At 33.1% G+C, this 144179-nt stretch overlaps 2 protein-coding genes across 5 annotated transcripts in view; both read left to right on the forward strand.

The window, feature by feature from the left end:
• The window catches only part of LOC114342162 (lysosomal acid phosphatase), a 158421-nt gene extending 141606 nt beyond the window's left edge, over positions 1-16815 (forward strand). For all 4 annotated transcript variants that reach the window (XM_050647020.1, XM_028292945.2, XM_028292946.2 and 1 more), the window contains 3 exons: positions 900-1165; positions 15326-15552; positions 16391-16815. In XM_050647020.1, the coding sequence (XP_050502977.1) occupies positions 900-1165; positions 15326-15552; positions 16391-16794 (897 nt within the window). In that variant the 3' untranslated portion in view covers positions 16795-16815. The remainder of the gene's footprint in view (positions 1-899; positions 1166-15325; positions 15553-16390) is intronic.
• Positions 16816-41606: 24791 nt separating this feature from the next.
• Positions 41607-102754, forward strand: LOC114342161 (prostatic acid phosphatase). The gene is made up of 5 exons (XM_028292944.1): positions 41607-41822; positions 47389-47487; positions 51113-51378; positions 70014-70246; positions 102304-102754. The coding sequence occupies exons 1-5, from the start codon at positions 41700-41702 to the stop codon at positions 102708-102710; spliced, it is 1128 nt and encodes a 375-aa protein (XP_028148745.1). The 5' UTR covers positions 41607-41699; the 3' UTR covers positions 102711-102754.
• Positions 102755-144179: the final 41425 nt, after the last annotated feature.

Genomic DNA, 144179 nt, shown 5'->3' on the forward strand with positions numbered 1-144179 from the left:
ACCGAGTCACATAAATTCGCCAATATTTTCGTGCGTCTATGTAATTGGCTTTTTAGTGAATTACTATTAACACTCATATTTCTATGGGAAAAAAAAATTTTTTCACAGTAGTCATAAAATATTTAAGTATTTGCAAGATTTTTAACTGTTACCAATGGTAACAGTGGTTATATGGACGCTTCGCCAGTGCAAACTGACGATTTTTTTATTGCTCTAAAACCGGTTGAGACATGCAAATGAAATTTGGTCGGTTTTAAGAGGTATTTTGTGAGGGTTATTTGCATATTTCAACCGGCTTCAGAGCAAGTTTGCAAGCTCAATCGTTAGTTTGTAAGAAAAAATTCAACATCTCCTATCTCGAAAATGAAGTATTTGCGGACATATGTTTATAAAGCAAACGGTTATTACTTTTTTATGTATAATTACCCCTTTAAGTTTGTCGCATTTATTTAAAAACAGTCTGTTCTGATGAAGAACATGGCTAGTTGTTAAAGTACCTAATTTTTTTATTATCCAACATAAGCGAATGAATCAAAAAACAGAATTTTAAGGAAACCTGAGGCTATAATTGGATTTTAATTTCAGTATTTTATAAATGCTAGAATATTTCACAGGGTCACGCGAAATTTGAGAAAAAACACAGTCTGGTTGGTACACCCGGTATACAATATTAGTTTACATATCTAGCAAAAATATTATTACATCGATATTGTTAAAAAGTAAGGCTATATCATATTGAAAAAATCACTTAAATCGGACAACTAACAGGTTTAGGAAATGGAAGTTCGAGACATCAAAAATGGCCCATTTTGTGGGGTGTCCGTTTTCTCTGACGCGCAGTGTAGTAATAAAATATTTATTAAGCTAAAATAATATATTTATTTTTTATTTTTGTATAGTATGGTGTTACAAGACTTTACAATCTTGGCAAATGGTTTCGTGAACGGTACAAGAATTTCCTCAGTGAAACGTACTCTCCAAACGAGATTTACATTCATTCTTCCAACATAGACCGGTGTTTGATGTCGGCAAGTGCAGCTCTGGCAGGTCTTTATCCACCAACAGGTTTTCAATTTTGGAATCCTCAGTTATCTTGGCAACCGATTCCTGTTCACACTGACAACAAAAATCACGATGAGATCATTACTGAAAGGCGAAAATGCAAGTTAGTATTTACATAATTGTTTTACGTCTTCCCAGTAAACGTTTTATAACTTGAATATCATTCTTTAGAATAAAAAAATTTTTATATACAAATAATGATAATATTTGATAATTTTTTTTTCTATATTCATATCCCTAGTGCCATTCATATGACGAAAAACATGCTACGAAAACCCATTTCGCTCTGTGCGTGACCATAGTTTGTATATCAAATTTGGTCAAAAATGGTAAATAAATGTTGCGTCAGTATTTAATTGTGCTAATAATAGTCAAAATAGTAACTGTAATTTACATAGATCTCTAACAATGATAGATAATTTAGAGAACTGATTTAAAGTGGGAGGAGTTAACTCAAAATACAGATATCACAGACGCACACTAATTAATGTCACTATAAATATCACCAGATTCATCTTTTTTTGAGCATGTCGGTCTTTGGCAGTAATCCAGTAATCAGTATTGAACAACTAATAAGACTAATAACTAGGGAGCGGATTTTATGCTAAATGCATATTGCATGCATATTTCGCATATTTGAGAACTTTACTAAATTTCGCATATTTTTAAAGAAACATGCATATTTTGTGCCTATTTAAAAACATTTAAGTCCAAAAAAATTTTTTAATTCGACACAAAATATTTCCCCGCACAGGATATCGTATCTATTAATTCGAGAACTACCTGAAGAGGATGGCTCATTCACTGCCTTTCATTGTTCTTAGAAAATACCCGATCTTTACACAATGTACTTATGGTGCTTATAGTAACCCGTCATAAAATGATTGTAGGATGTTAAAGTGATGAAGGATGGTTTACCCGGAAATCCGAATTTTAGTTACTTTTATTATATATTTAGTAGGTACCTATATTTCTGGTGATTCTTTTAAATCCTCTAATGTTAAGAGAATTTACACCTTTAACCATAGTTTTACGATTTTCTAACGGAAATTAACAAGTTATTTTAAATACGCTCCAATTACTTCTATTAATGTTGAAAGGAGTTTTTCAAGTTATAAAAATATTTTATCTAATCAAAGAATATGTTTCGTCGTAAAGAATTTGGAAAAACACATTGTAGTGAATTATAATCGAAGATAATAATATATTTATAGTGATATTGTTGTTTTATTTTAAATAGGTAAATATTGGTAGCAGTTTTTGTAAAAACTGTGAATAAATTGCATATATTATAAAAAAAATGCTTTTATTTGAAAGATAATAAACAAGATTGCCGCCCCCCTATAAAAAACCTCTTAGAATAGAATAGAACAGAAAATTTGTGGTTTTTCGAACTGCGCATTTTTTGAATTTTTGTGCATATCTTGCGCATATTTCGTAATTTTTTACCGTATATATATGCGCATATTTCATCAAAATTGATCGCATATAAATCTGCTCCCTACTAATAACAATTAGTTAAAGAGTTATAGAATTTCTTACATAAATTCAGGCTGAAAAACCTAAAAATTAAAGGAATAACTCAGAAAATACAAAATCACACGATATAACTTAATTAACCTATGAATTTTAAATTTCAATAGTGTTAAAATTTAATAAATGTTAATAGTGCCAAAATTTCATAATTTGGTAGAGTACCTAAAGTTGCCTGCGGTTTGACCAATTACGAACAAGTATTACAGCGCGGTAAACTTGAATTACTCCTCCTAGTTTAAAAACAAGGATACATTTTTTGTCCCTTTCTGTTCCGTTTGGTGTTGAAAAGATGAATCGTGATGAATTTTTAAAAACCCAGTTCTTAGTACTACCTACATCCATTAATCCATAAATTGGAAAAGTATCGTTATAAAACTAATTACATATTAATAATAATTTGAAACTTCACAATATGTATTTATAATATGCTTAACCTCAAATTGTGATCTCCAAAAATGTCAGGTGAAGGCGCTAGGTGTCGCGTAAGTCATGCAAGGAGCGAATACAGATACAGGCTGTGGGTGAAAAAACGTGATATAATGCAGGAATTTTTGAAACTTATCCGGTGTTGTAAAGGACGATGGCAGGAATAACTTCTACTAAAATACAACCACAAATTTTGTGCGGATTTTTATTTATTACGTTTTTTATTTTTTAAATTTGCAAGTTTTAAAGATTTTTAATTTTGCAACTTAGGATATTCATTTTTAGTATGGTATAGTTAGACCCAAACCCAGACATCCAAAGTAAAAGTTATCCTCCAACACCAAATTGTTCTATATGGTCCACATAATGTTCAGAAAAAAGTCACACCATTTTGAGCGTCGGGTTTGAGGGGGAGAGGGGGAAGAAATCTGCAAATTCGTAGTTTTTTACGTTTTTCGTCAATATTTCTAAAACTAAGCGGTTTAGCATAAACAACCCTCTCTACAAAATTGTTCTGCATTAAATTTGAAATAATAAAGGTCCTATGCATAACCCCTCTCAAATGAACGGTTCCAAAGTTACGGAGGTAGTATAGTATATTTGGTCCAAAAAAAGGCCTAACCCAGACATCCAAAGTAAAAGTTTTCCTTCAACACCAAATTGTTCTATATGGTCCACATATTGTTCAGTAAAAAGTTACACCATTTTGAGCGTCCGGTTTGGGGGGGAGATGGGGGAGAAATCGGTAAATTAGTAGTTTTTTTAGGTTTTCCGTCAATATTTCTAAAACTATGCTTTAGCGTAAGGAATGTTCTATAGAAAAATATTCTACATTAAATTTAAAACAAAAAAGGTTCTATACATAATTGTTATAAAATCAACGGTTCCATAGTTACGGAGGGTGAAAACTGGAGGTTTTCGATACTTTTTATATTTACCGATTTCTTCCCCCCTCTCCCCCCTAAACCCGACGCTCAAAATGGTGTGACTTTTTTCTGAACATTATGTGGACCATATAGAACAATTTGGTGTTGGAGGATAACTTTCACTTTGGATGTCTGGGTTTTTGGTATAGTTATATCATAAATATTGCCCAAAAAATATAAAAAGTATCGAAAACCTCGACTTTCACCGTCCGTAACTCTGGAACCGTTGATTTTATAACAGTTATGTAAACAACATTTTTTGTTTTAGATTTCATGTAGAACATTTTTGTATATAACATTGTTTACGCTAAAGCATAGTTTTAGAAATATTGACGAAAAACGTAAAAAAAACTACTAATTTACCGGCTTCTCTCCCATCTCCCTCCCAAACCAGACGCTCAAAATGGTGTAACTTTTTACTGAAGAATATGTGGACCAATAGAACATTTTGGTGTTGGAGGAAAACTTTTACTTTGGATGTTTGTGTTAGGCCTTTTTTTGGACCAGTTATACTATACTACCTCCGTAACTTTGGAACCATTCATTTGAGAAGGGTTATGCATGGGCCTTTTTTATTTCAAATTTAATGCAGAACAATTATGTATAGAGGGTTGTTCATGCTAAACCGCGTAGTTTTAGAAATATTGGCGAAAAACATAAAAAACTACGAATTTACCGATTTCTCCCCCCCTCTCCCCCCCAAACCCGACGCTCAAAATGGTGTGACTTTTTTCTGGACATTGTGTGGACCATATAGAACAATTTGGTGTTGAAGGAAAACTTTCACTTAGGATGTCTGGGTTATGCCATCTTTTGGATCAACTATACTATACTATTTAGAGAAAAACTTTTAAATAGAAAATCGTAGTAGGTATATTAAAAAATCTACAATTCGAGCTATGGCAAGTTTAATTTCGTTAATGCGTTATTGAAAAACAGCCTGCGAAAGGTCCAAAATGGCCGTTTTTGCAATTGCATTATTTATTGTAAAAATAACTTTTATTTATTATTAAGGCTTTAAGATGAAGATCTTTCAATACCAAACATAGAAAAATTTGTAGAGCCCGATTGGTAAACTTGTTGCTTAGATATTATAACTTGTTTATCCCAAGGGATCAAATGTCGAAGGTTATAACTTTTTGAAAAAAAATCGTAGAGTTAATCCAAGATCCATTCTCCTTCTAAAGACTTACATATTCTGATGTAAATAAATGCGTAAAACATTTTTCAACCTCTTATTTCGGGGTTTGAAAATAAGGGGGCAAATTTCGTTGTAAACATTTAGAACTGAAGCCACCCCTATACATCCTATGAGTTTCTAACTTACAGATTATTGTTGCTGAAGACAAAATAAAGATTCAAAATAAAATAAAAAAATTTCTACGACCAACTGAAGCCGAGATAATTGTTTTTGTTTTCTTAAATCGTAGTGACCTTATTTATAACAATTAAGAATATATTTCAGAATCATTGACTAAAGAAAGACATAATTATATTTTATATTATCTTACAATAAAAATTATTTTAAACGAAAATTACATTTAATTATTAAAAATGATTTTTAAAGTGTAGTGGAGATTTATTTTTCTTTACGAATGCGTCGGTTGCCCTTAGCAACATATAGTACATTGAATCACGGTTTTTGCTCCAAATAAAGCACTGCTTGGATTGTCATGAAATTTGGGAAACACATAGATAACATGTCAAAGAATAAAAATGATGTTGGGTCTCTATGTGTGCTTTTGCCCTGGGGGCATTGTGCACCCCTTATAAGGGGTGAAAAAATATACGTTCATAATAAGTTCGGAAATGGATAAAATGTCTAATTATTCTATTCTAATTATTCTAGGCACCTTTTGTTCAATAGCACTTTTTCATTAAGTTAATACTTTTTGAGTTATTCGTGAGTAGATACCTTCATTTTTCAACAACAAAAAAACACGTTTTTAGGCGGCTTTTAGGCGGCTTTTGGCAAATAACTCAAATCGTAAAAATTTTATTGAAAAAGACATTTTTAAAAAAATAAAGCACATTAAAAATGGAAAAAAAAGATGTATGCATGAACTCTCTAGACCCAGTAAAAACAAAGTTCTAGCTAATGAAAAATAGGTCCATATCCATCAAATTGCAAAGTGAATTATTTCCACGTGTAATAATCAAAAAATCATGCACTTTTTGGAGAAAAATTATTATAGTTTTTTAAACTGTTTAAAACATATGTGTCATGTTTTTTTTAAAGTTTGTAGCATCAAAAGTTAGCAAGTTACGCATAAAGTTGGTCTCTTTTTTTGGTCAAAAAAACTCGGTCACCCCCTAATTAGCATCAAAAATGAAATTAATCCGTTTTACTTCGTAAGTTGTTTCACTCATGTATGTGTCGTTTATGTAAGTTTCATCGGTTCAAAGTGCTTATATTTGAAGGGGCTGTAGTTAAAAGGACTTGAACTAGTCAATAATCACGAGTGTATGCTAATTTAGAACAGCCATATCTTAACCAATGTTTGCCTTAAAAAAAAAACAAAAAATCCAAAATATTCAAAAAAGCAGAAACTAGATTTTTTTACTCTTTGTGATTTTTGGTCACACTAATAAATTTTAAGTTATTTAAAAAAAATAATATTTTTTCAAAATTAAAAATAAAACAGATTTTCTTTAACACCAATTTTTTTTTAAATAAGTCCTTTGAACCCTTGATACTTACAGATCATATAAATAATACATGAGCAAAGTAACATGTGAAGCAATAACGATTAATTTGATTTAAGACGGTAATTAGGGGGTGATTTTCCTGAGTTTTTTGACTATAAAAAAAGAGATCAACTATATTTTAAGCGTAATTTATTACTTTTGATACTAGAAACTTTTTTAAAAGACAAGATATAATATTTTATTAAACACTTCAAAAAGTTCTAATGAGTTTTCTTCAAAGAGTGCGTCATTTTTTGGTTATTTAACGTTGAAATATTCACTTTGAAATTTGACGGATATGAACCTATTTTTCATTGGCTAGAACTTTGCTTGTGCTGGGTCTAGTGAGTTAATACATAAACCATTTTTTTTAATATTTAATGGGCCATATTTTTGCTAAGTATTTTTTTTCAATAAAAAACTTATTTGCCAAAAACCGATTAAAAACCTGTTTTTTTTTGTCGAAAAATGAACGTATTTACTAGCAAATAACTCGAAACGTACTAACTTAATGAAAAATGCTACAGAACAAAAGTTGCTTAGAATTAGTCGTTTTATACAATTCCGGATTTTATGAAAAATGCTATAGAACAAAAGTTGCTTAGAATTAGTCGTTTTATAAAATTCCGGACTTATTTTGAACGTATATATTTTCACAAATTATAAGGGTTGAAACTTACTCCCAGGGCAAAAGAATACAGAGGCCCACTATCATTTTTATTCTTTGATATAGTATCTATGTGTTTGCCAAATTTTATGTCAATCCAAGCGGTGCTTTAAAATTTGGAGCAAAAACCGTGATACAATGTAGTATAAGTTGCTAACCGTTTCTAAGGGCAACCGACATAATAAATCACATTCGTAAAGAAAAATAAATCTCCACTACACTTTAAAAATAATTTTTAATAACAAAATGTAATTTTCGTTTAAAATAATTTTTATTTTAAAATAATATGTCTTTCTTTAGTCAATGATTGTGAAATAATTTCTTAATTGTTGTAAATAAAGTTACTACGATTTAAGAAAACAAAAACAATTATCTTGGCTTCAGTTGGCTATAGAAAAATTTTATTTTGTTTTGAATCTCTATTTTGTCTTCAGCAACAACAATCGTCAAGTTAAAAATTCATAGGATGTATAGGGGCGGCTTCAGTTCTAAATGTTTATAACGAAATTTGCCCCCTTATTGTCAAACCCGAAATAAGAGGTTGAAAAATGTTTTACGCATTTATTTAAATCAGAATTAGAAAATATAAGTATTTAGAAGGAGAATGGATCTTGGATTGACTCTCTAAAATTTTTTTAAGTTATAGCGTTTGACATTTGACCCCTTGGGATAAACAAGCTCTAATATCTAAGCAGCAAGTTCAACAATCGGGCTCTACAAGTTTTTTTTATGTTTGGTATTGAAGGAGATTTATTTTAAAGCCTTAAAAAATAAATAAATGTTATTTTTACAATAAATAATGCAATGGCAAAAACGGCCATTTTGGACTTTTCGCAGACTGTTTTTCAATAACGTATTAACGAAATTAAACTTGCCATAGCTCAAATTGTAGGTTTTTTAATTTACTACAACCTTCTATTTAAAAGTTTGCCTTAAAATGAATATCGTAAGCTGCAAAATTAAAAATTTCAAATTGAACAAATGAAAAACGTCATAAATGAAAAAACGGGAAAAATTTTTGGTTACATTGTATATATATATATATAGTTTAGCTCTCCAGGCCTAGAAGGCCCATGGCTTGGTTTACTATTCCTTTCCAATCTCTCCTATTTGCTGCTTTATTTTTCCAATTTGTGATTTTCAGTTCTTCTATGTCTTTTTCAACATCTTTCTTCCATCTGGTTTTCGGTCTACCTTTCTTCTTCTTTCCTCCTATTCCTCCCGTTAGTATTTTTTTGGGAAGTCTCGTGTTTGGCATCCTTTGGATATGTCCCAACCATCTCAGTCTTTGTGATTTTACGATCCCTACTATGTTTGGTTCACCATACATCCTCTCCAATTCCACATTTGGTCTTCTTATCCACATTCCATTCCATATCTTTCCGCCAAATATTTTTCTTAGGACTTTTCTTTCCCATACTTTAAGCATGACTTGCTCGGATTTGTTCATCGTCCATGTTTCACTGGCATACAAGACTATAGGTCTTATCACTGTCTTGTATATTCTTATCTTAGCCCCTCTAGATATGTTCTTATTTCTCAATAAGTTGTTTAGAGCAAAGATACAACGATTGCCAGCCATAATTCTCGCTTGGATTTCTTCTTTTATATTTGGTCTCCTAGTGAATGTCGCTCCTAGATATTGGAATCTCTCTACTTCCTCGAATTTATATATTTTTGCCTCTGTGTTTATTGTCAGGTATTGTCCTTGTGTGTATTCTCGTTCTGTCCATTCCATATATTTAGTCTTTTCTTCGTTTATGTATATCCCTTTCTTTCTTCCTATCGCCTCTAGTCTTTTTAGTATTTCTTTTAATTCTTGTTTGCTTCTGGCTATCATTACTATGTCATCAGCGAATGCAAAGCATTGGTGTTTTCGTTGGTATACAAGTCCTGTGGTTACATTGTAGTAGAAGTTATTCCAGGCGTCGTCCTTTATAACACCTGATAGGTTTCAAAAATTTCTTAATTATATCCTGAAATCGACCTATTTTTCACCCACAGCTTGGACTGGTATAATTAATCAATAATTAATAATAACCAATAATTTTTCAATAAAAAGGATATGAAAATAAATTCTCAAAGGCATGTATTTTTCTTAATAATTAATAATTATTGTAACCAGCAGGAACTCATTTTAAACATTAACATGAATAGCAAAAGCCGATTCTCTAGCTCTAGAAGTTTGAGATGAAATCAAAACGATAATTAATTCTGCAAGAGACAAGTAATAATGTAAGAAGAAATAACTTCTCGTCTCTAGAATTCTACACAAGAACAGGTATAAGACAAGGTAGTAGACTAAGAGCCGCTATAGGTGAAATTTCTTAATCATTTTAGGCACGATGGGACCCTATAACTTAAATAGTAGAACCTAAAAGAAAACGTTTGAACACTGTGCCGTCACTTTTCAGTGGCACATGCGTCGACAGTGGCGCATCAAACTTTCCACTTATGGACGGGATAAATAAATTAAAAGTTAACAGAACTTACTAACAGAATTCAATTTTTTTTATTTTTTTAAGTTCTATCTGATTAACACATAGGATTCATCGTGATTTTAACCCACCACCCCCTTCCCCCTGCCCCCACCATCAAAAACTTCATTTTTCGTTTTTATTTTTTTTTGGTGGGATGCAATAAATTTTAAAATTTCAAAAAATTCACACGCATAGTTGAGGCTTTTATAAAACATGCCTATTTTTTATAGACCCATAGGTAGAGTGTACATAACCTCAAAAAATTAAAAGAATTTTTTTTTTCAAAAAAGCGTATAACTTTTTTTGAGGAATAGCTGCAGGTCTAATTTTTTCTTAATCTTGTGTGTTTTATCAAACACTATATTTTTAATTTTTTTCAGATTTTTCCGTAAGTCTCCCCACCTTCAAAAATTCGAAAAACTGTTTTTTGGGGGGTTTTGGGGGATTTTCCCTATTTTATAGACTTCATAATATATCAAATCAATTTTGTTTTTATAGGTTATATGTAACTTGAAGTAACTGAGCTCTTTAGAATATTTAAAAATCAGAAAAACACGTTCAAACCCCCAAAACCCCCTTAAAAAACAGTTCTTTGGATTTTTGAAGGTGACTAACGTTACAGAAAAATCTGAGAAAAATTGGAAATATAGTGTTTGATAAAATACACAAGACTAAGAAAAAATTAGATCTGCAGCTATCCCCAAAAAAAAGTTATATACTTTTTTTCAAAAAAAAAATTTTAAAATTTTTTTGAGGTTATGTACATTCAACCTACAGGTCTATAAAAATATAAGTGTTTTATAAAAGCCTTAACTATGCGTGTAAATTTTTTGAAATTTTAAAATTGATTGCATCCCACCAAAAAAAATAAAATCGAAAAATAAAGTTTTTGACGGTGGGGGCAGGGGGAAGGAGGTTGTGGGTTAAAATTACGATGAATTTTATGTCTCAATCACATAGAACTTAAATAAATGAAAAAAATAGAATCCTGGTAGTGAGGGAAGGTATTTTTTAATTTATGTATCCCGTCCATAAATGGAAAGTTTGATGCGCCACTATAGACGCATGTGCCACTGAAAAGTGACGGCACAGTGCTCAAAAGTTTTCTTTTAGGTTCTACTATTTAAGTTATAGGGTCCCGTCGTGCCTAAAATGATTAATAATTTTCACCTATAGCGGCTCTTATAGTCTATAGTGTCCTAGGTCCTCTGTTATTCATCACCCTAATGGACGAAGTTGTAAAATAATTCAGAGGTAAGGTAAAAAGTAAACAGAACTATAGGGTTGGGGTGTATAAACGTCAACAAGTATACGTGTCAAGAGTGGATATAAACCGATAGCCTGGTAAGTGTGCTATCCGGTGACGATCCGTTACTACTCTAAGGTAGTGAAACCTGGACAATGAACGACAAAATTCGTAGTAAAATTCAAGCATTCGAAATGCGATATTTGCAAGCAGTAACAGGAGTGACCAAACGTGATCGTATAAGAAACGAAGAAATACGTGAAAGGTGCGGTATCTAAATAGTCCATGTGGTGAGACCGCTCCCATCTGAAAAAAATTTCTGATTCGGTTTCTTCGTGGATTCCTATTCAAAAATGTCCCCTTTAAACAAATCTGAAGGGTGCCGGGCGGAATTTTTGGGCAGAAATTGTTTAAACAATTTTTTTAAACAAATACAAAAGATCATATTTTTTTGCTCTGGAACATTATATTTTTAGATTTTTTGGGTCAATCTAAACAAAAAATGTATCTTGTAATTTTTCTCAGAAATTAATAGTTTTGGAGTTATAGGCGATTTAGAAAAATGCGAAAATACGCATTTTCGAGGCTTAAACTCATATTTAAATTAATATTTTTGAGGTTGTCAGATACTCAGATTGAAGACTGAATATTCAGCTTCAACATTCTGAAGAGTGATCATGTCTAACTTTAATTTATACCGTTGTTATTTAATCGTTAAATATGCGTGTTTATGCGATTTTTTTGCCGGTGCGGCGCGCTCCTTTTCAAGAATTTTCTATTTTCCTCCGAAAAAGATTTTTTCTAGATTCTTTGTGATATTCTAAATAAAATAAGTTTCTTGCCATTTTTCTCAAAAGTTAATAGTTTTTAAGTTATAAGCGATTTAAAATCCGAAAAATGACAAAAAACGCATTTTTGGATTTTAAATCGCTTATAACTTTAAAACTATTAACTTTTGAGAAAAATGTTAAGAATCTTATTTTATTAAGAATGTCCCAAAGAATTAAAAAAAATATTTTTCGGAGGCAAATAAGAGATTTTTGAAACGGAGCTCGCCGCACCGGCAAAAAAATCGGATAAACACGCATATTTTACAATTAAAAAACAACGGTATAAATTAAAGTTAGACACGATCACTCTTCAGAATCTTGAAGCTGAATATTTAGTCTTCAATTTAAGTATCTGGAAACCTCAAAAATACTAATTTAAATATGAGTTTTTAAGCCTCGAAAATGCGTATTTTTGCATTTTTCAGATTTTAAATCGCCTATAACTCGAAAACTATCAATTTCTGAGAAAATTTACAAGATATCTTTCTTGTTCAAAATGTTCCACAAAACTCAAAAATATATAGGTTCCGGAGCAATAAACGTGATCTTTTTTATTTGTTTAAAAAAATTGTTTAAACAATTTCTGCCCAAAAATTCCGCCCGGCACCCTTCAGATTTGTTTAAAGGGGACATCTTTGAATAAAAATCCACAAAGAAACCGAATCAGAAATTTTTCCAGACGGAGCGGTCTCACCACGTGGACTAAAATGACTTTAGACAGACTTGAAACAAAACAGTCATCGTGGTTCGGCCATAGGGCGAGAATGAGTGAAGGTAGAACTATAAAGAGGGTCTGGAAAGCGGAATCAGTCAAAAAACGACTGAGAGACAGGCCAGAAAAATATGGAAAGCAGATATTGGAAAGGTTTGGAAAAAAATATTGGGTGGAGAGAGGCAAAAAGATCAGCTACTGACCGAAAGGCTTGGAGACATCTGACTTCTCCACGTACGTCGACATCTTAAGGAAGGTATAAGAGTACGGCTTAAGTAAGTGGACACGTTTCTAGGAATATCCTCGAACCATTGCAGAATACCTGTACTCGAAAATACGAAGGTTGTAGTGCATCGAAAAAAAATCGTTAATGGAACATGTCTTGGAATAAACCTTTCTTTTTTAGATAGCCAATCAATACCACTCTTGTAAAGGTTACTTCAATTACTACGATACTGAAATAATCCCTAACAATTGGCTAAACTCAACATGTTTGGCGATATACAATATCACTAATAGCAAGTATTACAAAGAGCACATAACAATTAGATTAATGAGACATGTGCTTGACTTGCTCCTGAAAATCGTTCTCTCCAGAATAAATACCAAATGTGTAAAAAATATTGGCAAATCTCAGTTTGGATTCAAAAGTAGTTTCAGTAGGTACAATAGAGGCGTTATTTCGAATCCAGGTTCTTATACCAACATGTCGATATGTAAATGTGGATCTATACGCCTGCTTTGTCGATTACGAGAACGTATTTAACACTGTTCACTGTTCACAAAAACATACAACAATGTACACTATAAAACTACTTAGCCACACCACGAAAAAATGGGAGAGAGAAATTGATAAGCGGCTACGTGAAGAAAGAATAAACCGAAATATCCGATAATCAATTTTGCTTTATGCAGGGCAGATCAACAACAAATTCAATTTTAATTATAAGGCAACTGATGGAAAACACAGGAATAAAGAAACCAATGCTTATATGGTAGGTATTCATTGATCTTGAGACAGCATATGATATAGTTCGTCGAAAGATTCTGTGGTGGACACTCATTAAAAATGAGTCCCTGGCGAATATGTAAAGATTGTAAGAGATATGTGTGAAGGAGTAACGACTAGTGTTAGGACAAGTGTGGGAGAGACTGATAAATTTCATGTGCAAGTAGGATTGCACCAAGGCTCGGTGCTTAGTCCTTATTTATTTTATCTAACAATAAAACACTGAAAACGTTTGTTTTCTATACTTCCACAAAATTTATTAAAACTATGTGACTACAGCTGTTTCACTTATTTATTTTCACTAATTATGGATCAGGTAACAGCGAAACTACAGTTTAACATTCCATGGTGCTTACTGTATGCTGATGATGTAGTGTTAATAAGAAATAGTGAAAGAGACTTAGAACAAAAACTGGAACAGTGGAGACAAGCCCTGGAGGAAAAAGGTTTAAAACTTAGTAGGACAAAAACAGAGTATTTGGAATGTTCATTTAAAGATGAGTTACTTCAAATAAAATGGTATCTTTGGATGGTGAAATGATTGTGAAAAGCCATAAATTTAAGTACCAAGGATCGGTATTACAGAGTAATGGAGAAATAGATGGAGATGCATGAAGTAGAATTAGGCCTGGATGGATGAAGTGGAAGTAGGCGAGTGGTGTGTTGTGTGAGAGAAAAATTCCAATGAAGCTGAAGGGAACATTCTATAAAACAGCCATAAGTCCGGCTGTGATATACCAAACTGAATGTTATGCAGTGAAAAAGAAAGAGGAACATCGAATACATGTGGCGGAAATGAGAATGCTTAAAAGTGTGGCACCAATTGATGCCAAAATGAGAGAGCACAAGTTAAGATGGTTTGGTCATATTCAACGTCGAGAGGTTAATCACCCAATATGAAAAATAGCTGAAGTGCAGATTCCTGAAAGGAGTAGGAGAGGAAGACCAAAGAAGACCTGGGGGAAGAAGATAAGGCAGGACATGTTGGTAAAGGGAATTAACACTGATATGACCCAAGATAGAATTGTGTGCAATTAAGAAATGCAATTAGGGAAGCCAACCCCGCATAGGGATAAGGCAAAGGGAATGAGGATTATTTAACACTGCTCACCATGAGAATTTAGTTGCTATTTAAAATATTATAGCCTGTTAGAAGTTAGGAGTGGAATTCGGCAAGGCCATGTAATATCTCTATTTTATTTAAATGATTTTAAAAGATTTTCGGGAAGATATTTAGAGACGCTGTAGGTACAAAACAGAACAGAAAGTACAATAATTGTCATCAGAAAATTTGTCATCAACTTGAGATATGCTGTCGACATTATCTTGCCATTAGCAATGAATAAAAATAATTTGCAGACACTTGTATTATAATATTATGTAACAGACCATAGTACAAATGATTTTGAAAGTAAATACAAAGAAAACCAAATGGATTGCTGCTCCTCCCTTGAGCTTATGGTACTACCTCTAGCCTTTCTGGCTACATTTTAAACTTGCTTAGTAATAATCGTTCTGCACAATATACAAAACCTAAATACAGTAATTATAAAAAAAAGTTAGGCTGCATCGTAAGATTATTGTTATGTTTACATGTTAAAAAAGGTCAGATTAATCTATTTTTGTGGTATTTTGCATAAGTGAAATTTAAATATTAATCATAATTTAAATCTATCCAGTTTACTTCTGCTTCTATTAACAAGATTGTAGACATTGTTGTAAAATTAAATTTATAATTTTTAGAAAGTACGAAGATATTGTTCTAACTCTCCAGGAAGCAACATATCCGTCTTACGAACGTAATTATACAGAACTCTTCCAATTTGTTTCTAATAAAACAGGGTGGACAGTCTCACTTTATGAAATAAAGACACTTTATAGCGTTTTAAATTCTTACAATTCCTACAATAGCTCGTTTGTTCCCAAATGGATTGAAAACATAAATTTAGATATTGTCGAAACATTAGCAGGTAAGTAATATTATGTACATTAAACAATATCATCATCATCATCCAACCTCAAAAGTCCACTGCTGAACAAAGGCCTTTTCCGCCTGTTTCCAATCCCGTTTATCTTGCTCCCCTTCATCCAGTTGTTATTTAGCCTTCTTAAATCTTGGATCCATCTTGTACGTGGTCTACCGACGCTTCTCTTGCCTTCACTTGGTCGCCATTCCGATAACATATTTGTCCATCGCCCATCTGTCATTCTGGCTATTTGTTCTGCCCATCTTCATTTTGGTCTGGCTATCCTTTCAATGACGTCAGTCACCTTCGTTTTCTCCCGATCCCTTCATTTTTTATTCTGTCTGGCAAAATTGTTCATAACATGGACCGCTCTATTCTTCTCTTTGTGACTCTCAGTTTGGTAGCCGAGGCTTTTGTCAAGGTAAGTGTTTCTGATCCATATGTCACGACTGGGAGGACGCACTGATCAAAAACCCTTCCTCTTTGGACATGTGGGCAGCTCACTTTGAAAAGTTTCTCTCAGTTGTCCATATGCTGCCCACCCAAGACCGATGATTGTTCTCTTTAGTTTATGAGTTTTATTATCCCCGTAAATTTTAATTTCATGCGTTAGGTATTTATATCTATCTACGAGTTCTATTTCTTTACCACCAATATCGATGTTCTGGTTGGGTATTAAATTGGTGATTATTTTTGTTTTGGAAATGTTTATATTTAAACATATATTTTCTGTAGCCACAACATGTTCTGTAGCCAACGAGCCACAACGAATAATAGTGTAATAGAATAATACAGCAGTAAAATAGTTTTGAAATATTATATTATTTTATTTTTATTTTAGCTGTTGTTTACGGATTACCTAGTTCCACTATCGAACTAGCCAGACTTCGCATTGGTCCTTTCTACAAATACATGTTTGACCTATTTGATACTTTCGTCAACTCATCTTCATCCAACATGCCAAAATTTATTATGATATCGGCACACGACACAACAGTGTGTTCTGCGTTAGGAGCAATGAGAGCATTCAGGAACCCAGTGAAATTCGGAGACACTTTAATTTGGGAACTCAGAAAATACGAAGATGGAAACTTTTATATTAACGTTAATTATAAAACAGAAGAGAAAATAAATAGAATCAATGTAATTAACTGTGGCTTTGACTGTGATTACTCTATATTTAAACAAAATTTATCGAGTATCACAGTAAACTATGAAGAGTGGAATATTGAATGTAACAACTAAAATAAAGTATTCTTTTAACAAGTTGATGTTTAATGGTAATAGAGAGATATCGCAAAGGCAAACATTAATAGCGTGCCAAGACGTAAATAACGGATAACGGTCTATTTCAACACAGGCATCAAGAGAGTTATCGCAAATGTTGTGGGGGCGGGGCCCTTTATTATGACAACCGACTTTTGGGATTAAAATGTAATCTAGAAATTAATGTTGAGGAATACTCTAATAATTGTTTTTTTTTTATTGAAAAATGAATTTGGATATTAAGCAGGTTGACATGCATTTTAATTTTAATGATTTAACCAATAATAAATATAAATAATCAGTATAAAAATAATATATATAATATCTGAATACCTAATATCCTAACCACAAAAAGTAGTCTATTGTAGACAAAATAAGAACGCAACGTGTTTCTCAACATAGGAATAAAGATGATTCATAGTTTTTAGTTTATAAAATTTATATTTTATAAATTATTATTATGTTTCATCCCAAATGTCAAATTAGCGTTAACGCTATTACCGTCCCTTATTTCGACCTAAATAGAGAGTTTTTAAGCCCCTTATTTCAGCAACGTTAAACGTTATACGCTATTCTGCTCATGCGCATTAACTGAAAAATAACGTATTACCTTATTAGCGGATAAGGTATCCCCTTATTTAGGTAGAAATAAGGTTCACGTTATTGAGGGATTACGTATTTGTAGGATTGCCAAATGTCATATATCTAAATCATAAAAAACGAAAAACAATGTCATATGAGCTGAACCAAAGAAAACTAGAATAAAAAATAATAGTAACGATGTATAAAATTGTAATCAAAATTTGTTTTTCTTAAAAACCATAAGGTACTAACTTATTATATAATTGAATATAATCTGCTTGGCAACCCTGGTAGAATAATTCTAAATTACACCATTTCTTGAGAAATACGACACTTGATTGAATTGTCTTGTTAATCTTAGAATGGATGTTTTGTGTTCCTAAAGTAGTAAATTGTCTTTGGTGAAAGTCTTAATACATTTTCTTCCATTATGGCAAATAATTCAATAAAATAAGTTATAGCACACAACTGCCGTTTTGTAGTTTACGTTTGCCAAATGTCAATTAACGTTAACCTGTGTGCGTATTTTCTGAAGGGTTTCAAAAACTATTTTAAGCAAACACCTTATCCCTTATTTATCACTCAGTGTGCATGACAAGTATAACGTTTTACGTTTAAGGTACATCAAAAAGTAGAGGGTCTAAAATCTCTCTAATGGCGGGGCACGTTGTCCGGCATTAGCGTAACATTCCCTCTGCGCTTGCGTACATGTCAAAATAGCGTATTCCGCTATTAACTTGCGATCAAGTACCTTTGCGATATCTCTCTAATATAATATAATGTCTGTAATTATTGATTGTTCAGTAATAGTGCAGTCACTAAAGGTTTTCACCTCCGACTTCGTTGAACCTCCATATATTTTCATAAAAATTGGGTGAGTAGTTAGAGGGTACCTCAAGGAACCACGGTGACATGATACCTACTTGCGCTTTAACGTGATTTAACATTGGTGGTGGGTGCTACCCCTTCTCGGGGGTGAAAATTAGTGTATTAAAAATAATACCATAAATTGATAGAGGGACAAATTCTAAGCAAAATTTGTTATATAAAGTTATTAATACAAATCAATACTTTTTGAGTTATTAAAGATCAAAGATTTTATTTTTTCGTAAAAAAATGCATGCTTTAAATCTGTTTTTCACGTATAACTCAAAAATTAGAAGCTTTTACAAATAAGTTATTATGACCAAAATGTATGATAATGAAAAACTGAATATACTCTTTACTTAAAGAACTAAACTAATGTTAATTCAAAGTGAGTTATGCGTAATTTAATGTATATTTTTTTCTGCCAGTACTCAGATCTAAATATTCAAGCTTAAGTAACGAGAAAACGATGCATTTTATAAAATATACCTGCTAAAGACTTGTTAAAGTACTTCGGAATACCTATCAAATAAGCTTCAGAAGAAGTTAATAGCATCAAAATTAAGCAAGTTACAATGAAAATAAGAGAACCCTTTCGCTTCTTTTAGCAAAAAGTGAAAAATAAAACAGCCATTTCCACAAAAATTTAAAAATTTATAATAGTCCTTATAAGAATTTATTTATATTAGAATAAGTAATGATGCCAATAATTTTGTCTCCTGTGGCTCCTCTTTGTCCCAGGAACCCGCAAATCAGCAATTCGCCGTATTAGGTGATTAACACGGCGTAATCTTGGCGTTGAACATGACCAAACTATCTTAACGTATAGGTACTCTCCGATTCTAGGACCTAGACTTCCTCAAGCATAATATTTCTTAATTTAATATTTTTTTATATGACACTCATCCATCTAATAATTCATATGCGTCACACGTATCCATTGTTTCTGTTTTAATTTCACAACGCTTAGTTCCATACATCGTAACCCTCTGATGTCTGTCTTTTAAATTTTTTTTTCAGCTTCATTGGATTTTTTCTGTTACACAACACACCACTCGCTTCTTTTCACTTCACCCATCCAGCCCTAATTCTACTGCATGTATCTCCACCTATGTCCCCATTGCTCTGTAGTATGAGACGAGGTAACAGAAGAGTGGAAACCAGGAAATCCAAGCAATCCATGGAGACTCCATTGATCACTCGAAGACTGGTGGATTTTTTCGATCAATAGTTGGAGAAATAAGACAAAGAAGACGGCTACTTCATCTATTTATTAAAGGCGTTTCGTTCTCTAATCAAAGAACATCGTTAGTTCATCTACAATGAATATTGTGAGAAACAAACATCCATAGAGGAATACTAGTACAAGTACAATTCGACAAGCGAGAGCTGGCGGGTGACCTTCTAGTATTGTGTATTTCTCGTTGTGTACTTTCGCCGCAATGTCACCCGCCAGCTCTCGCTTGTCGGATTGTATGTTACCTCAAAAGACATGTAACTGTAAGATATATAGTAAAATATAGCTAATTCAATATTCAATGAAACATTGAAGTGTTAAGGTATAAAATAATCAGTAGTAAACTAAATACAATTTGCAATATAAGAAACTTTGAGCAGCACAATAACTCGTGGTTAACAAACATGTGTTTAAAACATTGAAGTAAAAAATTGTATTCACCGAGAAACTAATAGAAGATCCAAAGGTCGCACTTCTAAATATCAGAAGTGTTTAATTTGTTTAATTTTGAATTTAGTGCAATTAGAACGAAAAGATACAATGTTTCGGAAAAAATCAAACAAGGTTATATTTTTCTAAAACTTTTTTTGTTAGTTTATAAATATGTTAAAGTAAAAAGTTCTACTCACAAATTTCGCCGCTAATTGTTTATTAATTGTTTAAACAATAACAATTGTTTTGTATAAATAATGTTAAGAATATGGGTGAATTCAACATTTTATTTTGCTAAAAAATGTTTTTATTTTAGTTTTGATTATGCTGAACCCGAATCTGACATTACAATTTGCAAATTAAAAATGACGGATTCAAAATGGCGGATTTTTTCCTAAAAATCCTTCAAAAGTAGTTGTAAAATCCGATTTTTTTATATAAAACGTGTTTGTTTACATATATGTGGATATTTTTAAGAGGTTGCTGAACCTGAATCAAATTTTGATAATTTAAATTATAAAATGACAGATCCAAAATGGCGGGTAACTTAAAAAATAGTTGTAAAATCATAATTTCTTTACAAAATGTATTTATTTCTACATATATTTATTTTTGAGAGCTTTGATAAACCTAACTTAAATGTTAACATTATAAACTATAAAATGGCGGATCCAACGGATTTTCTAAAAAGAACATAAAAAAGAACATTTTTCTAAAACATTCATTGTCTTTATTTTTAACAGCTTGTTGAATCTGAATTAAAGATTAAAAATTTAGATTTCAAAATGGCGGATATTTAAATGAAAAACAAGTAGAATCCAATCAAACAAATATGAAATTTCATTCTTAAAAAAAAGATAAACAAATAATTTTCACAATAATATTAAAAATTAAAATGTATTAGAAAGAATATTAAAAAAAAACAAATTTTCGATTAGAAGGATATAATTACATATTAAAACATAGTTTTTAATACCAAACAACTTTTCTTTATAAAAATTTTCGATATTGTGAAATATAAAGGTACTTTACTCTTAAGTGAAATTCAAATTTTTTTACATACCTCGTACAAAATTAACAAAATTTGATATTTGATGGTTGCATCTTATGTTATATACGATGCAGAGTATTTTATAAAGAATAACTTTTTTTCGTAAAACTGATATTAAAAAAGTTATCAATAGGTTCCAAGTTACGCAGACATACTGTATAAGAGCTAAAAAAAAATTTTTTTGTTGAACATTTATTATTGTTGAAGCTTATTATTAAATGTATTTTGGGTAAGTTTTACAGAAAAAAGTTTTGATCACTCTGTATATACATTTTTTCAGCTGGTAATTTTCGGTTTTTGTATTACATTTTTGTTATCTTTCTTAGTTTTCTCGAAAAAAAATGTTTATTTCATTTTTAAACTAAAATAGTTCAGTGATTTTTAAAGATTACATCCCAAGCTTTAAAAAAATAGCAAAAAAATTTTATTAGATTTATTCAAACTTGAGTAATACCGTCTTAAAATGGTGGGAATTCTGTAAAACTACGAAGTTTTCAAAAATTACATTTTTTGAGACATCGTATTATTTGAATTAAATTTTTGAGATTTTTTTGAATAAAATATCGTTTAGTAAGATGATTGAGAGGTAAGGTGTGCAAATTTGAGAGTTTTATAAGTAAAATTGTATTAGTTACATATTTTAAAATCATTTTTAAACAAAATTCATCTAAGGCTCACTTTCCGCCCACACCGTACTTATGTCCATAGATTTTATTTCTTTATATTACAACCGTAAGATAGCTTATTTCATCTTCTTTCATGTCCAATTTGTAAAATTTCTTTTGATCCATTAGTTAAAAAATTACAGGTGATAGAGTAGCAATCAACAGGTAGCCAAAACGCGTTCCAAGATTGCGACTATAATTTTGAATATTTTTTCGAGATATTTGGCACACGTATTCGTAATATAATAAAGAATGGCGGCACCGAGCTCAATTTGAAAAATATATTAATATGTGAAAATTACTCTGTAATTAAATACAATATTAAAAAAACGAGCCTGTACCGCCATTAAGAAGAACAAAAAAATATACTTTCTTCAAATAAACTTTTTTATCCGATGCCTAGGTTTTGTGTCATTTTGGAACTACTTAAATTTTTTATTTCAATAGTAGTTCCAAAATGACACAAAATCTAGGCATCGGATAAAAAAGTTTATTTGAAGAAAGTGTATTTTTTTGTTCTTCTTAATGGCGGTACAGGCTCGTTTTTTTAATATTTTATTTAATTTCAGAGTAATTTCCACATATTAATATATTTTTTAAATTGGGTTCTGTACCGCCATTCTTTATTATATTACGAATACGTGTGCCAAATATGTCGAAAAAATATTCAAAATTACAGCCGCAATCTTAGAACGCGTTTTCGCTACCTGTTGATCGCTACTGTTTCCTCTTGCAATTCTTCCAACGCTAGTTTACAGTGCGCCTATGTGTGTGAGAAGGGTGACTTTAGCGTTATAAATAAAAAATTACAGAAGCTAGAGATTTAATTTTAGAAAAATCTTTAGGTTTTTTTTTGTAAAATTTTCTGAATTTTTCAATGGTCTCAAGTCAGTTTTTTTCTAAAAATTATATTTTTATAGTTATTTAAATAAACATCTAACTTCGCTGTTCATTTGTTTAATAAAAAATGAAGCACCCACTTCTTGAGTAGAACTTTTTGATATGTTGTTTATTAAACATTTCTTAATGAAATTATAAAAAGTTTTATCTTGTTTGATTTTTTCCGAAGTGAAAATCTAAATGCATCCCCTATAACACTATTAGAATAATTACAATGGTTTGTAGTAGTACAATAAAAAAGTTAGTTTATTACCACAACACTCATATGCTAATGAAGACACAAGGTGAAATAGACAGAGCCAGGTATCACGATAACGAACCAATAACTTTTCCGTTAGTGTCCTTGAGAAATCAAATTGAAAGCTAAGTGATAACTAGAGACCGCCCACGCATTTGAGCTCTAAATTTTAAGATATATTATAAAACTGTATAATAAGTTTGTTTGTAAGAAAACATTACTAAGTAAAGCGATGGTTCAATGCACCAACTAACTTCCAAGATATGGTTCAAATTCAAACAAATGATAAGAGTTGGCCTATATTATTAACGGTGGACACTGTTGGAGCTGGCTACTACTATAAAAATAATTTAACTTCTTACAGTCCAAGCCTCAAAATAAATTCAGGACGTCATTTTTTCTCTATTTATCGAACGTCTAATAAGTAAACTAATAAGTGGAATATCAGGTTTTTTTCGATCAAAAATAAAACCGTTGTATTATCTCGTCAAATTCAATATTTTGCCAATGATGGTTATCAGCTTCCTCAGGAGTGCACCAAAAATATTTAATAATAACTATTATCAAAATATAGAACATACTTACAAACAAATAAAAAGAGAGCAATCATTAAAATATAGACCAACACATTACAGGACATTATAAATTACACTAAAACAATTACTGATAAGTATTTGAAAAAACATTAGCGTTTGTTCGGATAATAAAGCTTCAATTGCACCTTATGATATTTTTGACGTGATTATGAAGTGTTCAAAATATTACACTGTTACAGTTATAGCAATTAAAGGGAAAGAAGAAGAAGAAGTTGTGAACACATATGGGATTAACAAAGGCTCTGTTGCTCAGGATCGGTTAGAGATGTGGGAGTGACATATTCTTACTAGCTGGGAAATAGATGATAATTAATAGAAAAAAGAAATAAAAAAGAACAATAGGCACTAGAGTTGAACTAGGACATAATCGGCAAAAAAATAAATAAATAATGGAGAAATATGATGACGAAAGGGCGCCACTTTATTTTTTATATTTGAAAGGAAACACAAAGAAAAACTCTTTCGACAAACAAATCAAATGAATAATAATTCATCATCATCATCATCCAGCCTCAAAAGTCCACTGTCGAACATAGGACTCCTCCCCTCGTTTCCAATCCCATCTATCCTGCACCGCTCTCATCCAGTTTTTATTTACCTTTCTTAAGTCGTCAGTCCATCTTGTAGGCGGTCGACCGACGCTTCTCTTGTCTTCTCTTGGCCTCCATTCCAATAACCTCTTCGTACATCGCCCATCTGTCATTATGGCTATGTGTCCTGCCCATCTCCACTTCAACCTGGCTATCCTCTCCATGACATCAGTCACCTTTGTTCTTCTTCTGATTTCTTCGTTTCTTCGTTACAAAATCAGAAACGAAGAAATCAGAATAATAATTAAATATAAATAATTATCTCAAGATAAATATAAATTCATACAATAATATAAAGATATATAATAAATATAATAAAGATAAATAAAACCGACCTTATTATTTCTTACTTAGTTGACCAAAGAGAAGAGGAAGTTTCATTTCAAGGCTCAAATCTCTTCTGTGGAAGAGATGTTACATACTTTCTGTACTGTTCTACGGAATGGAGTCATGGACGTTAAAAAAGGTTGATACCAAAAAATTAGAGGCATTTGAACTGTGGATGTATCGCAGAATCTTGAGAATATGATGGACCGAGAGAGTCACAAACGTCGAGGTCTTGAGAAGAATGAATAAAGAAAAGGAAGTCATATTTACGATCAAAAAACGAAAACTGCAATACTTGGGACACATTACAAGAGGCGAAAGATATGAACTGTTTCGAATAATTATGCAGGGGAAGATAGCAGAAAAAAGGTCCATAGGAAGAAGACGCAACTCCTGGCTAAAGAATCTACCGGAATGTTATAGCTGTAGCAACAACAAATTGTTTCGGTCAGCAGTTTCGAAAATACGTATAGCCCTGATGATCGCCAACCTTCGAAACGAAGATGGCACTTAAAGAAGAAAGAAGAAGAAGCATTATTACAAATGAATAATATTTATTAAACAAAGAAATATTGAAAAGAGAAATTAATGTGAACATCTTTCTGGTTTTACATTTTATAAGAGGTATTATCCACAAATACAAATAAATTTACTATATTAATTAGGTACCTTTGTGTCTCTGAAAATGTCCTGCAGCTTCCAACGCTAAGTCCAGATGTTACGGTCGTACCACTTTTCACTTCACTGGTAGGTACCACAAAAAATACTATACTGATGGTACAATTTTTAAATATAGTTTGAAAGGTAAGCAATTCATTACTTGTTGTAGTAACTTAACTTGTAATAACGTAAAAAAACTACTTTATTTCACTACTTCCATTATGAATAAGAACTGCTCGAGACATTCAACTGCTTGCCAAGGAACTGGAGGTGTTTTCCATACCGAAATACAATACATTGCCGATATGGAAACTGCCGGCAAAACAACGACAGAGGAATTTCACTGTCGACCATCGAAGATGGACTCGATGGTTAGATGGTTAGAATCGATTTGTTCACATCGTAGTCTGATCGATAATATATATTGCACCTAAAAGCAATTTATGCCTGGTGAAAAATATGACATGATACTAGACACTGCACAGTTAACTAAGAGTCGACTTATTCACTTGGTCGTCTGATCGATGGTGACCTTTCTTAAGTTCTCCTGATCGCTCCTAACGCCCAAGAAAAAACCACGTTTTTCTCCCAGTTCACATATCATGAGATCTAACCAACCAATCACAGGAAAGAATTAAATCTTGCTCTTTTTCCATGACATAATATTAAACGAATCAAAAACCAATACACTACCCTGTGTTAAGATACCAATAAATCCTAACCATTAGTTAGATAAATAAATGATTAGATTTTTAAGGTATTTAAGTGTTTATATTCCCATGAAATCTGAACATCAACATCCTTCATTTAATTATCTTTCCCAAGAGTCATGTCAATAATTATGATCTGATCCATTCGTTAGAGAAATAAACTGTAATATTATTTTATTTTCCATGAAATAAATCTGAAGCGTTTGTATATCTAAGCAGGTCATATCGCCCCATCATAAATTTTCGTTTCTTCGTACGATCTCTGCGATTATTAAAATACATACATAAGTGCTTCTCAATATTATAAGCAGTCTAAATCTATGTGGGAACACAGCGTCGTTCTTAAATATAGGTCGAGACAAGATCTTTTCTGCTCTCTATGTGAGATGGAACTTTAAAAAAATTAAAGTGTTTCTGTATCGTTACATAGCCTCCCACACGATTTTAACTTGGTGTAAATTACAGCTTAAAATCGAAATAGGAACCATACAAAAAATGGAACGATACCAAAAAAGAAGAAGACTAACTCCTTGCAATCTTATGACACAAAGTTACCTAACTAAAATAAAATCAACAAAAGCAAACTAAATAAAAGCAATACAAAAGAAAGCGCAATAAACGCTAACTTAGTACACAAAAAAGTTGTTATAGTGCGTCCACTAATAACAAAAAAACTGAAACCAAATCAACTAGCGTAAAACCTGTCAGTAACGGCCACTAAAAATAAAAGAACTATTGAGAAAACTATTAAAAGAAAGGTGGCCGGTATTGCCAGTTTTTGTAATCTACATATAATTGGTTTGCGGAATTTTTAGACTGGCCATTATTAAAGATTGCCGATTTTGGCAGGTGGTCGGTAAGACAGGTTTCACTGTATATACAAAAGTACCATGAAATATTTCATCCTGGACAAATAAAATAATTTTCGAAATCACAAAGCAATGTGCAAACGAATTTGACACAAAGACTACATTCTCGAAAATTAAAAACAAAAATGCCTCGGAGTCTCTCATTCGGGACTTACATAAGCCACAATAAATACAGGTAAACACACTAACCAAAGCTAGTGGTGCGGATCTGACCTCACTTCGTCTGGCCACGACGAAGGAAGTATTAAGTTCCAGCCAGTAAACAAAATCGAAAATTAAACGCAAGGATTGCCAAAAAATATATACGTGGGCTTGCTCAAAGACAAAATTTTCGAAAATCAACATCAACAATGTCACGGATTTTCAGTCCGTGACATACATACCAGAGGTATGCAAATAAACACAGTCGAAATCAACAATGTCGCGGATTTATTTTTGTATCACGTGACATACACACACCAGGGGTGTCCTAATCGACAAAATAAAGTGTATATCTCCCACCAACACCACTTGTATGGGATCAACCTAAATGGATTGTATATTTCCCCACCAACACCACTTGTATGTGATCAACCTAAATAAGGTGTATATTTTCCACCAACACCACTTGTATGGGATCAACCTAAATGAAGTGTATATTTCCCACCAACACCACTTGTATGGGTTCAACCTAAATGAAGTGTATATTTCCCACCAACACCACTTGTATGGGATCAACCTAAATGAAGTGTATATTTCCCACCACCAACACCACTTGTATGGGATCAACCTAAATGAAGTGTATATTTCCCACCACCAACACCACTTGTATGAGAGCAACCTAAATAAAGTGTATATTTCCCACCAACACCACTTGTATGGAATCAACCTGAATAAAGGGTATACTCCCACCAACACCATTTGTATGGAAATAACCAACATAAAGGGTATATTCCCACCAAGCAACGCCACTTGTATGGGAAATACCAAAATAAACTCAACCGAACTACGTTTAACGAAGAGCTGTAGGCTCAAAACTGTTAATGCGAATCCGTTACACGCAATTCAAAAAAAAAACAAATGCTACTCCCACCAACACCACTTGTATGGGAATAGAATAAACAAAAACATCAGCGAGATAGCGAGACTCAATACGAACAAGAAGAGGAAAAAGTAACAGAAAAATACTGTCATCTCTAGACTCAAACAAATCAACTCGAATGTGTTGAAAACTAAAAATAAACACAGACATTTTGGCTTACAGTCATAGTCGACACATAAAATAGTTCATTATTCAAAGATGAACTGATATTCCAAAGGGAATAAACAAAAAAGAAATATGGCAGCAATCTTTCTCAAAACCAAAAGAAAAATGTCTTCACAAAGGAAGAGAAGAATCCTTATCATTCTCCAAAGAAAAAGGAAAAATCATTACAATCCGAAGTCTAATAAACAAATGTGATTTTAAATGTAACACATACCAAAAATATAGCAGTAAATACTGAACATCAAAACATTCTTAGTACCTGATTGAATTCAACTTGCAAAAAAAACAAATCTCAATCTTAATGGCAAGAAGATGTTGCTAATGTTTATCTTCCTTAAAAGTTTCAGAGTTTACCGACGGACGAATCCTAACCTCATCGTCCTAGCCGTCCCTCTCATAAGCTCAACAGGTCACCTAGCTGGCAAATCCCAGATCGTTGTCATAGCCGTTTCTTTCATAAGCTTACCTCATAGCGGACGAATTCAACTCATCATGCTAGCCATGAGATCTAATAAGCTCAAAACACAATTGGACAAGAAAATAAAGAACCATTAAGAAATTGACTATCACCTTACAGATGATAATTTAATCCAATACGGTCGTTACCAAATAAGAAAGAAAAATATTCACCATTCGTCTTCAAAGCGTCAAAAGAGATAAAATAAAATAAAGAATAATAAAAATTCTTTTTGGGTCCATCAACTGTAGTATAAGAACTATCAAAGTGGTTTAAGAAAATGGGTTGACAAAAAAAACAAACTCAAAACAGGCTATACCCAAAAAAATTGGTCCAATAAATAACATTAGGACTACAAAAAAAATGTCAACTCAAATCGACACCATCCATCAACAACATCAACATCAAATATCTTGACATACAACAAAACGTTCCCTGTATATTTCAGAAAGCATCTCAAGAAAACAAAAAAAAATTAAACCACAAAGAAACATTCAAGTACCAATAAACAAACATCTACCACGACATCTGACCTCAAAAGACACAAAATTAACTGATAGAAAACTCATAGCGATTTCACCGCAATAATTACTTAACCAATTTCAACTAAAACAAAGAAACAAACGAAGATTGTCATCAGATTCTTTTACTAACAAAATAATTGAAAAACATACGGAAGTAAAATAAATTCCAAAAATTTTTCACAAGCTCTCGTACTATGAAAGTCTACGAATTATGATGCTATCATAAACATAACAGCTCAGTTTACGTACGCGACGAAATAATATATGTCGACAGCTTTAAGAAATTAACAAAACAAACATATAGGACATACCTAAGAATAATTAATCTGCTAAAAGGTAATACACGATCTCAAAACAAAACGTTAATTTAGTTCGATAAAAGCACAAACAAATAATTAACCTGATTTTAGTATATCTCAAGGTTAAGGAAAAGAGGTAAAAATATTACGAATTAAATGTCAATTGGGTTTAACAAAGGGAGACAAAAAATTTAATCTGAAAAACCTTTTAAATTTTTTGAAAAATCAAATTTTAAAATTAACATTTAAGCAGTCTTTAGCAATAAAAATATTAAAAAAAAAATCTAGATAACAATTGGACAGTAAATCTAGACTTAAAATTTGCTGAAATTTTCAATGTACCTTATATGCATAACAATGTACAAAGCATTTTACAAAAATTCTTTGATACGCATAATAAATTTAAACAATTTAAACATTTAAGACAAACATGTGTACAACAATATACAAGCAAATACGAAATACAATTTAAAGACAAGTATTTATTATCCCTTCTCCTGGTCCTAAGGACAAAATAATTAAGGTAGAAGTAAAAGAACAATAATATTTAAAAATACTAGTAATTATTTTCAGAAACAGAAATCAAGAAGGTAGGAGAAACAGAGATTTTTGGTGAATAAAATTTAACGAAACTGTATACCTCTCCGTTATCACCTCGTAACAAAAATAGACAGAAATGTGGACAGAAACAGTACGATGAAAGTTAATTAAAAAAATGATCTAGAAGAAGAAAATAGATCTGGTGCCACGTTGGGCGCTAATTATATATGTGCAATTAAAGGGAAAAGAGAAGAAGTTGTCAACACATATGAGATTAACAAAGGCTCCGTTGCCCAGAATCGGTTAAAGATGTGGTTCTTTACATACTCTTATTAGCTGAAAATAAATGATAATAGAAAAAAAGGGCAATAGCTACTAGAGCTGAACTAGGACATAATGGGCAAAAAAATAAATAAATAATGGAGAAAGATAATGCCGAAAGGGCGTCAAAGAACTCTTTAGACAAATAAAAATCAAATGAATATTAATTCAATATAAATAATTATCTCAAGATAAATAGAAATGCATACAATAATATAAAGATCTATAATAAATATAAATAAAACCTAAGCTTATTATTTCTTACTTAGTTGACCGAAGAGAAGGGAGTTGGATAACTAATAAGAAGCAAACATTATTATAAATGAATACTATTTATTAAACATAAAAATATTGAAAGAACAATTAATGTGAACCGCTTTCTGGTTTTACATTTTATAAGACGTATTATCCACAAATACAAATAAATTTATTATATTAAGTAGGTACCTTTGTGTCTCTGCAAAATGTTCTGCAGCTTCCAACGCTAAGTCCAGATGTTACGGTCTTAGCATTTTGCACTTCACTGGTAGGTACCAAAAAAAAATACTATACTGATGGTACAATTTAATATAGTTTGAAAGGTCAGCAATTCATTACTTGTTGTAGTAACTTAACTTGTAGTGGCGTAAAGAAAACTTAAAAAATACATAAAAATTTTTATTTATATGTATTTTTTTGTTTGTAGATGCCGCCAAAAAATAAAAAATGGAATGCAAATGATATGATACGGGCTTGTAAATACAGTAAGAAATAGAGAGATGGGCTATTTGAAGGCCTCAAAAGTTTTTGGAGTACCAAAATTTACCTTAGAACGATATGTGAAAGCAGACAAGATTCCAGAAAAACTCGTCGGGATGTCAATTGGCAGCCGACCTATTCTTCCTTTGGAATTAGAAAATGAGTTGGTTTAGTATGCCCTAACTATGGAGCAACGTTATTTCGGGCTAAGAGCGCGTGATATAAAACGACTGGCATTTCAACTTGCAATACGAAACTAATTCCACATCCATTTAGCGTAGTCAAAAAATCAGCTGGAAAGAAATGGTTGAGACTCTTTCTGAAAAGGCATCCGACACTTTCAATGCTTACTCCTGAGGGAATGTCATCTGCTCGAGTAAAATTTTTTACTCATGAAAATATATCCAAGTTCTTTGACCTGTATGAACCAGAATATCTTAAGCTTACTAACCCTGCACAACGTATATTCAATGTAGACGAAACAGGTATTACAATTGTTCAGCACAAACATAGCAAAGTCATTTCTATGAGAGGGAAGAAGCAGGTTTCGTCACTTACTTCAGCAGAAAGGAGCAAGCTGATTACTGTTATTACATGTATGAATGCTGCAGGAGCTTTCGTACAACCATTTTTAATCTTCCCTAGAAAAAATATGAAAACAGAGTTGATGGTAGGAGCTCCCACTGGAGCAGTCGCAGAATGCCATGTGTCAGGTTGGGTACAGGCCGATATTTTCACTAGATGGCTACAACACTTCATAAAATTCACTAAACCTTCAGCTGCAGACCCTGTTCTTCTCATCCTTGATGGCCACTATTCTCATACGAGAAACGTTGCTCTAATAGATTTGGCCAAACAGAATCATGTGACGATTATTTGCCTCCCACCACATTCTACACATAAAATTCACCGTTGGATGTTGCTTTTATGGCACCGTTGAAAACTTACTACGCGCAAGAAATAGAAAACTGGCTTAGAGAAAATCAGTTGAGTGTTGGGTCGCCTTATGTCATTGCCAGTATTTTTTTGTAAAGCGTATAACAAAGCTGCGACGATGGAAATATCTTGCAATGGTTTCCGAAAAACGGGACTGGTCCCTATTTGTCGCCATATTTTTAGGGACTTTGAATTTGGAATTCAAGAGCACTTGGAAACACAAAACGAAAGACATAACATAGAACTCCTAGTCCACCACTACCTCATCAACAACTTGTGTCTCCGAAAGACATCTGTCCGATCCCAGCATACAAGAGAGACACCACTAAAAAGCCACATGCCAGATCAGGAAAGGCTTCAGTAATTACTCTAACACCCTACAAAGAAGAATTAGAGCAAAGTTTGCAGAAGAAAAAAGCAAAAAACTAGTACCCTAGCTAAACTTGGATTGTGTATTAGCTCCAGAAAAAAACAATTCCACAAAAAGTGTTAGATCAGAAAAAACAGCAACGTCCGAAGAAGAAATAGCAGAACACGAAGACGTAGGTCAACCTTCTACATCAAAAGGCAAAACATCAAGAAGGAAACGGAAAGTTTCTTCGAGTTCAAGTTCAGATAGCAGCGAAGACTTTCCATTAGCTGATTTATCGTCCGACGAAAGTGGAGAAAACTACGCGGAATGTCTATTTTGCACCGGAAAATTTTCCGACGATAAATATGGAGAACGATGGGCAAAGTGTTACCAATGTGGCAGGTGGGCACATGAAGACTGTGGAGAAATAAAGTCCAGCACATTTATTTGCCTTTTCTGCGAAGGAAAGGGCTTTTTGAATAGTATCTCAAATTGGGGTACCTGTCTCAAATTTGGATACCTGGCTGTCCCAAATTAGGGCAATTTATGCCTGGTGAAAAATATGACATGATACCAGACACTGCACAGTTAACTAAGAATGGACTTATTCACTTGGACGTCTGATCGATAGTGATATGATAGTGATCTTTCTGAAGTTCTCCTGATCGCTCCTAATGCACAAGAAAAAACAACGTTTTCCCCCCAGTTCACATATCAACCAATCACAGGAAAGAATAAAATATTGCTCTTTTTCCACGACATAATATTAAAGGAATCAAAAACCAATACACTACCCTGTGTTAAGATACCAATAAATCCTAACCATAAGTTGAATAAATAAACGATGAGATTTGGAAGGTATTTGGGTGTTTATATTACCATGAAATCTTAACATCAACATCCTACATTTAGTTATCTTTCCCAATAGTCATATCAATGTTGTTCTGAAGCTATTTTCTTGTGGCATTTTTGTGATTAACTGTTTAGATGGGAAATAAGCCACAATTAAATTAAAAAAATAATTTCATTAACGTTTCGAAGCCCAAATCGGGTTTCGTTGTCAAAATACAAAATACTACTAAAATAAACAAAAATGTTGTTGCTAAGTAAAAAAAATCTTCTAATAATTTATTTAATCTGCTTTAATACATATTAAAGTCAGAATTTGGTATTAGTTGTTTAAAAGTAAATTAAATGTAAGACCAAATACTTACGATGTCGGGATAGTATCACGAGGTTTTTTCCTTGTTTTCCCTCATGATTTACTATGGAATCTCTAACGCGAGAATTTTACTGTCATGGTTGCATTTGGTTGCCTTTTTAAAGACAGATCACATGCTATGATTTTTTTGTGACGAATATTCTTGAGTTGGGATTGATTTTATGTAATCGAATGAACTATCTTTTAGTAAAGTCGTCCCAGGAACGCAACTCATAAATATTGGCGATATCATTTTAAAGTCTTCTGCTTTAAAATGTATAATATACGTCTGAATCGCCAATATAAATGAGTCAGATTAAATAAATTATTAGAAGAATTTTTTTACTTAGCAACAACATTTTTGTTTATTTTAGTAGTATTTTGTATTTTGACAACGAAACACGATTTGGGCTTCGAAACGTTAATAAAATTATTTTTTCAATTTAATTGTGGCTTATTTCCCATCTAAACAGTTAGTCATATCAATAATTAATAATCTGATCCGTTAGTTAGAAAAATAAACTTTATTATTATTTTACTTTTCATGAAATAAAGCTGAAGCGTCGTTGTTTAATACAGGGCATGACAAGATCTTTTCTGGTCTCTAAGTGAGATGAAACTTTAAAAGAATTAAAGTGTTTCTGTATCGTTACGTAGTATCTAAGGTTACTAGTGTCAGTTTTGTTATTAACAGCATTCTTATTTCTGTTGACATGACATATCTCGAGAAACAGTCTACTTTTGTAACTGGTTAATATAATTGCAATATTATTTTCACGTTTTCATAATCAAAGTGGTAGCTTGTTTTTATAACATGCTTAAACACACAAAATCTTACTCTCATTCAGATGGTGCCGATCACCTATAGTGCCTTGGCGAATTATCTTAAACGGTGGTCTCCAATACAAGCTGTACGCAGTCGAATTACTCTTCTTTTTAAACTATTTTCGGTTGTAAGATGGTTTTTGTCCTTCAAAGTTTATGAGTACCTAACGAAAATTAACAATTTACGTGACGTGGCGCTGCACGCGGCCTACAGCGTCTATTGGAGACCACCGGCTAAAGGTCAGACGTCTGTCTGTCTTTAGCGGCTTGCATGATCTTACAGTTTGTAAATATTTTTTCAGTCATAATATTTATGGTCAATTTGGTCCCTTATAATTTTTCTCTGGCTTGGGATGACTACCAGGTGTTTAGTCTTTTAAGTGGTAGTTTTGAAAAAGTTTGTTTTACTACCACTTCCTTTTCTTGCAAAAATTCTACTAACCGTTTCTCTCTTTCATTGGTTTAGCAAATTCCATGCTCACTAATCAAATCTTGGCATTTTCCTCTTATCGTATTATGGCATTCTAATCCCTAATTATGATAAGGATTTCATGTATTTTACATCTTTCAATATTTGGTCGATTTGCCCGTATATCTAATTCTTGGATCTCCTTATCTTCACTGTAGGCAGTGGGCGCTTAAACTTAGAGGAAAGTAACACAATATGGAATAGTGCCCTAATATCGAATTCCTTGATTTCTCCGAAAATATAAGTTGGAAGCGCACTACAAGAACATCCTCTATTTCAGTCGCTCTCTTTATTATCGTATTCACAACTCTGTGTCAGATGCGCGAACGATACGTGTCTGGCAGGCGCGTTTTGTTTTCGTCTCGCAGAAAATTTCAAAGGTAAATATATTCAACGAGTATTATTGGTTATTATGCATGAATACAGACTTGTTATGCTATTGAGTATATCAATAGTATAATACCTTTATTTTGATATTTTATTACCTTCTATAATTAAAACATTACGACTTGAAAAAATGTTGATACTAGTTTGAACTAATGTAAAAATCCAAATATGGACAGTCGTTGGTGCCTAATTATGGAATAGTGGATTAAGTGAACGTGGGCTTATTATGATTCTGCTGGTCCAGAGTTTTGTACACGGATATATGGTGTCTGCATGTGAATTATGCTACGTCTTTCATTTTTCACAATTTTCTTATTTAAATTTATTTGATCTCAGATGTTTAGGTCTATTTTTGTTATTGACATGTTGGTTTATGCCTATATTTCATATACGGGTACCTATTCTATATTTGGTTACTCATTTGAGATTTTGTTTTTTGTTCGATTTTTTTGTTAATTAAGATATTTAATAGAAGGCTTTTAATTATTACATAAAGGTGTATGACTGATGTATCATAACATTAAATTGTTTTCATTTCTATAAAGGTATTATTTTATATCCCCAAAACAAAATCGTATTCCATAATTGGCGACTTTCCTCTATATGTATGTATATTTTAATTTTAGGAGTTTGTATCTGTAGCATTATTATTTTTAATACAGGAGTAAAGCCAACGAAAGAGTAACGTGTCATGATATTTGCTGTATTGGGTACCATTTTTTGACTAATTTTAAAATTTTTAAACTAATGTCTACAACCAAACTTCACATTGACGATCTTAACTAAAATGTAATGTAATTAATTGAAAATGATTGTTAACTTATTTTTTCGAGATACCTGCTACTAAAAATTTTAAAGATTTTACACGCAATGTGATACAAATAAGCTTCCTTTCAAATACAGAAAGTGGGATGAATAATTTCTTTCATTGCACCTCTCTGGAGCCTTAACTACAGGTTATAGAACCAAATCAACATACCTGCGAGTTATTAAAGTTGGTTGCATGAAAATTAAAGGATTTTTTTACCGATCATAATGCCTCCCCAGAATATGACCCTTTCTCTTTTATAAGCAACTATCCTAATTCCTCTTTTATATTTGTGAACACAGCTGGCAGTTTCCGTTCTGGCTTGTCTTCCTCGCCCTCTAAGTACGCGAATTCGTCAATCATCTGATTTTACGTATCCTACTTTTATTTGAAAATAGCACACTTTTCCAATTTCCAGTGTTCCAGTTTTGGTGTTGAAGGCACCAATTTACGTGATCAAACTTGTGCTCCCTGGTTAACTCGGGATCCTGTAACTTTCTCCTGCTATATAGTCCTTGGGCACGGTAACTCTACTTCTTTTCGTTTCATCTAAAAAACTTACAGATATATTTTCCAAAAGCTGCAGGTTTCAAATACATAGTGATTCCATATATAAGTTTGGTTGAGTAGGTGTATATATATTAGTGGAGTCACTGAAGGTGGATATGAGTTATTACCTACGATTTCGTTGAACCTCCATTGATTTTGATGAAAATTGGTGAGTGGTTAGAGGATATCTCAAGGAACAAAGGTGACATGGTGCCAATCTGCGCTTTTGCTCTGGGAGTGGATGCCACCTCTTCTCGGGGGTGAAAATTATTTTATTAAAAATAATTCCATAATTCGATAGAGGGACTAGCTCTAAGCAAAATTTATTATATAAAGTTATTGAAATTAATCATAACTTTTTGAGTTATTAAATATTAAAGATTTTAATTTTTCTTGAGAGAAATGGATGTTTTTAACCGATTTTTTATAAATAATTTAAAACCTATAAGTTTTTACAAAAAAGTTATTATTACCAAAATAGAAGATAATAAAAAATGAAATAAATTCCTTACTAGAAAAACCTTTTACTGTTAACTAAAAGTGAGTTATAGGTAATTAAATGTATATTTCTTTCAGCGACTACCCAAATCAAAGTATTCAAGCTTAAATAACGGGAAAATTATGCATTTTCTGACACAAACTTATCAAACATTTGTCAAAGTATTTAAAAATATCTATCAGATGAGCCCACGAACAAGTTGATAGCATTAAAATTTATGCTCCAAAAATTTTTCAAAACTTATCTTTTAAAAAATTTTCCAAAAAATGTTATTGTTTTTTTTAATAACTCCGGTAATTTTAAGACATGAGATTCGCCTAAAAAACATTTGAATTTAATCTTTTGAACCCCTTACTTTTTTAAAAAGAAAAGGTTACATTGCCAGGTTACATGGTTCTCGCAGGCAAAATTTAAGCTTAATACGTTTCTATCTCGGTTATTTTTTACCCTACAGAAATGGTAAAAAAGGTAAAATACTTAGTACAAATAAAACTAAAATTTGATCATTTATCATTTTTTTCGTATAGTGAGTATTTTTGGAGTTATTAATAAAAGAAAATGAAAATTACGATAATCTGAAAAATTCTGTTTTTTTTAAATTATATCTTTTTTTCAAAAATATGCATTCTAAACCGGTAAAAATTGTTGAAATTATTACTTATGCTAATATAAAGAAACTGTTGTAGGGATTTCTATAAATTTCAATTTTTGTGGAAGTGGCGATGTTTTATTTTTCACTTTTTCCAAACATTTTCCAAAGGGTTCTCTTATTTTCATCATAACTTGCTTAATTTTGATGCTATTAACGTCCTATGGAGCTCATTTAATATGTATTCCGAAGTACTTTGACAAGTGTTTAGTAGGTATATTTTATAAAATGCATCGTTTTCCCGTTATTTAAGCTTCAATACTTAGATTTGCGTACTCTTCGAAAAAAATATACCTTCATTTACCCATAACTTACGTTGAATTAACATTGGTGTAATTCTTTAAATGAGAAATTTATTCAATTTTTTATTATTATTAATTTTGGTAATAGTAACTTTTTTGTAAAAGCTTATAGTTTTTGAGTTATACGTGAAAAACAGCTCTCAAACATGCATTTTTTACGAAAAAATAATATTTTTGATCTTTAATAACTCAAAAAGTATTGATTTATATTAATAACTTTATATAACAAATTTTGTTTAGAATTTGTCCCTCTATCAATTTTTGGTATTATTTTTAATGAAATAATTTTCACCCCCGAGAAGGGGTGGCATCCACCCCCAAGCTAAAAGCGCAAGTTGGCATCATGTCACCTTTGTTCCTTGAGGTATTCTCTAACTACTCACCAATTTTCATAAAAATCGATGGAGGTTCAACGAAATCGGAGGTGAAAACCTTCAGTGACTGCACTATATAGAGATATTGATTTTGGAATTATGTATTGCAAAAAATTTATCGAAAACTTAAATGTATTACCTAATTTGAACTAGGGGTGAGACAAACCTACCGGATATAACTTAAAACCGGTTTTTCAGGTTGTTTTTTGCCCCGATTATAACCGGTTTTATCTTTGAAAATAATAACCGATAAAAAAACCCAGATAAGCTACCTCTGAAAAAATAATGAGTTTAAAGAAAAAATGGTGAATTTTTCGCCCTGTGTGCACGAAGGAAAAATTTTAAGCTGACCGACACCGAACCCGATTTGACAACACTCATGACTGATTGCTATTTTAGATCCCAATTGGCTAGTTCCAACTTCTAGTTCCCCTTCCCCCTTCCCACTACGCAATACCCAATAAAAATACTGAATGTTATGAACTCTCGCTTAAGCGATATGCCTCTTCAAGGTATGTTGTTTTAGTGTGTGGTGATTTCAATACCAGCTTAAGTTCCCAACACCTCCATATCCTAGCTCCCTTCTTTCGATGCTTTCCTGTACCAATCCTGCCACTAAAGCACAAGTTCTTGGGATAACAAACGATTTCTTTTAGAAGTAGGCTTTTTATATTTGAAAAACTCGTGGAGGTGAGCTGTGCCTAGGTCTTCACCTAGGAGCAGGTATCATGTTGCAATGATATTGGGAAAAGACAGAAACCAATCTTCCCCTGTTCGTGTAGTTTGACTGTCGACTCTTAAGGAGTATTATACGAGAGTGCTCACGCGTCAATATACCTATTGTTGTGCTTTTGTACAGTTATGTGTTTGTGTATTGTAGGTAAGGTTATTTGGTGTAGAAGTTATGTAAAAGTTTGGTTTATTGTATTGTTAAAAGCAGACGTAAATACTGCGTATTTATATAAGTATTTGGGAAATTATAACGTTTAGATAGCGGGCTGTGTCATTCTTCCTTTCAAGGAAGACATTAAAAAGGACCATGGAGGTGAAGTGAATTAGGGATTTCATGTGGGTGGTAAAATCATAGTGTATGCGTTAAGGTGTGTTAAGTGGTTGTGTGTGTTTGCCGTTTTTAGATGTAAATTCTCTATTTAGTACTGTCGCCAGGGGTACAACGGCCTCCTTTGTTTAGATGGTTTTACCCAAATTTTAATTTTTTTTTTTTTCATTATTTTGACCTGCAGAACACTAATTTTTTGGGTAACTGTTGGTCCGGATGTCGATAAGATTGTTATAAATAAAGATCTTGCAGAATTTCACAAAAGCCATTTTTCGAAAACAAAATATTTTTTGTATTTTTTTTGGGAGGATTTGAAGCAAAAAATCTTTTTACAAGTTTTTGCTAGGATGCATAGTTTTCGAGATAAACGCAGTTGAACTTTCAAAAAATCTAAGAATTGCAATTTTTGAACCCGAATAACTTTTGATTGATACAGCATTTGAAAGCACAAGTCAAATTATACCGGTTTTGATTATTTGAATTACTAAAAATGAATTCTTTATTGTTAAACAAAGCTCTAAACAAATAGTGTTTGAGCGTTTTGACGCGTGCCCGATGCATACTTTTTAATCCATGCTACGTAGAAATTGTCTATCTGCAGGCGCTTGCACTTGTACCTCCTTGTTCGATTTTAAATGAGAGTTGCAAGAAGTGATTAAAAACATCACCCAAGCATTATATGTTTATAGATGTGTTTAACAATTAAAAAAATTATTTTTAATAATGAAAATAATCAAAATCGGTATAATTTGACTTGAACTTTCAAATTCTGACAGCAGAATTGCTATTTTATTTTTTATTCAAAAGTTATTCGGGTTCAAAAATTGAAATTTTTCGATTTTTTGAAAGTTCAACTGCGTTTATCTCGTAAACTATGCATCCTACGAAAAAACTTGTAAGTACATTTTTTGCTTAGAATCGCCCAAAAAATACAAAAAAATATTTTGTTTTGCGAAAAACCGCTTTTGAGAAATTCTGCTAGTTCTTTGTTTTAACAAATCTTATCGACATCCGGATCAACTGTTACCCAAAAAATTAGTGTTTTACGGGTCAAAATATATAAAAAAGCTTGGGTAAGTCCATCTAAATAAAGGAAGGCCGTTGTGCCCCACCTGGCGACAGCACCAATTCTAAGGAGCTTCTTGGTGAGTATTTCGGGTGGTTACCACTGCAGTTAGGACATTTAACCCCTTCGTGCCGGACCGTCATTCGGCAAGTCGCCTCCTATATACGGATTCGACCGTTTACCGAGCGGCTTTGCGCGGTCGGTTAAAATACAGTATCACACTACAACTAATTAAAGTTAATGTAGTAATAACACTAATTTTAAAAATAAAACTATTTCTATTAAATTTATTATTCTACATAGTATGTGAGTTACATTAATTTTTATCCATAAAATACCATTTTAAACAAAAATTAGTAAAAAAGGTAAACAAGATAATTAGGATGGAATTCCCCAGATTATTTTGTGCTTGGTATCGTCCCAGTCTCCTAATCTGAAATTCCATCCGAATTATCTTGCAAGGGATAGTAAGGTAAGTTGTAAACAGCAGCACAGTACCTTCACCTCCCACACAATCCCATCAGTCAAACATCCAAACAACCTTATGACCAATCAAATTAACTAAATCTAATCTCCTTCTGGACATCACCCAATTTTGGGCGTGATTTCCCCACTTTTAGATTTGAATAAGGTAATTCGGACGGAACAAAAATACCTGAAATATGATGAAGATGGTGTCACCGCCTTATGGCGAACGAAAACTCATGATGCACCCGTGTGCATCACCGTACTGAGCGGACAGTCAAGCATGATGCACACGGGTGTATCACCGTACCGAAGGGGTTAATGACATTTGACGTGTTGCATGCATACGATTTGTGTTGTAGTCCGAAACAGGGACAGATGGTGGCGTTTTGTGAGCACTTTGTGCTGAGATGGTCGCTTTTGCTACATTGTGAATAATACTTAAGATGAGAAGGAACGGCACCTATTGCTTGATCCTGGGATCTCGCAATTTTGTTGTTCGCCGTCGATCCTGATACCATTCCGGAGGGCATCAGCGAACTTATCTTCTGAGTTTGTAAAAACTCTGACGAAGATACTCAATACACGCCGACACCGTTTATATATTATGATCTTGATATCTATATATTCTTAAGATGGTATCGATATCGGTAATATATGTAGATATCGTTTCGAAAAGGGTATCGCAAATTAAATGCAATGTAAATGTAATATTGTAACCTATTGGGTATTGGCTATTGATTAAAAAAACAAACACCGATGTTTTGGCAATAGCCGTCAACTAATTAGAACAACCAAATACAAGGAACCTAAAAAAATCATTTTAAAATAAACTTTGTTGGAGTAAAAGGCATCTGTTTAATCAACGTTGTAATTGGAGGGATTTTGTTATTAGAAACGTATCTTATGAAATTATCTAATTTTAAACTAATAATAAACTACATAATTACAATAAAATTTACATTATGAGCGTTAAATATATTGACGGTACATAAGTCTGTTCTAGTCTGATAAGAGATAAAACATTATATAAACAAACGCTGGGACAAAACTGTATTCAATTTCACTATTATAATATAAGAATTTCTAGAAAATGTGCAAGAATATCAAAACATGTGTGTTCTTGGCTTCATTAGTACTAGTTTTCACTGTTTTTCATTCCTTTAAATCGACAGATTTGCAAGTGGATAATACAAACTTAGTTGCAGTTGCTGTGGTATGTATTAAGTAATATTCCCGATGTTTCTTACAGTGAATCAGAACCGCTGGGTGATGGGGTCAATAACTTTAATAGTATGTAATTAAAATTCTGAATTTAAATTTTAGTCCTGTCGCCAGGGGGGTACAACGGCCTCCTTTATTCAGATGGACTTACCCAAGTTTTTTTTTATGTATTTTGACCCGTAGAACACGAATTTTTTGGGTAACAGCTAACCCGGATGTCGATAAGATTGTTATAAACAAAGAACTTGAGGAATAACATAACAGCGATTTCTCGCAAAACATAACATTTTTTTGTATTTTTTGGGTCATTCTAAGCAAAAAATGTTCCTTCAAGTTTTTTCGTAGGATTCATAGTTTTCGAGATAACCGCTGTTAAAATTTCAAAAAATCGAAAAATTGCAGTTTTTGAACCCGAATAACTTTTGATTTAAAAATAAAATAGCAGTTCTGCTTATCGTTGTTGAAAGTTCAAGTCAAATTATATCGGTTTTGATTATTTGCATTGCTAAAAATTTATTTTTTATTGTTAAAGAAAGCTATAAACACATAGTGTTTCCTGTACCTAATACATGCGTTTTAATACATCCTACATAGATATAAGTTCAACCGCGTTTATCTCACAAACTACGCATCCTACGAAAAAACTTGTTAGAACATTTTTTGCTTAGAATGGCCCAAAAAATACAAAAAAATGTTTTGTTTTGCGAGAAATCACTGTTATGTAATTCCTCAAGTTCTTTGTTTATAACAAACTTATCGACATCCGGATCAACTTTTACCCAAAAAATTCGTATTCTACGGGTCAAAATACATGAAAAAAACTTAGGTAAGTCCATCTGAATAAAGGAGGCCGTTGTACCCCCCCCCCCTGGCGACAGGACTATTTCAGAAAATATTCTTTTGAAAATAATTGCATGTTAAAAAAAAACGTATTGTCGTCATCGCCATATATATTTTAGTTATATAAAGTATACGTTTTTTCGCCTGTTTATTTTTGTGTATTATATTAATTGTGCCAGATAGCTTAGGCGGTAGGATGTCGGACTTACACGGAGAAAGCCGTGTATGAAAACATCTAGATATGTTTAAATATCTACAGGCTAAAGGTCGATTTAGCCTGAATAAAACGAGTACTTTGGGTAAAACTGGAATGTAACGGGATTTGGCTCAGTATTCATAAACTTCTAAATATCCTTTTTAAAAACGAACAACTATTTAATATGATATTGTTATTGTTACATAATAGTAAAATACCATCAATGTATTACAAGTATATGAGGCACAAGCACTCAGTCTGACCCATGAAATCTCGCCGATTAAGCAGAATCGTATTATAATATCATCCTTGCAAAGTCGAAATGAAAGTTAAAACATAAACAATCACGCATGTATAAAATAAATAGGTACACAAAATGACACGAGATATTCATTCTGATTAGTCAGTCAGATTACGAAATAGAATGTTTGGGGTAGAATGTAGTAATTGTCGTCATCATCTGGGTACAATACATTGAATTTAACCAACAATAAAGTACAGAAGGGTAAATAAGTGTTTTCATGATAACCAACCCCACATAAGAGCACATTCCCTTCACATTATTACCATAGGGGGTAATAATAGACAGTTAAAATGTAGCATTGTTATTCATTACCTACCACGTTATAGTTTCATCTGTCTCAACGAGACTGGCTATTATGGTTTCCTGTAACTAGTTGCTAGTTTAGTATAGCAACATATAAATTGTATTTTTTTGTTTCGTCCAATTATCTCGACCTTAATGGACATCCTAAGTCTTGACGTCACAAAATTGGGAGGAGCTTATATTTGGCTCAAAACAATTTTGTTTATAATGTTAAACACTCATAAGGAATTTTTAATTTATTGTTTACGTGGTTTGTGTGACAAAACAACACATTTCATTTAGGTATTTAGTCAAAGAAACGTGTCAATTAAGAGATTTTTATTCGTTTTTGCCCAGGTGAGTTAATTTAATGCAATTATTAGGACGTAAACAGTTTTGAGGTTATGTTTATTTTCAACCACTAAGGAATAAAAACCACCCGAGCAAAATTATCACGTTTCTGTAACGAAATACCTAAATGAAGTCTTATTTTGCCACACAAAGCACATAAATTAAAAATTCCTTATGACCGTTTAACGTTACTAACAAAATTGTTAGGAGTCAATATAAGCTCCTTCCAATTTTGTGACATTTGTGACGTCAGATTTAGGCTGTTCATTTCCTTGTGTCTCATGCTTATCGCTGATGGATCAGGTTTAAATCGTGGTCGGGGCTGTGTAACGTGTCAAAAATCCGGTGAGACATTGAAAAAGGAGAACAACAAACAACTCCATATAGCAACGTAAAACATCCGTTCCATGGCAAAAGACGAAAAACTCTACAAACTAGAAGAGGAATTGGGGAACATGAATTGGGATATAATGGGACTATCAGAAGTTAAAAGAAGAGGTGAAGGGTATTTGGACATACATTCAGGCAACAGACTCTATTATAAAGACAATCAGTGAAGTGGGTTTCTTAATCAGCAAGTAAAGAAAATCACAAATTCAAATAATTGACAGCACCTCAGACAGGGTTACATACATGATTTCAAAACTAAATCCAAAAACCAAATTAAAGATTGTGTAAGTTTATGCTCCAACTGAAAAAGCAACTGATTAAGAAATAAATACTTTTTACGAAGATCTTAAAAAAGCTATAGACACCAACAGAGAATCCAAAATAATAATAATGGGAGATTTTAACGCCAACATTGGAAGTAAAATTGAATACTCTGAAAGCAAGATTGGAAATTTTGGATTCGGCACAAGAAACACGAGGGGAGAAAAACTTATGGAATTCCTGGAACACGAAAACATGTATATTATGAGTACCTTCTACAAAAAGAAACCTAGTAACAGAAAGTGGTCATGGGTTGCACCTAACGGAACCACCAAAAATAAAATAGACTATTTTCTCTCAAACAACAAAATAATATTTTCAATAAGGTAACAACGGGTAGTGGACCATCGTATAGTCAGAGCAAAAATAAATATTAACATGAAAGAAGAGAGAAAAACAATATTTAAAAAAACAACGCGGATAGATGCTTTTAAACTAAAAACAAATGAAGAGCAACTCCGAGAGGTCTTAGTGGATAAATTCGAATATGATCTTTCACATACTCAAGATCGAATTGACTAAATTAACAAAAACGTCAATAAGAATCTTCTCGAGCCGGACTATAGGTCGCAAAGAAGACAAGGACTAAAGAAGACAAAATAAGCAACGAAACTAAACAACTAATGACGGAAAGGAGACAACTACTAGTGGAAAACAAACGCCATACTCAAGAATAAGGACACCAATAGTAAGAATAGAATAGAAATATGCTTTATTGTCGTGAAAAATTTAACAAATTTATAGACAAAGCTTACAAGAATCATAAATAAAAACAATAACAAATACAATTTACTAAAATTATATAATTCGTCAATCGTAAGGAAGAAAAGGACAAATATAAAATAACAAAAATAGTCGAAGACTTCTACAAAACCTTGTACAGTTCGCAAAGCCAGCCTAATGAATCAACAAAGGAAAACGTCAAAAGAAAAATAAAAAACCTGGGATCAGAATTACTACCAAATATAAAGGGACTCGAAATAGAAAGAGCTTTAAAAGAACTAAAAAATAATAAAGCTCCAGGACACGACGGTATAATTGCCGAGCTTTTGAAAACAAGCAAAACAGTAACAATCCATATCCTAACAGAGCTATTTAATGAATGTCTCCATAATAGCAAAATTCCTAAAGACTTAAACGAAAGTCTAGTAATACTTTACACAAAAAAGGGGACAATCGTGACCTACAGAATTATAGACCTATATTGTTGCTGAGTCAAGTATACAAACTATTTATGAGAATTATTAACAACCGGTTGACCTACAAAATGGACAATTACAAAATGGACCAGTGGAACAGGCTGGTTCACGATCACGATCACGAGCAAAATCCGCTCTATCTCTCCGACTAAAAACATAGTTTACATACTGAAACTAGTCAAAACAGACTTCACGATTTCAAGAGAGTTGCACAATTCGCAACAGCAGCAAGTAGCTATGTAGTTGTGAGAACTAAATTATTAAATTATAGAGCGCATTTTTAAATTTTTTAAAAAATCTTATTTTCCTCCATGTAACTTGTAAATGATAAGCGATACAGTAATGAAAAACAAAAACAAAATTTTTATCTAAAAAGGCCTGTTTTGTGTTATACATATCTTTTTTCGTATCTCTTATCATTTTCGAGGTACATGGACAAAGAGGGAAATTTTTCAAAAAATTTAAAAATGCGCTCTATAATTTGACCTTTTTTTTCAAAACTATTCATTTTAAACCCGTCCAACTATTTGAACATAGAAATAACACTATAGTAAAAAGTATTGTAGAAGGAAAACGATGCATTTAAATTCTGATGGATAAGTCATCAATTTTATTGCAGCATATTTCGCTTAGCTTGAATGTAATCGACATTTAATATTGCTCATTTTAAAGGTCTTTTCAAGCACTACAAAAGGTATTCATAGCATTATAGAACTAAAATCGACCGTCTCTCTGTTATTTCAAGTTAAATAAACCGATTTAAGGCAACAAAAAACAAATTCTTTTCACCTACCCTAGCGCTTTTTGTATTATAACTAGAAGATTTATCAAGGAACGGGAAAACAAAGAATCTCTTTATTTTTTAAAAGCTACAAAAATGTTTTATATAGTTTTTTTAGTTAGATGCATAGTTTTTAAGGTATTCGAAAAAACTGTCCAAAAAGGTTTCATTTTTCAATGAAAATTGGCAATTTCTAACCACGAATAACTCAAAAAGTATTGAGTTTTCAAAAAAAAATTATAAAACAGTTTTTGCTTAGAACTAGGTTCTCTAGCCACTTCCGTAGTTATTTTGACCAAAAAATTTTCGGATTCTTGGAAACCTCCCCCAAGACAAACGCTCCATAATATATAGGGTAGACTTTCTTTCTTAAGGTATTCCCTACTTACTGTGAAAATATGAATTAAATCGATGTAGTAGGATGGAACTCGTAGTCAAATACCCTCATTGACTGCCTAAGTATTGGAGCTAACGTATAGTATAACTTATTTGATTTCTTTTCTCTATTTGTTATTTCCCAGTCTATTTTCCGTTGTTTGTAATTATACTTCCCAGGTATTCGTAAATTGTGACTATTTCCATTTCTGAGTGTTCGCATTTTATCTTTATTTCATTATCTTCCTTATCTTCTTTTCCGTTGATTATAATTATCTTACTCTTTTCCTCAGTTATTTCCATTTTTAGTTCTTCTATTTGCTCTACCCATATATCCATTAGTTTCTGCATTTTGTTCTGGGAATTTTATATTAGTAATTTGTCGTCCGCATATACATATAAAGACGTTATCGTTACCGGCTGTAATTCATGGAATCCTATTATTGTCTATAGGTGGTTTGTTCTTACTCTAGTATTTATTATTAAGCTACATTTATATCATAAATATGCTTTTTATAGATACAGCGCCATGGAGATAGGGCACCTTCGATATCATATCCACTGGACGAAAACTTTAACACGAATTTCTGGCATATGGGTTTTGGACAACTTACAAAGGTAGTTAAATTATAACAATAGTATATATAAATAGTATATAATAGTATATTTGTAGCAGATTTTAAAATATGTTTATATTGATATGAATATTTAAATATAGCTAGAAGCGTCTGCATAAGGAATCAACAACGAACGACGAACTCACTTTAATATGAGTAGTTTAATGGTCCGACCTCTAGCTCATCTTTTAATAATATAGAATATGTAATATAATTACCTGTATGATAATAATATTATAATATTTAATTTTATATTCAATAATCCAAGTCCTGCGGAATTCCTCTCAAAAGTGGTAAGAGGTTAGAAAATCAGACATAGTTGGAATGAACCTATAACCTAGTAGCGTGATTTAATTTTTTATTCACGATCTGTAATATAAATTAGGTTATTAATAGTTTATATGGCAAGTCCTTATCCCTAAAAAAACGCTCTTTGCTTACATTCCCGTTTGTAAGGTACATAGGTATACCTAGATATTTCTTTTCTAATTTTACAAACATATTTTATAAAATTATTATTTTTTCTCTATTTTTCTATTATACATTCATCGTAATTGTTATCGTAAATTTTATTTTTTTTTTCTAATTTTTTTAATCCAAAACTTAAAACATGGTAATTTTAGTGGTAGACGTAAGTAAACTAGAAAGAACGGAAGATTGGACGTTGAATGCGGCATCACTGAACAAACTAGAATCAAAGAGGTTCCTGAGAAAGATGAATAAAGAAATGGAAATCTTAGATATCATCAAAACAAGAAAATTAGAATATTTCGGACATACTACACGTGGAGACAGATGTAAATTGCTCCAAATGATTATGCAGGGAAAGATTCAAGGAACAAGGAGAAGCAGAATATTGTGGTTGCGTAACCAGAGAGAATGGTACGGATGTACATCAAATGAATTTTTCAGAGCAACCTTTTCTAAAGTTCGAATAGCTATGATGATTGCCGACCTCCTTCGTCGCGGAGATGGCACTTAAAGAAGAAGATAGATAAAGCAAAATATATAATGCACAACACAAAACATTATAATGCTAATAATTAGGCATGAAAAGGCAAAGAAACACATACTTCTAGATAAATCATAAAATATATTACGGGTACTAATTTTAAAGACAGATAACACAAACTTTTCTACTTCACACCAAACAAATAACTTATCTAACTGAGCAACGGGTGCATCTATAATTTGTCTTTTTCATTTTTGATGATGGACAAATGCTACACAATTTTTTTTGGAGACTTATTATCTGTAATGTTATGGCAGTGGCGGATCTACGGGAGGGGAAATGGGAAGATTTCCCCCAACAAGGTCCAAAATTAAAGAAAAAATTTGTTGAACCATAAAAATACATTTAGTCCAGAAAGCCACTGCGCATCCGCTAGAAAAAATATTCTGATTCGGATTTTTTGCACAATCTTACCCAAAAAGCACCCCTTTTAACAAATTTGCATGTTGCTAGGACCAAAGGTGGGTCAGAAATTTTTTAAACGTTTTTTTTTTGTTTTTTTCCAAAAATTATTTTTTTTGCATAGAACAGAGTTTGTTTAGGTTTTTTGGATCATTACAAACAGAAAAGGTATTTAGTAACTTTTCTCTACAGTTGATCAGTTGATAGATTTTGACATATAAGCGATTAAAAATTGAAAAATTACAAAATCTGCCATTTTTAACCTTCAAAAACAATGTGAAAAACTGAAAATTTGAATGTTGTCAAGGTAGGTAGATATTCTTTAAACATCAATTAATTGATGAAATCCCGACGAGTTTTTGCAATACAATATTCAAAATTCCTTTGTATTTTAATTGCTAATCAAACGTGCGCTACACTATTTTCCACCGTTGCATGTGTATACAGTATGGTGCAAATGAAAGGAATAAATTCGTTATTTCGTAAACCGGCTACTTTAAGGAAAAAATCCGAAACAAGTCGATTTTTATTTTTAAGTTATGATATTGTGGCATATTATATGGTATACTAGTGACGTCATCCATCTGGGCGTGATGACGTAATCGATGATTTTTTTTAAATGAGAATACGGGTCGTGTGCTAGCTCATTTGAAAGGTTCTTCAATTCTCTATTCAGTAATATAAACATTTACATAATTATTTATACAGTGTGTCCCAAAAATTGTTATTAAATTAAATTATTTGACAAAAATAGAAGTAGAAGGACACCTTATATAAATAATTATATAAATGTTTATATTACTGAATAGATAATTACAGAACCTTTCAAATGAGCTAGCACACGACCCCTATTCTCATTTAAAAAAATCATCGATTACGTCATCACGCCAAGATGGATGACGTCACTAGTATACAATATATGCCACAATATCACAACTTAAAAATAAAAATCGACCTGTTTCGGGATTTTTCCTTAAAGTCGCCGGTTTACGAAATAACGAATTTATTCCTTTCATTTGCACCATACTGTCGGTATAAAATAGTGTCGCGCACGCTTGATTAGCAATTAAAAAACAAAGGAGTTTTGAATATTGTATTGCAAAAAACTATTCGGTATTTCATCAATCGATGTTTAAAAAATATCTACCTACCTTGGTAACATTCAAATTGTCAGTTTTTCACATAGTTTTTGAGGGTTAAAAATGGCCGATTTCGCAATTTTTCAATTTTTAATCGCTTTTATGTCAAAAACTATTAACTTTAGAGAAATGTCACTAAAGACCTTTTCTGTTTGGAATAATCCAAAAAACCTAAAAAAACTTTGTTCCATGCAAAAAAAAATAATTTTGGGAAAAAAACAAAAAAAAAACGTTTAAAAAATTTTTGACCCACTTTTGGTCCTGGCAACATGCAAATTTGTTAAAAGGGGTCCTTTTTGAGTAAGATTGTGCAAAAAATCCGAATTGGAATATTTTTCCTAGCGGATGCGCAGTGGCTTTCTGGACTAATTAGCTGACATGAAACTTAAGCCACAGACAGACAAAAGATGATTACGAGAAACCGTCCATGTAACTATCACCGTCCTGCACAGTAAACAAAATAAACCATGGAACGCACGAAATACAGACACAGAACGCATGGAACGTATTATTTTATAGTAACGTGATCGTTACATGACGGTTCTCGTTGTGTTGGAACAAACCTAAATTCCACCAAATTAACACGCTAGCTGACTGGCTAATTGACACCAAAGTCTATGCCGTAAAAAACACGCTAGTTAGGAAAATTGAATATAAGTTATTATTTATGTCTTTTATCTGGTTTGGGTTTATGTTTTTTATGGTTTTGGTTGGTGTTTTATTGGAAGTTTCCTCCCCCCCAGGTAAATTTCCCCTCCCATTCCGCTGTCTAGATCCGCCACTGCATTATGGGCTATATTTTCGACACACAAATTGTAATTAATTCCCAAAAATATTTCTATATTCCTTCTGAGTTCTCGAGGAAGATTTATTTAAGTTCAAAAGCCGTATCATAAAACGATAGTACTAAGAGAGTAATTGTGTCAATTTTATTTATGCATCTCATTTAAAATCGTAACAAAAAAAACGACGTTTTTTTCGACGTACCCCATAGTAACTTGGTAGCTAGTGGCATTTTTTTCCTGAAAACTATTAACATTTTGTTTACTAATAACTTATTTCTTGATATGCAGACGGGAATAAAACGAATGTACGGGCTTGGCCAATGGTACCGTCAAAGATACACAAATTTCCTTAGTGAAAGCTACTCAAAAGATGAGATTTACATCCATTCTTCCAATATTGATCGCTGCTTAATGTCAATAACCACACTTCTAGCGGGTCTATATCCTCCCAAAGGATATCAGTTGTGGAATGAAAAACTAGTATGGCAACCCATTCCCGTCCATACTGAAAGTATCCACGTTGACCAGATCATTACCGAAAATAGAGAATGCAAGTTAGTATTTTATTTATCATTTGATTTATAGTCCCGGTGAGATCTATCTGGAATTAAACATTTTCCATAGGAGTCTATTTTTTGCTGGAATCATTTCATGATGTACCTTGTATCAATAATCACGATATGAACCAGTCGCAAACTTTGTGCTTAATTTTTCGTTTAAAACAATTTGAAAAAAATCGAAAATTTTTGCATTCGCAGCAATATAGGGTGAGGCAGATAACTGGCCTATTAGAAATATCTCGAGAACTAAAGGCAACAGAATCATGAAAATTCGAATAAAGGGGTTTTGAAGGATGATCTATCAAATGAAAATATTTTCATCTCTTTACAACTTCCGGTTATACCGGAAGTTGCTTATAACTTCGTTTTTTTTTAATGGGACATCCTGTATATTTATACATTTTTTGATTCTCTTCGATGTCTTCTTTCTTAAAATATAAGGTTTTGTAATATTATACAGGGTATTTTAAAAGATAATTACGTTTTTTTATTAATTTCGTAGCAAAATTCACACCCTGTAGAATTGTAGTAGTTTGACATCTAAAACTCTACTTACGTTCAAATGATTTTTAATATACTCTACTATTGTTAAGAATCATTAGTAGGTATAGCTAAATTTTTAATTTTAGTATACAGGGTTGGTCGAAACTCGGAATGAGTATTTTCTGAGTTTTCTTAAATGGAACACCATGTATTTTTGTATTGTAGTGAAATGATATTTTATAGTAATTTTTTATTTCTTAAGCATTCCCTATACCTAACTGCTTTAAAAAATGAATAACCATTTTCAATTTCGCTGCAAAACGAAAACACAGCCGAACCATATTCTAGTCCAATCAGAGAGTGCCGCAAGCACCCCTACCGGTTTCGAAACTTATTAGTCTCTCATCAGGAGGCACATATGCTGCTCTCCCCGATCCAACCAAAACAAACCCCAGCGTGCAGTCCCGGATTGCAACGAACGAAATGGCATAGATGCCCTAGCGGCAACTGCTAGCAGAAAGACTAAGTTTTCACTCTAATGGCATATAAAACAACATAATGCTATTCTACATCCCACCGAATGAAAACAATGGGAACCTTCTCTGGTTACACCTCCGAGGCTTCTACAATTTGCAAGCCGTACGGATACTGAGACTAAGGAAGATGAGGGAATTCTACAATTTACAATTCACGTCCCATCTGCTCAGAGCGGTAAAGTTCCAACGAGAATGGTTCCCTTCATACTCCACACAGAGTAAATGTAAATAAAAAATGAATAACCATTTTCAATTTCGCTGCAAAACGAAAACACAGCCGAACCATATTCTAGTCCAATCAGAGAGTGCCGCAAGCACCCCTACCGGTTTCGAAACTTATTAGTCTCTCATCAGGAGGAACATATGCTGCTCTCCCCGATCCAACCAAAACAAACCCCAGCGTGCAGTCCCGGATTGCAACGAACGAAATGGCATAGATGCCCTAGCGGCAACTGCTAGCAAAAAGACTAAGTTTTCACTCTAATGGCATATAAAACAACATAATGCTATTCTACATCCCACCAGAATGAAAACAATGGGAACCTTCTCTGGTTACACCTCCGAGGCTTCTACAATTTGCAAGCCATACGGATACTGAGACTAAGGAAGATGAGGGAATTCTATAATTTACAATTCACGTCCCATCTGCTCAGAGCGGTAAAGTTCCAACGAGAATGGTTCCCTTCATACTCCACACAGAGTAAATGTAAATAAAAAATGAATAACCATTTTCAATTTCGCTGCAAAACGAAAACACAGCCGAACCATATTCTAGTCCAATCAGAGAGTGCCGCAAGCACCCCTACCGGTTTCGAAACTTACTAGTCTCTCATCAGGAGGCACATATGCTGCTCTCCCCGATCCAACCAAAACAAACCCCAGCGTGCAGTCCCGGATTGCAACGAACGAAATGGCATAGATGCCCTAGCGGCAACTGCTAGCAAAAAGACTAAGTTTTCACTCTAATAGCATATAAAACAACAATGCCGCTAGGGCATATATGCCATTTCGTTCGTTGCAATCCCGGACTGCACGCTGGGGTTTGTTTTGGTTGGATCGGGGAGAGCAGCATATGTGCCTCCTGATGAGAGACTAATAAGTTTCGAAACCGGTAGGGGTGCTTGCGGCACTCTCTGATTGGACTAGAATATGGTTCGGCTGTGTTTTCGTTTTGCAGCGAAATTGAAAATGGTTATTCATTTTTTATTTACATTTACTCTGTGTGGAGTATGAAGGGAACCATTCTCGTTGGAACTTTAACGCTCTGAGCAGATGGGACGTGAATTGTAAATTGTAGAATTCCCTCATCTTCCTTAGTCTCAGTATCCGTATGGCTTGCAAATTGTAGAAGCCTCGGAGGTGTAACCAGAGAAGGTTCCCATTGTTTTCATTCTGGTGGGATGTAGAATAGCATTATGTTGTTTTATATGCCATTAGAGTGAAAACTTGGTCTTTTTTTCTAACTGCTTTAATTTGTGAATTATTGGTGATTCAAGCTAAACATTGATTGCAACAAAAAATACGTAAAATTTTATTAGGTTGGCCGTGAAAATACTCAATCCCAAATAATTTTTCAGAAATAAATACATATTAATCCAGACTGGTCCTTCAAATTACCAATAATGGTTTAGCTATCTAAATACCTACTTAGTTAAGATTGTTGGTGCGATTAACAATTAAGCACAAATTAAAGCAGTTAGGTATAGGGAATGCTTAAGAAATAAAAAAGTACCATAAAATATCATTTCATTACAATACTAAAATACAGGGTGTTCCATTTAAGAAAACTCCGAAAATACTCATTCCGAGTTTAGACCAACCCTGTATACTAAAATTAAAAATTTAGCTATACTAATGATTCTTAACAATAGTAGAGTATATTAAAAATAATTTGAACGTAAGTAGAGTTTTAGATGTCAAACTACTACAATTCTACAGGGTGTTAATTTTGCTACGAAATTAATAAAAAAAAACGTAATTATCTTCTAAAATACCCTGTATAATATTACAAAACGTCATATTTTAACAAAGAAAACATCGAAGAGAATCCAAAAATGTAAAAATATACAAGGTGTCCCATTTAAAAAAACGAAGTTATAAGCAACTTCCGGTATAACCGGAAGTTGCAAAGAGATGAAAATATTTTCATTTAATAGATCATCCTTCAAAACCCCTTTATTCCAATTTTCATGATTCTGTTGCCTTTAGTTCTCGAGATATTTCTAATAGGCCCTTTATTTGCCTCACCCTGTATATTCGCCCATAACTCGAGAGATATTGCTACTACAAAAAAATTATGCAAGGTAAAATTTTGTTTTTCAATTTTACCTAAAATTTGACTAGACTGAAACTGACAGTTTAAGTTTATTTTAAAAATAGCAATAATTGAAAAAAAAGTGCAAAAAATGGATTATTTCCTTTATACAGCCTTCATGTTTCGCCCACGAAAACTTTGTAATACGACTGAAACGTGTGCTAAATTTTAGAATTAGTTTAATCGTTTTGCATAATGATTATCTATTGCATAAATAATATAATTTTTTCTACGGCCGTGCTAAAAGAGCCACTATTACGCACGCATTTAGTTTCCGAAAGTTGCACTTTCCCGCACGGCGTGCGTGAATGTAATTTTTTCCGCACGACGTGCGGGAAAGTAAAATACCTTGTAATATGGCATTATAATATATTATAATACATGCAATAAACTAATATTTAGTTATTATTTACTAATTTATTTCAAATTTATCTTATTGTGTTCATGTTTTAATGAAATTAGCGCGATTATTTCATTCGTAGGAGATTCTGACCAATAGAAAGCTACATAAATAAAAATGAAACTGATAATTTTTGATAATATCCCGTCGTCAAGTATATGACGTCAGATGCCCTTCGTTGCTACGAGAAAATACATTCAGTGACATGAATGACAATTAATATTTTAAAAATTATAAAAGTGAAGACTTTTAACCGTCAAATATTTATAAAGAGTGTGGTCCTGAACTTAGTTTGATTAAGTACACCTAAATTTAGTCTTGAAGTTTTTCATCGATTTACCATAATAAATCTTTAAATTAATTATAAGAAACATAACCAGTAGTTGCGTTATTAGTTGTGATTTGATTGCCGTAAGTACTTTTATCAATATATTGACGGTTTCATCAAAGTCTTATAGAATTTCAATTTAGTCATACAGTTTTGTAAATTCAAAGGTGTTTAACAAAAATTTGTTTTTTGGCTTATCTTCGATAAGTTAAATACTTTGTAATTAACAGAGTCGTACTGACCCAATTACAATATAATGAAACGAAATAAGAAAATTAAAATAAAAAATATTTAACAATTTTATCCGATGCGCGATGGCTGGTACTTCTGACTACAGGGGTCCTCCAATGTTACCCGATCAACAAACGCCATTGTACTCTACAATTACCCAACGGAAAGCAGCTACATTCTCTTCGAAACTACAAGCCAATATTATCCCAGCAGTAGACACACTAAAATTAGAAGACTACGTTACAGCAATAGGATCACTAGTACAACCCAAAAATGTACTATTTCCATCACGAATTTCTAACGGCACAATCTGCATCTACCTTTCCAGCAAAGAAGTTGTTGGCACTTTTTTAACAGACCACGGAGCTATAAAATAGGAGATAATGTTATCAGAGCAAGAAGATTAGTCACTCCTGCTAATAGGTGACTGCTGTCTAGTGTCTGTCCGTCTATTCCTCATCACATCCTCGAAAAATATCTTGCCGAGAAGGGCTTTTATCTTCTTTCACCGATGTCTTTCTTAACAGCGGGAATTCAAGATCCTCAATATAGTCACGTATTAAGCTTTCGTAGGTAGGTGTACTATACACCTGTCGACAATCTTGTTTTTCCTGAATCAATTCTCATTGACTTCGATAATATATCTTACCGAATCTTTCTTTCTGATGGACTCACTTGCTATATCTGTCATCAATCTGGTCATATCGCCTCAACATGTACCTATACGGCCATCCAGTCAAACCCGTCCGTACCTACATCTCAAACTAACCAATACTCTATTTCTTCCTGTAATGCAACAGCTAAAGACAAAAATCACTCTGTCCAGAATCAAACAGAAAACACTGGTGTGAAGTAATGGATTCCCAAGAACTGCCTACAGAAATTACTATACCGAAACTTCTCATTCTGAAATATCGTCTCCAGTTAATACACCACCGGTAGAAAACACATAAATAGATTTTACAAAACCTAAAACAAGATCAACAAAAAAGCCAATAGTCACTAAATCTGATACAAAAACTGGAGAAACAGTTTCTAGTGAATCACTTATCCAACCTGCAAAGGAATTTGTTGATGAAGCTTCAACCCTGTTTGAATTAAACTATACAGAGATAGTCAGCTTTCTGGATGATGCACACAGTTCCCCCAATCCATTAATTATCGCACAAGAATACACGAAAAACATAACAGGACTATTAACAATGCTAACAAAAATCTACCCCAAACTCGAAGACATACGCATTAAATCTAGAATTACACGAATAAGGAAGAAAATACGTCGTCAACTAAATCTAGATCAAACTGAAAATGATAATTCCGAAGATACAGATGGTTCCCAAGAAAACCTCAATTAAAAAAATCAATAATTGTGCTACGCCTGTGACACCAATATAACTGTAGGTCACATTGTTATAGACTGTCCATTATATCATCTGCAAAGACAAGCTACTGGACTACCATGTGATATAAAGTGTGCGTTAAACAGTGCGGAATGTGACAAAATCATTAGGTTTTTAAAGAAAACTACATTATATAACCAAATATGATTGCTACGCTTTATAATATAAAATTAATATTTAATTATGTATAAAATTAATATGTATCATTGTACCACCGCTAATAACCTTTTATGGTTGATGCGGGTTATTTCTAATAAAAAAAAATATTTATAACAACTGTGTGTTTGATTGTACTAATTTGTACTTACATAAATAAATTACAATTAAAGTTTGGTTTTGAACAGTTTTATTCATGAAATAATCGCAAAAAATTGTACTTGATCTCTAAAATTATTATCGAATTTTTGCCCTCGTGACACTTTGACATAATTTCACTCCCCTTCGGGTCGTGAAATTAAAATTGCCAAAGTGTCACTCGGAAAAAATTCGATAATTTTAGAGCTCTTGTGCAACTACTACTGATTATTTCATTCATAGGAGATTCTGACCAATATAAAGCTACATAAATCTAAATTAAATCGATATTTTTTGATAATTTCCCGTCGTCAAGTATATTACGTCAGATGCCCTTCGTTGCTACGAAAAAATACATTCAGTGACATTAATGACAATTAATGTTTTAAAAATTGTAAAAGGGGTGACTTTCAACCGTCAAATTAATATTTATAACAACTGTGTGTTTAATTGTATTAATTTGTACTTACATAAATAAATTACAATAATATTTTGGTGTTGAACAGTTTTATTCATGAAATAATCGCAACAAATTGCACTCGATCTCTAAAATTAATATAGAATTTTAGAGCTCTTTTGCAATTACTACTGATTATTTCATTCATAGGAGATTCTGACCAATAGAAAGCTACATAAAATCTAAATTAAATCTATAATTTTTGATAATTTCCCGTCGTCAAGTATATTACGTCAGATGCCCTTCGTTGCTACGAAAAAATACATTCAGTAACATTAATGACAATTAATGTTTTAAAAATTATAAAAGGGATGACTTTCAACCGTCAAATTAATATTTATAACAACTGTGTGTTTAATTGTACTAATTTGTACTTACATAAATAAATTACAATAAAATTTTGGTGTTGAACAGTTTTATTCATGAAATAATCGCAACAAATTGCACTCGATCTCTAAAATTAATATAGAATTTTAGAGCTCTTGTGCAATTACCACTGATAATTCGATGAAATAAAACTATTTTGACATAATATTTAAAAGCCAGATCAGTAGACAATTACAATAATTTTGAATCGTCGTCATGGAAACCAATATCGTCGTCGTGGTAACCCATTATATTGAAAGTTTGGTTTTGACAACCTTGTCAAAGAATTAATTTGTGTATATTAACTTTTAAATAAAAATTGATATAACTCTATTTTTTGTGGCTTTTTTCCAAACGTACGGCCCTAGAAAAAATATTGTTCCTAACTCATGCGGAAAGTGTCTTCCCCGCACTCGACTGCTGGCCCGAATTCCGCTATCGCGTCGTTCGGGTCAACGGCAGTCTCGTGCGTGAAAGTATCACTTTCCGCACTAGTTAGGAAAATAACTATTTTGACTATGGCATACAGGCCTGGCGACAAGGGGGGACCGGGGTGTTTCCTTCCGGGCCCGGAGTTTTCAAAGGGCCCGGTTTTTTAAATCCATTAAGTTTGATATCTTAAGTGCTAGCAATAATGCCATTCAGATACTATGCGCGGGCGATCGGACAGGCGAGAGCGATAGAGAGAGAAAGAGAGAAAGAGACACCTAATGCCTGCCTTGCCTGCCGGTCGCTTGCTTCTTTCTTTCTTCGATCAGACTCTCGCACGAATAGACGTACCTGTAAGTGTTCCTTTCCACTGTTGCACGCAGGAGCGGCATAATAATTTTCTTCTTGGCGTAGAGCTCATTAATTCGGTAAGTTCATAATATGTATTATTATTTTTGTGTGTATGTGGTTAGCCCAATATTTCGTATATATGTTAATGAGTGCAAGCAATAAATAAAAGAATCCGAAAGCTCGTTTCTATATATTGCGATGCATGTCTACTAGTACTAGTCGAAATAAAAATAGATATACGGGGAAGATTAAGATGTACAATTAAAAGTATAGTTACAGTTGAAACAACTCTTTGTTTGGCACCTAAATTCATCTATATCACTGAAGATAGGTAACCCATTCGTTCTTCACATTTTTTTTGTTTGTTTTTAGATTAACAATGTAAAGCTTAACAATTACGATATTGGCACCGCAACCGCAGAATTCATAAGTTCTCAATTAGTTGAAGAAATAATTCACCGAGATCATGAAGAACCGCCAGAAGTTTTTCCGCGTGATAAGTTAAATGAGCCCTTTCCTAATTCACTGTTGCACAAGATTTTACCAAATGGCGGAAAGGTTAAACGTGACTGGTTAGTCTGGAGCCGTAGTATGTGTTCCTTTCATTGTCTGCCATGTCGTTTATTTAGTACTACTTCCTTAAATCGTTCGCATCTTTGTGAACCAGGTAAATATTCGAAAAACCAAGCGTGGAAAAAGTTGTACGGAAAGTTAAAACTACATGAAAATAGCACCAAAGACCATATGCAGTGTTACGTTAGGTGGCGTGAGGTACAAATGCGGAGTCACAGTGAGTCTACCATCAATCACCTTTTGTGCGAACAAATTAGTGCTGAAAGTTCAAAATGGCGCGAAATTCTAACTAGAATATTAGATACTATATTGTTTTTGGGGGAAAGAGGTCTCGCTTTAAGGGGAGAAAGCCATCTCATTGGTGACCGAAACAATGGCAATTTTCTAGGAATTCTAGAACTTATAAGCCACTACGATCCACTACTACGTGGACATTTAGAAAGAGTGAAACTTTCCCAAAATCAACATAAACGTCTTCAGGTTCACTATCTTTCACCCGACATTCAGAATGAATTTATTCAATTGTGCGCTGATCATGTACGATTAGTTATCTTAAAAGAGCGAGAGAAAGCTAAATATTACACGATCATTGTTGACGCAACACCCGATTCATCTCACGTTGAACAAACCACTTTTATTTTAAGATACCTCGACTTTGACATTGAGAAGAAAGCATTCAAAATGCAAGAGCGTTTTTTGAATTTTGTTGATTGTAATCAAAAAACAGGCGAAGCAATCGCCAAGTTGATCTGTGAAACGTTAAGAAAATATGAAATTCCTTTATCAGAGTGTCGAGGACAAGGTTATGATAATGGTAAAAATATGAGTGGCGAATATAAAGGAGCGCAAAGTCATATACTTGGTGAGAATCCTTAGGCCGCCTATTCACCCTGCGGAGCTCATAGTTTGAACTTGTGTGGAGTAGATTCAGCATAGTGTTGTCCAAAAGCGATTACATTTTTTGGTGTGATACAAAAATGTTTCAATATTTTTAGTAGTAGCCCACAGCGTTGGGAAATTCTAAAAAGTAAAATACCCTGCTCACTCCATAGTTTATCGGAGACAAGGTGGTCTGCTAGAATTGAGGCTGTAAAACCTTTTGCACATCATATATCCGGAATAACAGAGGCATTGCAAAATTTGAAAATGTTAAATTTGACTGCAGAAACTAGGAGGGACGTAGATGGTATTTTAAAATACATCAGCGGTTTCAAATGTGTTTTGATGTCTTCAATATGGTCAAAGATCTTGAGTTCGATTAATGAAGTAAACCTTGTTCTTCAGTACAAAGATGCTACAATTGATGTCGAAGTAGACAATCTATCGAGTTTGCTCACCGATTTGCAGTTCTTACGCGACCGATGGAGTATAATTTTAGAAGAATGCAAGCTAGTTGCAGGCGGATTAGAGAACACTTCGTCAACATTGCCGTTAGGTAGACACAAGAAAAGGTTAAGAAGATTGACAGACGACGAAACACAAGGAATTTTTCAAACTGACGAAGAAACAGAATTCAAAATAAATATATTTTACGTTATCCTAGATTCTGTAATAGCGGGCATCAACAATCGATTTATAGCTGTGAAAAAGTTGAACGAGACTTTCTCTTTCTTGTGGAAATTTCCAATGTTAGATGAAGACCACATACGAAAAAGTGCAAAAAATTTTTTGCAGCAATATCCGACTGACGTAACTGATGAGTTGTCAAATGAATTGATTCATCTGTCTCACATTCATGGAGCGAATTTCAAAGGTCATACCATGCCTTTCGTTTTGTTAAATGAAATTTATGTTAAGAATCTGGATGTACTCTTTCCTAACATTTGCGTCGCGTTGCGAATTTTTTGTACTTTGCCAGTATCCGTCGCCAGTGCTGAGCGTTCTTTCAGCGTTCTTTCAAGAGTAAAACATTTTCATCGCTCTTGTTCTTCACAAATGCGTGTTGCAGGACTCGCAATGCTTTGTCTAGAATCTGAATTAGCGAGAAAAGTTAATTTCAGTGAAATCATAAATTCGTTCGCTTTAGTAAAAGCACGCAGAGCGTTACTAGAATAAGGTTATAAAATAATGTATATACTTTACTTTACATTGTAATAAAGAATTAATACACGACAAACTGTTTTATCAATTCATTTGGCTCCATTTTATTCGATATCCCACTGTGACAAAATGGTTTCATAATTTTAATGGTACATACAGTAAGTTAATAAAATAAATGTCAATTTTTAAGTTATGTAGTAGAACTAAGTGATTAAGAAAATAGGGCCATTTTTACTCAATACAGGCAGGGGCCCTCGAGTCACTTCTCCCGGGCCCGATTTTTCTGTCCACGGCCCTGATGGCATAGTAAAAAAATTAACTAGGAGAGCCTAGGAACTGTCTATTTTTGTAGACACGTATGTTGAGTGTACATAACCTTAGAAAATTTTTTATTTTTTTTGGAAAAAATGTTATAACTTTTTTTGAGATGGTTGCAGGTCTAATTTTCCACCTTCAAAAATCCGAAAAACTGATTTTAGCGAGATTTTTGGGGTTTGAACGTGTTTGTCCCATTTTTAAAAATATTCTAAAGGACTATAGTTACTTTGATTTGATTTAAAAAAAACCTTAATTTGGTTTATTTTGAACTCTATAAAATAGGGAAAATCCCCAAAAACCCCCTAAAAACAGTTTTTTAGAGTTTTGAATTTAGGGAACCTTAGGGAAAATCTGAAAAAAAAATAGTGTTTGATAAAGTACACAAAATAAAAAAAGTGTCGAAAAAAGTTGCCTATTTTTCACAAAAAAGATAATTTTTTTTTAGGTTATTTACACTCAACCTACGGGTTTATAAAAAATAAAGATGTTTTATAAAAGCCTAAACTATAAGTGTGAATTTTTTTAAATTTGAAGATTGATTGCATCTCTCCTAAAAAATAAAATAAAAACGAAATCATGACGTATTCCGTCTATAATGGTAGGGGAGCCCAAGCGGGGATTTTTGCAGTTACTCGAGCGCGTCAGATTATCATATGGGGAGAAACGTGGTACCCTGCAAATGTACCTCTGCCATATATTGGCTCTTAACACAGGGGAGTTCGTTTAGGGGGTCCCGAAAAAAAATCTATCTACTCAAAATTGTCAGATTAAGATAAGTTAAGTTAAAGAGTGTATATTTAAAAAATCTGACGATTTGAGCGGCGCGTAAGGAAATTAATGAGTCACAAAGTTTCACAAGAAAAAAGCAAATATTTCGCGAAATGAACGTCAGATCGAAAAACTAAAAACTACACGTTCAATATTTTTCAACCCTCACAAAGAGGGGTGGGGGGTAAATTTAAAATTTTAAATACAAATCACGGGATATTTAGCAAAATAAACATCAGATCGAAAAACTGCAAAATTCACTTATTTAATATTTTCGAAAAATATATCGAATGGTACCAAACGCGACCCCCCACGGAAGTGGGGTGGGGGGTTACTTTAAAATCTTAAACAGGAGCCCCCATTTTTTATTGCAGATTTGGATTCTCTGCATAAAAATAAGCAACTTTTATTCGAAACATTTTTTCGAATTATGGATAAATGGCGCTGTAATCGGAAAAAACGATTAATGGAAATGGAAAATTAAATTAAAAAATGGCAAGCGCCCACTAAAATGAAAAATTTTACTTAACTTTTTTTGGTTTTAGGATCTAATAATCACAACCCAATAGGTCCCCAAAGCGCTCGAGTGACTGCACATTTAGCATACTTTGCTCCCCTACCATAAGTGGAAAGCTGCATGCGCCACTGTCGATGCATATGCTACTTAAAATTGACGGCTCAGGGCTCATAATATGTTTTTTTAGATTCTACTATTTAAGTTATAGACTCTTACAATTCGATAAGCCATAGCTGGTGGGTGACCTTCTCTTATTGTGTATTTCTCGTTGTGCATTTACGCGCAAGGTCACCCGCCAGGTCTCGCTTGCCGAATTGTACGGTGCCAAAAATGATTACCAAATTTCAATTATCCCGGCTCTTAGACTATAAGGTTTGCAAATGGCGTATATCCTTATTATTGATACAAGTTACATCCTAAAGTGGTTTCAGCAAAACATAGATTTCTATAGAAAATGTACGTTAGGGTCTGTCTTTTAAAAAGATCTCGCCTGGACTATTTAGGCGAGTCAATGTAGATCGAAAATTTGGGTTATTTCGGAAAAAATCAAACAAGTTTATATTTTTCTAAAACTGTTTTTGTTGGTTTATTAATATGTTAGAGTAAAACGTTCTACTTACAGATTTATCCGTCAATTGTTAAAACAATAAAAGCTGTCTTGTATAAACAATTTTAAAAATATTTTTGAATTCCTCATTTTACGTTGATCAAAAATGTTTCTATGTTTTTGATTATGCTGAATCCAAATCTGACATTACAATTGAATTATTAAAAAAAATTGAGCTCTTATACAGTATGTCTACGTAATTTCGAACCATATCGGGAAGTCTCTAGAGGAAGTCACTAGTCTCCATATCTAGAGGAATTAGGGTTTCCTCCGATAGTTGCGGTTACTGAGCACTGGCTTGAAGTCAACGAGCCTCTTTTTGTAGAAAAATATTCCACTATTGCTAGGTACGATCGTCAAAGTTCAGCGCATGGAGGTACCCTGATTCTTTCTACAAATAATGATTTTTCTCTGGTAACAAAATATGATTTTCTATTAAGCGAAGCATTCTTTGAGTTTTCCTTAGTTTACAGTAAGAACTTTAATCTTTATATTATTTGCATTTATAGATCACCTGACTCTTCCGTGGAACTATTTTTTCAGAACCTGCTTAATTTGTTAGATGACCTGCCCCATAAAAGCAGAAAAATTTTATGCGGGGACTTTAACATTAATTATGCTGCTGCTTGTGCTACACAAATATCCCTAGTCAACATAATTGAATCGTATGGTCCAAGCGCGGCTCCTCCTTAGGGTCAATTGGTCAATGACCCCCCTAAAATAATCTCATAAAAATACCAATTTTATTAAAAATATCTTTTATCTAAAACTTCACTCTGAAATATAAAATTCTCTCTCAGCAGTCTGCATTGGCAAAACAAATATAATAGATATAATAACGTCGCGCCTCGCGCTATACACAAGCCCGTGGCTGGGCCGTATTTTAAATTGTCTATATACAGTTCTTATGGCTTATGGACAAATGCATGTAAAATAGAAAAGAGACGGCAGATAGCAATTTCGTGGGCGAGAGTGGGAGTGACCTTTCCGTCGTATACCTCTAGTAGAGTCGACGGCCTCACGTTTAGTTAGTTACCGTCTGCTGACCGCACTTCACGGCAGGTCTATATCGATCGCGGCGTATTTGCGTAATTTATTTTGTTTTGTTGGATTTTTTTGTGATTGTAACAAAAACAAGATGAGTGTTGTTGACGAAATAATTGCCTTAAAATCTGCTGGAACACTAAATTATGAACGGCGGCTTGAGAAAAAAGAAAGTGGTCGACCAAAACCAAACATGAATTTAAAACAAACAACAAAGGATAGGGGTAAGGACATTCAAAGATATTTTAAAGAATCAATGTACAATTTGTGTGATTGGATTTGTGGCTGCAGTGTGAGAAATGCATTTTTTTGCTATCCGTGTTTACTGTTTTCGAATGACGCTGTATGGGCGAAAAATGGAGTAACTGACATTAAGCATTTAAAAGTGAAAATTACAAAACATGCCTCTTCAACTACTCATATAAATTCATCAATGAGTTACGCAAGTTTAGGACGTGTTAACATAAGACAGCAACTTGATAGTGTATATCGTAAATCTGTGCATGACTTTAATGAATTGGTATCTAAAAATAGGTATATTTTAAACAAACTAATCGACTGTGTAAAATTTTGTGGAGTTTTCGAAATTGCATTGCGCGGTCATGACGAAAGTGACAGCTCCAATAATCGTGGAATTTTTCTGGGCCTTATCGATTTTGTTTCTGAACTGGATTTAATGTTTAAAGAACACATTGAAAAAAGTACAGTATTTAAAGGAACATCGAAAACAATTCAGAACGATATTTTAGAATCAATGTTAGCCATTGTGCATACTCATATCATGAAGGAGATTGGCCAGACAAATTTTGTGGCCATTCAAGTAGATGAGACCACAGACAGCTCCAATAAAACGCAGATGATTATCATATTGCGATATGTATTAACTGGTATTGTACATGAAAGATTTTGGAAATTTGTTAACCCCCTAGGTACTACAGCACAACATTTAACTAATGTAATATTGGAAGAACTTCAATTATTAAAAATTAATGAAGCACCTGAAAAATTGATTGCCCAAAGTTACGATGGTGCATCAGTCATGAGCGGTAAACTGGGAGGAGTACAAACAAAAATTAAAGAAATATACCCAAATGCACACTTCATTCACTGCTATGCCCATCAATTTAATCTTATCCTCCAAAAAGCGGCGAGTCAACACAAACCGATAAAAATATTTTTTGCAAATTTACACGGATTTTCGTCCTTTTTCGGCCGATCTCCAAAACGTACGATGGTTCTGGATAGAGTGGTTAAAGTAAGGCTACCTAAAGCTGCGCCTACTCGATGGGCTTTCAATACAAAATGTGTTGAAATTGTATACACTTATAAAGATGATTTAAAATCTTGCTTAGAGGAAATTATTGATGAGGAGCAAGATGGTAACAATATAAATCAAGCAACTGGTTTAAAAAGACATTTGGAAGATGAGCATTTTTTATTTTGGTTAAATTTTTTCCATAAAATAATGCCCCATGTTGATATATTGTTTAAACAATTGCAAATGCGAGACATTGATGTTATATCTGTCAAAAATTGTATCCTGTCTTTTAACAACAATATCCAAATAATTAGAAATACTATTTTGGAATCAGAAGTACCAAGCACATCAACAGCAAAAAAAAGAAAAACTACTGCAGAGGATCCAAAGCGACGAACTGCACTTGAAATTTGTGATATTATTATATCTGAAATAAATCACAGGTTTAGTTTCAATGATCATCTCATGATTTCACAGTTATTCTACATAGAGAAATTTGAAGCATACACTACCAACTTTCCGCAAAATATTTTAAAAATGGTGACGGCTAATTATCCCACAGTGAATATTTCCAAACTAAAATCGGAACTTGAAGTCTTATATTGTCGTGAGGATTTTCGCAATAGTGCTGGTGCAGTAGCCATACTTCAGCTTTTTATTAACATGAATTTGTCTGAAACATTTTCTGAAGCAGTGAAGTTATTAAATATTTTGTGCACACTCCCTATGACAACCGTGGAAAGTGAGAGATGTTTTTCTACTTTAAAAAGAGTAAAAACATTCCTGCGTAATACGATGGGACAACCTAGACTTAGTGCCTTGTCTATGCTGAGCATCGAGAAAACGCTTGTCAAGAGCATTCCAAATTTCAATGAGAAGGTCATAGACTATTTTGCAGAACTAAAGGATAGAAGAATTGACTTAAAATATAAAAATATTTAAAGTAAGTTTCGTTTTAATAAATTTACAATTTATTATACTATAAATATTCCTATCTATATATCAGTCAATAACCTGTTCATACCATTTTTCCTATATTTTTTAAAAGATTTACTCTAAAAAAAGACAAATTTAATTTTCGGAAAACTAGGGTAAATAGTATTGAGTTTTATCTAAGTCTGTATTTTTTATCTAAAATATAAATGCTAAAAGATCTTTTAAATACTTTAAAAAATCAACAGTTTGAAGTTTTCAAACCAAAATGACCCCCCTGAAGATTGACCCACGAGCCGCCGCTGGTATGGTCTAACAATGCACATTGATTCTCCTACAAGGATTACAAAAACTTCATCTACCATAATTGATTATATTGTCTCAGACTTCTCACCCGGTGATGTCTGCGCTACAACTGTTAATGCGGAACTATCTGATCATGAAGCGGTTTATACGAAGTTTAACATCTTTAGCAAGCACTCTTCGAAAACTCGACGTTTAGGCAGGATTTTTTCCGCTCGGAATTTTCGTAAATTCCAAAATTTATGCTTAACCTCTGAGTGGCCCTTTCCTTCTATGAACGTCGATAATAATTTCAGTGACTTTTTGAATAAGCTTGTCTGTATCTTTAATAAAGCATTTCCTTTAATCACAATTAAGCCAAAACATCACAAACCTTGGACTACCAAAGGTGTCCGCATATCAGCCAAAAATATGCGTTCACTACTGTACATCAAGAAATTTACTACCAACGCCTCTGTTACTGAATATATCACCAAGTACAGGGCAATCTATTTAAAACTTATAAAATCAGCTAAAAAATTGTACTATCAAAATCGTCTGAGAAGCTCTAAAAGTGTTGCAAAAGAAACTTGGTCCATAATAAACGATCTTCGTAATAAAACTCACACAGCTCAAACATTTTCCCTTCCAGACCCAGAAAATCTAAATGAATACTTTGTTAATGTGAGTAAAAATATAACATCAACTATTGTGTCACAACAAGATCCCATTTCCTATCTCCCTAATTCAGGAAAGGTCTCGAATTCATTCTTTATAAGACCGGTTGATAAATCTGAACTGATTCAGACAATCAATAATATCAAAAGCAAATCTTCCTGTAGTACCGATGGACTATCCATAAAAATTTTCTCAAATCTCCCAGACAGTGTGTTGGGAGTCCTTATCTCTCTAATTAATGATTCTTTTGAGAAAGGTAAATTTCCAGAGTGCCTAAAGACGGCCATCATTATTCCTCTTCATAAGGGTGGTGAAAAATCAAATGCCTGCAATTATAGACCTATTGCATTACTACCGGTACTCTCCAAAATTATTGAGAGACTCATAAAAGCCCGACTTATGTCCTTTCTCGTTGATAACAATATTTTACCACAAAATCAGTTCGGCTTTTTAAATAATAAATGTACCACAGATGCCATGTTTTCTGTACTGCATGAGGTTTATCAAGCAATAAACAATAATCTGCACACTGCCACTGTTTTTTGTGATTATGCCAAAGCTTTTGATTGTGTGAATCACGATATTTTGATAAAAAAACTAGATTTCTACGGAATTCGAGGTATTTCTTCGAACTGGTTTCAATCTTACTTGGATAATAGGAAACAACTGGTTAGAACAAATGATACAGTCTCTAGTCTCAAAAATGTTGTATGTGGGGTACCACAAGGTTCAGTATTGGGTCCTCTACTTTTCCTTATCTTTATTAATGACATTACTAGCTTAAAAATCGATGGAAAAGTTTTTCTTTTTGCTGATGATACCAGTATCACTTGGAGCAACTCAAATATCGCAACTCTTCATGCTACTATAACTTCTGATCTACTTACAATAAAATCTTGGTCCGATTCAAATTTACTCTCTTTTAACGTAGATAAAACAGTAGCATTGTCCTATAAAGGAGCTCTTCAACCCTTACCTCTTCATAACAGCCAGATCAGTATCGTTGATTCTGTAAAGTTTCTTGGTATTTTTTTAGATAGCAATCTGAAATGGTCCCTTCATATTGATGTGTTAAGCAAGAAACTATCCTCAGCTTGCTTTGCAATAAGATCTGTTTCGAAGGAAATGGATTTAGCCTCTTCCAAAATAACATATTTTTCTTTGTTCGAGTCACATCTTCGATATGGTCTCCCTTTTTGGGGTTCTGGTACGGCTGCCCAAACTGATGTTATTTTTAAATTACAAAAAAGAGCAATAAGATATCTGTTTGGCCTCAGAAGAACAACACATTGCAGAAGCTACTTCAAAGATCACAGGATTCTAACACTACCTTCTTTATATATTTTAGAAACTGTTTGCTTAATTCGTAAACATCTACATGTCTTTCCAGCAAGACCTAGACATGACTATTCCACCAGAAATTCTACCTTTGACATCTATTTACCGATCCCGTCCAGTGAGTTAGTAAAGAAATCTATATTATATTCTGCAAAAAAACTTTACAACCATCTCCCTCTACAACTTAAATCTGCAACATCTTTCCCCAAGTTCCGTAAAATGACTAAAGCCTATTTATCTGAAAGACCATATTATTCAACAGCAGAGTTTCTTAACCAATAACTAAGAAAGTACAGTATTCTTATTTATAAGTATAATCTTAATCTATATTTGAGTGTCATATGCAGCAGCTTAACTTAACTTATTAAATTTCTTAAGGTAGAATATGCAATTTGCAAATTTTTTTTTTAATTTTGCAATAGATTGTTACTGTTTTTTTTTGTTTCTCTTTATTATTTTTATTTATTTAGACGATTTATATCATTTTAGTAAATTGTATTTGTTATTTGTTATTGTTCTTATTTATGATTCTTGTAAGCTTTGTCTATAAAATTGTTAAATTTTTCATGACAATAAAGCATATTTCTATTCTATTCTATTCTATTCTCTCGAATAGATAGGTGTTGTTTCTGACACTAAAGTATAAGTTTTTGTATAAATGCATAAAATAACAATCACTTTTAGGAAATTTGATCAAATTTCAGCCGAATATCAACAAACAGAGATATTACCTCTTGAAAAAAATTACACAGAACTTCTCGAGTCGATTTCCAGAAAAACAGGATGGTCCTCAACAACTTTTGCTGAAGTAGCAACACTATATAATGAAGTTCTAGCTGCTTATAACTCTTTTAATCCTTCGGCTTTACCAGACTGGTTAAGCGAACTCGACATGAAGGCGATGGAATACATTTCAGGTAAGTCACATATTTTTTTTTACTAACCCCACATTTATTACAATCTATCTATATAATCTAAACCTAAATGTTTAGGTAGATAACAGACAATAAGTAATAGGACTGACAATAATTAAGAATGACATGTAGGGAGGCATCCAGTGATGCACACCTTTAAGTTTATCTGTATGTTTTTTCGCGCACTTTTTGATGTCATCTTTGACGTATGGTAGTCCGGCGTCCCGATGGATGGCTTCATTGGTTATGAACCATGGAACTCCTAGTATTGATCTCAATATTTTGGACTGAAATCTTTGTATGATTTCAATGTTGGAATGTGCGGCGGTTCCCCATAATTCTATCCCATAAGTCCACACTGGTTTTAGGATGGATTTGTAGATTAATATTTTATTTTCAGTTGATAGTTTTGATTTTTTGCCCACAGTCACATATAAAAGCCCTTATAAGCACATACAGGGTGGGGCATTAGTGTGACAAAGTCCAATTACTCGTTTGCCGTAAGAGATACAAAAAAAGTTATTTACATAAAAGTTGGGGCACGGATAGGACCATAATTTAAAAATATTTTAAGATATACAAGGTCACCCGTATTGACAGGTTGACACAAATTTTGGTTTTTTTTTAATTAGAACACCCTGTATATTTTTACATTTTACGTTTTGTAATATTATACGAGGTAGTATAAAAGCTAATAATTACGTTTTATTGTTAATTTCGTAGCAACATTCAAACCATGTAGAATTCTAGTGATTTGACATCAAAGTTTCTATTTATGGTCAAACGATTTTTAATATAGTCTACTATTGTTAAACAATAATAGTATAGCGAAAAGTTTAATATTAATATACAGGGTAGGTCAAAACTCGGATTGAGTATTTTCTAAGTTTTCTTAAAAGGAACACCCTGTATTTTAGTATTCTATTGAAATTATATTTTATGGTACTTTTTTATTTCTTAAGCATTCCCTATGTCTAAGTGCTTTAGTTTTTTAGTTATTCGTGATTCTTTAATCCACACCTTAATTGCAACAAAAACTACGTGAAATTTTAGTAGGTGGCTATGCAAATATTCACTCAAAAATAATTTTTCAAAAAAAAGTAGATATTAATCTAGACTGATCCTTAGTTTATTAATTTTGGATGAGATATCCAAATACCTACGTAGTTAAGATTGTTGGTGCGTAAAATATTAATAAAAAAAATATGTAACATATTTTTAAGAAACACCTTTCTTTAGTTACAAGTGACTAAAATATTATAATAAAATCAACCTAAAAACAAAAAATAAAAAAAATTGAAAAAAATTGACAATCGTCAAAGAAAAGCGTGGCGCGTCTTAATCGAATAAACGGTTTTCGCACCACGCTTTTCTTTAACGAATGGGCTAGATTTTTTAAATTCTTTTTATTTTTTGCTTATTAGTTGATTTTTTTATAATATGTTTAATTTTAGTCACTCGTAACTAAAGAAAAGCGTTTCTTAAAAATATTATTTTCATATTTTTTTTATTTTTTACTTTTTTGAAACTTTATTGTTTATTTATGAAGCATAAGGTAAACAATTAACGTAATAAGTGAAATTATGTATAGTTCATACAATTAGCTACAATCTGTAAAAGTTTCAAGTTTCTTCATTTTAAAAAACAAGAGAATTTAAGCATTTTCGGTTAAAATCGTTTTTTTATTTAAACAAATAATAAACAAAAAAATTTTTATTGACTATTCGTGTGTTGTTACCGCAAATGCATATGTCTGCAAATTTTTAGTCATTTGCATTGAAGAAAAGGTAGGCAAATTAACGTCCAAATATTTTACCCAAACGATTGAATTAAATAAAAGCGTTTATATAATAATTAATTAATACGACAAAACGAATTCTAATGTTAATTGTATCACAAAACGTCTCTACCGGTGGTTTTTCTAAGATTACGATAAAAACACGAATTTTTTGAATTCGAGCTTTGGTTGAAGTTTTGTTTCGTATCGTATTGTGACACGAGTAAATGCCGATTTATATCTAAACAAATATATGAGCGTTCAAAATTTGAAACTTTATTGTCTATTTATGAAGCATAACGTAAGCAATTAACGTAAAAATTGAAATTATATATAGTTCATATCATTAGCTACAATCCGTAAAAGTTTCAAGTTTCTACATTGTAAAAAACCAGAGAAGTTAAGCATTTTCCATTAAAATGGTTTTTTTTATTTAAACAGTTAATAAAAGTAAAAAAAAAATTATTGACTATTCGTGTATTGTTCCTGCGAATGCATATGTCTGCAAATTTTTATTCATTTGCATTGAAGAAAAGTCAGTCAAATTAATTTCTAAAGATTTTATGCAAACTATTGAAGTAAAGAAAAGCATTTAATAAAAACATACAAGATTTTACCTAGTTGAATATGGCAATAAATTTGCTAAAACATTTGACGTTATACTATTTTTATAGTTCCAGTTGCTTTGTTACCATTAATAATATAAATTTTTCTAATGAGTAACTGATGAGTAACTGATCAAAATGGTTTTTGTGCTAGGAAAGTATAACAAAAATTTGCTACTAGTAATAAGAATTTTTCATCAGCAATCCCATAATAGACTAAAACCGAGAAGAAAAACTTTTGAAAGTACATTAAACGAGACTAAGTTTTCACTCTAATGGCATATAAAACAACATAATGCTATTCTACACCCCATCAGAATGAAAACAATGGGAACCTTCTCTGGTTACACCTCCGAGGCTCCTACAATATGCAAACCATACGGATGCTGAGACTAAGGAAGATGAGGGAATTCTACAATTTACAATTCACGTCCCATCTGCTAAGCGCGGTAAAGTTCCAACGAGAATGGTTCCCTTCGTACTCCAATATACACTAAAACGATTTCAACAGTCTATGTCTAGATAGTTAGATTATAAGAACCTTTTTCCAGTATGCAGATCCTTAGTTACACTAAGGATTAGATTTAATTCATGTTATTCATTTACTTAGTTTTTATTTAGTTTTTATTCGATCAGGTTTCTCGTAATTTAAGTATTCAGTCCGTTGAAACCGATTTAGTATTCTTTCAAAAGTTTCTCTTCTTGGGTTTCGTTTATCAGGGAATTGCTGATGAAAAGTTCCTGTTGCTAGTTGCACATTTTTGTTATACTCTCCTAGCACAAAAACCATTTTAATCGGTTACTCATCAGTTATTTAAAAAAAAAAATTAGTAATGGTAACAAAGTAACTGTAAAAATAGTATAATGTCAAATGCTTTAGCAAAATTGTCATATTCAACTACTAGGTATGAGTAGAATGTTGTATGTTTTTATTACTATTTTACGCACCAATAATCTTAATTATTATAATAATTTGGATATTTCATCCAATATTAATAAATTAAGGATCAGTATATATTAATATGTACATTTTTTTGAAAAATTATTTTTGATTGATTATTGATTGAAATTTCACGTAATTTTTGTTGCAATTAATGTTTGGATTAAAGAATCACGAATAACTCTTAACGCAACTTAGTTATAGGGAATCCTTAAGAAATAAAAAAGTACCATAAAATATCATTTCACTAGAATACTAAAATACAGAATGTTCTATTTAAGAAAACTCAGAAAATACTCATTCCGAGTTTTGACCAACCCTGTATATTAATATTAAACTTTTTGCTATACTATGAATGTCTAACGATAGTTGACTATGTTAAAAATCGTTTGACCATAAATAGAAACTTTGATGTCAAATCACTACAATTCTACAGGGTGTTAATTTTGATACGAAATAATAATAAAACATAATTATCTTTTAATCTACCTCGTACAATATAACGAAACCCTATATTTTGAGAAAGAAGACATCCAGCAGAATCCAAAAATGTAAAAATATACAGGGTGTTCTATTAAAAAAAATACATATTTGTGTCACTCTGTCAATAAGGGTGACCCTGTGTATCTGAAAATATTTTGAAATTATGTTCCTATCCGTGCCCCAACTTTTATCTAAATAACTTTTTTTTGTATCTCTTACCACAAAAGAGTAATTGGACTTTGTCGCACTAATGCCCCACCCTGTATGAGGCTCATATACAATTATAGAAATCATTCATTTACCTAAGAAAAAATATATGACTTTGATGATATAAACCGGGGGGGAAACTGGTATTAGCATTCATAGACCTAAGAGCAGCATTTGACACGATAGAAAGACAAATTATAGGGGAATGCTTGAGGAAAATAAATGTACCAAACAGATTGATAAAAATTATAGAAAGTACTTACAAAAAGGTAAAAGGAAGAGTACAAATAGCAGGGGAACGATCAGAAGAATTTAATTGGAATAGAGGTATTAAACAAGGAGATAGTGTCAGCCCTTTGCTATTCATAATCGTAATGAATTAATTAATAAGAAAAACTAGAGCAAGAACCAACCAACTACAGAAAATAATAGGATACCATAAATTACAACCGGTAACAATAGAGTCCTTAATGTATGCGGACGACATAGTACTAATAGCAGATTCCGAGAACAAAATGCAGAAACTAATGGATATATGGGTAGAGGAAATAGAAGAGCTAAAAATGGAAATAAACGAGGAAAAAAGTAAGATAATGATAAGCAACGGCAAAGAAGATAATGAAATAAAGATAAAATGCAAAAATTCAGAACTGGAAATAGATACAACTTACGAATACCTGGGAAGTATTATTACTAACGACGGAAAAATAGACTGGGAAATAACAAATATAGCAAAGAAATCAAACAAGGTATACTATGCCTTAGCTCCAATACTGGGGAAAAGAGAACTTGCAAGAGAGACAAAAATAAACATATATAACACAATAGTGATACCGACTGTGCTCTACGCAACTGAAAACTGGACAATTCTGGAAAAACATAAGAGCAGAATAAATGCAATGGAGATGAGACATTTAAGAAGGATAGTTGGAAAGACAAAATAAGCAACGAGACTATTAGGAGAATGGCCAACCAAGAATCCATAATGAATAAACTAAAAAAGAAACAAATGAATTGGTATGGGCATTTGATGAGGATGCAACCCAACAGAATTACGAGAAGTATCCACGAAGCAAGGAACATCGCAAAAAGAAAAAGAGGCAGACCAAGAAAAAAATGGATACAGCAAATGTAGAGGCGGGAAGTTAAAGGAAAATCACTCGAGGAATTAAAAATAATGGAAGAAAACAGAAAAGAATGGAAGAGATGGGTGAATGTAAATTAAAATAGCGATCCCAAATCCGACACGCTGATAGGGTACAAGGAAGGGGAGACAGAAAGAAAGAAAGAAAGAAAGAAAGATGATATAAACCCGCCCATTCCACAATCACTAATCTTTCTCAGCCAATGTCCTAGTTTGTGATCTACCTAAATAGGTACATAATTTCGAAATATTGTTCTAAAAAGGTTTTGATCATATCTTAAAAAACTCTCTCTATCTCTTAGCTTTAGTAAACTAAGTAATCGAAGAAGTAACTTTTACTAATATACTCTCCAAATTTAACACACTATCTTAAAAATGGAGCAGATGTGCCTTCTGACCATGTACTATTAGTGGCCGTCATAAAGATCGCTCTTTCATGCAAAAACAAGCCTGAAACTCAACAACAGATCGCATTGGATAAACTGAAAGATCCAATGATACAAGCAGAAATAAGTAATGAAATAAACACACAAATTCAAATATTGACGACAAACATTACCGAAGATCTAACACCAACATGGAATACGATTACAAATGCTGTAACAGACATCATGAAAAGCAACTTGGGGTACAAACCAAAGAACAAGAAGCAAAAATGGATGACAGAAGAAATACTATTACTAATGGATGAACGACGACGACACAAGAATGACCCAGACGGCAGCAATATGTATAAAAACATTAACAGGCAAATAAAAGCAAAGATAAGAATAGCAAAAAATGAATGGCTTAAGCAACAATGTATCGATCTAGAACATTTACAACGACAGCACGACGATCGGAATTTACATAAAAAGCTTAAGGAGACTGCTGGAATATACAGAAAACGAAAACCAACTATTATAGTTAATCAGGATAACCAGGTAGTGCTAGGTGAAAAAGAGAAAATTCATATATGGGAAAACTATATTCAGGAGCTCTTTCATGACGAAAGACCCATGAGTGAAGTTTATACAGACGACCAGCTGACTGGCCCTTCAATTACTAAAGAGGAAATAGAAAAGGCAATATTATATTCAAAAAACAATAAGGCACCTGGACCTGATGAAATCCCTTCAGAAATACTCAAACTACTAGATGAAAGGGGAATTTCAGCACTACATAAAATATTTAATTTTATTTATGAAACTGGTTGCTATCCTCAGCAGTGGTTGCTCTCTACATTTATTCCCCTACCCAAAAAAGTCAATGCAAAAAGATGTGAGGATCACAGACTCATTAGCCTGATGAGTCACACTTTAAAAATATTCTTAAAAATACTACATCAAAGATTATACAAAAAATGTGAATGGGACATCAGTGATTCTCAGTTTGGGTTTAGGCAAGGTTTGGGAACAAGAGAAGCAATAGTAGCAACACAGGTGTTGGTCCAAAATTGTTACGATCAGAGGAAGGACGTATTCCTGTGCTTTCTAGACTACGAGAAAGCGTTTGATCGTGTCCAACATCACAAGTTAATGCAGATCCTCAAGAAGCTTGATATAGACCAAAAAGACATAAGATGCATTGAAAACTTGTACTGGTATCAGGCAGCACAATTAAAAATAGACAATTCTATATCCAAATCCATACATATAAGAAGGGGTGTTCGGCAGGGATGTGTGCTTTGCCCTCTTTTATTTAACATTTATTCGGAAGCCATATTTCAAGAGTCTTTGGAAGATGCAGAGATGGGAATCAAAGTGAATGGAGTATTAATCAACAACATACGATATGCTGATGATGCTGTCTTAATTTGCGACAACATAGCAGATCTTCAACAACTTGTCACTATAATCGGAGAATACAGTAAGCGAATGGGATTAGAGATTAATACCAAAAAGACCAAATTCATGATCATCTCCAGAAACTTGGATGCATTTGAAAACTCCACCATAACACTGAATACTAAGTCCATTGAGAGAGTGAGCAAATTCAAATACCTAGGAACGTGGCTTTTTGAAGACTGGGCATCGGACAGGGAAGTAAAATGTCGCATTGAGCAAGCTCGACAAGCTTTCGTAAAATTCAGGAAGGTACTGAGCTGCTCAGAGTTCGACCTTACACTGAGACTAAGGTTTACTAAATGCTACGTGTGGTCGGTGCTGTTATATGGCATAGAGGGCTGGACACTCAAAACGAGGGATATAAACAGATTAGAAGCCTTCGAAATGTGGCTTTATCGCCGTATCCTAAAGATACCATGGACGGCGAAAGTCACAAATGTGGATGTCCTTAAAAGAATCAACCAAGAACGTCAGCTTTTCGAAAACATCAAGAAAAGAAAAACGGCGTATTTGGGTCACATCATGCGAAACGAAAAATACCAGTTCCTTCAACTTATAATCCAGGGTAAAATTGAAGGCAAGAGAGGAATAGGACGCAAGAAAATGTCCTGGCTCCGAAACATAAGGCAATGGACAGGGATTACCGACATACAATCACTGATACACATTGCAAGAAACAGAGAGTTAATGGAAAATGTGATCGCCAACATCCATTAGTGGATTTGCATTTGAAGAAGAAGAAGATCTTAAAAATAGAGGTCATTTTCATCATTATCCAGCCTCAAAAGTCTACTGCTGAACATATGCCTCCTCCCCTCGTTTCCAACCCCATCTATCCTGCGCCGCTCTCATCCAGTTTTTATTTACCTTTCTTAAGTCGTCAGTCCATCTTGTAGGCGGTCGTCCGACGCTTTTCTTGTCTTCTCTTGGCCTCCATTCCAATAACCTCTTCGTCCATCGCCCATCTGTCATTCAGGCTATGTGTCCTGCCCATCTCCACTTCAACCTGGCTATCCTCTCGATGACGTCAGTCACCTTTGTTCTTCTCCTGATTTCTTCGTTTCTGATTTTGTCTCGCAGAGTTATTCCTAACATTGACCGCTCCATTCTTCTCTGCGTGACTCTTAGTTTGGTAGCCGAGGCTTTTGTTAAGGTGAGTGTTTCTGATCCGTACGTCAAGACTGGGAGGACGCACTGATCAAATAGCTTTCTCTTTAGGCATGTGGGCAACTCACTTTTAAAAGTTTTTCTCAGTTTTCCAAATGCTGACCACCCAAGACCTATTCTTCTCTTCAGTTCATGAGTCTGGTTATCCCTGCCAATCGTAATTTCATGTCCCAGGTATTTATTATCTATCTACGAGATCTACTTCCTTCCCAACAATACTGATGTTCTGGTTGGGTACCAAAGGGTACCCCCCGTTAAGATAGGCAAAATGCCCTCACTCCCAGAATTCAATTTTTTTAATTTTTTTACGTTCTATGCAATTAAAAAATGAGATTACGTGGATTTTTAGCTCGCCACCCCCCTTACCCCTCCCCCCACAGCCAAAAAGGTAGATTTTTAAATTTAATTTTTTTTAGTTGAGTTGCAATTAATTTAAAAATTTCAAAAAATTCACACATATATCTGAGACTTTTATAAAACATGTCCATTTTTTATGGACCCGTAGCTCGAGTGAACATAACCTCAAAATTGTTTTTAACTTTTTTAAAGCTTATAACTTTTTCTTGGAGGGAGCTGCAGGTCCAATTTTTTTGCATTTTGTGTATTTTATCAAAAACTATCTCCCTAATTTTTTTCAGATTTTTCGGTTACCTGCGCCATCTTTAAAAATCCGGAAAACTGTTTTTTTAGGGGGTTTTTGAGGATTTTCTCCATTTTATAGACTGCAACATAGATGAACTGAAGGTTTTGTTAATAGATTATGTAGAATTTGAAATAACTGAGTATTTTAGGACTATCAAAAATTGGGCAAAACACCCGAAACCCCCAAAGATCATGTTTATAACCATAAAAACCAAGTTATACAAGGGTTTTTGCCGGCTTAATGATATTTTTTGAGATCGATACACCCTAAATATTTTGAATTTGTTTCATTTTTTTACTTTATATTTGATTAAAAAATAAGACTCATCGCATGTTTAGCCCACCACTCCCTCCCGCTGCCCCCACAAAAACGTCAACTCTTTTATTTTTTTATTTAGTTAAAGTTTTGTAAGGGTATTTGCGGGTCTAATCATATTTTTTGAGGTCGATACAGCTTGAATATTTTTTTTTATTTTTTTACGTTCTATGTGATTAAAAAATTATGACTCACCGCAATTTTAGCCCACTTCCCCTATTACCCCTCCCCACAGCCAAAAACGTAAATTTTTCGATTTTATTTTTTTAAGTAGGCTTTGCAATTAAATCGCAAATGTTGTTCTAAAGCTATTTCTTTGTGGCATTTTTGTAATTAACTCTTCTAAATGGGAAATAAGCCACAATTTAACTAAAAAATGATTATATTTTCCATCTGTAATGCGTTAGAGAGAATTCGATAATCTGTGACGCACTGAAAAAAGGGTTTGGGGCGATCTATATAAATAAGTCAGATTAAATTAAATTATTAGATATTTTTAAGATAAGATTTTTTTACCAAGCTACATTTTTGTTTAATTTATTAATATTTTGTATTTTGATAACGACGTCCGTGGTGGACGTCGAAACGTTAATAAAATCATTTTTTTAGTTACATTGTGGCTTATTTCCCATTTAGAATAGTTAATAATTATTAAATTATAAATTACAAAAAGTACATTTTAATATATCATACGTCTTGTAGTTTTGTGAATCAAAACATTTTGTTCTTTGTTCATTAGTTTGTATTTAGTAGGTACCCTAATATTACCTTACATTATACATATTCTAATTATTCAAACATCTGCTTGTACCATCTACATAACCTATATGTATCTCTGCCTATAATGACATTTTCTTTTCACGTTTACTGCCACATAAAACACCATAAAAAGAATGAGGAAAGTATTACCAAAGAATATATGGCTCCGTATAGGTATATTCTCATAGAGTATTCGGAGAGTTATATTCGTTGGTATTACACTTAACAGTTCTAAAGTCTTCATCGCTCTCTTTGTCTATTACAGGTATAACATCTGTATTGTCAAATAGTTTTGCAAGATATTCTGCTGGCTTGATGATTTTTGTAGAATATCTTCCATGCCATAAATATTATACTATGACAGCTACATGCGAACAACAAAACAGCCTATGGTTATGTTGCCGTTTGCGCAACTCGCATCTACAAGATATATACAAGACATAGATATCTATCGTTTAATATTTTCCAAACCATCTACATTTGGCTCATAATGCAAATAGTCCACGATGTATGCTTGTCCCCGTTAGGTAAATTATTCCGATTCGTTTTTTTTTGCACAAACTTACTCAAAAACAGGTCCTTTAAACAAATTCACAAGGTGCCCTGTACCGCGGTCGGAAAATTGTTTAAACAATTTTTTAAACGAATTCAAAAAATCAATTTTTTTACTTCGGACAAATCTGTTTTAGATCATCTGGATCGACCTGAACAAAAAAGGTCTCTTGTGATCTTGCTCTAAAATTGACTATTGTCGAGTTACACGCGATTTAAAATTTGAAAAATGCGAAAATGGCCATTTTCAAGGCTTAGTAACTCGATTAAAAATTATTATTAGGAAAGTCAAAAAGTGACCAAATCAATGTATAAAGCACCCCCTACAAGAGCCTGAAGAAATTTTTGTCATTATTTTATTACTAACTATTAATTTTAATAATTAAAAATGAGCGCTAAGCACGTATTGAGGCGGTCGTCCGCGAGAGAGATGTACAATTCATTGGACGTTTTAAAAAAATATCGATAAAACAAGTATCGATCGAAGTCAAAAATACGTTTTAAAAAAATAAAAAAATGAATTTTGAGGTTATGTGTACACTTGACCTACGGGTCTATAAAAAATAGATATGTTTTTAGAAGCCTCATAAAATTTTTAAATTAATTGCAACTTAACTAAATAAAAAAAAAATAGAAGAATTGTCGTTTTTGTGGTGGCAGGGGGAGAGGGAGGTGAGCTAAAAATGCGATCAGTCTTATTTTTTAATCACATATAAAGTAAAAAAATGAAAAAAATTCAAAATATTTAGGCTGTATCGATCTCAGAAAATATCATGAAGCTGGCAAAAACCCTTATTATGTAACTTAAAAAAAACATGGTTTTTGGGGGGTTTGGGGGTTTTGCCCAATTTTTGATGGTCCTAAAATACTCAGTTATTTCAAATTCTACATAATCTATTAACAAAATCTTGAGTTGATCTATGTTGCAGTCTATAAAATGGAGAAAATCCTCAAAAACCCCTAAAAAAACAGTTTTCCGGATTTTTCAAGACGGCGCAGGTAACGGAAAAACCTGAAAAAAATCAGGGAGATAGCTTTTGATAAAATACACAAAATGCAAAAAAAATTGGACCTGCAGTCCCCTCCAAAAAAAAGTTATAAGCTTTAAAAAAGTTAAAAAAAATTTTGAGGTTATGTAAACTCGACCTAAGGGTCCATAAAAAATTGACATGATTTGTAAAAGTCTCAGATACATGCGTGAATTTTTTGAAATTTTTAAATCAATTGCAACCCAACTAAAAAAAATGAAATCTAAAAACTACCTTTTTGGCTATGGGGGAGGGGTAAGGGGGTGGAGAGCTAAAAATCCGCGTTATCTCATTTTTTAATTGCATAGAACGTAAAAAAATTAAAAAAATTGAATTCTGGGAGTGAGGGCATTTTGCCTTTTTTAACGGGGGGTACCCTTTGTCATTATTTTTATTTTCGAGATGTTTATATTTAAACCTACATTTTCTGTAGCCACAACGAGTTCTTGTACCATCTCTCTTGCAATACCTAGATCCTCAGCTACTATGACTATATCATCGGCGAAGCGTAAGTTATTTAGGTATTCTCCATCTATTTTTATTCCCTTTGTCATCCAATCCAAACTCTTAAAGGCATGTTCTAAGACCGTATTAAAAAGTTTAGGTGACATTGGGTCTCCTTGTCTAACCCCCCGTTCTATTTTTATGCGATTACTGTTAGTATGTAATTTGACAGTGGTTGTTGCCTGTAAGTATATTTTGTGTAATAATTTTTTATACCTATAATCTAGTCTGCATTCTTTAAGTGCCTGTAATATTTTGCTAAGCTCAACTGTGTCAAAGACTTTATGAAAATCGATAAAAACTAGAACTAGAGGTTTATTGTATTCCACTATTTTCTCTATTGGGGTTTTTATACTTTGTAGATGGTCATTTGTCCCGTAACTTTTTCGGAATCCTGCCTGTTCTCTTGGTTGATAAGTCTCTAACTTTCTTTCCATTCTCTTAACTATTATTCGCGTAAATAACTTATATAAATGGCTGAGGAGGCTAATCGGTCTGTAATTCTCTAAATTGACTTTGTCTTCTGCTTTGTGTAATAGAATCATAGTAGCGTTGCTCCAGTCTGTTGGAATATTTGCGTTGTGAAGGCAGGTATTGAAAAATAGCTTAATTTTTTCAAGTAGTATATTTCCTCCAATTTTTAGTGCTTCTGATACTATTCCATCTTCGCCTGGGGTTCGATTATTTTTCATTTTCTTCAGACCCTCTTTTATTTCTTATTTTGTTATATCGGGCGTTAAATCTGATCCTTGATTTAATACCCCAGTTTTTACTGTAATTGGAGGTTGCGTATTGTTAATATTTCATCTCTGTTTGTAGTTTCTTTTCCAGTTCTGTTTCTTAGTTTGTTGATTTCTATTTTTCCTTTTTATACACTTTTCTTCAAAACTTTCTTATTGCCTTTGTGATCGTCTTATTTATTTGATTTAGCGCTTCTTTGCTGGAACTGGTATCTCCTTTCATCTGTCGTCTTAGTTCTATAAGGGTTTTAGTAGGTTGACTTAGTTTTTCATCTTTTTGGGTTGTTGGACAATATTTAGTTTGAGCCTGTTGTATTGTGGTGATTATTTGTTTATTCAATATATTAATGTCTGTTCTTGTTGTATCTTTCAATGTATCATTAATATATTTTTCGAACTCCTGAATATTATTTGGTTTTGTCCATTTCTTTGGGTGTTTCTTATTTATCATTTTGGGTCTTTCCTTTTCGATCGATATCGTTATTTTAGTTCTTACTAACCTGTGATCACTGATGTACTGAACTGGTTTAACACATTTACGTCTTTAAATAATTCTTTTTTGTTTGTTAAGAAATAGTTGATTTCGTTCCTTGTTTTTCCATCAGGACTTTCCCAGGTCCATCTTCTGTGTTTTTTTCTTTTTAAAGAAGCTGTACATTTGATAGAGATTGTTTTCCAAAAGAAAAGTTAATAGTTGTTTGCCTTTATCATTTCTGCCTTCGCTTCCAAAATTTCCCAATATTATTTCAGAGGGGTCTTCCTTGGTACCTATTTTGGCGTTGAAATCACCGCCTGTTATTAAGAAGTGGCCAAGATTTTCCTTGATTGCGCAGGATATTTGGTCGTAGAATATTTGGACTTCTTCGTCTGAATGGCCTGTAGTAGGTGCGTTTACTTGAATGAACTTTAGGATATATCTGGTGCTCATTTTGATGTTTAAGTAGATCACCCTTGTTGATATTTGGGAAGAGGTCATTTGGGAAGGCACTAATACTGGCATATTACGGCGCATCTAAAAATGGTGTTAGTGATATTGAAATTTTGCTACTGACTATTGAAATTATTTAATGCTAAGGCGTAGCTTAGGAAGAAACTTAAATTTTGACTCCTATAAACGTGCAATAATATGCAAATTAGTGCCTTCCCAAATGACGGGAACTTTACCATAAGTTTGAAGCTATCTTTATTCTAAACCGTTAATGGGATTCCGATGATTTGTTTTCGCTTTATATGTTTATTTTTAAGCAATTAATGTATTTTCTGAGAAATACCAAAGTTTTATCCGTGTAAATGGGATAAATACCCATGTAACCCAGTTTTACCCATGTGAAAGTTATGGAGTGTAAAAAGGAAGTTTGGTTTTTTCATCTTATTTTGCAACACGCTGTGGAATTTATTAGAAACAAACACTACATCTTACTAATAGTGCGAGATAGCTTCATCTTTTCTAAAGATTTTGTAAAAAATCATCTGAATATCTCTATTTTTAAAAATTGTACACCCCTTTAAACGTAACAAGTTTAAAGCACTTGCAAGCAAAGAAACACTACTTACACAAAATTGATTGACATAAAACAACTAACACCTAAGAAAACAGCATAAATAAACTTTACTAACGTCACTCCGACCCTGGACCTCATTTATAAAAGTATCGATAAACAGCTCCGAATTAAAACGTGTTTTTGTTAGTTTACACCCAAATTTAAAAAACAAGTTTGTAATAAGAGTGAAGCCAAAGTGGTTACTTAGTGAAGAAAAGAAAAAAATTGTAAGTACAATTTTCATTTTGGCCATATGAAACCATTTAATGGACACTGTTGAAAACTAGCCAAACAGAAATTCCATTTTTATTAAAAATAAAAACGGCGACACACCAGCTTAATTACCTTAAGTCAGGAGCGGCTCTAGACAATTCCATCAATAAAGAAAACAAAAATTAAAAATGGATAGAGATTTAGCTCATACAGCAAGCACCAAACCATTATCAACACCAACCACTTCTTCCACACCTTCAACAATAACCTACTCCAATGCCGTAACCGACTTTATTTCCCATTCAGAGAACAAGCAGTCGTTTTGTCATCTGTACCAGACACAAAAATAAATGAGTATATAACAGCAATAGGAACTTTAGTACAACCAAAAGATATCGTCTTCTCGTCCAATATCTCAAACAATCGAGTATGCATCTATCTTAGTAACACCACAATCGTAGAAAATTTACTGCACAATCACAAATCCGTTTCAATACAAGGAAACGACATCGAGATCAGAAGATTAATTACTTCTGCGAGCCGACTAGTGACATCAAATGTCTGTCCCAGTATTCCAAATACTATAATCGAAGAAGAGCTAAAAAAATTGGTGCTTACTGCAGTGTTTAAAATAACATTTTTAAAAGTTGGCATGCCTGAATCTCAATACAGTCAATAAATATCTGAATACAGTCATAAAGCAATTAAGCTTTAGGCGTCAAGTATTTGTTGCTCCAACAATTAATAATCTGATCCCAAATTCACTTCTAATATCTCACGACAATACCCGTTACAAAATTTATCTTTCGTTAGATGGTCTAAATTGCTCTAAATATAGTACCACAGGGCACAGGGCATAAAGACGAAAACTGCACTACTGAATCAATTAATATACAAAATCTTGACCAGGTATCTCAATCTATGAATGTTAATATTTCTGAAACTGATTAATTCCAAGCAACTTTCGTTCTATACAGTGTTTTCACGTCAATAGTGTTCGAGTTATTTGCGAGTGAAAATCTTCATTTTTCAACAAAAAAAAACACGTTTTTGGTGGTTTAAGAAGCATTTTCGAACTGATGAAACTTACAGATCATATAAATATAACATAAGTAAAGCAACTTGTGAAGCGGTAATGATTAATTTTAGTTGAGGTGCTAGTTAGGGGTGATTTTCTAGCTTTTTTTATCAAAAAAAATGGACCAACTTTGTTTTGAGCGTAACTTGCTTATGTTTGATACTAAATACTTTTTCCAAAAAGAAACAAGAATTAGACTGTGGTTCATTAGCTACAACTCCACTTCTACTGGGTCTACGGACCTTACACTTACACCGTTTTTTTCACTTTTTACACCGAGAGAAAAAATTCTTGACATAAAGAAACTTTATTTATATTTAAGAAAGATCGACTTTGCATATAGCCTAAGAAATATATCTTTGTATGTAATATATAATTTTCTAAAATATTTCAAATAAATTTTACTATAGCCAAAGAAATGTATCGTAAACATGATTGAACAATCACTTTCTGGCAAACTTCAACCCATTTATCAGAAAGAAATTACACTTGATGTTAATTAATTTTCTTAGTTATAAAAATATATTTTCTTGACATTACAAAACTATTCTTTCTGAGCAATAATATTTCTTAGTAAGGAATATTATTATCTTACTATTAATAATTAATATATTTAATGTTAAGACATATATTTCGCAGATATAAACGTATATTTAGAGTCACGTTAATATTTCTTGAAAATAAAGTGATATTACACACGACGAAATAAATTATTGGGTTAAGGTAAAATCATTACTTATTAACAAAAACAAGATATAAAACGTTATTATTACATACAAATATTTTCTCCACTCTTAAACCACTGGCTTCTACGCAACAATAAAAGGATGGAGAGGCAAATCCAACTTCTTCAAATTTTCCTTCTTTTGTTAATAGCACTTTGTATATCAGCTATTCACTAAAACAAAATCGTTATGTAGAAAGAGTAAACTTATTTTAATAAAAATTTTTTATAAAGATATAGATATTTATTTTGACAAATTTAGTGAATACAAAAAAAAAACAAGTACACGGCCCCACATAAGAACTATTAATACTAATAATAATCAATCATATTTAGTTCAAGCATGGCATTATTTAACCTACACACCTTTGTTAATTTTTTTGTTTTTGTTAATTAAATAATAATTATTTATCTGTATAATTAATATTAAGTCACAAAATAAACATTGTTGAGCTAAAATAAGAGGGAAAATACAACCAATGTAAAACATTGAAGCAGACATAATAATATGTAATTTTCTTTATTTTTATAATCTAAAAGAGAGAGCGTACCTAATCATTAAGAAATTTTATTACGGGAAAGTATCATTAGTTTACATCTTAAGTCATTTAATACATATTAACTAATTCACAGTTTTCGGCAATAACTTTTCTTAACCATAAAAATATTTTTTTGTGCTAACTGATTTCTTAATCTCAAATAAATGAACAGAAAACATCCTCAGCGTTACACCCGCCATGTTTGATATAGCGGTGTATTGTATATTTTTATAGAAGACGATACATTCAAGAATAGTCTGGGCTGATTATCGGAGAATAGGCCATTTTTGGGAAAAGCTATTTACCAGAAATTTTATTGCTGGAATCGAATCTTATGATTGTATATATTAATAAAATAGGTATGCAAAGTCCGCAGATAGTGTGCTACTTTTTTTATAAACAAAATGGCGCCCGAAAATCGTGTTTTTTTCAATTTTTGCTCTATATCTCCAAAGATTTTAACTTTACACCAAAAACACTCGAATAAAAATTCACCGTAATTAAATTCTGCATAGAGACGTGTTTTTTCCGATTTACGTCGACGAAAACTTTCCCCGGAAAAAGCGGGTTTTTCCAACAAAATCTTTAATTTTCAACTAAACTTTTAGATAAGTAATTGTTAATCAATAATTAAATAACTTGGTAATATGAAATCTCTCTTCGTATAGATTAAAATTCCAGAAGCCGATGGAAATTGAATGAACAGTTTAGCAACAATTGAATTGTTAATTAAAAATTTACGGTCGCTATAATAACGACAATAATTATGATACATAAGAATAACTACAATTTTTTCATAAAAAGACACTATACCTATCTAATGTACTTTACAGAATTGAAATTGGACTATTTAAGCAGCCTCAGGAATATTTAAAATTATAAAGAATTTTTTGGCTTATAAACAAATAGCATATCTCGAAAAATATCAAACTAAATTAAATTGCACCAACGGTATTCGAAAAACAGCGGCAGGACGCTTCTTTTAAAAGGAAAAACGTTTCATTATAATGAGTAGTTCCTGAGACACAACCGGTCAAATTTGACCAAAATTTACGGCAAGATATAAACAATAGGATCATAGTTTTCAAACCATCACCCTTTTATTTTTGTTCTCTTTCTTCGCACCAATTTTTATATCCTTAAAATACTCATAACATATATATTATTATAATAAAAACTATCGATAATACGTGTGAAAATTGCCAAAAATAGCAAAATTCCAATCAAAAATTAGGTTGGAGAAAATGTAACCCTCAAAGTTCAAAATCGGTATAAGTTAAAAAAAATGCATTTTCTCGACTTCCCATGGAGCAATTTCCTTCATTCTTTTAGTTTTTCCAAGTAACTCGAGTAGAGCCATCGAACTAACGCATTATTAAATGTCAAACTTGCTTTTGTTTTGTTATAATACATTTATTTATTTATTATAACACAAAATTTTAATTTGTTTAAATAAAAATTGTTTAAATAATTATACAGCTTTCAAATGAGAATATTTATGTTTTTAACTTTAAAAGGTACACTTGTAGTAAGTTTATCTAAGGAAAGCCTACAACTGGAAAAAATATGTAGTTTTCTGTTCTTATAAATAAATTAATCTATTATAACAAAACAAAAGCAAGTTTGACATTTAATAATGCGTTAGTTCGATGGCTCTACTCGAGTTATTAGGGAACAAAAAAAGAATGAAGGAAATTGCTCCATGGGAAGCCGAGAAAATGAATTTTTTTAACGTATACCGATTTTGAACTTTGAGGGTTACTTTTTCTCCAATCTAATTTTTGATTGGAATTTTGCTATTTTTGGCAATTTTCACACGTATTATCGATAGTTTTTATTATAATAATAATATATGTTATGAGTATTTTAAAGATATGAAAATTGGTGTGGAGAAAGAGGACAAAAAATAAAAAGGTGATGGTTTGAAAATTATGATCCTATTGTTTATATCTTTGCCGTAAATTCCGGTCAACTTTGACCGGTTGTATCTTAGGAACCACTCGTCATAATTAAACGTTTTTCTTTTAAAAGAAGCGTCCTTCCACTGTTTTTCGAATACCGTTTTTATACTTTAATTTAGTTTAATATTTCCCGAGATATTCTATTTGTTTATAAGCCAAACAATTGATTATAATTTTTAAATATTCCTGAGGCCGCTTATATAGTCCAATTTCAATTCTGTAAAGTACATTAGATAGGTATAGTGTCTTTTTATAAAAAAAATCATAGTTATTCTTATGCATCATAATTGTTGTCGTTATTATAGCGACCGTAAATTTTTAATTAACAATTCAATTATTGCTAAACTGTTCATTCAATTTCCATCGACTTCTGGAATTATAATCTATACGAAAAGGGCTTTTACATTACTAAATTATTTAATTATTGATTAACAATTACTTATCTAAAATTTTAGTTGAAAATTAAAGATTTTTTTGGAAATACCCGCTTTTTCCGGGGAAAGTTTTCGTCAAAGTGAATCGGGAAAAACACGTTTCTATGCAGAATTTAATTGCGGTGAATTTTTATTTAAGTATTTTTGGTGTAAAGTTAAAATCTTTGGAGTTACAGAGCAAACATTGAAAAAAACACGATTTTCGGGCGCCATTTTGTTTATAAAAAAAGTAGCACACTATCTGCGGACTTTGCATACCTATATTATTAATACATACTGGTATTGCTGGTAAATAACTTTTCCTTGTATTTTGCTAATTAGCCCAGAGTAGAAAGCTATTATAGTTGATACATAATAAGTATACACATTTTTAAAAAGGTACTTACATGTATAAAGTTCTACCATTTCTGGAAGGCCCCGCAGTTGGTTAACAACTTCTTTCTTAATATTGTTCTGACGCTATATATTATATCATTCTGTCCGAGCTTTAAATTGTGGCTTATTTCCCAGTTAGAATAATAAGCTCCTTTATTTCAGAGTTGTCCATCATTATACCTAAAAAGCATATAAAGATACTATTATGTTTTTTTATAAACATTCGGATACGCAACAATATTTTTATTACATCTTAACTTACTCAATTTACTTTTATTTAATACCTATATACGTACGTACCTTCAAAATATCCGTTAATTTTTAAAGAACACCAATAGATCCAAAATCCATCTATACGAACATGAACATATCACGCCATTTTGACAAACACTGACTACTAAATCATAAATAGTTAATCTGCGCAATTCTTTTGTGGAATAAAATCTCCTTGCAAGTAACATTTCGGCATTAATGATAAAGTTTTTATTTTATAACCACAGTTACTACAGAGGGTATTTCTGAAGAATTATTTCTTGCGGTTTAAAATATTTATTTGATTGCAAGAAAATTTCTTGTTCACAAATATAAATATGAACTAACTTAACATTATATTTCTTATACTGCAAAATATTTATAGTTTTCAATTTAAGAAATAAAAACTTTAGGAAAAGAAAATTAAATGTAACCATTAATGCATTTCTTAGTATTGAAGAAACTATCTGTAAGAAATTGAGTTGTGTTTAAAAAACTCATTTCTTTATATGTGAACCGGTATGTTTAAGTTGATAGGATATGTTAACATTTAAGAAATATTGCTCAAAGAAATCGGTGTTTTAAGAGAAAAGAACTTGTTTTCTCGGTGTATAGTTTATATTTTTGCTAAAATTTTATTTTTAAATATACCTACTTGTTGAGTTATTTGCGAAAACCCGTCTTAGAACGTGGGTTTTTTGTTGAAAAATGAACATATTCAATCGCATATAACTCGAAAAGTAATGACTTAGTGAAAAAAACTGTATAGAACAAAAGTTGCTTAAAATTAATCAGTTTATCCACTGCCGGACTTATTTTAAAGGTTCTTTTTCGCCCCAGAAAGGGGGTGAAAATCACCCCCAGGGTAAAAGCACACATCGGCACAATAATATTACTTGTTTTGTTTGACATGTTACCTACGTGCATGCCAAATTTCATGTCTATCCAAGTGGTTTTTTTAAATGTAAAGCAAAAACCGTGAGTAAACGTACTATAAACCGTTATTTCTGCAATAATTTATTAATAACAAAGTCGGAACGTGGTTTAAGCTATCACGGGTAGTGCCAATCGATTTAGTGTATAAAAATACTATTAAAGAAGACTACAAAATTGCTGTAAATAGCGCATTATTTCGAGATTTTCGGCGAATAAATAATTATTTTTTATTAACAAAATAAGAACATATTTTGAGTAATCGCGACTAGTAGTATTCGATTCAGTGACCAAAAAGCACCAGAGAAGACCTTAACACTATCAATTTATTTACAGGGCTTCTAATAATTCCTTAAAAATACCTAATTTTACCATAATTTGTTAATAACAATTAAACGCACCAGCCGCTCCAACGGAATAGACAATTCTTCCATTACTAAGCAAGAAAGCGACTGTAACCCTATTCAATAAAGACACACACGACTTACCTACTGCTACATAATCTCCAAAGAACCACCACCAATCTGCCAAAGATACCAAACAGCTCTTAAGGCAAGCCGCACACCAAAGAAACATGAAACGAAAAACATGAAACATGAAAGGAAAAACATGTTTCATGAAAATAAAACACTGCTAAACAAATCTCAAAGTCCGCCTACCAATGAAACGAGTGTGATTCATGCTCATGACTCATTTTTATTTTCGGAGAGTTACATAAATGGCCGGACGTATATTTGTTTAGCAGTGTTTTTATTTCCATGAAACGTAATTTACGTTTCATGTTTCTTTGATCTGCGACCTGCCTTCAGTTAACCATATTATTATAATAATTGAATGTCCAGAGTACAGGGCCGTAACTACGATGTTGGGGGCCCCGGGGCAAATGTGATCTGGGGGCCCCCTACCGGGAGGTCTGGGGAATTTACTCCCAGCGCAAGGCAGGGGCCCGGAAAAATGTTTGATATTTAACCCCTTGAAAGCGCATTCTCATTCCTATGTGAACACCACACTCTCTTCTTCTTTTTTTTTTCAGCATGTCCTACAATAACTATAAAATTAGCAGGGCTAATGATTACAGTTTCATCTGTATTTGAGATTGCGGACGGATTATCAACGAATGCGTTCGTTATATATAATGTAAAAAATCGTCTTACTTTGTACCGAACGAATAACCAAGCGAACACCTACGAATTCGTCACTTCGTTCGTGTTCACTTTGATTTAAAAGCACCTTAAGGTGCCAAGCTACTGCAGTGTGAGCCAAGCACACTCAGTGAAGCTGGTCAGTGTACTGGTGGGACTGATCCTAATGTGCTCATTTTATCTTATGTATAACTTTCTTTTCAATATGTGGTTCTTTTCATGTACCAAGATGTGGTCTGGGGTAAATTGATTAAGACAAAGTAGTTGGGACCTGGGGTCTCTATTCCACTTGCATTTTAGTTTTTATTTCGCCAAAATAACGAATTTCCTCAGTCACCATTTATATGTTTACGAAAGGTCTCGGGGGCCCCAGCTTAGCCCGGGCCCCCTCTTCCAATGGTATTTTAGGTTTTATTACGTCGAAATAAATAATTTGCCCAAGGTTGCCCTACTCCATTTTGGTTGTTTGGATTGTATTTCAAATTTCCATTTCTTTTTTTATTTTTCTCAGAATCCCTTTGTTTGTGAAGTGTTCAGTCCACAATATTTTTAAATTCCTACACCTACAACTCAAACGATTCCAGTTTTTTCGTTAATATCGCATCCAATGTCCAGCATTCAATGCCCAAGCCTCCATTTTATAAAACAAAATCGAGAAAACGTAGTACCTCGACAAAATAATTCTTAGCTCCAACTTTAAATCTATTGTGCAGATCATTCTTCTTATTTTGTTGACGATCAATAATATCTCACAAATTCTCTATGGGATTCAGATCAGGCCTGCAGAGTGACCAGTTCATGGTTTGTATGCCAACCTCGCCTCGTCCAAATAATCACGGACCACACACGCAACATGTGGTCGTGCATTAATATGCATTAAAAGAAAATTATTACCAGAGATCGGCATTTCTCGCCAGTGGCGCACACCTACACCCCCTACACGCGACACTATATATACACGAAATTTTCGATTTTTTAAATCTGACTGAATTTAAAATTGGGCCAACTCCCATCTTAAAGTTCAGGACGTTCTCGTCCCCAAAACTCCCAAAAATTTTAAAAATTTAACTCCGACCTTTGCGGCTTCTAATAGAAGCGATCATTACCTTTCCAACGCATGTTTAATTTTGAAAATCGGTTGTACCGTTCAAAAGTTACCGAGCTCAGAAATATGAGTCAAATTTTATTTAAAAAAGAGAAAATGTTTGTGGATATGTATGTATGTATGTGTGTGGAAAATTTAAACCGATCTGAATTTTTTTTCTGTGTTTGAAGAGGTGGTGAGGGCCGATTCAGAACCGGTGTACTTTGTGAGTTTTGACTACCCATAACTGCCGGTTTCACAAAGTCAAGTTAACTTGTGGTTAAGAGATAACCAGAGGTTACCCCGAAATATGATGTGTTTCACAATATCAGGTCAACGGCGAAGTTGTGGTTAACCGACAGAATTTTTAACCAGAGCTTGGAGTGATGGTTAAGTTCTTAACCAGAGGTTATCCTAACCTAATTTCGTTTTATTGACAGGACAGAATGTAGAGTGATCGAGAGTGATACACGTAAATTATTAATTACAGATATATGAATTTCTAATATGATGTACTTAATAGGTCTGGATCCCGCGTATGAAAAAAAAGTTGATTAATAGCAAGCTGAAAATTTGTTAATAGCTTAAGGGTGTCTAGTCGGATAAACTTTGATATATGGGAACACTGGAGCAGCGGCAGTTTTAATTTTGGAATAGGTTAAAAATTTGGAACGGTCAGACCACGAAAACGGCACATTTATTTTGTCCGACAGAACAGACTCTCCGAACAGAGATTAAACTCTTATGCAATAATCAGACTGCTATTTATCACCTGTCACAATTTCTGTTATTTGACATATTCTGCATGTTCCACTCATTAAAACGCCCATTTGGTGATAAATAGCAGTCTGATTTTTGCATGAGAGTTTAATCTCTGTTCGGAGAGTTTAAGTCTGTTCTGTCGGACAAAATACATGTGCCGTTTTCGTGGTCTGAACGTTCCAAATTTTTAACCTGTTCCACAATTAAAACTTCCCCTGTTCCAGTGTTCCCCGTATATCAAAGTTTGTCCGACTAGACACCCTTAAGCTATTAACAAATTTTCAGCTTGCTATTAATCAACTTTTTTTCATACGCGGGATCCAGACATATAAATGTGTTTAGCATTTCAGAGGCCAATAATTTTTCGATTTTTAAATGATTTGCTTCCTGGGATAATTAATACACATAATATAATATATAGTCTCTTGCTTGCTACATGTTTTTATATTAACAATTTAATTTTAACGACTTTGGCGAAAGACCTTAAAACAAATATTGTTCTTAAGCAAAACTTGAAATGTATAATGCGCATGTAATATACAGCGTGTGTACTTTAGTTGGCCACGTATGGGAAGCATTTTTAATATTAATTTTACGAACAAAAGATACATCAAAAAAAGTTCTGCATACTAATAATTTATTTGGTCAAAAATCTAAGATTCAACCATAATATATCAAATTTTATTAATCCCATAGGAGATATGTTAAAATATATGAATTTTTAAGGCAAGATAGCAAGAATCAACATCAAAAATATGATTGTGCAAATGAAACCACAAGTCTCGCAATCAATATCCTAACCACACATATATTTTCCTTAATTTGCAAAATAAACTCCACAACTCAATATAAAATCCCTAAAAAATATATACAACAAATAGTCCTAAAAAAATATAACAATCTATTGAATTTATGCTAATAAAAATTAATCAAAACTCATCTGACTGATCAGCTGATCTGATAATTCTCCATAAAAATGTTATTTCTTGTGATCATTGTCCATAATTTCCTACCAACATAAGAAAAATAAAACAAAACTTACGGTCAACTAACCATGATTGAATCTGTGGTTGTGAAACAGCATCTGTCAGTTAGACTGTGGGCAAAGGTTAGTTGACCGCTAGGGTTAATCGCAGCTTGTGAAACTGACCGTAAGCCAGCTATAGGACTTGGTAGGTACAAAACGGCATATTTTTTGGCGGTATATATCTTCGGTTCAAGAAGAGAAAGCAGAACAATAAATACACCAAATCAATACCGTTGAGTTAAGCTTTAAAATGGTGTCTAAGCTGTCAGGATCAGACATACACACGGCTCAGTATAGCCGAAAAACTGAAAAACTAAGCTTTGAAAATTTTGGTTTTTCGAAAATTACTCAAAATTTCAACCTACGAATTACGCCAATAACTGAGCGTTTGTAGAAGGACTCTAGACAAATCTAACGGTGTATACCTTATATCCGGGAAAATTCGAATTTTTAAGTTATGGGCTTCATAAGTATGATCAAATCTATTTCTTATGGGAAAAACGGTTTTTCAAGCTCAATAATTCCTGTAATCGCTTCAGTTATTATACTTGACCTTAGATGCATAAGATACGAGTCGTACGAGATACGTACTACTTGTCAATACGTTTCAAACTCATGTTTAGTGAACAAAATCGGTTAAGCCCTTTAAAAGTTATTAAGCTACAAAATTATAATCCAATTAACGATTATTCCCTAAATGGTTTATGTAGTTGTAGTGGTTACGACGCTAATTTTATCTGTCAACGGGCAATCCGAGTTCATTTACTGGCCATCCCAATATTTTTTTCAATCTATTTCGAATAGAAAAAAATCTAGGGTAGATTCGATGGACACTAGATCATTTGGGAGATAATGCGACAAAGGCGACCATTAATAAAGCTTAAAGTGTAATCGAGAAACATTGCATTCAACTTTATACATTTAATTTATAAATAACTTTGAAAAACTCCTGGGGCCTGATTCTAATTCATTTCGACAGTCGCAATTTCATTTCGACACCGCGCGATTCTTGGGGATATTAACCTTATTATGTTGAGACTGCTCAGAATTTGGGTTGGCGCTTCGGTTTCTTGGATTTTGTTGATAGTCTGGGAAAATTATCGAAAAAATACCATTTTTGGGAAAAATTATTTACCAGCTATTTTATTGCTAAAATCGAATCTTAAGATTGCATATATTAGTAATATGGGGTATGACAAGTCCGCAGAAAGTGTGTTATTTTATTTATAAACAAATTAGCACTCCTAAATCTTCTTTTTTTTTTCAATTAGTGGTCTGTAACTCCTATATTTTTTCCTTTGAGCCAAAAACACTCAAATAAAAATTCACCGTAATTTAGTTCTGCACAAAGTTATTTTTTTTCCGATTTCCTTCAACAAAAATTTTACTCAGAAAATCCGAGTTTTCCCAAAAAATCTGCCATTTTCAATTAAAATTTTAGGGAAGTACCTAATTATTTATCAATAATTAAATAATTGAAGACATGAAAGATTTATTATAGTAGATTATACAGAGGGGCTAAATTATGGAATAAATTCATTTCTTTAAAACGGACGATTTTGGAGCAAAATCCCGAAAGAGGTCGATTTTTATTTTTAAATTACAATTTTTTGGCATATATTTCATACTAGTGACGTCATCCATCTGAGCGTGATGACGTAATCGATAATTTTGTTAATGGGAATAGGGGTCGTGTGGTAGGTCATTTGAAAGGGCGTTTAATTCTCTATTCAGTAATATAAACATTAATATCATTAGGTATTTATACATGGTTGCCAAAAAAAAATTTTGAATTAAATTAATTGGCGCAAAAAGAAGAATGTATGTAATTTATTTAACTCAAAATACATTGTACTGCTGTCAGAAAATAGAAAAAAAGGTTTATTTCACAAATAAACATTTCTTTTCGCTTAAATTAAATCACAAACAGACTCCCTCCTACCTATTGGCAGTTTGAACTTTTAATTTAAGCTAAAAGCAATGTTTATTTGCAAAATAAACATTTTTTTCTATTTTCTGACAGCAATACAATGTATTTTGAGTTAAATAAATTACATGCATTCTTCTTCTTGCGTCAATTAATTTAATTCAAAATTTTTCTTGGCCTCCCTGTATAAATAATGAAACTAATGTTTATAATACTGAATAGAGAATTGAACGCCTTTGTAAATGAGCTACAACACGAACCCATATTCCTATTTAAAAAAATAATTACGTCATCACGCTCGGATGGATGACGTCACTAGTTTGAAATATATGCCAAGAAATTTAATTTAAAAATAAAAATCGACCTGTTTCGGGATTTTTCTCTAAAATCGTCCATTTTAGAGAAAATGAATTTATTCCATAATTTAGCCCCTCTCTGTATATCAGGAGACCGGCGACAATCTAACCAATAGTTTAGCAATAATTAAAATGTTAATTAAAAAATTTCGGTCGAAATAATAACCAGAAAGATTATGATACACCAGAATAACTATGATTTTCATATAAAAAAGCACTATACCTATTCAACGTACCTTACAGGATTGAAATTGGACCATTTGAGCGGTCTCGGGAATGTTATAAAGAAACAATTTTTTGGCTTATAAACAAATAGAACCCCTCAGAAAATATTAGATGAAATTAAATTAAGTTAACGCTGTTGAAAAGAGCACGGCTTCTGTGTCCTTTTCGAAGAAAAACAAATTGAATTGCGAGGAGTGATTCCAGGTATAACCGGTCAAATTTGACCGGCATTTGCGACAGAGTTATAAACAACAGGATTTTAATCTTTGAACCATTAGATACCTTTTAATTCCGGTCTTCTTTGTACATACAAATTTTCATATCTTCAAGACACTCATAACAAAAAAGATTTATGTCACTGTCACCAAATTATTTAATTATTGATAAATAATTACTTCCCTCAAATTTTAGTTGAAAATTAAAGATTTTGTTTGGAAAACCCGAATTTTCCGAAGAAAATTTCCGTCGAAGGAAATTGGAATAAATTATTAATGTGCAGAATTAAATTACTGTCAATTTTTATGTGAGTGTTTTGGTTTAAAGTTAAAATTTTCGGAGTTTTAGAGCAATAATAAAAAAAAAGATTTCGGAGCGCTAATTTGTTTATAAACAAAATAGCACACTTTCTGTGGACTTTGCACAGCTATATTACTAATATAGGAAATCTTGAAGATTTTATTTCAGCATGTCCAGCAATAAAATAGCTGGTAATTAATTTTCCTTGTTTTTTACTAATTTTCCCAGATTATTACCTCACATCTTTCATTGAGTTGATGATTCATGTTGTGGACATTCTCAATTATTATATTTCTAATTTAATACTATTCTATCTAATTCCTCAAAACAAGCAAATTTCAATTAAACCCAGCTATATTATAATACCTTTTGATTTAGTTTTCCTTGCAAGAAATAAACAAAACACATCTAAACTAAACCTAACCTCGCTTTTGGCCATTCATTCATCTCCGTGTCAAATAATTTCGACAGTCGCCATCGCCATATTGAAAGCGACTTGTTTAGTGTCGAAATTTGATTTAGAATCAGGGCCCTGATACAATGATAAAAAAACCGTTAAACGCCGTAAAAACGAGTGGCGCATACAATATTCCAGCTACAAAAGATCTGATATGAATATTACGTGGCGCGAAAATGTATTTCCATTTTGATGCAAAACAAAATTCTAGTTTTATTTTAAAAGATTTTTTCATAATCTTTGCTTATTGTATGCGCCACTCATTTTTACTGCGTTTAGCGGTTATTTATTCTTGTTTTCTATATTATATAAGGAGCAAAGGAAACTACGTGGTTGACAAAACGTTTGTAATATACCTTCCATATTTGTTAAGGAACCGACCATTCTTGTAAAAATTAGAGTGCTTGTATTTCTAAAGGGTGATTCATTTAGAGGTACTTTTTTGGTGGGAATTTGATGGGAGATTGTGTGTTTAAACGTCGTGTTTAAATCGTATCACCTGACGTCGCATTTTTATTCAGTATTGTTTGACATTTCATCCTGGAAAGACTTAGCTCGACACTACTTCTAGAAATTATTCAGCTGTATTACTAAAATAGGCGTTCAATGAGTGTTTCGTGCGCTTAGAGTTAGAGTAACTTATGGTCCATATAATTGGCCTACCGAACGCACAATTCGCTATACCATCAGTAAGTTTAAATCCCTGTTTTCATTATTGGATAACACATGACTAAATAGACCATATTCAGCACATACTGAAGAAAATATGGCGGCGGTAACGGATTGTGTACACGAAGGTAACGAAGAATCGATTCGTCGCAGTTATCAATAGCTTGGCTTGTCGTATACAACAACTTGGCGTATATTACGTAAGAATCTTGGTGTAAAAGCTTACAAATTTAATTAGTACAAGATCTGAGGACGATGGACCTTCCGAGTCGTCACCGTTTCAGTCGAAGTGCTCTTGATAGGCTTGCAGAAGATCCACTGTTTTCGAAAAAAAAAATTGTGTTACGATGAGGCTCATTTTTGGCTTAATGGGGACATGAATAAACAAAACGCCCGTATTTCGCTTGATGAGCAACCCGAAGAGGTACAAGAGTTGCCATTATATTCAGAAAAGAAGACTGTTTGGTGTGGATTATGGGCCGGTGGAATCGTCGGTCCAGGTGTCTTTAAAACAGAGGCCGGCCAGAATGTTACTGTGAATGGAGACGGTTATCGCCAGTGCCAGTTAATGAATAGGCAAAGTAGGTAATTGCCTAGAGGCCTCGGCCCCGGCTCCAACGGGGGCCTCGAAGTGCCCAAAATGAAAAAAAAATGAAAGCATATGTTATGAGAATAAGTCGCTAATGAATGCCACTTGATAGAAGAAACAGTACTGCCTATCAGTCTGCACAGTTTTTTAGAAAAGTAGTAAGAGCAAGAGCAACAAATGAGACAGCGCCCACTCGATACCCTCTCCTTCATTACCCATGCCTTTCGCTACATATCAGGCAAATACAATAGTTTCCAGGCTCATTTATCTAACATTAACAAACGTGTAATTTACATTTTTTGTGCCGCACAGTCGCACACTCGCTTAGTTGGAGTAAGTGCTGCTAAAAGTTGTGCTGGACCTGTTAGAGCAATATCGTATTTTGGATTTGTTCAGTTCGTGTATAACTTTTTTTCAGCCTCTACCCACCCGTTGGGAAGCTACAATCAAATGCTTAAATGAAACTTAACTAAACCATCCCATTCACCACGATCTAATCATTGTCATTAAAAGAACAAGCAGCACTATATAGACTGCAAGGGCTGATGCAACAAGAGCTTTGTCTAAAGGTTACAACGCCTTCAAATATCCTCTTCATACTCTTGCTCAAGACCTTAATCAGAAAGCTGAAACAGTTCGTGAGGCTAAGTGTTTGTTGAAAGAACTGTCAAAACAAAAACATTCATAATTGATGAATTTTAGGCAACAATTTTAGAACTCATCAACGCTGTCAGGAAATCATTACAGAGAGAAGAGATTGAACTTGAAACTGCAGTTCAGTTTCTAAAATGACTTTTGGAGTTCTTAAAATCCCCAAGAGATAATTTTGCTTACTACGAGCAGTACCGGTGCTAAGTTACAGCGCGTCCGCCTGCAAAAGTAGTATAGGCGCCCTTCGTTTTTTTAATTAGTATTTTCTATAACACTAGCAGAAAAAAAACTCATTTTAAACAAAAGACAACAGCCCTTAAAACAGGGGCGCCAAATTTTACAGTAAAAAAAATTGAAATTGAAATCCCTTTTCTCAATATTGTTTATTTCCGGGAATCTGATAATAGTCATATTTATCTATTTAATGATGTATTCTAATTATACTCTTGTTTATTGTCCTTAACTTCCTAGAAATAATAGGTTAAACTTAAAATTACAAACAATAGGTGACTATTAAAGGTTGGCAGGTACATCACGTACCGTTAACAGATTATTATCTACTTAATGATGTATAAAGCTGTATAGAGCTAGAATAAAGTAGACAAAAGCGGTAGAAGACGATTTAAAAGAGTTTAAGATAACTGAACCACCAAAGGTTTGGAGAAAAATCTGGAGTAGGCTAAGCAAGCATTTAACCTCCACTGCATGTAGAATTGATTTGTATAATATATAGGTGTTACTAGTTCTATTGAAGTACGATAGGTATATTTCACACCCCCACCTCAATAGTATTTCATCCTATTGTTAGTTTATATCACACTTTTTTCTAAAAGTTTCCTGAACTGATATTTCTTAGTACGATCTTCTAGACACTCAGACACTCAATGTCTAGTGTTTCAAAATATTTGGGTATTTTTTGGGGAATGTTAGGTACCTATTATTTTAAACATTTGTTTAGATATAATTTCTTTATAAGATACCAAACTGACCTCAAGAAGCCTTTAACGTAGTGTAGGTAACTGCGGAAATCACAATTTTTCTATTCAATAGATTTCTGTTTATAATAATCCGTTATCGAGTAGTAATTTTTGTAACAAAAATGTTTAAGTGAAATTTAATAAAAAAATTTCTTCTTGGTAAAAGGTATATTAGTTTAAAAAGCCCTAAAGGGCTACAAACATATGAACAAAACGTTTTCACTCTGTAACAAGAGCATCATCAGTGTTACAAAAACATGGTGAGCCAACCAAAAAATACAAAGGTCAAAGCCTTTCAAAAACCAGACAAAAGTCTTATATAAATGAAAACATCAAAAAATCCAAAGGATGGATAAAATTCCTAAGGATACGGCCCTAGGGCAACATATGACTCCCACACGTTTTAAGTGGGTCAAAAGATAACTAGGTCATTCTGTTATAAGTGGTGGCAGGCAACTCTTGACCCACTTACAACGTGTGGGAGTCATATGTTGCCCTAGGGCCGTATCCTTAGGAATTTTTTCCATCCTTTGGATTTTTCGATGTTTTCATTTATATAAGACTTTTGTCTGTTTTTTGAAAGGCTTTGACCTTTGTATTTTTTAGTTGGCTCACCATGTTCTTGTAACACTGATGATACTCTTGTTACAGAGCGAAAACGTTTTGTTCATATGTTTGTAGCCCTTTAGGGCTTTTTACACTAATATACCTTTTACCAAGAAAAAATTTTTTTATTAAATTTCACTTGTAATTAATGGTATACAGCCAACTACAGGAAGTTCTTCCTTGTGGAAAAATATTTAAGGTTTTGTTTACTTCCATTCAATATGAAAATAACTAAAAAACTTGCTGGTAAAGGTTTTAGTTAGATATCTACTAGCAAAACTCTTAACTAGTCAAAAACGTTTCAAATAATTAATTAAAATATATCTTTTCAGTTTTGCTGTATGGTGGTTCTATTGCTGGCACTTCAGACATGATAAGGTTACGTATTGGTTGCCTCTACCAATACCTCTTCCAGTACTTTGACAGTTTCTCAGATTCATCATTAACTCATAGACCTAAGTTTCTTTTGATAAGCGCACATGACCTAACTGTCTTACCACTACTAAAATCAATGGAGGCGTTTAAAAAACTCGTCAAATTTGGAGAAGCTGTCATTTATGAACTCAGGCGACACACCGATGGAAGTTTCTACATTAACGTATTTCATAGAACACAAGATGATTTGGAGCAGTTGGATATTTTAGAATGTGGCTTTAATTGTAATTATTCTGAATATACGAAATTATTTGAGAAATTTTGTCTAGATCCTAAGGATTGGGAAATTGAATGTAACAGTTAAAAATATTATATTGTGTATAAAGAAAAACATTTTGTCGGTTAAAAGTGTATTTATTTAATAATTTACCTTTGATATTGTTTGAAAGCGTATCTTGTAGCGTCTTATAGACGAGAACATAAAGCACTGAAATCGCCTGAACCTGTTGTCGTTCTGTATAGCTGAGCCACTATGTTGTATATCGTTCAGACCGTGACCAGACACCTCGTAACGCGACAGTTCGTAACCGGACAAGTAGTAACGGACAACTCGTAACGGCGACAGTTCGTAACAGCGACACTTGGTAACGGCGACAGTTCGTAACAATACAAATTCGTAACGGACAATTCGTAACGTCCAAATTGAATTATTCTGTTTATTTTTGTTAACGTGGAAACTTACTGTTATTACAGTTATAATTGAAATTATGTTTATTAATTTAACGAATCAGTACGGGGATAAACATGTTTTAACACATTTTATATTTCGTGTTTCAGTGTATATTAAAAGTCTTTAAACACAAACAAATATGTAAATACATACAAACTTTTAACAATATTCTTAAAAGTTTATTCCACTTATTGTTCCTTAAAGGGTACCCCCCGTTAAGATAGGCAAAATGCCCTCACTCCCAGAATTCAATATTTTTATTTTTTTTACGTTCTATGCAATTAAAAAATGAGATAACGCGGATTTTTAGCTCGCCACCCCCCTTACCCCTCCCCCCACAGCCAAAAAGGTAGATTTTTATATTTAATTTTTTTTTAGTTGGGTTGCAATTGATTTCAAAATTTCAAAAAATTCACACATATATCTGAGACTTTTACAAAACATGTCCATTTTTTATGGACCCGTAGGTCGAGTGTACATAACCTCAAAAAAATTTTTAACTTTTTAAAGCTTATAACTTTTTTTTGGAGGGGGCTGCAGGTCCAATTTTTTTGAATTTTGTGTATTTTATCAAAAGCTATCTCTCTGATTTTTTTCAGATTTTTCCGTTACCTGCGCCATCTTGAAAAATCCGGAAAAGTGTTTTTTTAGGGGGTTTTTGGGGATTTTCTCCATTTTATAGACTGCAACATGGATCAACTCAAGGTTTTGTTAATAGATTATGTAGAATTTGAAATAACTGAGTATTTTAGGACTATCAAAAATTGAGCAAAACCCCCCAAGCCCCTCAAAAACCATGTTTTTTTAAGTTATATAAAGGTTTTTGTTGGCTTAATGATATTTTTTGAGATCGATACAGCCTAAAATTTTTTTTCATTTTTTACTTTATATGTGATTAAAAAATAAGACTCATCGCATTTTTAGCTCACCACCCTCTTCCCCTGCCTCCAAAAAAACAACAATTCTTTTTTTTTATTTAGTTAAGTTGCAATTAATTTAAAAATTTTATGAGGCTTCTAAAAAACATATCTATTTTTTATAGACCCGTAGGTCAAGTATACACATAACGTCAAAATTCCTTTTTTATTTTTTTGAAACGTATTTTTGACTTCGATCGATACTTCTTGTTTTAACGATATTTTTTTAAAACGTCCAATGAATTGTACATCTCTCTCGCGGACGACCGCCTCAATACGTGCTTAGCGCTCATTTTTAATTATTAAAATTAATAGTTAGTAATAAAATAATGACAAAAATTTCTTCAGGCTCTTGAAGGGGGGGCTTTAAACTTTGATTTGGTCGCTTTCTGACTTTCCTAATAAATAATTTTTAATCGAGTTATTAAGCCTTGAAAATGGCCATTTTCGCGTTTTTAAAATTTTAAATCGCGTGTAACTCGACAACAGTCAATTTTAGAGCAATATCACAACAGGTTTTTGTTCAGGTTGATCCAGATAATCTAAAACAGATTTGTCCGAAGTGAAAAAAATTGATTTTTTGAATTCATTTAAAAAATTGTTTAAACAATTTTTCGACCGTGGTACAGGGCACCTTGTGAATTTGTTTAAAGGATCTGTTTTTGAGTAAGTTTGTGCAAAAAAACGAATCGGAATAATTTACCTAACGGGGACAAGCATACATCGTGGACTATTTGCATTATGAGCCAAGTGTAGATGGTTTGGAAAACATTAAACGATAAATATCTATGTCTTGTATATATCTGTTCTGTTGTTCGCATGCAGCTGCCATAGTATAATATTTATGGCATGGAAGATATTCTACAAAAATCATCATGCCAGCAGATTATCTTGCAAAACTCTTTGACAATACAGATGTTATACCTGTAATAGACGAAGACAGCGATGAAGACTTTAGAACTGTTAAGTGTAATACCAACGAATACAACTCTCCGAATACTCTATGAATATACCTATACGGAGCTATATATTCTTTGGTAACACTTTCCTCATTCTTTTTATGGTGTTTTATGTGGCAGCAAACGTGAAGCAAAGTGTCATTATAGGCAGAGATACATATAGGTTATGTAGATGGTACAAGCAGATGTTTGAATAATTAGAATATGTATAATGTAAGGTAATATTAGGGTACCTACTAAATACAAACTAATGAACAAAGGACAAAATGTTTTGATTCACAAAACTACAAGAAGTATGATATATTAAAATGTACTTTTTGTAATTTATAATTTAATAATTATTAACTATTCTAAATGGGAAATAAGCCACAATTTAACTAAAAAGTGATTTTATTAACGTTTCGACGTCCACCACGTTGTAAAAATACAAAATATTAATAAATTAAACAAAAATGTAGCTTGGTAAAAAAATCTTATCTTAAAAATATCTAATAATTTAATTTAATCTGACTTATTTATATAGATCGCCCCAAACCCTTTTTTCAGTGCGTCACCGATTATCGAATTCTCTCTAACGCATTACAGATGGAAAATAAAATCATTTTTTAGTTAAATTGTGGCTTATTTCCCATTTAGAATAGTTAATTACAAAAATGCCACAAAGAAATAGCTTTAGAACAACATTTGCGATTTAATTGCAAAGCCAACTTAAAAAAAATAAAATCGAAAAATTTACGTTTTTGGCTGTGGGGAGGGGTAATAGGGGAAGTGGGCTAAAATTGCGGTGAGTCATAATTGTTTAATCAGATAGAACGTAAAAAAATTAAAAAAAATATTCAGGCTGTATCGACCTCAAAAAATATGATTAGACCCGCAAAATCCTTACAAAACTTTAACTAAATAAAAAAATAAAAGAATTGACGTTTTTGTGGGGGCAGGGGGAGGGGGTGGTGGGCTAAAAATGCGATGAGTCTTATTTTTTAATCACATATAAAGTAAAAAAATGAAAAAAATTCAAAATTTTTAGGCTGTATCGATCTCAAAAAATATCATTAAGCTAACAAAAACCCTTATATAACTTAAAAAAAACATGGTTTTTGGGGGGCTTGGGGTATTTTGCCCAATTTTTGATAGTCCTAAAATACTCAGTTATTTCAAATTCTACATAATCTATTAACAAAACTTGAGTTGATCTATGTTGCAGTCTATAAAATGGAGAAAATCCCCAAAAACCCCCTAAAAAAACAGTTACCTGATTTTTCAAGATGGCGCAGGTAATGGAAAAATCTGAAAAATCAGAGAGATAACTTTTGATAAAATACACAAAATGCAAAAAAAATTGGACCTGCAGCCCCCCCCCCCCCCCAAGAAAAAGTTAAAGCTTTAAAAAAGTTAAAAAATTTTTTGAGGTTATGTACACTCGACCTACGGGTTCATAAAAAATAAACATGTTTTGTAAAAGTCTCAGATATATATGTGAATTTTTTGAAATTTTAAAATCAATTGCAACCCAACTAAAAAAAATTAAATCTAAAAATCTACCTTTTTGGCTGTGGGGGGAGGGGTAAGGGGGGTGGCGAGCTAAAAATCAGCGTTATCTCATTTTTTAATTGCATAGAACGTAAAAAAAGAAAAATATTGAATTCTGGGAGTGAGGGCATTTTGCCTATCTTAACGGGGGGTACCCTTTGCATATGCCTAGACAAAGGTATAATGAAGTAATTAATTCCTGAAATCTTTAATCTGACAACCGTCTTAGACATTCCAAACTTTTTAAATGAACATTTTGTAAAGAAAAGATTATAATTACCTGTTATTATAATAAACCTTGTGATTCGTAATATCTTTGGGGCATTCAATCAACGGTTATAGTTGATAAGAGGGATGGCTTCTAATACTTTAATACTTGGTTTAAGTACTTTTATTATATTCTAAAACACGAAATATGAAATAAATGTTTATCATGATACTGATTCGTTAAATTGATAAACATAATTCCATTTATAACTGTAATAAAAGTTAGTTTCCACGTTAACAACAATAAACAGAATAATTCAATTTGGACGTTACGAATTGTCCGTTACGAATTTGTATAGTTACGAACTGTCGCCGTTACGAAGTGTCGCCGTTACGAACTGTCGCTGTTACGAGTTGTCCATTACCAACTGTCCGGTTACGAACTGTCGCGTTACGAGATGTCGTGGAACCCGTTCAGACATATTCCTGAATTGGTTTTGGCTGAAGCATCAAATACAATTCTAACATCAGTGGTAGGGCTATCTTCACGAAGAGCAGCAAAATGAGGTAAAAAACATCGAAAACCTTTAACTGCCTCCTTATCGGTTAATTGTCTTATATGTTGTAAATCTAAATACTCATTCATTCATTTATTATATTTATCTTTCAAAACCTTATTATATTCCAATTTTCTCTCTTGAGAAAGTAATCTGTTAATTGCTAAGGGTTTTTATTCACCTAATTGAGTACCCAAGTAGCACAATAAAAACATTTTAGTTTTATTTAAAGTTTATAAAGGTTTTATTGTGGTAAATAAGAAGATAATGGTTTTAAAGTTACCTTGTAAATATACTGCCAGAACTTTAAAAATTTTAAGCATTTGTCACTGCTTTTAAAGTATCTAATAAGAGTATCAAATAAGACTAATTAATCTTAATAGATAACTTGTCTTATTGTAGTTTTAAAATGGTTTATTCTCAGTTCAATTTAAAACCAATCAGTTTTATGAAGAACTTCCGGACTATTTGGTTTTAGTAGATTCTAGTTTGTAACCTTTTATTTTTATTGCAGTTTTAAAGATTCTCCTAATATGACTAATAAAACATATTATTAAAACTACTTGATCTCAAGACTATTATGTCAGTATATCATATGCATTAAAACTATTTTTTTAGATTTCTTTAAAGTTGCTTTCTTAAAAACAATTATTAAGCTATATTAAAAGCAAACACTCTTAACTGAATCAATTTGGTTATCGTAAAGACTAAACTATGCTCTTTGTTAAAAACAATAAAACTAAACTCATCCCCTCTTCTTTCATGTTCAAAATGGTCGGCCATTTGTTTTAGAGCTAAAAATAGGTGTAGTGTTTTGTAAAAAGTGGAAGTACAGTTTGTATGGAAGAAATAAGTCACAAGTACTTAAAATATAAAAGAACTGGTCATTACGGCTTATTTTTCAAAGAATACAACACACACAACACTACTCCGCCTTGATTTTAAGGTTATATTCGCATTATAACCGGGTGGCATTATTGACAGCAGCATTAAAACTAAACGGTTTTCATTCCAAAGCAACCTTGCTCTTATGTAGGATATATGCTCTTGGAAAGGTGTAAAATAAAACCATTTGATCTTAACAATTCTCTGTCGATAGACTAAATAGTTTTATTTGGTTTTCAGCCATATTTCTTTCTGGAGACGCTGAAAACCATGATAGGTTACAATATAAGGCTTACATAAAAATTATAAATAAGCGACTTAAAGATATAAATTGGATTTATTTTAACATTAAAACATTGGAGTGCCGAAAAAGTTAATGAGCTGTAAACACGTAGTGTCTCGGCTCTTGATATTTTGCCTATTACCAGTGAAACTACCAGTTTTTAATTATAGTTAAAGTGATCAAACTAACTTTAAACTGTAAGTTTTATACCACATGTATTACTTAATCGTATATTTGCGTATTTAAACCAGTTGTGTTAGTCTATATTCCTGTCTACTACAGCAGTTATTGTAAATAGACACAGGTTTATGGATTATAAACAATTTACCAGTTTGTTTTTTGCGGGAAACGAAAGTAATTAGTTTCGGTAGTACGGTAAATAAACTATCAATATATCATCAGATGTTACTATATAGAATATCCCAGCGAATAAATCTTATTCTACCGCAGTAGCACAGCAAAATTTCTTCCCAGGAAGAGAAAATGCAAAACTTTTTAGCGCTATTGATAATACACCACTTCAAGATTACCTTATTTCTTTAGGTAACTTAATAAATCCCAAAAATATCTTATTCTCGTCTCGCCTATCTAATAATCGAATATGCATGTATTTAAGTAGCAAGCAAGCTGTTGAGGATTTTATGACAAACTGTGGTTCTATAGAGGTTAATAGGGAAATAGGGCTCATAACGCCTGCAGAAAGAATAGTGCTATCAAATGCTTGTCCAAGTATCCCACGCGAAGTAATCATCAAAGAATTAAAATATATCGGCCTAAACTTAGGTTCTCCAATCACTTTCTTAAAGATCAGTGCCTCTTTTCCAGAATATAGCCATATAAACAGTTTTAGAAGGCAAGTGTTTATTAGTCCGCAAAACACAACGATCCCAGATTTAATTCTTCTAAATTATGATAATACTAATAATAGAGTATTCATTTCGCAGGATAGTATGACATGCTATATCTGTAAACAAATCGGTCACATTGCTAGTAACTGTTCAAGCAATAAAAATTCTTCTTCTCAGCCTTCAGGACCCTTACCCCCCCTACTGTTCAATCTTCTGACTCTCCTACCAATGCTGGTAATCAACTAGACCAAACTTCTAATAAAGATCAAAATAAAAATACCGAAATAGTTCTAAAAGTATCCACATCAAACACCTCTAACTCTACATCAGTGGAAATTATACAGCCCGTTTCTAAAGCAACCCAAGATTTAAAAATTAACGAAAATACTCCACTGGAATCTTCTGCTACAGCCGAAAATATAGAGATAATTTCACAGACTTCACTAGCGATCACGAAAGAATCACCCTGTCCCTCCACCAAACGAACCATAGAGGAAAAATTATCTCCACCTGTCGAAGATATTGTTGATAATCAAACATATCTTTTTCCTGCTGAGCCTCATAAAACCAAAACTCAAAAGAATAAAAATCCTAAACGCTCATTACCTATCCCGGAATCGCTTGAATCATATTTAAATAAACAATCAACACCGTCCATTTTAAGCTATGACCAATTAATGATTTATTTATTAAGCGCAACAGGCCTTGTAGGCCTAGGGTTAAAATGTTTACATTCCTGATTACATAAGTAATATAATAAATAACTTAATATAACTTACATAATTTATAAAACTTATAAATTTTATTTAATTACACTTCAGTCTTTTAATACACTCCTTCACCACCTCCCTCCATCTCCTTCTGTCCAATGCTAGTTCTTTCCATCTCTCAATGTTACTTTTCTTTAAGTCTTCATACACACTGTCCTTCTATCTTTTCCTTGGCCTGCCTTTCCTCCTCTTTTGTATTGGTCTTCGTGAGAGTACCATTTTTGGCATTCGTTTACTTCCCATTCTCTCGATGTGCCCCAAGTATCGTATTCTCTGTGCGTTGATCATCGTCGTGATCGTTGGCTCTTGATATAGTTCTTAGAATTCTTTATTGGTTCTTCTTCTCCACTGACCTTCTATTTTCACACCTCCATATCTTTGCATTTTTCTCTCCCATCTTTCTAAAAGGTCTGTTTCTGACTTTTTGAGCACCCATGTTTCGCATGCGTATGTTACTGTAGGTCTGATAACAGTCTTATAAATTACTATTTTTGTTTTTCTTGATACGTATTTGGATTTTAATAATGTGCGTAACGCTTCATATTTTTTATTTCCTTTAGCTATTCTTGCCTTTATCTTCCCTTCTTTATGACCATTTTCATCTATTTTGGCTCCCATGTAAATAATTTCTTTGGCTCTTTTGAACGAGTATGTTTTTTCTCCATCTATTTGTACTATGATGTTATTCTCTTTTTCTTTTTTGATCTCTCCCATTATCATATACTTTGTCCTTTCTTCATTTATTTTAAGTCCGAATTTTTCGGCTTCTGTTATTACGTTTTTCATTAACTTTTGTAGTTCTTTTTTGCTTGTTGCTAATAGCGTCAGATCATCTGCAAATGCTATGCATTGGTGGCCGTTTTTAAGCATCGTTTCTTGCATGTTTATTCTGCTTTTCCTGATTATTCCTTCCAATGATAGATTGAATGCCGTTGTTGATAGCTGGTCTCCTTGTCGTAATTCTTCCTTGGTTTCAAACTTTTTGGATGTATACCCTTTCCAAGCTATTTCGTTTGTTGTGTTTCCACCGTCATCTTTACCATCCTGACAATTTTACTTGGTATCCCCAATTCTTTCATCAGTTCGTACATCTGCTGTATGTTTACTGTGTCGTAAGCCTGCTTAAAGTCTATGAACAAAGCATATGTTTTATGTTCGTAACAGGTAGTCTGTATTTCTTTTAAGGCAAATATTTGGTCTGTCGTTGATCTGTTGTTTCTAAAACCTGCCTGGTATTCTCCCAGTATTTTTTCCGAATATTGACTTAGCCTTTTTCTTATACTTTTTGCTAAGGTTTTGTAAACTATTTCTAATAGTGCGATGCCTCTGTAGTTTTCGCATAGCGTTCTATCACCTTTTTTATGTATAGGGCATATCCTTGCTATGATCCATTCTTCTGGCATTTTTTCTACTTCCCATATTCTTTTTATCAGGTCATATATCTCTTTCTGTAGTCTTTTCCCTCCTGATTTTATCATTTCGGCCGATATTTCTGTTATTCCTGGGCTTTTGTTATTTTTCAAGCTCTTTATTTCGTTCTTTATTTCTTGTTCTGTGTCTAATATAGGAGGTATATATACGTCAGACTCGGAGCTAAGGGTGGTAGTCTTCAGGTTCTTTTCAATGTTAAGTAGTTAAGGGAGAATAAAACATCTTCACTCGACGAACACCAAGTTTATTCTGTCTTTTAATTATATTATTTTTATTAATCAGAATGTGTTATTGCTACAAATACACGGGTGCTTATTCAGCGCCCGTGGCTCAAGGATTCGACACTCAATATTTAAATAAACAATGAAGGTAAATGTTAGTCGATATTACACAATCTTGACCCAGTTCAATATTGGATATTATTTAATATTAATTCATCTTCTGATACTGATAAAAATCTTAATCTCATAATCTTATTCCAGGACACCATCTCCCTACGATGAAGATTTTTTTTTTATTATCTGATTTACGAAATGAAAAAAATCTTAATTGGTATTAGGATAAATTTTACGGTGTGTTTACTAACAAATATTATTTTTTGTACCTCGGTCAAAATTGTGTCATATTAATACTGACCTATCCAAATGAAAATGAAACTATGTACAAGCTTGCTTATTTTACATTTTCACTTTTATACGCCAATAAAACACAAACATTACCTTGAAAACATTAAACCTAAATAATAAATATATATACATAATTTACAAACACAAACTTCAATAATGTAAAATATTGTCTATTCTTACATAATTCCTTTTCTTTTTATCTCGAGAAATTATACACTCAGAAATTATATTTTATACTTTACTTTAACTCAAAGATTTAAAAAGAAATTACAACTTAAACTCTTAAAATTTAATTTACTCTCTTAATTCTTGTTCTGTTACTAGACTTCTAAATTCTCTATTTTTTTTCTTCTTCTTCTTCTTTTTTTTTTTTCTTGTCAGGTACATACTTCACACTAATTACATTTTTCTTTATTTTCTTTATACTTAGTACTTTCTTCATAGTGCACTATAAAACATAAATCTTCTTCTTATTCATATTTCTTCTTTATATCATTTACTTCATATTTTATATAATATCTTCACATATCTTCATATATCATATTTCAAATCATTTATCATAATTCTTCATTTATATATCATTTACTTTATAAATTCTTCATTTTCTAACCCTTACCTACTTGGTGGGTAGTTTTCCGCAACTTTATACCCTTGACTTTGCTTCCGGTCCTTTCTCCACGTCTTTAGTCGTGGGAAGGTTTGTTCCAAAAATACAAAATGGATAGTTGTGCGTCTCTAAAATTTTTTCTACTTCTCGCATCCCTAAATTCCTGTCTGAACCTAGTGCTCCCCCTTAGTTAAGAATAGGATTACTTCAAAACAAAAACTGGGTATGCTAAAATCTTCTAACATATTTAAATAAATCAGTAAACTCAATAATTCATCATCATAAAACATAAAACATCATATTTATACTAAAATTCGACAGTACTAAAAAAATTAAATCAAAAACCTGTTATCGGCCTCTAAAAACTTCAAAATTCAATATTGAAAAACAAATCGAAAGAAAGTATTAATAACAATAGACTGTATTCTGTTAAAATAATCATAAAAAGCTCATCAGCTACCATTGCTGAATACTTAATTCTACGTCTGATTCTGTTTCTGGGTCTGGTTCTGGTTCTGGGTACCCATTAACATATTTACCTAATTTTACATAAAACTACGAATGAAAAAAACTTATAATCGATAAAATAATTAAAATTTAACTTTTGGTTCCAATTAACTACTAATAGTTCACTTTCTTTTTGAAAATAATCACTTTTATAACGTTATAACAAAATAGTCTTATCTCTATTTCTCTAGTTATACCTGCTATAAAGCCTTACATAAATTATGTTTTTCATTCAAATATTTAAATATATTTATAATATAAGAACTTCAAGTTCTTATATAAACAACGATAGTAAAAAAGCTACATCTAGTGTAAACGTTACTCAACTTCATAACCATGTGTTCTGTATACAGCGGAGCGACGTTACCGGCAGTACATGTGAGAGTTGAGGTATTGAACATATATCTGCAAAAATCCACTTGTTTTATCAAATTTGCACTTACCCCAGTTTATTTATTTAGCGTATGGCTTAAGTATATCACAGAATATATTTAGATTTATGCATTATACAATGCATCACAAACAGATGTCCAATTTTTTTATATATTCGATTGACCCTTCGGTTGCCATTACAAAGTCTATAGGGTCGCCTGTGTATGCTCTGCGTGGGCAGTCCTGAACAATGTGACTGATCGTCTGTCTTGCAGCGCCGCAGTCACAAGAAGGCGAGGGGAGTTTACCCCATATGTGGAGGGAGTCGGCGCATCTTCCACAGTTTGTGCGAATTCGATTAAGGGCTGCCCAAATCTTACGGGGACGTTCAAATTCGCCAGGTTTCCCTATGATGTCCGGTAGACTATGGTAATGCGGATCTGTCCTACTTTCCCAATCTTCTCTCCATCGGGTATTTAAGTCAAAGTTGGATTGCTGCAGCGCTTGAGCAGACTGTAGAGGGGGTAACCTGGATCGGAGACGGTTTCCAAGAATATCGGGGATGTCGTTGTGGACTAGAAGCTGGCGACTGTCCATTATTTTGTTATATTCTTTAACCAATGCATGTTCGCGGCGTAGGTTGGGTGGTGCTATATTACTAAGGGTAGGTGGCCACATTGTAGGGGTGGGCTTAATTGTGCCTGTTATCATACGCATAGTACGGTTTAGTTGGGTGTCGACCAGGTGGGTATGCCTGCTATTTAGCCACACTGGAGCACAGTATTCTGCCACCGGATATATCAGGCCAAGAGCAGAGGATCTTAATGTTGATGCTGTGGACCCCCATGTAGTGCCGCAGAGTTTCTGTATTATATTGTTGCGTGTTTTCAATTTTGCTGCTGTTTTCGTCAGGTGTTCTCTGAATGTGAGCGTTCTGTCTAGAGTAACCCCAAGGTATTTCTGGTATTTGTTGTGTTTTAACAGCTTGCTATTAAAATACACTCGCAATTCTCTGTTTGCCAACTTGTTGTTTAGATGAAAAGCTGATACTTCAGTTTTTGTAGTACTTGGCTGTAGTCTCCATTTCTTAAGGTATTCGCTGAGGATGGATAAGTCATTCGTGAGAGTGATTTCTGTAGTTTCTAAAGATTGGTGGCTTGTTGCAAGGGTCCAGTCGTCAGCATATCCAAACTTCCGAGATTCGGTTTCAGGCATGTCAGCAATATAGAGGCTGAAAAGTAAAGGGGCAAGGACAGAACCCCGTGGAAGACCATTGTTAAGTTTCATCTGTCTACTCGTCTCCTTTCCCATTATAACCTGGAAGGCTCTGTTGGTCAGCATGTTGTCAATGAGGTTAATTATCTTTCTGCAGGGGATAATGCGGGCCAGTTTATATATTAATCCCTGTCTCCAAACACTATGCTGCTGTTAGATCTATAACTATCATATGCTGCTGTTAGATCTATAAATACTGTTGCTGTCTTTTGTTTCTTTTGAAAACTAGCTTCTATAAAAGTTGTTAATGACAGCACTTGGTCCGTACAGCTTCGATGAGGGCGGAAGCCAGCTTGTTCAATTGGGACATTTGCTAGTATCCTGTGACTAATTCTGTTGATGAGAAGCTTTTCTAATAGTTTATATACCATGCTGAGTAGAGCTATGGGGCGGTAGTTTTCTGGCTTATCGTTTGATTTGCCCGGTTTCGGAATTGCAATTATCTTTGTTCGCTTAAGTGAGAAAGGAATGTTACCTGACTGAAGTATATCATTAAAGAACATTGCAAGCCACTGTTTCGTGTATGCACCACTGTGTATCAAGAACTCTGGATGGATACCATCAAAGCCAGGTGCTTTACCTGATTTCATTTCTTTCAGCGCATGTGTGATTTCAGAAATAAGTATTCTTGCTGAATATTCGGAGTTCGTACTGTTCATTTGTTTTAATGCCCTTAAGTCTCTTTTCATGTGTTCGATCTCGTGGAGCTCTGGATAGAGGTACTATATGGGAGGCAACCTTGTTAGGAGACATTTTAGACTCTCTGGATTCCAGCTGGTTAGCTCCTCCAATTTTCCGCAACAAGGACCATGCCTGCCGGCTTGATTTTTTGAAGTCAAGGTTTCCGACAGTCTTTATCCATTTTTGGCGTCTAGCTATATCGATGTTGTGTAAAAGCTCATCGGCTATTTCTCGGTCACCACTTTCGAGAAACTTCGTGTATAAGTCTTCACATGTTTCAGTCCATCCAGGCACATATTCTTTGCGATACCCCCTAGGGATGGTTTTCTTGGCAGTGCTTATTACTGCGCCCACAAACCTCTCATAATGTTTGCTGGTTGGAGGGACCCAGCTCAAGGTCCGGTCTAGTTGTTCAGAGAACTTCTTCCAGTTTGCTTTTCTAAGATTCCACCTGGGTCGAGGATATGATCTAATTATTGGAATTGATATTCCGATGGTGATAAGCACCGGACGATGTTGAGTGTGTGGGAAGTCTACAAGGACACTTCTCGCCGTTGTTAGTGGTCTGTCATTGGTATCTTTTGAGACAAAACATAGGTCTGGGTTATATTCTTTTCTCCATGCAGCTGATTTAAATATTCCTCTGTCTTTGGCATCAAAAACTAGATATGTGTTTTGCTCTTCGGACCATTCTACTAGTGCCTCCCCATTTTCATCATTCGTGGTGTACTTCCACATTTCGTGGTGGCTGTTGAAGTCGCCGATGTATATAGTAGGATGTGGATGAGTCTTTAGCACTTCTGGGTTCCATGTAGTGGCTGGAGGTTTGTATATGTTAACTACGGTAATATCTCCAATCTTGGTGACTACTTCATGTATATTATTTTCATTGGAAGCAGAAAGTAGGAAACCATTTTCTATATTGCAGCGAATGTAGGTTGCGACGCCGTAATGTTTATCATAGGTGGCTCCCAGTAAATCGTAGCCAGGTATCTTTCCCCTTAAATTAAGCTGGACTTTGTCTTCAGTATGGGTCTCTTGTATGGCAACCAGGTCAATGTCGTTATCGTGTAGGATTTTTTGCAACACTTGGCATTTTGCCTGGCTTATGCCCTCGATGTTAAGGTGACAGACTCGGATACACGGTCCGAGATCTCTAGTCAGTTGGTTCTGAGAAGAACCTTTATTTGTTCCCATCGTATGTTTACGTATAGATAAGATTTCTGTTTGTGATCTGTGATGTTGGCAGGATATTGTTTTTGTTTTTCGTTCGTCTGCCGCCAAATTTTTGCTAGTTCATTTAGCGTTACCCAGGGTGCACCACATGGAGGCGAACTAGCATTACACCCCACCCCATTACCCCAGTGATCTGCAATAACGAGATTTTCAAGGTAAGATTATTAGCCATATTATTTTAGTGTAATAGTGCAATTCGTGAATACGATTAACGTGTTTGTATATACATAACCCTACTTACAGATCACGTGCACTAATGTTCGCACTTGCCTCAACAAAATGTTATCGAGGCAAGTGGGAACTAGGATTAATTAGTTACGTTCCCACTTGCCCCGATTAAAGTTTTAATGGTTGACTCTTTTTTAGGTGCTACCATGGTTCGCATTTACCAACGTAAGACGGAGAGAGCGACATCATATAGTAAGGAACAGCTGCAACAAGCACTGGAAGATGTCAGATCTGGAAAACAACACTACATACAGCAAGCCGAAATTATGCAATTCCAAAAACAACATTGCACAATCATTTAACTGGTGTCAGAGGGAAAAAAAGTGATTCATTAGGTAGAGGACCAGTTATTCATGTCAAACATGAACGCAAATTAGCCGAAGGTTTGAAAACTCTAGAAAAATGGGGCTTTGGATTGTCAAAACGTGAAGTTCTGTTGATTGTCTCTGATTTTGTTACAAAAAATAATATAAGAACGTCATTTAAAAATAATATTCCTGGTCATGACTGGTTCACCGGCTTTAAAGCAAGATACAAGTTACCTCTCAAGAAACCCCAATCGGTTGAGTACGCAAGGAAAAAGATGTGTAATCAATTTCCCATTTATAGGTATTTTGAGCTCTTAAAGAACACTCTTGTTGAATTAGATCTTAATGATAAGCCTAAGCAAATATGGAATTTGGACGAGACCAGCTTATGCGTTGCACATCCCGAGCGAACTACCAGCGGTCCAGGTAAGCAGAATGTAACAATATTATCTGCGGCAAATGCATTTGGAGACAAAGCACCACCATGTATTATATTTAAAGGAAAGTTCGTATGGGACCAGTGGATGGCAACACAGGACCCATATAATCTTGATATAGCATATGCAGCTACTGTAAACGGCTGGATGGAAACGGACGTTTTCGTCAATTTCTCAAAAAATACATTTTTGAATACTGTGGGACAACAAAGACCACTATTATTGATATATGATGGTCACAGCACTCACGTAAATACAAAAGTCATTGAATTAGCTTGTGAAAATGAGATTACCATTCTCAAGTTGCCGCCACACACATCGCATTTACTACAACCCTTAGATTTGTCAGTGTTTAAATCCTTTAAGACTGAGTGGGACAAAAAATTGGTGGCTTGGCAGCGAAAAAACCAAGGAATAAAAATACCAAAGCGAACATTTTCTGAACTTGTTCGTGACGTGTAGTATGGTACAAAGCCAGAAATCATCCAAAGCGGATTTCGGAAAGCAGGAATATTCCCATACAAAAATTACGTTATAGGAGAAGATAAATTTCACTCCGATGCCTATAAACGTTGGAAGGAGATAAATAACAAAACTGCGAATCAAGGTGACGAAAATGTGGAAGCAACTCTAGAAGATGTACCGCCATCGGTTTCTTTTGATGACTTGCTTTTGAAAACAGTCAAGCCAATGCCTCGTTTGGAACCGGTAAAGAAAACACGAGTAACTCCTGGTGCCGAGGTTATAACCAGTAATGATTATTACCAAAAATTACAAGAAAAAACAAACAATAGTATTGAAGCAGTGCTCAGCACCAGTGGGGTAAATTATCAGCGGAAAATAAAATGTAGCCGAAGAAAACAGCATAGTTCCAGTTCTAGTGACGAGTTGTCTGATATAGATCCACCGTTAGATGATGATTCTTTAGATGAGCTATCTGATATATATCCACCGTTAGATAATGATTCTTTGGATAATGATTCGCTAGATGATTTGGTTGAGGACATCCTAGATGACGATATGGGCAACAATACTGAAAATGTAAAGGAAGATTTTAAGTCTGGACAGTGGCTTGTAGTGAAATATACCGGAAAGAAATCTGTGAAACACTTCATTGGAACAATAGTAGGATTTTACCAGGAAAACAACAATCCAATTGTTAAATTCACGAAAAAGAAGAATAACAATTATACATTTTACTGGCCAGATAATGATGACACTGACACTGTTTCCAGGGAAAATATTGTCATGATATTGCCAGATCCTGTAGAAAATAGAAGAGGAAAATCGTTCCAGTTCAGTGTATCTTTCATAGGACTGAATTTCGTATGCTAGGAAATCTAGCTTTTATATTTTGTTCTTATCCAAAAATATTGGACTTAATATATAAATAAATATTACTGACACTATATTTTATGTTTCTTATTCGCAGTTGCCCCATACATAGTGTAATACACAACACATATAAACGCCACATGCTATTCCCACTTGCCCCACAATCAGGGGCAAGTGAGAATATTTGATCAGGTAACAAAAAAAATTGTATTTGATAATGTTTGCATAATTAACACGTGTTACTAAATCAGTACTAATTAGAAACTTCTACTGGCTTTATATATACTAATTGTGATTATTTTAGAATTAATACTTCAGTTTTAGTAGTGACATGAACATCATCTCTAGAAAAATACGTTCGCACTTACCCTGACTTACCTTATATAATATTTTAATCAACGTTTATACTTATATTCTGCATGTCTCAAAATAAAGTCTCCTTAGACACTTCATTAATTAATTTATCAATAACTTTTTTTTTATCATTAAATATTCCATTTTTTATAACTTATCCTTAGTAACTAGTCCTTAAATTTTCGTTTCAACATCGATTCATTTAAAATAATATAAATTTTCGATCATTTCAGTCTTACATCATTTTTCCATAGTTTCTTTGTTATACATATTTTTCCTTTCTAGGTTTCATTTCTGTCTTATATCATCGGTAAATAAAAATTCTCTAAGTCTTGATTCTTAGTCATTGAATTTATTCGGGAACTCATATTTCCGTCGAAATTATTCTTGTCCATTATGTTGGATTTTCCATTTCGTTCCAAATTCATAAAAATACTTCCTTTTCTCTTCTTATAAATAATCGAAATAATAATTCCTTCGATTATACTCTCAATAGGTATCTTGTTTTATTATAAAACTGTTTCTACACCTTTTTCTAGTGTATAATAATGTAGGTTTAAATCGTGTAATTGTGTAAATATCTTCTCTCAGCAAAATTCCTTATTCGTTTAGTATTTCTTGACCCGTGTTTTCACGGTCAAATAACGTCAACATTTGAAAATACGTAAATATAAATATACATTACGCAAAAACAAAAATCTTTAAATAGCATATTTTTGCTTCATAGAACAAAAAAAAATTGATAACTATCATTATTTTACGTATCATAGTGTCATAAAATAGTTGTATCCTTTCTATTAAAAGAATTGCAAAAAAAAATTCTTGTTTTCCTTGAAAATAAAACTTAATATCAAAGTAGTTAAACAAAAAACCATCTAAATTATTGAATATACTTCTATACTTAGTAAAAATACGAAAACTTTACCTAATTTAATAATAATTATTATATTCAATTAAAAAAAATAATTCTTCTGTTAGGCTATATGCAATATATGAGAAATGTTACAACAATAAATACAATATAGTCAAATTACTCACACATCACATACATACTTTTGTCCTTGTCCACCACTGTCCATTTCGTGGATGTGCGTCCTCCTGACGCCGTCTGGTTCCAGGGTTCCAAAATTCCCAATTTTCGTCCATGTCGACGTGTCTCCAAGTCTAGTCTGGTGGGCATCGCAAATTCCATCCATCAGCTAATGAATAATATCTGTGAGGAATGGATAATTTACCCCAATTTTCCGTTTCTTCTTCCAATTTCTCGTCATTATTTTAACTTTATATTTAAGTAACTTTTTCTAACTTATTCTTATTCTTATTCTCCTTTTCCCTTATTTTCTATTTTCTTAACATATTCTTAAAATGTACACTTAACTTAGTAAAATAACTACTTAACAAAGACCTTTTGGACCGCCATCTAATATAAGTGGCAAAACTAAGGTGGTGGTTAAGGGTGGTAATACTTCAGGTTCTTTTCAGTGTTAAGTATTTAAGGGAGAATAAAACATCTTCACTCGACGAACACCAAGTTTATTCTTTTTTTTTAATTACCTATATTATTTTCAATTTTCAATAATCAGAGTGTGTTATTGTTACAAATACACGGGTGCTTATTCAGCGCCCGTGGCTCAAGGATTCGACACTCAATATTTAAATAAACAATCAGGTTAAATGTTAGTCGATATTACACAATCTTGACCCAGTTCAATATTGGATATTATTTAATATTAATTCATCTTCTGATACTGATAAACATCTTAATCTCATAATCTTATTCCAGGATATGTGGGTATTTCTATTGCTATCTGATCAGCTTCAATTTCATGGTTTGTTTCCTTTTGCATTTCGCTCTTATTTAGCAGTTTTGTGAAATAGATTTGCCAGTTTCCCATTATCTTTTCCGGCTCATTTAGCAACATCCCTTTATCATCTCTCATATATGGGTTGTTTTTTTGATATCCTCTTTCCATTTTTTTTTGCTTCCTGGTAGAATGATCTTATTTCTTTTTTTAATTTTTCTTCTATTTCTTTCAGTTTGTTCTCATTGTATTTTTTCTTTTTGCTTCTACATTTTCTTTTCATGATTTTTCTCAATTCTCTGTATTCTTCTCTAATGCTTTCTTCGTCATTTGTGAGATTTTTGAGTCTTACCTTTCTTATTGCTTCTGCTACTTCTTGACATTCTTCATCATACCAATCTTTTGTTTTGTGTTTTCTTTTGGTGTTCCCTAGGATCGCTTTACTTGTGTTCAAGATTGCTTCTTTTATATTTTCCCATTGTTTCTCTGGGTTTGACGTTTCTTGTTCCCTGATAAGTCTGTTGGTTATTCCCTGTTCATACTTAAGTGTTTTCGATGGGAAATAAGCCACAATTTTGCTAAAAAATTAATTTATTAACGTTTCGAAGCCCAAATCGGGTTTCGTTGTCAAAATACAAAATACTATTAAAATAAACAAAAATGTTGTTGCTAATTAAAAAAACTCTTCTAATAATTTATTTAATCTGACTCATTTATATTGGCAGTTCAGACGTATATTATACATTTTAAAGTAGAAGACTTTAAAATGATATCGCCAATATTTATGAGTTGCGTTCCTGGGACGACTTTACTAAAAGATAGTTCATTTGATTACATGAAATCAATCCCAACTCAAGAATATCCGTCGCAAAAAAATCATAGCATGTGATCTGTCTTTAAAAAGACAACCAAATGCAACGATGACAGTAAAATTCTTGCGTTAGAGATTCCATAGTAAATCACGAGGGAAAACCAGGAAAAAACCTCGTGATACTATCCCGACATCGTAAGTATTTGGTCTTACATTTAATTTACCTTCAAAAAACTAATACCAAATTCTGACCTTAATATGTTTAAATTATAAATAATATTAATAATACATAGATATACAATAAGTAATACTAAAATATAAAATTTGTACTAACTCGATATGTTGTTGACTTACTAATCGTGGTATTTTCTTTCTGTATGACTTCCTCTTTCAGTATGGGTGCATTCTACCTACTGCATTCTACCGAGGAATTTGCGACACAATTGGTTTCATTTAGCATAATTAGAGGCGCTTCTTTGATTTTTCTCTTTTTACTATCTGATTCTTTCAGGACTATACTTGAATCTCTCCACTGAACTCTATGTTCATTATCCCATGCGTGTTGACATATTTGAGATCTATCAAATTCTCTACTTTTAATATAAGACTGATGTTCACTTATTCTAACGTTTAATGGACTTGATGTTTCACCTAAATAAAATTGATTTCATGTAATCGAATGAACTATCTTTTAGTAAAGTCGTCCCAGGAACGCAACTCATAAATCGCACACCTAGTTCAATAGTGCCACAAGTGCAAAACACAATATTCTCGAGAAATGAGCAAAAGGTTCTGTAGTAAACGCGTTTTGCCCTGTAAATAATTTATTTTGAGAATGACTGGCTTCAAAATTACAATTTAGGTAGCAAATTATAAACTTATTGGCTGGATCTTATTACAATTTATTAAAAATAAAACGTTATTATTATTTTGATAGTTATGGCGATATTGCATTGTGAAGAAAGTCATTTATAAAACGATACCTAGGAGATACGGCGGCAATATAATGAAAAAATCAATTGATTTTTGCAGTTGTGGCCGTATTGAATTATATCGGTTGTATTGTGGCAGTGTATATTATCGCCACATCTCTCTTGATTTTTGCAGTTGTGGCCGTATTGAACGTATTGAATTACATCGGTTGTATTGTGGCAGTGTATATTATCGCCACATCTCCCAGTTATGGCCATATTGTATTTTCAAAACCTCCAAAAACTCTACAGTGAAATACCGAAGTAACTTACTTTATACTTATCCAAAACAATATTTTAGTTCAGGCTGTATTGCATTAGATGGGCCATTATATAAGCAATATTTTACAGCCTTAACCCAAAATTCGAATTTTTTGCCGTTGTGGCACAATTGAACTAGGTGTGCGAAATATTGGCGATATCATTTTAAAGTCTTCTACTTTAAAATGTATAATATACGTCTGAATTGCCAATATAAATGAGTCAGAGTAAATAAATTATTAGAAGAATTTTTTTACTTAGCAACAACATTTTTGTTTATTTTAATAGTATTTTGTATTTTGACAACGAAACCCGATTTGGGCTTCGAAACGTTAATAAATTCATTTCTAGTAAAACTGTTGCTTATTTCCCATAGAAAATACTTAATTATAAAAATGCCTCAAGGAAATAGCTTCATAACTGTTCATACTTCTTCTGTGTGTTGTTACCTTTTAGTAGTCCTATGTTGAATTTTTTTCCAATTTTTTCTTTTGTTTTATTGTTTTTCTTTATGTTATGCTCGATTTTGTATTCTGCTCTCACCAAGTAGTGGTCCGAGTTACATTCCGCTCCTCTCATGCTCTTTACATTTATTACATTGTTTGCATGTTTCTTCTCTATTAAAACATGGTCTATCTGATTTACTGCCTTTTTATCAGGGGAAATCCACGTTCTTTATATATATCTTTTCAGCGTAATTGTGTGCTTCTTATCACCATTTGCCTTTCTGTTGCAAAGCCTATTATTCTTTGGCCATTATCGTTCGACAGCTCATGCTTACTATATTTCCCTATCATGTGCTCGTATATATTCTCTCTTCCGACTTTGGCGTTGTAGTCTCCCTTTATTATTTTGATGTGAAACCCTGGTAATTTATTATATTCTCTTTCCAATTGCTCGTAGAATTCATCTTTTTCTTCTTCTGTGGCATATTCAATCGGTGCGTGTACATTTATTATACTTATGTTTCGTTTGTCCCCTTTTAATCTTATTGTGCATAATCTATCTCTATCTGATATTGATTGGAATGCCATTACTCTTTCCTTCCATTTTCGCTGTATTATAAAACCTGTTCCTAACCTTGTGGTTTCTCCCCCGCTTTTAAAAAATACCACGTCTTCTATTTCTACTATTTCTGTCTCCAATTGTTTTGTCTCTTGTAAAGCTATTAGTTCTACATTATATCTTTTAATTTCTCTAATTAATTCTTTGATTTTTCCTGTTTCGTATGTGCCTCTTACATTCCATGCACCCAAGTTGACTTTAGTTCTCTTCTTGCTATTTTTACTTTTACTTATTGCCTTGTCCATTGCCTGCGTCGTTTCCGTCTCATTTATCTCTGTTGCAATCTGTATCTTGTCATTTTTCGGCTTTTCTTTTTTTATTGCTGTCTTGATTTGTTTTATTTCCATAGTTCGTAATCCTCTTCTTTGCATTTTTCGTATGCATTTGTTTCCTTTCATTGCGGTTGCTTAGTTTTTTGCTTGGGTCTCTACCACCAGCGTTTGGTTCTTTCCATCCCAGCGCCATATTTCATGATCGGCATATATTTTCTTATACCCTACTTTCACTTTTCTCCCTTCCTTTCTTAGTTCTTGTGCTTTTTGTCTGACATGTTTCTGTACAATTCTGTCGTTCTTTGATAGGTCATCGTTGATATAAATTAGATTTTTTCTCGATTTCTCAATTTGGTTTTGTTTCGCATGATTTTTCTTTTATCTTCTTCCTTTCCAAGCTCAACCAAACAAACTTTTTCTCCTAACTTCAGAACCTTATCTATTTGCACAACAGGCAGATCTACCCACCAATTAACGTACTGCCATCTCTCTCACGTTTGATGAAGTCTGCCATCGGCGAAGGTATGACCAGGAAGGACATTTTTCATTTCATGCTTTAGGATATCTAGGTCATTTGTATCTATGTTCAAACCCTGTATAATTATATTTTTTAGCCTTTTTTGATTTTCTAAACTTTCAAGCCGTTTTTCTATTTGATAAACTGCCAGTTTTAGTTTCGTGTTTTGTTCTCTTAATATTATATTCTCCTGTCGTAGTTCTCTTATTTCATCTCTATATTCTTTCTGCTCTCTACGCATCTCACTAAGTTCTCTTGATTGTTCCTCGATTTTTAAATTTACTCCTGCCATCATTTCCATAATTTTTTGTACATTCTCCTCCATTTTCTTCTTTCTGTAGGAGGGAGATCTGCTTATTTTTCGACTTTTGTTAAAAGCCCGTTCCAATTCTTCCTCTTTTCTCTTCTTGTCGTTTTTGTCTGTCGTAGTACCGTCACTTTCTATTCGAAATAGCTCTTCGTATTTTTTATCTTCTCTGCTCATTACAACTGGTTCGTTTCACTGCGATAAAGGTCTCGTTCGGACTATCTCCTCAGAAACTTAACCCTTCTCAGTGTAACGCCTTACTTTTTTTGTTTTTTTTTATAAAATTATATTGAGCAGTATATACTATTTCGATCCTCCCTAGTTACAGGACTTCCCTGTCGACTTGGCAACACCGCGTTCCAGTCGAACAAGGTTCCACTTCGAATATCGTAATATCGATGACGTTTTATTTGTTTATGTGTTACGCTTACCTTTTAGTTTTGCCAATTTGGAGCACAATTTTAATATTTAGTTTATTATTTTTCGTTGTGCGCAAAGATTACTCAATTAACTTCACACTTTATGCGTTTGCTACAATTGATTTACTCTGCATTTCGCGAAAAACGGGTTTAATGCAGGAGCAAAATACAATTAATATTCACACACTTAGCGCTACGTTGCCACCACCATGACCAATTAATGACGCTTATGGAAAATATTCAAGGCAGCCAATCTCCTATCGAAATTGTTAAAGAATTCACATCTGATTTCCTTGGCCTCATAAATTTGCTTACCCTCGCTTATCAATATATTCCATACAGAGCCACAAAAGATCGTTTTACAAGGCTAAAAACCCTACTGATACGTTTTCTCGGTGAAGACGCTACTACTGAAGAGTGATCTATCTTCAACTGAAACATAACATTCAACCCAATTTTACAGTGGAATATTGATGCACTTTTCCACCGCTTACCAATGCTCAATATCATTCAATCAGAACACTGTCCCGAAATTATATGTCTACAGGAAACTAGTCTTGTATCTTCTAACCCATATTTGCCAAAACATTTTACATGCTTTCGTAAAGACCGAACTAACACAGCTCTCGCAAGTGGGGGAGTTGCAATTTTAGTACCACTTATTTCGACTTTCCCGCATTGCAGTATATACACAGCCGAATTATTCGCTCTCTACAGAGCACTTGAGTTTTCTAACGACAATAACATAACTAGAGTAGTGATTCTTTCTGATCCGCTTAGTGCAATAACATCGGTACAAAAGATATATCCAAATCATCCAATTGAAAAAATGATCAAGTTGGAGCTTCACTTATCTCAAAAAAATGGTAGAATAGTCAACTTCAGTTGGATTCCTTCCCACGTGGGCATTAGTGGAAATTAAGATGCAGACTCAAGTGCGTGTAGTGCAGTGACTAGTGTGGATTCAGGAACAATATTAAAATATGTCCGTAATGACTTGGAAGTGTTGTTAAAACAATATGTGTTAAATGACTGGCTCGATGAATGGCAAAATTCAAATTCAAAACTCAGGCAAATTAAAGACACAATAAAAAAAAGTCAAAACAGAAGTTGTTATGAGCAAGCAGTTTCAACCGCCTACGACTAGGCCTTACCAGACTTACTCACTCATATTTGTTCTCAAGATCTGAACTACCTATTTGTGAATCATGTAACACACAATTAACTATCAAACATTGAATGCCAAAATATACACAAGAACGGATTGATTTTAATATCGTGTCAAATATATCAGTTCTGGGTGCCAATAATAAAGAACCAAAAAATTTAAATGACTTTTTAAAAACTCTACAGTGAAATACCGAAATAACTTACTTTATACTTATCCAAAACAATATTTTAGTTCAGGCTGTATTGCATTAGATGGGCCATTATATAAGCAATATTTTACAGCCTTAACCCAAAATTCGAATTTTTTGCCGTTGTGGCACAATTGAACTAGGTGTGCGAAATATTGGCGATATCATTTTAAAGTCTTCTACTTTAAAATGTATAATATACGTCTGAATTGCCAATATAAATGAGTCAGAGTAAATAAATTATTAGAAGAATTTTTTTACTTAGCAACAACATTTTTGTTTATTTTAATAGTATTTTGTATTTTGACAACGAAACCCGATTTGGGCTTCGAAACGTTAATAAATTCATTTCTAGTAAAACTGTTGCTTATTTCCCATAGAAAATACTTAATTATAAAAATGCCTCAAGGAAATAGCTTCATAACTGTTCATACTTCTTCTGTGTGTTGTTACCTTTTACTAGTCCTATGTTGAATTTCTTTCCAATTTTTTCTTTTGTTTTATTGTTTTTCTTTATGTTATGCTCGATTTTGTATTCTGCTCTCACCAAGTAGTGGTCCGAGTTACATTCCGCTCCTCTCATGCTCTTTACATTTATTACATTGTTTGCATGTTTCTTCTCTATTAAAACATGGTCTATCTGATTTACTGCCTTTTTATCAGGGGAAATCCACGTTCTTTATATATATCTTTTCAGCGTAATTGTGTGCTTCTTATCACCATTTGCCTTTCTGTTGCAAAGCCTATTATTCTTTGGCCATTATCGTTCGACAGCTCATGCTTACTATATTTCCCTATCATGTGCTCGTATATATTCTCTCTTCCGACTTTGGCGTTGTAGTCTCCCTTTATTATTTTGATGTGAAACCCTGGTAATTTATTATATTCTCTTTCCAATTGCTCGTAGAATTCATCTTTTTCTTCTTCTGTGGCATATTCAATCGGTGCGTGTACATTTATTATACTTATGTTTCGTTTGTCCCCTTTTAATCTTATTGTGCATAATCTATCTCTATCTGATATTGATTGGAATGCCATTACTCTTTCCTTCCATTTTCGCTGTATTATAAAACCTGTTCCTAACCTTGTGGTTTCTCCCCCGCTTTTAAAAAATACCACGTCTTCTATTTCTACTATTTCTGTCTCCAATTGTTTTGTCTCTTGTAAAGCTATTAGTTCTACATTATATCTTTTAATTTCTCTAATTAATTCTTTGATTTTTCCTGTTTCGTATGTGCCTCTTACATTCCATGCACCCAAGTTGACTTTAGTTCTCTTCTTGCTATTTTTACTTTTACTTATTGCCTTGTCCATTGCCTGCGTCGTTTCCGTCTCATTTATCTCTGTTGCAATCTGTATCTTGTCATTTTTCGGCTTTTCTTTTTTTATTGCTGTCTTGATTTGTTTTATTTCCATAGTTCGTAATCCTCTTCTTTGCATTTTTCGTAGGCATTTGTTTCCTTTCATTGCGGTTGCTTAGTTTTTTGCTTGGGTCTCTACCACCAGCGTTTGGTTCTTTCCATCCCAGCGCCATATTTCATGATCGGCATATATTTTCTTATACCCTACTTTCACTTTTCTCCCTTCCTTTCTTAGTTCTTGTGCTTTTTGTCTGACATGTTTCTGTACAATTCTGTCGTTCTTTGATAGGTCATCGTTGATATAAATTAGATTTTTTCTCGATTTCTCAATTTGGTTTTGTTTCGCATGATTTTTCTTTTATCTTCTTCCTTTTCAAGCTCAACCAAACAAACTTTTTCTCCTAACTTCAGAACCTTATCTATTTGCACAACAGGCAGATCTACCCACCAATTAACGTACTGCCATCTCTCTCATGTTTGATGAAGTCTGCCATCGGCGAAGGTATGACCAGGAAGGACATTTTTCATTTCATGCTTTAGGATATCTAGGTCATTTGTATCTATGTTCAAACCCTGTATAATTATATTTTTTAGCCTTTTTTGATTTTCTAAACTTTCAAGCCGTTTTTCTATTTGATAAACTGCCAGTTTTAGTTTCGTGTTTTGTTCTCTTAATATTATATTCTCCTGTCGTAGTTCTCTTATTTCATCTCTATATTCTTTCTGCTCTCTACGCATCTCGCTAAGTTCTCTTGATTGTTCCTCGATTTTTAAACTTACTCCTGCCATCATTTCCATAATTTTTTGTACATTCTCCTCCATTTTCTTCTTTCTGTAGGAGGGAGATCTGCTTATTTTTCGACTTTTGTTAAAAGCCCGTTCCAATTCTTCCTCTTTTCTCTTCTTGTCGTTTTTGTCTGTCGTAGTACCGTCACTTTCTATTCGAAATAGCTCTTCGTATTTTTTATCTTCTCTGCTCATTACAACTGGTTCGTTTCACTGCGATAAAGGTCTCGTTCGAACTATCTCCTCAGAAACTTAACCCTTCTCAGTGTAACGTCTTACTTTTTTTGTTTTTTTTATAAAATTATATTGAGCAGTATATACTATTTCGATCCTCCCTAGTTACAGGACTTCCCTGTCGACTTGGCAACACCGCGTTCCAATCGAACAAGGTTCCACTTCGAATATCGTAATATCGATGACGTTTTATTTGTTTATGTGTTACGCTTACCTTTTAGTTTTGCCAATTTGGAGCACAATTTCAATATTTAGTTTATTATTTTTCGTTGTGCGCAAAGATTACTCAATTAACTTCACACTTTATGCGTTTGCTACAATTGATTTACTCTGCATTTCGCGAAAAACGGGTTTAATGCAGGAGCAAAATACAATTAATATTCACACACTTAGCGCTACGTTGCCACCACCATGACCAATTAATGACGCTTATGGAAAATATTCAAGTCAGCCAATCTCCTATCGAAATTGTTAAAGAATTCACATTTGATTTCCTTGGCCTCATAAATTTGCTTACCCTCGCTTATCAATATATTCCATACAGAGCCACAAAAGATCGTTTTACAAGGCTAAAAACCCTACTGATACGTTTTCTCGGTGAAGACGCTACTACTGAAGAGTAATCTATCTTCAACTGAAACATAACATTCAACCCAATTTTACAGTGGAATATTGATGCACTTTTCCATCGCTTACCAATGCTCAATATCATTCAATCAGAATACTGTCCCGAAATTATATGTCTACAGGAAACTAGTCTTGTATCTTCTAACCCATATTTGCCAAAACATTTTACATGCTCTCGTAAAGACCGAACTAACACAGCTCTCGCAAGTGGGGGAGTTGCAATTTTAGTACCACTTATTTCGACTTTCCCGCATTGCAGTATATACACAGCCGAATTATTCGCTCTCTACAGAGCACTTGAGTTTTCTAACGACAATAACATAACTAGAGTAGTGATTCTTTCTGAGCCGCTTAGTGCAATAACATCGGTACAAAAGATATATCCAAATCATCCAATTGAAAAAATGATCAAGTTGGAGCTTCACTTATCTCAAAAAAATGGTAGAATAGTCAACTTCAGTTGGATTCCTTCCCACGTGGGCATTAGTGGAAATTAAGATGCAGACTCAAGTGCGTGTAGTGCAGTGACTAGTGTGGATTCAGGAACAATATTAAAATATGTCCCTAATGACTTGGAAGTGTTGTTAAAACAATATGTGTTAAATGACTGGCTCGATGAATGGCAAAATTCAAATTCAAAACTCAGGCAAATTAAAGACACAGTAAAAAAAAGTCAAAACAGAAGTTGTTATGAGCAAGCAGTTTCAACCGCCTACGACTAGGCCTTACCAGACCTACTCACTCATATTTGTTCTCAAGATCTGAACTACCTATTTGTAAATCATGTAACACACAATTAACTATCAAACATTGAATGCCAAAATATACACAAGAACGGATTGATTTTAATATCGTGTCAAATATATCAGTTCTGGGTGCCAATAATAAAGAACCGAAAAATTTAAATGACTTTTTAAAAACTCTACAGTGAAATACCGAAGTAACTTACTTTATACTTATCCAAAACAATATTTTAGTTCAGGCTGTATTGCATTAGATGGGCCATTATATAAGCAATATTTTACAGCCTTAACCCAAAATTCGAATTTTTTGCCGTTGTGGCACAATTGAACTAGGTGTGCGAAATATTGGCGATATCATTTTAAAGTCTTCTACTTTAAAATGTATAATATACGTCTGAATTGCCAATATAAATGAGTCAGAGTAAATAAATTATTAGAAGACATTTTTTAATTAGCAACAACATTTTTGTTTATTTTAATAGTATTTTGTATTTTGACAACGAAACCCGATTTGGGCTTCGAAACGTTAATAAATTCATTTCTAGTAAAACTGTTGCTTATTTCCCATAGAAAATACTTAATTATAAAAATGCCTCAAGGAAATAGCTTCATAACTGTTCATACTTCTTCTGTGTGTTGTTACCTTTTAGTAGTCCTATATTGAATTTTTTTCCAATTTTTTCTTTTGTTTTATTGTTTTTCTTTATGTTATGCTCGATTTTGTATTCTGCTCTCACCAAGTAGTGGTCCGAGTTACATTCCGCTCCTCTCATGCTCTTTACATTTATTACATTGTTTGCATGTTTCTTCTCTATTAAAACATGGTCTATCTGATTTACTGCCTTTTTATCAGGGGAAATCCACGTTCTTTATATATATCTTTTCAGCGTAATTGTGTGCTTCTTATCACCATTTGCCTTTCTGTTGCAAAGCCTATTATTCTTTGGCCATTATCGTTCGACAGCTCATGCTTACTATATTTCCCTATCATGTGCTCGTATATATTCTCTCTTCCGACTTTGGCGTTGTAGTCTCCCTTTATTATTTTGATGTGAAACCCTGGTAATTTATTATATTCTCTTTCCAATTGCTCGTAGAATTCATCTTTTTCTTCTTCTGTGGCATATTCAATCGGTGCGTGTACATTTATTATACTTATGTTTCGTTTGTCCCCTTTTAATCTTATTGTGCATAATCTATCTCTATCTGATATTGATTGGAATGCCATTACTCTTTCCTTCCATTTTCGCTGTATTATAAAACCTGTTCCTAACCTTGTGGTTTCTCCCCCGCTTTTAAAAAATACCACGTCTTCTATTTCTACTATTTCTGTCACCAATTGTTTTGTCTCTTGTAAAGCTATTAGTTCTACATTATATCTTTTAATTTCTCTAATTAATTCTTTGATTTTTCCTGTTTCGTATGTGCCTCTTACATTCCATGCACCCAAGTTGACTTTAGTTCTCTTCTTGCTATTTTTACTTTTACTTATTGCCTTGTCCGTTGCCTGCGTCGTTTCCGTCTCATTTATCTCTGTTGCAATCTGTATCTTGTCATTTTTCGGCTTTTCTTTTTTTATTGCTGTCTTGATTTGTTTTATTTCCATAGTTCGTAATCCTCTTCTTTGCATTTTTCGTAGGCATTTGTTTCCTTTCATTGCGGTTGCTTAGTTTTTTGCTTGGGTCTCTACCACCAGCGTTTGGTTCTTTCCATCCCAGCGCCATATTTCATGATCGGCATATATTTTCTTATACCCTACTTTCGCTTTTCTTCCTTCCTTTCTTAGTTCTTGTGCTTTTTGTCTGACATGTTTCTGTACAATTCTATCGTTCTTTGATAGGTCATCGTTGATATAAATTAGATTTTTTCTCGATTTCTCAATTTGGTTTTGTTTCGCATGATTTTTCTTTTATCCTCTTCCTTTTCAAGCTCAACCAAACAAACTTTTTCTCCTAACTTCAGAACCTTATCTATTTGCACAACAGGCAGATCTACCCACCAATTAACGTACTGCCATCTCTCTCACGTTTGATGAAGTCTGCCATCGGCGAAGGTATGACCAGGAAGGACATTTTTCATTTCATGCTTTAGGATATCTAGGTCATTTATATCTATGTTCAAACCCTGTATAATTATATTTTTTAGCCTTTTTTGATTTTCTAAACTTTCAAGCCGTTTTTCTATTTGATAAACTGCCAGTTTTAGTTTCGTGTTTTGTTCTCTTAATATTATATTCTCCTGTCGTAGTTCTCTTATTTCATCTCTATATTCTTTCTGCTCTCTACGCATCTCGCTAAGTTCTCTTGATTGTTCCTCGATTTTTAAACTTACTCCTGCCATCATTTCCATAATTTTTTGTACATTCTCCTCCATTTTCTTCTTTCTGTAGGAGGGAGATCTGCTTATTTTTCGACTTTTGTTAAAAGCCCGTTCCAATTCTTCCTCTTTTCTCTTCTTGTCGTTTTTGTCTGTCGTAGTACCGTCACTTTCTATTCGAAATAGCTCTTCGTATTTTTTATCTTCTCTGCTCATTACAACTGGTTCGTTTCACTGCGATAAAGGTCTCGTTCGGACTATCTCCTCAGAAACTTAACCCTTCTCAGTGTAACGTCTTACTTTTTTTGTTTTTTTTATAAAATTATATTGAGCAGTATATACTATTTCGATCCTCCCTAGTTACAGGACTTCCCTGTCGACTTGGCAACACCGCGTTCCAATCGAACAAGGTTCCACTTCGAATATCGTAATATCGATGACGTTTTATTTGTTTATGTGTTACGCTTACCTTTTAGTTTTGCCAATTTGGAGCACAATTTCAATATTTAGTTTATTATTTTTCGTTGTGCGCAAAGATTACTCAATTAACTTCACACTTTATGCGTTTGCTACAATTGATTTACTCTGCATTTCGCGAAAAACGGGTTTAATGCAGGAGCAAAATACAATTAATATTCACACACTTAGCGCTACGTTGCCACCACCATGACCAATTAATGACGCTTATGGAAAATATTCAAGGCAGCCAATCTCCTATCGAAATTGTTAAAGAATTCACATCTGATTTCCTTGGCCTCATAAATTTGCTTACCCTCGCTTATCAATATATTCCATACAGAGCCACAAAAGATCGTTTTACAAGGCTAAAAACCCTACTGATACGTTTTCTCGGTGAAGACGCTACTACTGAAGAGTGATCTATCTTCAACTGAAACATAACATTCAACCCAATTTTACAGTGGAATATTGATGCACTTTTCCATCGCTTACCAATGCTCAATATCATTCAATCAGAATACTGTCCCGAAATTATATGTCTACAGGAAACTAGTCGTGTATCTTCTAACCCATATTTGCCAAAACATTTTACATGCTTTCGTAAAGACCGAACTAATACAGCTCTCGCAAGTGGGGGAGTTGCAATTTTAGTACCACTTATTTCGACTTTCCCGCATTGCAGTATATACCCAGCCGAATTATTCGCTCTCTACAGAGCACTTGAGTTTTCTAACGACAATAACATAACTAGAGTAGTGATTCTTTCTGAGCCGCTTAGTGCAATAACATCGGTACAAAAGATATATCCAAATCATCCAATTGAAAAAATGATCAAGTTGGAGCTTCACTTATCTCAAAAAAATTGTAGAATAGTCAACTTCAGTTGGATTCCTTCCCACGTGGGCATTAGTGGAAATTAAGATGCAGACTCAAGTGCGTGTAGTGCAGTGACTAGTGTGGATTCAGGAACAATATTAAAATATGTCCCTAATGACTTGGAAGTGTTGTTAAAACAATATGTGTTAAATGACTGGCTCGATGAATGGCAAAATTCAAATTCAAAACTCAGGCAAATTAAAGACACAGTAAAAAAAAGTCAAAACAGAAGTTGTTATGAGCAAGCAGTTTCAACCGCCTACGACTAGGCCTTACCAGACTTACTCACTCATATTTGTTCTCAAGATCTGGACTACCTATTTGTGAATCATGTAACACACAATTAACTATCAAACATTGAATGCCAAAATATACACAAGAACGGATTGATTTTAATATCGTGTCAAATATATCAGTTCTGGGTGCCAATAATAAAGAACCAAAAAATTTAAATGACTTTTTAAAAACTCTACAGTGAAATACCGAAGTAACTTACTTTATACTTATCCAAAACAATATTTTAGTTCAGGCTGTATTGCATTAGATGGGCCATTATATAAGCAATATTTTACAGCCTTAACCCAAAATTCGAATTTTTTGCCGTTGTGGCACAATTGAACTAGGTGTGCGAAATATTGGCGATATTATTTTAAAGTCTTCTACTTTAAAATGTATAATATACGTCTGAATTGCCAATATAAATGAGTCAGAGTAAATAAATTATTAGAAGAATTTTTTTACTTAGCAACAACATTTTTGTTTATTTTAATAGTATTTTGTATTTTGACAACGAAACCCGATTTGGGCTTCGAAACGTTAATAAATTCATTTTTAGTAAAACTGTTGCTTATTTCCCATAGAAAATACTTAATTATAAAAATGCCTCAAGGAAATAGCTTCATAACTGTTCATACTTCTTCTGTGTGTTGTTACCTTTTAGTAGTCCTATGTTGAATTTTTTTCCAATTTTTTCTTTTGTTTTATTGTTTTTCTTTATGTTATGCTCGATTTTGTATTCTGCTCTCACCAAGTAGTGGTCCGAGTTACATTCCGCTCCTCTCATGCTCTTTACATTTATTACATTGTTTGCATGTTTCTTCTCTATTAAAACATGGTCTATCTGATTTACTGCCTTTTTATCAGGGGAAATCCACGTTCTTTATATATATCTTTTCAGCGTAATTGTGTGCTTCTTATCACCATTTGCCTTTCTGTTGCAAAGCCTATTATTCTTTGGCCATTATCGTTCGACAGCTCATGCTTACTATATTTCCCTATCATGTGCTCGTATATATTCTCTCTTCCGACTTTGGCGTTGTAGTCTCCCTTTATTATTTTGATGTGAAACCCTGGTAGTTTATTATATTCTCTTTCCAATTGCTCGTAGAATTCATCTTTTTCTTCTTCTGTGGCATATTCAATCGGTGCGTGTACATTTATTATACTTATGTTTCGTTTGTCCCCTTTTAATCTTATTGTGCATAATCTATCTCTATCTGATATTGATTGGAATGCCATTACTCTTTCCTTCCATTTTCGCTGTATTATAAAACCTGTTCCTAACCTTGTGGTTTCTCCCCCGCTTTTAAAAAATACCACGTCTTCTATTTCTACTATTTCTGTCTCCAATTGTTTTGTCTCTTGTAAAGCTATTAGTTCTACATTATATCTTTTAATTTCTCTAATTAATTCTTTGATTTTTCCTGTTTCGTATGTGCCTCTTACATTCCATGCACCCAAGTTGACTTTAGTTCTCTTCTTGCTATTTTTACTTTTACTTATTGCCTTGTCCATTGCCTGCGTCGTTTCCGTCTCATTTATCTCTGTTGCAATCTGTATCTTGTCATTTTTCGGCTTTTCTTTTTTTATTGCTGTCTTGATTTGTTTTATTTCCATAGTTCGTAATCCTCTTCTTTGCATTTTTCGTAGGCATTTGTTTCCTTTCATTGCGGTTGCTTAGTTTTTTGCTTGGGTCTCTACCACCAGCGTTTGGTTCTTTCCATCCCAGCGCCATATTTCATGATCGGCATATATTTTCTTATACCCTACTTTCACTTTTCTCCCTTCCTTTCTTAGTTCTTGTGCTTTTTGTCTGACATGTTTCTGTACAATTCTGTCGTTCTTTGATAGGTCATCGTTGATATAAATTAGATTTTTTCTCGATTTCTCAATTTGGTTTTGTTTCGCATGATTTTTCTTTTATCTTCTTCCTTTTCAAGCTCAACCAAACAAACTTTTTCTCCTAACTTCAGAACCTTATCTATTTGCACAACAGGCAGATCTACCCACCAATTAACGTACTGCCATCTCTCTCACGTTTGATGAAGTCTGCCATCGGCGAAGGTATGACCAGGAAGGACATTTTTCATTTCATGCTTTAGGATATCTAGGTCATTTATATCTATGTTCAAACCCTGTATAATTATATTTTTTAGCCTTTTTTGATTTTCTAAACTTTCAAGCCGTTTTTCTATTTGATAAACTGCCAGTTTTAGTTTCGTGTTTTGTTCTCTTAATATTATATTCTCCTGTCGTAGTTCTCTTATTTCATCTCTATATTCTTTCTGCTCTCTACGCATCTAGCTAAGTTCTCTTGATTGTTCCTCGATTTTTAAACTTACTCCTGCCATCATTTCCATAATTTTTTGTACATTCTCCTCAATTTTCTTCTTTCTGTAGGAGGGAGATCTGCTTATTTTTCGACTTTGTTAAAAGCCCGTTCCAATTCTTCCTCTTTTCTCTTCTTGTCGTTTTTGTCTGTCGTAGTACCGTCACTTTCTATTCGAAATAGCTCTTCGTATTTTTTATCTTCTCTGCTCATTACAACTGGTTCGTTTCACTGCGATAAAGGTCTCGTTCGGACTATCTCCTCAGAAACTTAACCCTTCTCAGTGTAACGTCTTACTTTTTTTGTTTTTTTTATAAAATTATATTGAGCAGTATATACTATTTCGATCCTCCCTAGTTACAGGACTTCCCTGTCGACTTGGCAACACCGCGTTCCAATCGAACAAGGTTCCACTTCGAATATCGTAATATCGATGACGTTTTATTTGTTTATGTGTTACGCTTACCTTTTAGTTTTGCCAATTTGGAGCACAATTTCAATATTTAGTTTATTATTTTTCGTTGTGCGCAAAGATTACTCAATTAACTTCACACTTTATGCGTTTGCTACAATTGATTTACTCTGCATTTCGCGAGAAACGGGTTTAATGCAGGAGCAAAATACAATTAATATTCACACACTTAGCGCTACGTTGCCACCACCATGACCAATTAATGACGTTTATGGAAAATATTCAAGGCAGCCAATCTCCTATCGAAATTGTTAAAGAATTCACATCTGATTTCCTTGGCCTCATAAATTTGCTTACCCTCGCTTATCAATATATTCCATACAGAGCCACAAAAGATCGTTTTACAAGGCTAAAAACCCTACTGATACGTTTTCTCGGTGAAGACGCTACTACTGAAGAGTGATCTATCTTCAACTGAAACATAACATTCAACCCAATTTTACAGTGGAATATTGATGCACTTTTCCATCGCTTACCAATGCTCAATATCATTCAATCAGAATACTGTCCCGAAATTATATGTCTACAGGAAACTAGTCTTGTATCTTCTAACCCATATTTGCCAAAACATTTTACATGCTTTCGTAAAGACCGAACTAACACAGCTCTCGCAAGTGGGGGAGTTGCAATTTTAGTACCACTTATTTCGACTTTCCCGCATTGCAGTATATACACAGCCGAATTATTCGCTCTCTACAGAACACTTGAGTTTTCTAACGACAATAACATAACTAGAGTAGTGATTCTTTCTGAGCCGCTTAGTGCAATAACATCGGTACAAAAGATATATCCAAATCATCCAATTGAAAAAATGATCAAGTTGGAGCTTCACTTATCTCAAAAAAATGGTAGAATAGTCAACTTCAGTTGGATTCCTTCCCACGTGGGCATTAGTGGAAATTAAGATGCAGACTCAAGTGCGTGTAGTGCAGTGACTAGTGTGGATTCAGGAACAATATTAAAATATGTCCCTAATGACTTGGAAGTGTTGTTAAAACAATATGTGTTAAATGACTGGCTCGATGAATGGCAAAATTCAAATTCAAAACTCATGCAAATTAAAGACACAGTAAAAAAAAGTCAAAACAGAAGTTGTTATGAGCAAGCAGTTTCAACCGCCTACGACTAGGCCTTACCAGACTTACTCACTCATATTTGTTCTCAAGACCTGAACTACCTATTTGTGAATCATGTAACACACAATTAACTATCAAACATTGAATGCCAAAATATACACAAGAACGGATTGATTTTAATATCGTGTCAAATATATCAGTTCTGGGTGCCAATAATAAAGAACCAAAAAATTTAAATGACTTTTTAAAAACAATTGGTATATTCAATAAAATCTAACAAGTTTTTGTAGATAATTCATGTAACCTTACCTTTGTACTATATTTATATTATACCACATTTTTGTTTAACCTATATGTATTGTTCAGTCGCTAATAACCATTAGGTGGATGCGACTTTTTCTTAATAAAAAAAATACATTAAAACATTAAAATTGTAGATTAAAATTATTATTATTTTTAATCGCCAAAAGTCAGAAATTTTAGGACGTTTGAGTTATTTAGACCTATTTTTGTCAACATTATCAATAAAGTTGGGTGCGCAAGTGTTTTTCTACCTTTAGTCCTGTCGCCAGGGGGGTACAACGGCCTCAGATGGACTTACCCAAGTTTTTTTATGTATTTTGACCCGTAGAACACGATTTTTTTGGGTAACAGTTGATCCGGATGTCGATAAGGTTGTTATAAACAAAGAACTTGATGAATTACATAGCAGCGATTTTTCGCAGAACAAAACATTTTTTTGTATTTTTTGGGTGATTCTCAGCAAAAAATGGTCTTACAAGTTTTTTAGTAGGATGCATAGTTTTCGAGATAAACGCGGTTGAACTTTCAAAAAATCGAAAAAGTGCAATTTTTGAACCGGAATAACTTTTGATTAAAAAATAAAATAGCAATTCTGCTTACTGCATTTGAAAGTTCAAGTCAAATTACATCGGTTTTGATTATTTGCATTGCTAAAAATTAAGTTTTTATTTGTCAAACAAAGCTATAAACACATAGTGTTTCTCGTGCCAAATGCATGCGTTTTAATGTACGTAATATACGTAGAAATTCTGTATGCGCGCCTACTCGTTCGATTTCAAATTAGAAATGCATTGAAAACACTATTCAATCACTATGTGTTTATAGCTTTGTTTAACAATAAGAAAATTATTTTTTAACAATGAAATTAATCAAAGCCGATAGAATTTGACTTGAACTTTCAAATGCAGTAAGCAGAATTGCTATTTTATTTTTCAATCAAAAGTTATTCGGGTTCAAAAATTGCAATTTTTCGATTTTTTAAAAGTTCAACCTCGTTTATGTCGAAAACTATGCATCCTACGAAAAAACTTGTAAAAACATTTTTTGCCTAGAATGACTCAAAATATACAAAAAAATGTTTTGTTTTGCGAAAAATCGCTGTTATGTGATTCCTCAAGTTCTTTGTTTATAACAGTCTTCGACATCCGAATATACTGTTACCCAAAAAATTCGTGTTCTACGGGTCAAAATACATAAAGAAAACTTGGGTAAGTCCATCTGAATTAAGAAGGCCGTTGTACCCCTACTGGCGACAGGACTACTTGACAGTCCGAAATAACCGAGTACTTTTTAATATTTGATGGTTACAAGTACATACGTATCTACCTATCTACCTAACACATGTAAAAATTTGTTGGTCTATATGGAGTATATGGGTTTAAAGAATCATTTAATATGGTAAATTGTCTTTAAAAGCCTCCATTTAAGAAACCTTTTTAAGTTTGCTATAAAACTGCCTGCACTTAACGTGTCTTTTTGGTTTTAAAAACACCTTCACAGCAGCTTTAAAACCAGTTGCTTAAGAAAACAAAGTTTTAAGAAGGTTTTTATTTTTGGTTTTATTGACCTCTTTCAGTGTGAGTCCTTCTATGCTGAAAGCGGTTTTATTACAACCTTAAGGTTTACTTAAAAACCAATTGGTTTTAATTTCAGTTTTATTCTACAGTTTTAAAGCATCCTTAAAAGACTTAATAAACCCGTTCGGTGCTACTTGGGTAGATTCCAACTTTAGTGGAAATCAAACAATAAATTTTTTCTACGAGCGTGCAAAAATGTCTACTTTCGCGCACGCATTTTAGTTTAGAAAATTTCACTTTTCCGCACGCTGTTACTTTTCCGCACGCGTGTTATTTTCCGCACGCGGTTTTTACTTTTCCGCACGCGTGTTAATTTAGATATGTTAATATGGCCTTAAAGTAGTTATAATACATGCAATAAACTAATATTTAGATATTATTTACTAATTTATTTCAAATATATCTTATTGTGTTCCTGTTTTAATGAAATTAACGCGACAATTCGATGAAATAAAATTATTTTGACATAATATTCGATAGTCAAATCGGTAGACAATAATAGTCGTTTTGAATCATCGTCATGGAAACCAAGATCGTCGTCATGCTAACTAATTATATTGAAAGTTTGGTTTTGACAACCTTGTCAAAGATTTAATTTGTGTATGTATTTTCAGTAGTAATTGCACAAGAGCTCTGAAATTATTGAATTTTTCCCGAGTGACACTTTGACAGTTTTAATTTCACGAGCCGAAGGCGAGTGAAATTATGTCAAAGTGTCATGAGAGCAAAAATTCTATATTAATTTCAGAGTTCGAGTGCAATTTGTTGCGATTATTTCATGAATAAAACTGTTCAAAACCAAAATTTTATTGCAATTTATTTATGTAAGTACAAATTAGTACCATTAAACACACAGTTTTTATAAATATTTTACGATTGAAAGTCATCACTTTTATAATTTTTAAAACATTAATTGTCATTAATGTCACTGAATGTATTTTTTCGTAGCAACGAAGGGCATCTGACGTAATATACTTAACGACGGGAGATTTTCAAAAATTATCGATTTAATTCAGATTTCTGTAGCTTTCTATTGGTCAGAATCTCCTACGAATGAAATAATCATATTAATTAAATTATTTGATTAAGATTTGGTAATTTTTTAAAGACTCTTAGAAAAAATATTGTTCCTAACTCTTGCAGAAAGTCTCTTTTCCGCACTCGACTGCTTGCCGAACTCCCGCTTCGCATCATTCGGCAAACTGCAGTCGCGTGCGGAAAAGAATGACTTTCTGCACTTGTTAGGAAATAGTATATTGTGCAACAAGTGCAGAAAGGTACTAATTTCTCACGAGTTTGAAAAGTTGCGGTACGAGCGCAAGCGAGTGCCGCAATTCAAACGAGTGAGAAATTACCTTTCTGCACGTGTTTCACACTATACTTTTTCTACAAGCACAGTTTTTCCTAAAAATAAAAATCACAATTTCCAAACGACGATTAATTATAATAGGTAGGGGAAGGACGGGGAAGATGACGCAGCGTCTAAGATGACGCACCTCTGTATTTTATCAAGTACTTCACTAAATTCAGTTTTTATACCCGTGGCGCCCTCCTTTAGAAACTACTATTACTTTAAAACTTCATCGGTCAGCTTTCGTACTGTTTAGTATCTGTGAGGCAGAGTAACGCGATACACGTTGATTTCTTGTTATTTTTGACACTGCGAATATTAATGGTAAGTTGTTTAAAAATGGTTCCATTGGATTTTCTTCATATTCATGGGAGTAGGTGATATTTATTTTCAGTTAGCGAGGATTTATCTGTTAAATATTTGATGATGGATAATTTTGATAACCATTTTTTGTAGGTTATGCTGAACAGGCTAAGTTGACGCAGACTGCGTCATCTTTGCTGTTATAGTGCGTCATCTTTGCCTTTTCAGTTCATTACCTTAAATAACAATGGAGTATAGAATATTTATTATTTAGTGTCTATTTTGCATTTTGAGGCATCTTTTTCTTTTTTAGAAATGGGAAAATATATACGAAAAACACAGAGAGGATCATTTTCTGCAGCAGCTCTTAATGCAGCATTGAATGCAATTTGTAGAGATGGTCGTAAAATTCGGGAAGTGGCAAGGGCATTTTCAATACCAGAAGCTACATTGAGGAGAAAACTTAAGGTTAAAAATTTATTAAAGGAAGTCAAATCAGAGTCTCTTGGTAGAGCCCCATTGTTTTCGGCACATCATGAAAAGGAGATACTAGATCATGTTCTCAAGCTGGCCAATTTATTTTTTGGTATCACTTGCATAGAGCTGAGAACCATGGCATTTGCTTATGCAGAACGCAATGAAATTAAACACAATTTTAATAAGAATAAACAAATGGCTGGAAAAGACTGGTATCTAGGATTTATAAAACGAAATCCTCAAATTTCCTTGAGAAAGCCAGAAGCTGCAAGCATTAATAGAATAACAGCCTTCAATAAAATAGAAGTAGACCGCTTTTTTAAAAATTTGGAAACAGTGCAAGAAAAATATAAATTTCTGCCAGATCGCATTTACAATGTTGATGAAACCGGTATATCTACGGTTCCTAAAGAATCATGTAAAAGACTTGGACCCAAAGGAGTAAAGCAGTTTGGAATCATTTCTTCGTGGGAACGAGGGAAGAATATCACGGTAATAATGGCGTTCAGTGCCTCCGGTAACTACATACCTCCATTATTTATATTTCCCAGGAAGAGGATGAGCCCACAGCTTCAGAAAAATGGACCAAGCGGTGCGATTTACAACTGCACGGATAATGGATGGAGTAATACGTCTATGTTTTTATTATGGCTGAAGCATTTCCAAAAAAAAGTCCTGTCTAGTCCAGATAATCCCGTGCTGTTAGTATTAGATAATCACTCGAGCCATATTTCACTGGATATTTATAATTACTGCAAAGAGAATGGGATTATAATGGTTAGTATTCCACCCCACACATCCCACAAATTACAACCTCTTGATGTGTCATTTTTTTCTGCATTAAAATATGCGTATGGTCGCCATTGCAATTCCTTTCTAAAATCTAAGATCAGCAACTCAGAGTTTGAAGATAAAATTACTCCATATGATGTCGCCGAGATTTTTAAGTTAGCATATGATCAGGTGGCAAATATTGATAAGGCCGTTTCTGGTTTCGGAACGTGCGGAATTTTTCCGTTAAACTCTGATAAGTTCACAGAAGATGACTTTTTTCCTGCTGATAATTTAAACAATGATAGCTTGGATAGAGATGTTTCTCCTGAACCTGCACCTCAGGGAACACCTCCACTAATAACAACACCATCTATAAGAGAACCAGAATTACCACGTCCATCAACCAGCCGACAGTCTCCTGAAAGTCGTCACACAACCCCCACAAAACAAAATGAAATAACCAAACGTCCACATATTTCTCTTTCACTTATTTCTCCAGTTCCTTTGCCCAATAAAAAAATTAAAAGAAAATATGGACGACAAAAGCAACATTCTGAAATTCTAACAAGCACCCCTTTAAAAGAATTCTTAGAAGAAAAAGAGAATAAAAAAAAAGAAAAACTG

The sequence above is a fragment of the Diabrotica virgifera genome, chromosome 3, assembly GCF_917563875.1.
Source record: "Diabrotica virgifera virgifera chromosome 3, PGI_DIABVI_V3a".
NCBI lineage: Eukaryota > Metazoa > Arthropoda > Insecta > Coleoptera > Chrysomelidae > Diabrotica > Diabrotica virgifera.

Excerpts from the sequence above, each read along its gene's own strand:
- LOC114342161 (XM_028292944.1), top strand. The coding sequence starts at position 41,700 with ATGTGCAAGAATATCAAAACATGTGTGTTCTTGGCTTCATTAGTACTA. Across the intron at positions 41,823-47,388 it reads ACTTAGTTGCAGTTGCTGTG|ATACAGCGCCATGGAGATAG; the intron begins GTATGTATTAAG and ends TGCTTTTTATAG. Across the intron at positions 70,247-102,303 it reads GGCGATGGAATACATTTCAG|TTTTGCTGTATGGTGGTTCT; the intron begins GTAAGTCACATA and ends ATATCTTTTCAG.